At 39.3% G+C, this 144179-nt stretch overlaps 3 protein-coding genes, 3 long non-coding RNA genes and 1 pseudogene across 13 annotated transcripts; 4 read left to right on the top strand and 3 right to left on the bottom strand.

Annotated features, from left to right (window-relative positions):
* Nucleotides 1-23961: 23961 nt before the first annotated feature.
* LOC131008130 (uncharacterized) lies at nucleotides 23962-26003 on the bottom strand. The gene is made up of 5 exons (XM_057935025.1): nucleotides 25440-26003; nucleotides 25310-25359; nucleotides 25148-25225; nucleotides 24340-25054; nucleotides 23962-24261 (listed from the first exon to the last, which is right to left on the bottom strand). Exons 1-5 carry the CDS (start codon nucleotides 26001-26003, stop codon nucleotides 23962-23964), a joined length of 1707 nt encoding a protein of 568 aa, XP_057791008.1.
* Nucleotides 26004-56456: 30453 nt separating this feature from the next.
* Nucleotides 56457-57494, top strand: LOC131011562 (uncharacterized). Its single transcript, XR_009097023.1, has 2 exons — nucleotides 56457-56665; nucleotides 57035-57494. It is a non-coding gene; the product is annotated as an uncharacterized LOC131011562 (long non-coding RNA).
* A 6306-nt stretch (nucleotides 57495-63800) lies between these two features.
* On the top strand, nucleotides 63801-67187 carry LOC131011561 (uncharacterized). The gene is made up of 3 exons (XR_009097022.1): nucleotides 63801-64309; nucleotides 64624-64765; nucleotides 66945-67187. It is a non-coding gene; the product is annotated as an uncharacterized LOC131011561 (long non-coding RNA).
* Nucleotides 67188-77122: 9935 nt separating this feature from the next.
* On the top strand, nucleotides 77123-80750 carry LOC131011560 (ATP synthase gamma chain 2, chloroplastic-like). Of its 8 annotated transcripts, none has more exons than XR_009097020.1 (4): nucleotides 77123-78559; nucleotides 79815-79947; nucleotides 80134-80224; nucleotides 80566-80750. XR_009097020.1 is itself a non-coding variant. In XM_057939330.1 (2 exons), exon 1 carries the CDS (start codon nucleotides 77415-77417, stop codon nucleotides 78543-78545), a length of 1131 nt encoding a protein of 376 aa, XP_057795313.1. In that variant the 5' UTR covers nucleotides 77123-77414; the 3' UTR covers nucleotides 78546-78559; nucleotides 79815-80750. The 8 variants fall into 8 exon arrangements, 1 of the variants encoding a protein (XP_057795313.1); XR_009097021.1 differs by having other exon boundaries at nucleotides 80555-80750; XR_009097015.1 differs by having other exon boundaries at nucleotides 79815-79951.
* A 1722-nt stretch (nucleotides 80751-82472) lies between these two features.
* Nucleotides 82473-84404, bottom strand: LOC131008129 (protein GRAVITROPIC IN THE LIGHT 1-like; annotated as a pseudogene).
* Nucleotides 84405-84508: 104 nt separating this feature from the next.
* LOC131011559 (probable beta-1,3-galactosyltransferase 2) lies at nucleotides 84509-91143 on the bottom strand. The gene is made up of 11 exons (XM_057939329.1): nucleotides 90497-91143; nucleotides 89337-89433; nucleotides 89127-89191; nucleotides 88830-89041; nucleotides 88667-88730; nucleotides 87901-87973; nucleotides 87630-87750; nucleotides 85917-86004; nucleotides 85690-85815; nucleotides 85509-85618; nucleotides 84509-85052 (listed from the first exon to the last, which is right to left on the bottom strand). The coding sequence occupies exons 1-11, from the start codon at nucleotides 90607-90609 to the stop codon at nucleotides 84904-84906; spliced, it is 1218 nt and encodes a 405-aa protein (XP_057795312.1). The 5' UTR covers nucleotides 90610-91143; the 3' UTR covers nucleotides 84509-84903.
* Nucleotides 91144-91628: 485 nt separating this feature from the next.
* On the top strand, nucleotides 91629-94656 carry LOC131011558 (uncharacterized). The gene is made up of 3 exons (XR_009097014.1): nucleotides 91629-91921; nucleotides 92037-93745; nucleotides 94347-94656. It is a non-coding gene; the product is annotated as an uncharacterized LOC131011558 (long non-coding RNA).
* Nucleotides 94657-144179: the final 49523 nt, after the last annotated feature.

Below are 144179 nucleotides of genomic sequence, written 5' to 3'. Positions count from 1 at the left end.
TCGGCTCTGTAGCTCTTGAAGATCAGTGAGCATTTTCTGAACGAGAGCGGTGTCAGGAGATTCTTTGGTTTGTTGGAGTTTCCTTTCCACCTTTGCTAGTCGTTCCATTATAGGTTGTACGGTCGTTGCAACGAGTTCCTGGACCTCGGTTCTTGGCATGAACGTCTTTAGGAACTCAAGTTCCATTTTCTCGAGCTGTGTAGTTAGACGAACATAGTGTGTCTTCCTTTCAATCTCTGCTTCGAGAAAGAGAGTGTAGAGTTCCTCGTGCCCCTTCTGAACTTTGGGGAAGCCAATCTTTGTATCAATCATTTCAAGCTTGTAATTGATCAGAGAATCTTTCTGTGCCTTTATCTTCAGCTTGATCTCATTGATTAACCCGGCATGATGGATCATATCAGCGGTTGCCTGTTCTCCGACTTCTTTGAGCTTTTTCACAAACTTTTCACCATAGATTTGCTGTCGTTCGAGCTCGTGTTTAAGCGAGTCGATTTCAAGCCATTGATCAGCAAGCTGATTCAGCAGTACATCCATTGGTCTTTCTTCAGCATCAGCGATCTTTAATAGATGTCTGCGTGGCCGTTTATGTTTCCAGAGGGTAAGGCGCACATCAGTTTCTTCATCTGAATCAAATAGAACAGGTCCTTCTGGGCGAGGAAGCTCGACGTGTTCTATTGGAACATCTGATTCGTCAGGATAGTTCTGCTCTTGCTGACGCTCTTCATCAGTCTTGGATGTGGAGGCCTCAGCTTGATTGGATGAGGCAGGGCAATCTGTTCTTTCTTCAATAGATTGCGGAATCTCTTGTTCTGCACTGATGTTCTGGCTTTCAGGTGGAATTGGCTCATCAGTGTTCAAGAATGTTAATGAAGTCGGAGGAGACTTCAAGATGTCATCAACTCGTTCTGGATCAGCATTGTCTGCTGATCTTTCTTCTTCTATTGAAGGAGGAGCATCAACTGCAATGATGCTTGTCTGGTCCGCTTCAGCAGGAAATGTCGGATAAGAGGAAGGTAGCTCCGGTTGACTGAATAAATCATTCATTGGTTGATCATTAGCTGGTTGATCAACGACGGCAGGATCAGCAGCAGCTTCCGCTGATTGTGGTGTGACATCAACTGGAAAGCTGTGAGAAGCAGGTACTTGTTCTAAGATAAGAGGCTCTTCACTTGTCTTTGATGTCTCACCCTCGCCGTTGAATTGTTTGGAGGAGACCAAGTGATTCATGGCAAAGTTGTCAAAATCATGAATCACATCCCAAACATTTTCAATTTGAAAGAGCCTGATCAAGGTAGCCTCTTCCATCTCAAACGAGTCTTCAGCGGCAGGGCTGAGAAGACTGTTGATCTTTGGACATGGCGCTGTCTTCAGAAGAGTATACGTGAGAAGTCTATGAAGATCCCGGTAGACTTCTAGAGACGTATCAACATCACCAATTATGCGTCGCAGGCGATTGGTGGCAATTTGTTGGACTTCAGACTGAAGTTCAACAGCTTCTTGAGTACCTTTGAAGATGAAGGTGGAGGCTGGTTCTGGTGCAGTTTCCATAACTGCTTTGCCTTTGGATCTTGGAGAGAATTTCCAAGGCATCTCAGTTGGTATAAATGGTTTCTTGGGGAGGATTGTACGAACACGTCGTGGCACATTTGTGCGAGGATTTGAAGGAGGTGAATCAGGGGCTTCAGAATCAGATGATGGAGGAGAAGAGATGTCGATTACCTTTGCCTTCGAGGAAGGTTTGGTATCTCTTCTGGCAATTTTGAAGAGACGCAGGCTGTCTGTGAATTTGATCATCTTAGGCCATTGCACATACCTGTGCGTCTTTGTCCCCTCGATGATGATCTGGGATACCCTGTTCCCCTGTCGGACCATCGTTGCCGGTCTAGTGTTGTGGGCTTCATTGTAAAGAAGCTTCAGGTAAGCTTCTTCCCAGTTGAAGCATTCCTTCTTCATAAGAGCAGCCATGACATTCTTCTGCGGTTAAGAGGCTTTGTCTGGAGTTCCTGTAGCACCTATCCAGCACTTCTGGATAATTTTGCCCAACGTGGCAAATTCTGGATGAAGATGAGATAGAGTGATCTGACTCTTTGTTGATTCAGATTTATCCTTCAGTGCAGTCTTGAGGGTTTCATTTGCTTCATCATCAGTCAGTGAAGAGAGTAGAAATCCGTTGTTTGGGAGATAGAACAATTCCCTGACAATTTTAGAGACGTTGAGAGTATCTTCAAAGCGTTTTGCTCCATCGATGATGCTGGCCTTTGAAATTAGTACTCCGGACTTGCTGAATTTGAGATTTTTGTAGAATTCTCTGACAGCTTCATCGAGTAAGTAATTTGGTTCACTTGTGACAAACTTCTTCCAACCATTCTGGTGAAGTATTTCAGAGACCTTCGAAAATTTCGGCTTCTTTTCAAATGATTCCTCATGCACTGTCTGTTCATATCTGACTTCTTTCTTCATTGAAGCTTCCTTCTCGTTGTCAGTCTTCTTCATGTTAGTATTGGCCATCTTGAATATAATATCTGTTGAAGAGAAATTTTGCAGAGAGAGAGATCTCACAGTAGAGTTCTGTGGATTTTGAATGTTAGAGAGATCGTGCAAAAATGATGGAGAAAGAGGAATGACAGTAATGGAGAAGGTGTGATCGTGGAGATGAACAGTTTCCAAAGGGCAAATGAAAAGACAAGGGCGGTTTGAAATCTGCGCGCCAAATCAATTATAATAATTTTTTGACGTCCGTAATAAATGCCCGTCAGATAATTGCCTAGAAAAGTGAGATATGAACTGATATAGAATATTTGTCATAATCTCTTGCCGTAAATAGGCGGCGTATAGGGCATGCAATGATTTGAAAAGATATGCATAAAAGGAGATTTTGGAAATTGAAAGACTAAAGTAAAGCGCAATTTCACCAGTTAAGCATAATCACACCTAGGCCCTACTTTCATTTAGTCCAAGTCAAGGATATGAACAAGTTCTCAACAATTAAGGACGACAGTCAAGTACTGATAAAGCATAAACAATGTTCCCCCTAAATAAGATAACCTATATTCATCGAGTGTAAATAGGCAAGGAACAAAAATTGGATAAGCATGAATCTTTATGATCAAAGTACAAATCAACATGAACCAAGAATGCAGAAGATCATAACAAGGAAGGACTAGCTAAGACAAACTAAGAACATCATATACAAAATAATGAGTTTCTGTTTAGATGACATTCCTTGTTCTTTCTTAGTCCTTAGTTGATGCGGAGTTGTTTGCTTGGCTTCCTTGGAGGACTTCCTTTTGGTTCTTCAGTCAGCTTCCCTTTTCCTTTCCTGTCCTTTTCTCGTATGTCCTTGTCATCAGACGCGGGGACATTGCTGACTTTGTCCTGGATGTCCAGTTGTTGTTGAAGATGAGTGACAATTGATTCCAGAATCGCGATCTTGACTCTTTGCTCATATGAAACTTCTTCTTGAATGAGCATCCTTTCTTCCAGCATCTGGACTATTTCATCAGTGGTAGTTTCAGTAGGCTCTTGTTCTTCAGCTTGCTTTTTATCTTCTGTTGCTTTGGCTGAAGCCGACTGATGAGGTGGAATTTCATGACGGACTTCAAAGTTCTCATCATTGTCTTCTTTGAGAAGACCTCTGGAAGTGAGGTACAGTCTGAAGTTCGGTGCCCAGTCGTGGATGCCATCCCAAACATTTGTGACTCTGAACTTCTCAAAGATGCTGTTCTCCAAAGCTTCTATCTCACCATCAGTGAGAACTTCATCAATCTCTTTGTATTGTGATTTGGGTAGGGTTTTGATGAAGATATAGAAGAAATAGCTGACGAGTGCTTGAAACTCTTCAGGATTCAGGGAGGCAAAAACTGTGGGAAAAAGGGTTGTGACACAGTGTTCAGACAGTTGTGTCACGAAGCTTTTGAGAAGGGCTTTTTGATTGACAAAGATTGAGGATGAGGATGCAGCATTGTCGTTAGAGACTTCATCAAACTTTGCCTTCTTGTTGAACCCTTCAATACAGTAATAGAAGAAACCTCTGAGAGGAAGTTCTTCAGATTCTATTTTTCTGTCAAAGGTTGCTCGAGTCTCCTCTGACAGTTGATTTACTTCATCTGCTGGAGTGACAGATGGAGTCTGTTGTTGAGGAGTTTCTGTGCTCAGCATTGGAACTTCTTCAGAAGATTTTGGAGCATCTTCTTCAAGTTCCTTATTGTGGGATTTCTGAGGGGTGTCCAGTGAGATCTTGACTGGAGACGACACACTTTCGAACTTTCTTTTGGTTGAGCCTCGTGTCTTATATCGTGGCTCAGAAGTAAGGAGAGGAACTTCAGTCGAGATACTGAAATTTCCTCTTAATGAACTTTTCTGTTTTTCAAACAGATGAATGGTGGAAGACACTTGAGTAGTGTTCTTCCAGAAGCAAGGTGTCTCCTTAGCACTATGGAGAATGAGTGCTGAGACTCTTGTTCCTTGACGCAGATGTTTGGTGGAGTGAGATTCCTCATTCTCTTCAGCGAGAATCTGAATGTAGGCCTTTTCCCAGTTGAATGGCCCTTTCTGCATCAGGGCGATAAGCACTAGTTTGTGTGGTCTTGAGAGATGACCAGGGGATCCAAGGGTGCCAAACCAGCATTTCTTGATCATCTTGGCAATGGGTCTGAGATGAGAATGAATTCTTGAAATGCTCAGAACATTGGTAATGACGCGATCGGCAGGTGCATTGCTTGTCAGTGCTTTCCTCATGTGCTCAGTGGCTTCTTCGTCATTGAAGAATGGGGTTGGTCCATCAGTTGGGAGATTGAACAAATCTCTCACTGCTTCAGATATGTTGATGTACATCTTGGTTGATTCTGAGAATTCTTCACTTGTAAACACAGAAATCTCTGTTTTGAGTTCACCAGTCGATTCATCGGTCTTGATGTTGTCGTAGAACTCTCGGATGATCGGTTTGTCGAGAAGGAAACTTGGTGAGCATTGGACGAACTTCATCCATCCATGTCGTCCTAAGATCTCATCGATCTTTTTGAAATCAGCAAGTTGTTGGAGTGATTCCAGTGTTGCTACAGATTCGTAACACACAACTTGTTGTGATGCTGATTTTCCCATATGGATTTTCTGAGAGGTATTCTGCAAAAGTCTTGAAGATTGATTCTCACAGAGAAGGAACTGTGGATTCTTGCTGTTAGTCTTGCAGAAAAAGGCACACTAAAAAATTTTGCACACAAAGATTTCTCTGAGATTGAGTAAATCTTTGGTTGAAGATGAAATGTTTTTTAAGAAGGTGTGAGAGGACGTGCAAGAGGCAGTTTCAATAAACGTTTAAAATCCGTGCAAATGAAATTGTGCCACGTGGATCACTCCGCTTGTTAGTAAAAAGGGCGGGTTCGTGTGATCGTGTGACAACCGTTCTTAACGCAAATGTGCACGTGTCTAAAAGAAAATGAGGAGAAAGGCATTCAGACAAGTCAAATTTAAGCACAATACAGCCAAGAGTATTAAAGAGAAGTAGTCATTGATACAAATGAAATGTTGAGGGAGGCTTACACAGTGATTGACACTAGTTTTGTTATTGATTGAAGTGTAAGTTCCCCCAGAGTTTTATGACTGATTCTCCTTGGATTTTGAGTCCGTTGGCTGTTGTTGCACGCTTCTTTCTCGTTCCATCTTTCTTCTGTGCAGTAGTGATTCCTCACGAATCACTCTTTCAAAAACTTCTGACGTCGCTTTGAATTCTGTCTCTGTTTCCTTGAGACGTTGAAGAAGTTCTTGTTTCTGAGACTGAAGAAGTTTCAGTCTGTTGATCAGTCGGTGCTCCTGTACATCTCTTTTGTCTGCTTCATCTTCATCTGAAACGAAATGGAGCCTGACGATCCTTCGAGCGTCTTGCACACGATCACTCTCTTTGAGGATCTGTCTGTGCTCCCTAAGGAGATCTTCAAATCTCGATCTTAGGTGTTGATACTCTAGTCTCATTTGATCATATCTGCTTGAATCTTCTGATTGTGAGTGAGTTGGACTTATGTTCTCTTCTGGAAAGATGAATCTTTCTTCTTCATCGGAGTCCAATGATCCTAACTCAAATCCGCTGATTCCTCGAAAATATGTATGAACATAATCGCTGGAGGAATCCTTCTTGTTCCTGTACATGGTTAGAGAAAGCAGGAGAAGCACACAGGAAACAGGAAAAGGACACAACCAAGCAGATACAAGAGTAATCTCGAGAAGAGATTTTTGATCAAAAACAACGTCACCCCCAAGAGGATCTAGTTCAAGTAGGAACTAGTCAGATACAGATAGTTCTTGCGAACAACCTGCTCTGATACCAATTGTTAGGTCCGGGGGGTCTCGAATAGGTGTATGGGGGGGGGGGAATACACCTATAGGCTATTTTTAATCTATCTACCAACCTCAATCAGAGGGATCTCAGTCAGAGATAGAAAAGAAACTTTACATGCAAATCAGACACCTGTTTAACCGAAATTAGTTTTGACCAACAGGGTTGACGACTGATACTGAAAGCTCTTCAGTAAAGAGTTATCAGTTAAGTCACTAGAACTTAACTGATCCACGTAAGGGCTTCAGTCGTGTTTGCAACAATAGAGATGATATCTCTCTTCCTTACTATCAGAGGATAGTTCAGTCAGATTGATATCACACGCAGCGGAAATTAAACTTAGTTTCTAATAGCCTCGGTGGAGCAGATAGTTGGATTAGGGTTTCTCTTTGCTGTTAGTCAGTGTTCAGTTTTATCAATTGAAATAGCACAGTTATGAATGTAAAACTGAAAGCTGTAAATAACACAGAGACTTTTACGTGGTTCGGAAAAACTCTTTCCTACATCCACGGCTGGTTGATCAGACCAACAATCCACTCCGCAAGTGCTTGCCTGGTGCACTGCAAACCGTAAACTGAAGATAAACTCTCTTCAGCACCTACACACCTCGCGTAGGGTTTCCCTACCTACACAGCTCGCGTAGGATTTCAGCACCTACACAGCTCGCGTAGGATTTCCCTGCTAAGCACACCTCGTGCTCAGACTTCCCTTTCAGAGTTCAGAGTACCTTCCTGAATCTCCGAGTCACTCAAACACTCTTATGGGGGAGAGGTTTAAACGAGTGCCAACTATACGAACAAGTTCTTTGAAGCAAGTTTGACCTTTGGCTTCTGGGTACACAGAATATATGCCTAGGGTCTAAGAGAATGTATGTAATCAGCAGTGACTTATTTTGGCTTTGGAATTCTCTTCTTCGATTCAAGCTTTGAGCGATTAAGCTTTGGGCTGAGTAGCTATTTCGGCAGAGCTTCAGCTTATGTTGTTGAATCGATGAAGATTGAAGTGATCCTCGAGCGCTATTTGTAGGAGAACTCTTGAATAGATCCATTGGCGTAAATCGTCCTCAAGATTTCTTCCGTTGGAGAGCAATTCGAATTTGGGCTGAGGCTTCAATCTTCGAGGTTCCTTGTCTGTGTGGAAACGGCTCTCTTTGAAGGACAGGAGATGTGACATCTCTGAAAAGTAACCACTAGATAGGAATGACCTCTGCAGAGATAAGATATTGAGATATCTCTGCATTTAATGCGGCTGTACTTTGAGCGTACGTGGCTTCCTCTGAACGTTGGAAGATCAGTTCTAGGAGGAATGTTCAACTGATACTTGACTTTAGTATCTGTCACACCCCAATTCTTGAAACAATAACTATAACTGGGGTACGACTAATCATTAAAATGAACAAGGGAAAAACCTTGTGAAATCTGAATTGAAGGGATAACAATCGGGCATCGCCCCTTTAGATGAAGAAAGACAGGTATCCAATTGATACAAATCAATCAACAAACATGACAAACGTCAGGATCACAAGTTTAGTTTCATGCTTCAGATAACCAACATTCCTTAATCAAAATACTTGAGAGTCAAAAGTCTAGACTCAACAAAAGATATCGTTTAGAGTCATAACATAAAGGTCTTAAGTCAAGAGAACGAAAGACAGATAAAGGCTAGTACTACAGCGGAAGTCAAAACACGGAGTTGAACCCTAGCCTCAGCTCTCCCCGTCAACACCAGCCATCAACCTGAAAAACATTTGAAAATATTTGGGCTAAGTACTAATGTACTTAGTGGGCTGCAACTTTTAAAACATTTCACAATTCGTAAGAGCAGTTTATCCAATCATTCGTGACATAACTTAGAAGGTTTTAAAATAAAGGAACTTCTAAGCATGTTAAAATATTTCATTTTATTAGCGCGTTGTTGTCACACTCTGTTCTGTTACTCGCTGTGATCCCGGACCTTTTAGCCACTGACGGATCCCTCATTCCCATGATACTTGCCCTGAGGACGTAACTCAGACAAGTTGAATTGACCTCGGGACGCTACCCAGGCAGGCCTTACATGATACATGCTCCGGAACACATCCAGCCGAGCACCCTTATAATGCCTCTTGCATGAATTAGTGCACGATGGAGATCAACCCACCGAAACAACTAACAAGTGTACACAATTCTCAAATAACGTGTTAGGCCATAAGAGAACCTCGATCGATCCATGAATTGCGAGCCTTAAACATAACAGAGCGCACAAAAATATTTATTGGATAAACAGTTTTCATTTCATGAAATATTTAGAGCTTAATAACTCAAGCATACATTTGGAAAGTAAGCCCACCTGATCTTCGGTGCGGAAGAGAGAGATGATCTTAAGCTGTGACACCGTCCTGCGGACCAATTCCTACAAGACGAGTTCTTAACACTTAGCACGTATCATGGATAACGAAAACCGTTGTCTACTTAAGGTCTCTAGGTCAACCTATTCCCGGACTTACAATGCAAAATCGAACTAGGGATTATGCATTTTACATACGTTAGCTTATCTTGATGCCTTATCTAGGTTAACTCACTCATTTTCATGAAAACTTTGCACAAAACATATCTCAAACTCGTCATGCACATATACATAATATTTCATGAAACATCCTTTAAAACCAACTTTCAAACTTAGAAAATAATTCAACAACTTGAGTTCTTAAGGGGCTGTTTTGAAACAGACACCAATTCTGCCTCGGATCTCTAAATGAGGCTCAAAATGACATTCTGGAAACTAGGAATTTCAAGGATCATTCTCCAATTTGAATCGAATGAAACGGAGTTCAAACGAGCAAGATATGCCCACTCAAAGATGGGTACTTAACAAGCAAAAATCTGGAAACTTCAGATTTCCAGATTAGAACCAAGTCAATGGGCCTTCTTTAAAAATTCATATCTCCCATTACAAAAGGCCACTGGGAACTCCAAGGGTCAATCCAAAAACTAGGGAGAGAGTGTAACACTCTCCAGTTGGATTTACCCCATAAAGGTTCATGGTTTAGGAGATATTAACACCCAAAGTTCAGTGCACAAAAAGACTTCAAGTTCGGCAGATTCAAAGTTTAAATCAGAAAAACCACTTTGGGCTTCACCAAAAATTCTACAAATGAACCAATAAGTTCCTAACATGTCAATGGATATTAAATATAAAAATGGGCTTGAGAATCAAAGATTTAGGTTGGCCTTTGCCACCTCAAATTCGTAGGTTTGTAAAACCTACTGGATGGTGCAAAGAATAAGAACTAGATTTCAAGAATTTATACCGGTTGTTTTCCTTACTCAAAAATGGTGAGGCCGATACCAAAAGAAAGACACGGGAGTCTAGAGTGACATATTCAAGTTTCAAAGGTTTTCACCGATTGAAACTTGACTTATAGCCTCCCAAAGATTGTTTACCAGAAATGCATTCCAGACAGGCAGTGATGTTCAAAAATTCATAAATAAATCATACGAGCTCCAAATATTCTGAAATTTTACAATAATATATAAAACATATTAAACACGATAAAAAATAAATTTAGGAATTTTTGGGAACCGTTTGGATGGCTGGAATCGCCTTGCAAAACACTGCCGGAGCAGTGTGCTTATGGCAGATTCGCTGCCTTACCTGATGCACGGTTTTTCACCCAATAAACTATGTCACACCCCAATTTTCATAAACTTTGCAAACTAAAAACTTTGAAGAACTAATAGTTAAAATAAAATTTCTTGAATTATAAAAGTTTAAACCAATTTAAAAACAACTTGCCGAAACTAAAGTAGTAACATGAACTAAAATGACAAACTAAAAAGTAACATGTTCAACTTAAATTTCTATGGAAAAATACTAAATCTCTAGTCATTCTCGACTTCCATGGCCACCTCAACTCCAGAACTGCAAAACTGAGAAGATAAGGGGTGAGCATATAGAAAATATACTCAGTGAGAAACCATGCAAATATTCACATACTCTTAAACATGCAAATAATTCACATTGTCATACACATATACTGAAAATCTGATGGGCGAACTGAGAGCCCCTGAACATGTATTTCAACATGGCTGAATTTCTGAACATGTATTTCTACATGGCTGAACATGTATTTCAACATGGCTGATTTTCTGAACATGTATTTCTACATGGCTGAACATGTATTTCAACATGGCTGATATTCTGAACATGTATTTCTACATGGCTGAACATGTATTTCAACATGGCTGATATTCTGAACATGTATTTCTACATGGCTGAGCAAGTATAATCAAACATGAACTAAGAGCATATAAAAACGTACATGAATATAACCACAAGCATATAATCCCTCACATTAAAGTCGAAGCTTATAATTCAAATCCGAAAAGGGAAACTTAAATGCGCCGCACCTAATCACATAAATATAATTATTTCACTATAGATTTAACTAAAACTAAAATTGAAATTCTATAGACAAAACTATATATATACTGATACATATACTAAAAATTTATGTAGTCGTTGACAATTTAGCTCGGCTAAGAATCTGTGGACTCTTGCAAACAAATTAACTTTTATACGAAATTTTGCAATAGAAAAATAACTAATAATTAAACTAATATAACTGCTATTAGTTTATAAACCAACCCACTGAAACTACGACTACATTTGGTTAAAAAAATTCGAACATAATAAAATCCTTAAGCAGCACAAATTTGTTGTTTTCATTTACTGAAGTTGTTAACACCAAATTAATGCCCTGAATTAAAAGAACTTGTAGTATTAGTTTGTTGGCAACTACTAACAGTAATCATTAACATTATAAAAAAAAAGTAAAGAAATTACTTTAGCATAGCCTAAGACATTTAAAAATATATAATAAAATAATAAACAAAAGACCCTTTTTAAAACCATTGTGGAAACTAATCCGTGCATTAGCTAATTACCGAAACCCAAGAAGAATTATTGCAAAATGAACATCCAAAATCATAAAACATATCCTCACATAATATATCACACATATGTGTAAAAATCCATAGCCATAAAGCTTTTTCAGTTGAGAAAATCAAAGAAAAACTCACCCTCGAAGCACAACCTTCACTCTAACTTTACGCCCTAGTTTTTCCACGCTCTCCCTTGCTTTGATACTTCTCTTGGGGCTTCAAGGGCTTCTATGGAGTGTGATAATGGTGGGAGAAAAGTTGTGAGAGTGGGGGAAGGAGGAGGGACGAAAATGGAGGGAGAGTGAGGCTTTAGGCTTTGTAGAGAGAGTTAAAGAGTATGGAGGAAGTTGCATCAGCCAACTCTTGGCTTTAGGGGGGGGGGGGGGGGGCACGAAATTATGAGGTCTAAGGGGGTAGGGTGGCTGCCACCAATGCATGGGTGCATTGGTTGTGAGGCTCTTGCACTCCCCATTCATTTTGGTAGTCCCAATGCATGCAATGATCTCTCTTGTCACCATTTGAATTTAAAAAAAATGGCTGATGTATTGAGGGGATTTTGGGGCTGAAATGGGCTGCATTTGGGCTCTAAAATAGGGCCTTAAAATCGGCCCAAGCCTCTCTAAAAATCGGCCCACCTTTGGCCCTCTATACGGGCCCGTAATCGCTCAAACCCGAACTAAAACAAACGCGTATTCGAAATAAATATGCACTTTGCTTTTCATACTTTGAAATGAAAATAAACATACATATTTATTGAAATCAACATCACACGGAAAAAAAAAAATCATCTTCTTATTTACTGTCTTTCTTAAGAGAAAACCTAGGCATCAAGACTCATTAAATCATCGCTAGGATAATTATTCTTTTTAACCGGGAATTAGGGATCTATCATATCCTAGTAATATCAATAGGATCATATGAAACCTAAGATCGAAAATCCGGGGTGTTACAGTATCAGTCTATGGCGCGCATTAAATAATCAGTCTTCAACTGATTCTTCAACTGACACTTCAGTTGGTAACTCCAGTCTTCAGTCTTCAGTCTTCATTCTTCAGTCTTCAGTCTTCGACACCGCAACTAAACTAGAAACGAACTCTAACACTTGAGTTCAAAACGATTCTAGTCTATTACATTTAAGTCCTATGAATTTTGGTATCATCAAAACAAGGGTTAGGATATTCCACAAGGTTCCCAACACCCATATAGATAAGCAGTTACTACATCCATAAGGCGCATATCGAGCCTTTGTGACACAGCCAGACTAATCAAAATCTGAAAGTAATAGAGTTCATTACGGGAGAGTATATTTCCTCATAATCAATTCCTGGTTTTTGTGAGAAACCTTGTGCTACGAGTTTTGCTCTATATCTCGTAACTTTATTTTTCTTGGTTTTCTTTCTAGCAAAGATCCACCTGTATTCAACATGGATTTTAGATTCCGGAGTTAGGGCTATATATTCAAATACTTTCCGATTATCACATGAATTTAATTCCCTTTCTATAGCTTCTTTTCACTTTGGCAATCAAGTCTCTGTTGGCATTCTACAACAGCTTTTAGTTGAGGATCCTCATTTAAAATGTGAAGAGCTATATGAAAGGCAAATATATTATCAACAATGATATTTTCTCTCTCTAGTATCTAATGTAAATAATTTATTGAGATCTCATGATTTTCAGATACTTGTAATTCTTCAGGAATTACATCACTTTCATTTGATTGATTAGTCATTTTCGTCATTGTTTGGTTTCGATCTTGCCCCCTTTTTTTTTCTAGGCATAGAATCTTTGGAACCAACTGGTCGACCACATTATTAACGAATTTTAGACTCATTTGCTGCCAAATTTATTTGTCCTTCAAGGACACTAATTTTAGCTGGAGTATTTACAGCATGTATGTGAGATTGTGTCACTTTTCTTGTATCTACAAAAGCATCAGGAATTTGATTTGCAATCTTTTGCAAATGAATGATCTTTTCAATTTCTTGTTCACACTGATTTGTTCTATAATCAAAATGTGATAAGTTTTTCTCATTCCAAGAGATTTACTTGTGCTTTTCTAGATGTAGATTTGTTCCTCCTAATGTTGGAAATGTCATTTCGTCAAAATAACAATCTGCAAAACGTGCAGTAAATAAATCACCTGTAAAGGTTCTATATACCTTATAATCGAGGGTGAATCAAATCCAACATATATCTCATGTCTTTGTTGGGAACCCATTTTTGTTCGTTGTGGGGGGGTGCAATTGGGACTTGAACCGCGCAACCAAAAGTTCGTAATTGAGAAACATCAGGTTCTCGGCCAAAAATAATTTGCATTGGGGAGTATTCATGATTGGCTTATGTCCTTATTCGAACTAATGTTGCAGCATGTAATATGGCATGGCCCCAAACAATAGTTGAGAGTTTTGATTTCATAAGTAATGGTCTAGCAATAATTTGAAGACGTTTAATAAACGATTCCGCTAAACCATTTTGAGTATGGACCTGAGCGACTGAATGTTCAATCTCAATTCCAATAGCCATACAATAGTTTTCAAATGCTTGAGACATAAACTCACTAGCATTATCAAGACAAATTCTTTTAATTGAATTGTCTGTGAATTGAGCTCTTAATTTTATGATTTGAGCAAGTAGTCTAGCAAATGTTGCATTTCTAGTAGAAAGTAAGCATACATGTGACCATCTATAAAAGGCATCAATTAATACCATAAAATATCGAAAAGGTCCACAAGGTGGATGTATAAGTTCATAAATGTCTCCTTTAATTCAATCTAAGAAAGATGGAGATTCAGTATTATCCTTCGTATATGAAGGTCTAATGACTAACTTGCCTTGTGCACAAGCAATACATGGGAATTCATTTGTAGAAAGAACCTTTTGATTCTTATGTTGTGCCCATATGAATTATTGATTATTCAGGGCATCATAGTTGCTCCAAGATGTCCAAACCTATCATGCCAAAGCTTAAAGCTTTTGTGTCATTGAACTTCACGTTCATGACATGGTCTCAATTGCTTTTATGAATGTATAATACATTCCAGAAGGTAGTGATGCTAATTTTTCTTTTGTCAGCTTATAGCCTGAAACAAAAGAATTTATATAAAGATATCCGTTGCTACCTTCCGCAATTTTCTCGATGTGGTATCTATTATTGCGGATATCCTTGAAACTTAGTAAGTTTCTTTTAAACTTACTAGAGTACAAGGCATTTTCAATATCTAATTTAGTATCATTTGACAAAATGATACAAGCTCTTCCGAAACTTTCAATGATGTTTGATGCACCTGATATTGTGTTAACATTATTTTCATCTAATGTCAACTTAAGGAAATACTTCTTCTTTTGAAGAATAATATGTGTATTGACACTATCACCAAGACAAATATCACAAGATTCCATATGATGTTAGTGTATAGATGTTCATGCCTTGTTAAAAACCTCTCCGTAAAAACCTTATAGGAAAAATTCGGTAGAGGAAAAGAGTACAAGACATATATATTTACTCATATATTACACTAGTTGCCTCGTTAAAAACCTTAACTAAGAAAACCTCGTAGGAAAAAAACTTAGTAAGGGAAAAAGAGTACAACCATTCGGCCTTTAGGGCCATTTGACCTTCACGGTCTAATTTTCGAGAGCATGTAATATATATTTCTTTTCAAGAGCATGTAATATTCTTCAGGAATATTACTTGTGCTACTTTAATAGCATCAATTTAAAATCTTGAATGTAATATTATTCAGGAACACTCCTTGTGCTCAAGGTGTAATTTTCAAGAGCATGTAATATGAATTGCTCTTCAAAAGCATGTAATATTCTTTAGGAATATTAATTGTGCTACTTTAATAGCATTAATTTAAGATCTCGAATGTAATATTCTTCAGGAATATTACTTGTGCTATTTAAATAGCATCAATTATTTTTCAAGATCATTTTGGATAAATAGACCGTATATATATAGTATTTCAAAATATAACATATCAAATCTCGAAATGAGAGCACAAAAATCATAAAATTTGGCATGAAAAAGAATAACAATAAATTTCACAGTAAACAAGTTGATTTGATTTATCTTTATATCTTTATCTTTATATATATAAAAAGCAAAGTAAACGTAATTTAATTCAATTTGAAGGACATAATTGAAATTGGAGTGGAAAATTATAAACAACCGTTTTTTTTTAGGAAATTATAAAGTAAACATGTCTTGATTCCATTCTCCAAAAAATTCGCTGATTCGGTTTTCGAAAAATTTCGCATCATTTTTTTTAATGGTATAACTTATTGTTTTTCTTTCTTATTGTTCTTAATGATATAACTTAGTTAAAATATATAAGTTTTTTTAATTAAATTTTGTCTTCAAGGCCGCCATTTGTTATGTTTTAATTACAAAATTGATTATTATATCTCTAAACATACTCAACAAATTTAATATTAACAATATTAATATAACTGACTCTTTTAAAAAATAATGTTAAATAATTGAACTTTTATTTATGTATAAAAATTTAATTGACTCTTTTATTTCTGCACAAAAATAAATATTGATAGAATAAAATAATATTACTATCAAAATACATCAAATTATTATAATTTATTCTATGAAAGAAAAAATATTACATTCTAAAGGATGATGATGTAGCTATCTTTTTGAATTCATTGATCATTTATTTTAGTTAAATAATATTAACATAATTATAAATTAAAAATCTAGCTACAAATAAATTATGAGGAGTTAATTAACTAACTAAAATAGAGAAAAACAATGATTAGTTATTATATCGTAAAATGTTCTAAATATGTTGAAGTTTAATGAAATTAATAGTCGAATAGAGAATATTAAGCATAAGTTACTGAATAAAGTATAAAAAATTCAAATTAGAATCAATTTTTTTCGAAAAAGACATGGAGTGTGTAATTTTTTAAATTTTATTTTTATTTTTATTTTTATTTAGCGTGGTTTCATCTTGAATTACATATGTATCTTAAATGAAAAATTGTGGATAATCATTTAATTTAATATGTACTGACTTTGAAATAAATAAATAAATAAATATATTATATTATGATATTTTGATTATTATATTATGCATTTAGATTTATTTAATGTATGAAATTAACTAATAGAACAAATTACAAAATATAGTTTAATTTTTTATAATTATGTATCTATATATGGTTCTTAATTTTATTTATTATTATTATTTTAAATATATAATCTGCGTGCATCGCACGAGTGGTATACTAATATATATAAAAATGAAAGATTGTGTAAATAAATTCAATTAGAAGAATATGATTGAAAGTTTATAATTAAATTATTCAAATATAAATTATCAACGATTTTATATCATCAAACACGTAATATAAATACTCCAATTATCCAATGCTCAAACTAAATTCATGTTTATTTCAAAATTGAAAAAGAACAAATGAATTCACTTATCAAATCAAATGTTATATCATTAGCAACTTATAATATAAGTGATACTATGTATAAACAAATGTTATATATTTGCATAAGTTACATTGGTTATATTAAAATATTAAATCAATTTGCAAATAATAAATTTGATATTAAAATTAATTTTTTTAGGTTATACTAATAATTACTCTCTACGCCCACAAAACAGTCTATTTTTGCCATTTAAGGACGTTCACAAATATTAGTCTTATTATAGTTTTGGAAAGTTTGCATCACATGATGGATCTTTTTTTTTCACTCACAATATAATTAATTATCATTATTACACTATTTTTCTAAGTGTGATCCTTTATTCATTCACAATATACTAACTATTTTCATTAAAATTTATATCATCTTATTTTAGGATCACAACCACCGCGCATAGCGCGGGAGATACACTAGTCTTTATATATATAAAAAGCAAAGTAAATGTAATTTAATTCAATTTGAAGGACATAATTGGAATTGGAGTGAAAGTTGAGAATAGTACAACACTGAAACATCTTAACATTTTGTTATTCTTCTCATCATTATTTTTATATATTTATGATATTTTGATTTTTCGTATCTAATTATTTTACATTGAAAATTTGTTAATATGAAACAATGTCATTATTATAAGAAGGTAGTATAATACTTCCACCATCTACGAAAACACTTTTATCATTTTGGGTGTCCAGAAAACTATAATACTTTTCATTTTAAGACATCATCTCACATCTTTTCTTTATCTTTTATTTTTACAAATACCACTTATTTATAAAACATATCATCCTTTACGTCTCTTTTCGCTATTATTGAGAATCATATTATTGAGAATCATATTATTGACCACTTTACGTCTCTTTTCGCTGATGATGGTCGACCTTCTGGAGATCAGTTAGAGATTGATGCGCTTTTTGAGTCGGGGGTGTCTGATGATCAGAATGCACGGTTGGTGAGTATACCCGATGAGAGTGAAATTGCGGCGGCGGTTTTTAATATGGATGCTTCAAGTGCTCCTGGCCCTGATGGTTTCTCTGGTAACTTCTTTCAAAGTTGCTGGGATGTGATTAAAGCGGATGTCATTGCGGCTGTTCAGAATTTCTTTCGCCATTCTTATTTACCTTCTGGGTGTAATTCCAGTACGATGATTTTGATTCCCAAGAAGGATTCAGTCGACACTGTTGCTGATCTTCGCCCGATTGTCCTTTCGAATTTCTTATTCAAGATTATCTCGAAGATTCTTGCCTCTCGTCTTCGCGTGGTGGCTGCGTCTCATGTTTCTGACAATCAATTCGGCTTTATTAGCGGGCGTAATATTCATGATTGCATCATGCTCAGCTCGGAAGGTTTCAACTGTATGAAACGCACGGACAGGGGACGTAATATGGCTTGTAAAGTTGACATCCGAAAAGCCTTTGATACTATTCGATGGGATTTTATCTTGCAAGTTTTGCGAGCTAATCACTATCATGAGAAATTCATTTACTGGATTTCTATTATTTTCAGCTCGGCGAGGCTCTCTATTCTCTATAATGGTCAGCTGCGGGGATATTTTGCTTGTTCTCGCGGAGTGCGTCAGGGAGATCCCCTTTCTCCGATTCTCTTTGGAATTGCGGAGGATATCTTGAGTCGGCTTTTTAGCAGATGCGTTGATTCTGGGCATCTACAACCTATGCGCTATAGTCGAACTTTTCAGTTCCCTACTCACTTGTTCTATGCGGATGACGTTATGATCTTTTGTAAAGCTACGGTTCGGAATGCTAGAAAAATTCATCAGATCTTTTCGTACTATGACTCTCTTTCGGGTCAGCAGTGTAGTCTGGAGAAGTCTTGCATTTACTTTGGTTCGGGAGTTCTCAATGACACGAAAAGTGCTATTCATCGTGAGCTCAGTTTCACTACCGGGAACCTTCCTTTCAATTACTTGGGAGTTCCGATTTTCGTTGGGCGTCCGATAGCTTCTTTCTTTCAGGCAATTCATGATAGGATTGTCCAGAAGTTTGCTCGATGGAAAGGTCGTCATCTTTCTATGGCTGGGAGGCTTTGTTTAGTCAAGTCCGTTATTCAGAGTTCGATTGTTCACTCCATGATGGTTTACAAATGGCCAAAATCGTTACTGCACTCCCTTGACAGGAAATGTCGTAATTTCGTTTGGTCGGGAAATATTGATAAACGGCCCAGCTGTGCTGTTAGTTGGGGTAGAGTCTGCTCCCCCTTGAAAGAAGGCGGCCTCGGCATTAGATCTTTTACGTTAATGAACAAATCTTATTTGATGAAGCTGGCTTGGAAGTTAATTCAGGGAACTGTTTGGGCGCATTCCATTCTGAGATCGAGATATCTAAACAATTTTGGGGTTGCAAAGGATTCGGTGTCCAACTCTTCTGTTTGGATTGGGATGAAAGAAGAAGTCAATCAGTTGGTGGATGATTCTTATGTTTGTATTGACCGTGGTGAGCATACTTACTTTTGGCGGGATGATTGGCTTGGGTACAAGCTTGTGGATAAACTTAAAATTCCGATATATATGCATGATTTTCTGAGCTTCTCGGTTAGTGATTATTTTTATGATGGTGTTTGGCATTTCACGACATCCTTTGTTTCTCGTTTTCCTGATATTGTGGATGATATTCTGCGTATTCCGATGGGCGGCCAGAGGGATACGAGATATTGGAAACAGTCGGTTAAGGGTGAGGTTTCGGCCTCTTTGGCTTTTTCTAATATTTGCCATCGTTTTCCTGCTGTTAGCTGGGGCAAATGGATCTGGGAGGACTTTATTCCGATGAGGCGATCTATTCTCTGTTGGCGTGTCCTCCATGGGCGCTTGCCTACTATTGATGTTCTTATCCGGCAAGGGTTAATTGCGCCCAATGCTTGTTCTTTGTGTCTCCAAGATAGTGAGACGATTTCGCATGTGCTTTGGGAGTGCTCGTGTGTTCGCCCTATTTGGACTGATTTTTTAGGTTGGTTTGGTAAAGAGAATCTCTTGGGGTGCATGGATATTCATTCCTTCTTAGTTCTGGCTTGGAATCTCTCTTGGAGTTCCCAAATTGGTTCTTTTTGGAAGGCGGGAATTATCACTCTGATGTGGCGTATCTGGTCGGGACGCAATGCGCTTATTTTTGAGGATTTGTGCTTTGATAGACGTGCGGTTTTGGCCTTTGTCAAGGCTTACTTTATGGAGATTGATGGGGTTTTCCGGAAGTTGGGTAATATTTCTAATTCTTGGGCTGACTATTCGATCACTCGTGCGATTGGGGTGAGGAGCCGTGCTGCTCCTCCCCCCTGTATGGTGGAGGTTCACTGGTGGCCTCCCGTTAGTCAATGGATTAAAGTTAATACAGATGGCTCGGCGGCGGGAGCTCCTGGAGTTATTGCTGCGGGTGGGGTTTTTCGAGACAAGTGGTCTCATGTCCGAGGTTGTTTTCATTTTAAAGGCGGCAACGGCTTTGCTTTCGAGGCGGAATTGTTGGCTGTGATCTATGCTATTCACATTGCTCATACCCGAGGCTGGCGGCATCTGTGGGTTGAGGCTGACTCTATGTATGTGGTTCACCTTTTGTACTCTCGCTCGAGTGATGTTCCTTGGAGATTTAGGGCGTTTTGGCAGCATACTCTTCGCCTGCTTCGGGATTTTTCTTTGATGGTCTCGCATATTTACCGTGAGGGTAATCAACCGGCAGATATTATGGCCAATGATGATCGGCAGGAAGGCTGGTGGCCTTTTGCGATTGAGGAGATTAGGATTGCGGTTGCAAGGGATATGTCGACGCATAGTCATATCCGTATGGTTATATAAGCAGGTTCGTTGGTTCCCTTAGGCTTTGGTTGGGTTGTTTTCTTTTGTTGTTGGTCTCCTGTTTTCTTTCTTGGTTCTTCTTCTTCCGGTTTTCTTGAGCCGAGCTTCTTAGGGGTGATGGTTAGGCCGGAACTCCTGAAGTTGTCTCTTCCCGCTCCTGAACCGAATGTGAGTCTTTCACGAGTACTCTTTTTCCTTCTAAGGTCTCTTCTTCTTAGAAGGTTTTAATGAGGCTCGATCTTTTGTTTGCTCTCTTTTGCGCTTTCTTGGATGTTTTGTACTCTTTTAGTTTTCCATTAATACAAGCCTTATTCTCATCATAAAACATATCATCCTTAATTTAATCTCAAGTGCTCATTTTTTATAATGGTAGAACCTTTTTCCACTACATAAAAATCACCACTCATTTTATGAAAAATTATGTCTACCGACAGTGTCATATTTTTGTTTGAATTGAGGAAGTATATTGTATGTGTAGATCGCGCAAGTCTAGAATCATAACCACCGCGCATCGCGCGGGAGATACACTAGTTATATATAAAAAGCAAAGTGAATGTAATTTAATTCAATTACAAGGGTGTAATTGGCATTTGAGTGGAAAAATTATAAATCAAATTTGCCTAAAAAGCGGACAAGGCCCACATCTTCAAACGCACGAAGTCCTGCCCATAAGTCAATTAATTGGTTTCCTTTTTACAATTCACATGATATTTAGATAATGCAAAATATAAGAGAAACAATATATTATCGGTATATGATGGATAATTATTTTATCATTAGGAATTTGTATTAATAGTAAGCTTACATAATAATAATAATAATAATAATAATAATAATAATAATAATAATAATATGTTTATTAAATTTATTCTACATAAAAATAAAAATTGAATATTTTCTCATATAGTAAAATATCTACTAATCTATATTACATTTTTAAAAATATATAACTTAAGATTCTGTAATATGTGGGATGTATTTTTAGAACAAACGAGTAGAGGGTAATATTTTAATTCCTATTATATTTATTTTTTACACAAAGCACTATTTTACTGCTTTTATTTGGTTTCATATTGGATAATATATGCATATGATGAAAGATCATGAAAATTCATTTAATTTGATATACAATGAATTTAAAATAAATAAATAAATTATAATTATATATCAATCAAATAAAATATTTTTTATTTTTTATTTATATTTTTTTATATGATCGCATGTTTAGATTTTTCTTTAAGTTTGTTTTTCTTATTTTCTCCATTTCTTTTTATTTATATTTTGATTTATTATATTATGTATTTCTATTTATTTTATGTATAAACTTTTTAATAAAGCAAAATAACATTACTACCAAAAGACATCAAATTATATATTATAGTTTATTTTGTGAAAGAAATTACAAAATAACCACATTACAAAAGGATGTCTGTAAACGTTCTTTAAATAATAATAACAATGTATATATTTTTGTTAAATTCATTAATCACTTATTTAGAGCAAATGATATTAAATTAATTATAAATAATAATCTAGCAACAAGTAAATTACGTTGAGTTAACTATCTAATGCTCAAACTAAATACATGTTTATTTCAAAATTGGAAAAGAACAAATGAATTCACTTATCAAATCAACAGTTAAGATATAATAAATTGTGATTTTTTTTTTGTTTGCATAGATTATTTTCTTTTTTGCATGCAAATATGTTTTGAATGAAATATCATATGAAAATAGGTTTAATTAGATATACAATATTTATGAATTGAATTAGTTATGATAATTTAAATTTTCAACATATTATTTGAATGAAATAACTTTTTATTTTTTTATTTTTCTTATATATATATTATTTGATTTGACTATTAATTATAATTTTGAATTTGAAAGTAGTTGTTAATTTGGTTTATATCATTAGCAACTTATTATATAAGTGATACTATATCTATATATAAACAAATGTTATATATTTGCATAAGTTACATTGGTTATATTAAAATATTAGATCAATTTACAAATAATAAATTTGATTTTAAAATTAATTCCTTTTAGGTTATACACTAACTATTTTTATTAAAATTTGTATCATCTTTTTCTAGGATTATTTTTTGTGGACGAAGAAAATATAAAATATACAATATCATCGCGCATAGCGCGGGATATACACTAGTTTTAATAAATGTCAATTCTCCATATTAAGCTGTGAGTATTAAATTGATAACATCAATAAATGCATATAAATGCAATATAGTTATGATAAACAATTTAAAATATGTTAAGCAATCTATATATAATATAGGGTAAAGTACCAAATACCCCCCCGACGTTGGCGTCCCTATCGCGTATAGCCCCCCATAGTCAGGGTCAGCGCTGTTTACTACCCTAACGTGGCAAAATTGTAGCAATTAACCCCCCGCCACTTAACGGCCCTAAACTCCGTCTGAATTTTTTTTTAATTAAAAGTGGGGCCCTCACCAACGGTTTTAAGATCAAATGTTAGGGTTGTGAACTCATAATTTCCCCAATCGAAGAACCCTAGTTTTTCGATTTCGATTTCTGTTCTTGTGCTAAATTTGTTCCAATCGAAGAACTCATAATTTCCCCAATTCGTTCTTGGTATATATAATACCTATGAGTTCCAATTCGTTTTGTGGGTCGAGCAATTCATTCCGAAGAAGGACGACAGATGCGGACATGGAAGGTTCTCCACATTTTTGTATGTGCAAAATTGATGGCGCAAGGGTGATAGCACCTTTAATGACTTCGTGGACAACTGATAATCCTGGTCGCAGGTTCTATGGATGTCGAAATTGGAAGGTTAATTTTCTTTCTTTTGAGTTCGAAATTACCAGATGAATTATGTTCAATTTCTGAATAATCATGGGCGCACCCTTAATTGGTGTGCATTTTTTGTTGTTTCAGTCGAAGAATTGTGGGCATTTTGTGTGGCATGACGAGCCCATAGGTGAGAGAGCTAAATTTGTTATTAATGAATTGAAAGAATGTAGACAAATAGTGAAGAAACTTCAAGCAAGAAGCTGCGAATTTGATGTTGAAAAGGGCGAATTGAAGTATGCCCTGCAAAAGATGAAGGATGATTGTGATGAATGGAAGAAGAAGAGTTGGATCGCTTATTCAATGTTGATGCTTAGTTGGATGATTTTTTTTGTAATGTTCTTGTAAAAACATGTTGCTGTCAATTGTCAATGAAAAGGATGATAATGAAACATCCTTTTGTTCTTAATGGTATGCTTTTGTTCTTGGCAATAAAAACATGTTGCTGTCAACATCCTTTTGATCTTAATAGTAAACATCAGAGCCAATTCAAAGTAATGTAAACACAGCATAAACAAGTTTATATCCAAAAGCAATGTATCCAAACATCAAAGCCAATTCAAAAAAGCATAATGCTAAACAAGTTTGCATATCCAAAAGCAAATTTAGACAGCTAAATCAAAACCAAACTAAGATTCTAAGTCATAGACATTAGAAATGCCAGAGATTTGTGATGATTTAGCCTTTGACAGCCTTGTTCTCTTAGCAACCCCTTCATCGACCAAAGCAGCTGTAGTGACACTGTTCTTGCCTTTCCATCTGAGCCCCGGTGGCTTAAAAGGCAGATTCGTAGACTTGTTCTTGCCTATGTCTTTGTATTTTCTCTTGCACTCCCTTTCATCTGGAATTGGAAATCTAACACCTGGATCCGAGCTCTCTTGAGTTGAAACATCCCCCAGTGACACAACTCTTGCAGATGGCATGCCAGGCTGCCAAAAAAATCACAACGACGAAAGTTATATATGTAGTATACCAAATACACAAAGTAATGTATGCAAAATACTTACATTGATTGTTGTTTTACCAGTCTCCAGATTCACATGCACTCCCAATCCAGCATTTCCTTTTTTTGTAGCCTTGGAAGTAGAAGCTACAGAACCTCCTTCAGTTGATGCATTGGGGCAATGATTCTTCTTGTGCCCGGTGGATTTGCATTGGCTGCAAAGCTGTACTTGCCCAATCCTAGAAAGCTTGTGAGCCTTCTGCCTTGATTCATTGCTAGCCCTCACCCTGACTTTCTTAGGCCTTCCATTTTTTTTCTCAACTGCGGGAGGCTCAATAGGAGCATGGGCCTCTATCTTGTAGAACTTCACCCCTGGAACAGGCTGAATTGTGTGTGCATAAGAGTTTTCGTATGTGTCTTTGTGATACCAATGTGCAATCTTACTCTCCGGATTCATCTTTGAATGGTACATTGCTGCAATTGCATGTTGGCAAGGAATGCCACATAACCCCCATATCCTGCAAGTGCATTGCATCCTGTCGAGTAGCACAGTATGCTTCTCCAACCCTTCACCAATCTCATACCCATTATCACCATTCCACAACACCTGACAAATGGTAGAATCTTCCCTAGCTGCCATGAACACCTTCATGGCAGCAGGGGACCACTCTCCCTTCCAAGTCATCGACATCCTCTTTCTATCCCTAAACCTATTCATCACCAAGACTCGTATATCCTCTAACATGCGCACGATTGGTTTGCTCCTAGCTTCTAACAAACTAGAATTAAATGATTCAGACACATTATTATCAACCATGTATGAAGAGCACCTGAAATCTTGGTAGGCTCGGCACCACGTACGTGGAGGATACCTCATAAGCTCATCTGCAGCTTTCTTCTTGATCTCCCCAAGCTTAGTCAAGTTTTCCTTGAACTCTTCCTCGTAAGAACTCCAAGCACAGATCTAAAAACGCTTCTTCAACTCGGGGCCTCTCCAATTCTTCGACCAATTCGCATAGATGTGTCTAGCACACCATCTATGCTCCGCTTGCGAAAGTATGAGCTCCACAGCATTTATAAGACCCTACAAAGGGCAGTTAATCATCCATCAGTTTAATACGTATTGAAGTAAATAAAACAACTTGAATGAGTTTAGATTCTAACCTTTTGCATATCTGAAATAATGGTAACACTTTCACCATCCTTCAATTCCAACTCAGCTTTCATCAATGACATAAACCATGTCCAATTAACCTTGTTTTCCTTGCTCACAACAGCCCATGCTAATGGCATGATTTGGTCGTTTGCATCCTTCCCAACTGCCGTCAATAATACACCCCCGGAAAGGCTCTTCAGATGGCATCCATCTAGGCAAATAATAGGTCTACAACCTATTAACCAGTTCCGTTTGCATGCATCCAACATGACAAACAATCTCCTAAAAACTCTTGCACCCCTTTCCGCGGCTTCTTTAGACAGTTGTAACTCACACCTTGATCCAGGATTCTTCTCTTTCAAAATCTGAATATATGCTTCTAACATCTTGAATTCATTGATGACACTTCCATTAAGCTCTGTCATGATCAATTTTCTTGCTCTCTTGCACTTGAACAAGGAAACATGAAGCTTGAAATTGATCTTGATATCTTCTTGCATCTGCTTTGCAGTGAACTTAGTATCCTTGTATACTCTGCTTTTGAAGTGGTTTGCAAGCCAAGTTTGTGTCATACTTGGCACAGTCCATTGCTTGTAACAACTGTGCTCCAAGATCAATGTCTTGATATGGATAGAAATGGACGAAGGACCCGTTGGATATAATGACCCAAGAACCCGACGTATGTGAATAGGCAGCGGACTCCCTAGATCGAGAATCTAGTTTGATCAACCCCTAAGAGCGTAGAAACCTTGACCCGTTGGCTATATAATCAGCCAAGAACCTCGGTATGGATGAACGCCACAAGACCTTGCTCAAGTGTCTTGATAAGTTCTAAAACAAGTGAAAAACTCAACAAAGAGAATTCAACTCACTAAGCATAAGCAATTTTCGTTTATATCAATGGTGTCCCTAATACAAGTGATTACATGCCTATTTATAGGCTCAAAAAGGTCTCTTGAGAGCCCCACTCCCTTACCACTACTTAAAACCATTAAAAAGGCACATAAAATCACAAATGTAACTCCAAAACACTTGGTATGTCTCTTGGACACCAAAAGTCACTTATTAAACATAAAAAAACTAACTTAAAATGAGCTTTTTGTGGGCTGCACCCATTTGGACGAAAATGTGGAGTTTATTCTTTAATTTGGGCCTCCAAAATATGATAGCTTAATGAGCCCAAACTTCAAGTAGCATCAAGCCCACCAACTTGAATAATATTCACCATTTGGCCCAATGTAGAATTGTCTTGGACTTGGGCTTTAACTTCACCAACTAAAAGCATCATGGACTCCTTTATTCTTTTGGCTCTAGCTCTTGTGATTGGCCCACTTTGAATAATCAACGGATCCATCTTGTCCTTGGCTAGCTTGGACGCGTCTCCATCATTCCCTTCTTCTTCAAGTGGATTCGTCCTCGAATCTAATTCACCAAAATAAGGAGACAAATCAGCAACATTGAAAGTAGCACTTACATTATACTCACCTGGAAGGTCTAGTTTGTAAGCGTTATCATTCACTCTTGCAACCACTTGGAATGGTCCATCTCCTCTTGGCTGCAACTTAGATTTTCTTTTTGAAGGAAATCTCTCCTTTCTCAAATGTAGCCACACCCAATCTCCCGGCTCAAATATGATTTGCTTTCGGCCCTTGTTGGCTTGCTTGATGTATTGCTCTGTTCTTTTCTCAATATTGAGTCTCACCTTTTCATGCAACTTTTTCACCATTTCAGCTTTGGCTTTCCCGTCAAGACTTGCACGCTCCTCAATTGGTATTGGAATTAGATCAAGTGGACTCAATGGATTAAAACCATAAACAACTTCAAACGGAGAAAAGTTAGTAGCAGAATGAACACTTCGATTATAAGCAAACTCAGCAAAAGATAAGCAATCTTCCCAAGTTTTCAAGTTCTTTTGAATCAAAATTCTAAGTAATTGAGACAAAGTTCTATTAACTACTTCAGTTTGACCATCAGTTTGAGGATGACATGTAGTTGAAAACAGAAGCTTAGTTCCCAATTTATTCCAAAGCACACGCCAAAAATGACTCACAAACTTAGCATCACGATCACTCACAATTGTTCTTGGAACTCCATGCAAACGAACAATTTCTTTGAAAAACAAATCAGCAATGTGAGTTGCATCATCACTCTTATGACATGGAATGAAGTGTGCCATTTTTGAAAATCTATCAACAACCACAAAAATTGAATCCTTACCCCTTCGTGTTCTAGGCAAACCCAAAACAAAGTCCATGGAAATATCCTCCCAAGGTGCACTAGGAATAGGTAATGGTTTATACAAACCATGTGGATGTGATTTTGATTTAGCTTGCATGCAAGTTACGCATCTTCCACAAATTTTCTCAACATCAACACGCATTTTAGGCCAAAAGAAATGTTCATGCAAAACTTCCAAAGTCTTATGAACACCAAAATGTCCCATTAACCCACCCCCATGAGCTTCACGAACAAGCAATTCACGCATGGAACACTTAGGAATGCACAATTTATTTTCTCTAAATAAATAGCCCTCATGCTTATAGAACTTATCAAATGCAGCATGCTCACAAGCTAAATATATAGAACCAAAATCAGAATCATGGGCATACAATTCCTTAATTGACTCAAAACCAAGAAGCTTAGAACTCAAAGTAGTGATCAAAGCATACCTTCGAGACAACGCATCAGCCACAATGTTTTCCTTCCCTTTTTTGTACTTGATCACATATGGAAAAGATTCAATGAATTCCACCCACTTAACATGTCTCTTGCTAAGCTTACCTTGACCCTTGAGGTATTTGAGAGATTCATGATCCGTGTGAATTACAAACTCTCTTGGCCACAAGTAATGCTGCCATGTTTCCAAAGCTCTTACCAAAGCATATAACTCTTTGTCGTAGGTTGGATAGTTCAATTGAGCTCCTTTCAACTTTTCGCTAAAATAAGCAATTGGCTTTCCATCCTGCAACAAAACAGCACCTACTCCTACTCCAGAAGCATCACATTCAAGCTCAAACATTCTATCAAAGTTAGGTAATGCAAGAATAGGAGCAGAAGTTAGTTTTTCTTTAAGGAGATTAAAAGCATGTTCTTGTTTTTCCCCCCAATGAAAACCAACATCTTTTTTCACTATCTCATTCAAAGGTGCAGCAATCGTGCTAAAATCCTTAACAAACCTTCTATAGAAACTAGCGAGACCATGAAAACTTCTAACTTGTGCCACATTTTGAGGAATTGGCCATTCTAAGATAGCTTTCACTTTCTCTTTTTCCATTTCAATTCCATTAGCACTCACAACAAAACCAAGAAAAACAACTTTATCCATGCAAAAAGAACACTTTTTAAGATTAGCATACAATGATTCTTTTCTTAAAGTGTCTAAAACAGCACGCAAATGATCGAGATGTTCTTCAACATTTTTGCTATAGATCAAGATGTCATCAAAGTAAACAACCACAAATTTTCCAATGAAATTTCTCAAAACATGATGCATCAATCTCATGAAAGTACTAGGTGCATTAGTTAATCCAAAAGGCATGACTAACCACTCATACAAACCATACTTTGTTTTGAAAGCAGTTTTCCATTCATCTCCTTCTCGAATTCGAATTTGGTGATAACCACTTTTCAAATCAATTTTACTAAACACAATTGCCCCATATAACTCATCAAGCATATCATCTAGCCTAGGAATAGGATAGCGATACTTTACCGTGATCTTGTTAATTGCTCGACAATCCGTGCACATTCTCCACGATCCATCTTTCTTGGACACAACAATCACCGGTACAGCACATGGACTCATGCTCTCACGAATCTTTCCTTTCTCCAACAACTCTTGGACTTGCCTTTGGATCTCTTTAGTCTCTTCCGGATTGGCTCGATAAGCTGGTCGGTTTGGTAGAACAACCCCGGGAGCAAAGTCAATTTGATGCTCAATACCTCTTAAAGGAGGTAATCCACTTGGTTCTTCCTCGGGAAAGACGTCCTCAAACTCCTGCAAAAGAGACACAAAAGTACTAGGCAAAGATGGGGTTAGTTCGTTAGTGCTAAAGAATGACTCTTTGTACACCAAAATGAACACACTCTTCTCTTCGACTATTGCACTCTTTATTTCTTTTGTTCTCACATAAAAATTCTGTTTTTCTTTTCCCTCACTCTTGCTTTTCTCTCGACTCTTTTTTTCACTCGACTCTTTTTTGACTACCTCACTTTTATTGCTCTCAACCTCACGAGCTCTCCTTGCTTGAGACAATTTCTGTTGGTCCTCTTGAACTTGTTGAGGTGTCAAAGAAACAAGCATGATGGATTTGTTATTGTGCTTGAAGGTGTAGTGATTGCGGAATCCATCATAGGTCACCCTTCGATCAAACTGCCATGGCCTCCCCGAAAGAATGTGACTAGCATGCATTGGCACCACATCACAAAGAACTTCATCTTTATAATTTCCAATAGAAAATGAAATTAGAACTTGTTTGGTCACACGAATTTCACCACATTCATTAAGCCATTGTAGCTTATATGGATGAGAATGCCGTTCAGTTTTTAAGTTCAGTTTCTCCACCATCTCGCCACTTGCAACATTGGTACAACTACCACCATCAATAATTAACATGCAAACTTTACCTTGGACTAAACATCTTGTGTGGAAGATGTTCTCCCTTTGTTCTTCCTCCTGTTTGATTTGCACGTTTAGAGCCCTTCGAACCACCAAAAGCTCACCATGTTCCGGTACAATCTCCTCCAATTGTTCATCATCTTCACCATCATCATCATCATCATCGTGTTCACTTTCAGATTCGATTTCTCCATTCGGCTTCAAGACCATCACCCTTTTGTTTGGACATTGAGATGCAATATGTCCAACACCTTGACATCGAAAACATTTGATATCTCTATTTCTAGTAGAAGATGTAGAATTAGAGATACCTTTGCCCTTTTCGCCTTCGTTGGACTTGAATTTGGACACATCATTTTGAGGTTTAGAGGCTGCCCCAAAATTTGACTTAGACGAAGTCCACTCCTTCGACTTTGAAGATTGAGAACTTGTTGGAAAATTCCTTTGAAAGGTTCCCTTCTTCTTCAATTGCCTCTCCACTTTCATGGCCATGTGAACCATATCCTCCAGCTCCACATAGTGTTGTAGGTCCACGATGTTTGCAATCTCCTTATTCAGCCCGCATAGGAATCGAGCCATGGTTGCCTCTCTATCCTCATCAACATTTGCCCTAATCATGGCAATCTCCATCTCTTTGTAGTACTCATCAACAGATTTAGTACCTTGATTCATAGATTGTAATTTTTGATACAATTCACGAAAATAATGAGAAGGTACAAATCTCTTACGCATTATGCTTTTCATTTCCTCCCACGTGGAAATTGGTCTCTCTCGATAGCGCCTTCTATTTGTTGTCAATTGATCCCACCAAACTATTGCATAATCAGTGAATTCAATTGCAGCAAGTCTAACCTTCTTTTCCTCGGAGTAGTTGTGACACTCAAAGATGAGCTCCACCTTTCTCTCCCACTCCAAATAGGCTTCAGGATCACTCCTTCCTTGGAATGTTGGGATCTTCAATTTGATGCTTCCCAAGTCACCATCAACTTCATTTTGATGTCTTCTTCTTCTACCTCCTCCTCGCCTTTCATTTCGATGTGTTGATGTACGATCATCTTCTCCATCGCTCTCTCTTTCCTCCTCATTCCTCGGTGGTGCTTGAAATTCCAGCCTCTCCAATCGTTCTGTTACATTTTCCATAACAACTCCAAACCTTGCAAATTGTTGTTGCATGGCCTGCAATGTAAATTCAATAGGATTTGTGTTTTCCATGACCTCACAATTCACTCGTGTATCACACAAATATATCCTCACACAAACACTCGTGTATCACTCGTAGGCTTTTACCACCCCTCAAATAAACTCACCACTCAATGCCTTTTACCACTCAATTCTCGTTTGTAAGAATTTCAAATGAACTAAAACAAATCAAGAAAGAACAAGACAAGACAAGTAAAATTCACCAAACTTCAGCCCTTGGATGCAAGAATTGATATTTTGGAACAAGTGTATGAAACTCCTAAGGAAAATTGAAGTGAAATAGAAATTTTGGATTTTTTTTTTTGGATATATATGTATTTTTTTCGTTTTTTTTTTTTAGTTTATATGAAGTAACAACAATGGAAAACAAAAATATATTGGAACTTTGCAGATTTTTTTTTTTTTTTTTTTTGCAACTATTGTTGTAGGACAATGAAGATGAATATAAGAGATATATGAAAGGATGAAGAAAATAAAAGATAGCGTTTGGATCAATACCAGATTGCTCTGATAACCAAATGATATGGATAGAAGTGGACGAAGGACCCGTTGGATATAATGACCCAAGAACCCGACGTATGTGAATAGGCAGCGGACTCCCTAGATCGAGAATCTAGTTTGATCAACCCCTAAGAGCGTAGAAACCTTGACCCGTTGGCTATATAATCAGCCAAGAACCTCGGTATGGATGAACGCCACAAGACCTTGCTCAAGTGTCTTGATAAGTTCTAAAACAAGTGAAAAACTCAACAAAGAGAATTCAACTCACTAAGCATAAGCAATTTTCGTTTATATCAATGGTGTCCCTAATACAAGTGATTACATGCCTATTTATAGGCTCAAAAAGGTCTCTTGAGAGCCCCACTCCCTTACCACTACTTAAAACCATTAAAAAGGCACATAAAATCACAAATGTAACTCCAAAACACTTGGTATGTCTCTTGGACACCAAAAGTCACTTATTAAACATAAAAAAACTAACTTAAAATGAGCTTTTTGTGGGCTGCACCCATTTGGACGAAAATGTGGAGTTTATTCTTTAATTTGGGCCTCCAAAATATGATAGCTTAATGAGCCCAAACTTCAAGTAGCATCAAGCCCACCAACTTGAATAATATTCACCATTTGGCCCAATGTAGAATTGTCTTGGACTTGGGCTTTAACTTCACCAACTAAAAGCATCATGGACTCCTTTATTCTTTTGGCTCTAGCTCTTGTGATTGGCCCACTTTGAATAATCAACGGATCCATCTTGTCCTTGGCTAGCTTGGACGCGTCTCCATCATGTCTTCACAGCCATGCCTCCATCATTGCCTATCTTTGAGCAATAGAACAGAAAAGGGCAGCTCTTTGAATTCAGACAAACAACTCTCAGCCTTGAACTCTCATTCTTGACAAACCGCAACCTATATCCACCTTCTATTCCGTAGAGATTGACAGCATCCCTTGCTTCCTTGACAGAGCCAAAAGTTTGCCCAAGCTTGAAGCTTACATCTAAACCATCTTCAAGATCCTCCATCTCATCTTCCTCTCCACTTGATTCATCCTCCATCTCATCTTCCTCTCCACTTGATTCATCATCCATCTCATCTTCATCTGTTTCACCATCTTCATCACTGCACTCACTGTTCTCTCCTCCCTGAATTTCCATGTCATCAAACTCCATGATGTTGACAGTATGAAGATCTTCCTCGACCAAAGCATCACCTTCTCTTGCATCTACCCCTCTCTGATCTCTACCCTCTCCCTGAGTTTCCTTAATCCTATCTTCATCTATCTGTTTAGGCAGTGTATCCCCATCACCCTGAATTTCCTCAATCATATCCCCATCACCCTGAATTCCCTCAATCCTATCCCCATCACCCCGAATTTCCTCAATCCTATCCCCATCACCCTGAATTCCATCAAACTTACCTCCTTCACCCTGAATCAATCGCGACTTTTCACTCTCCCCCTTTGATTGTAACCTATCAAGCTTTACCCTTTCTTCTTCATCTAGGAACCCGCGTACTCTATCCACCAATTCAGAAGGAAAAGGAAGCATCTCATGATCTATGTATATACAGACCTCGTCCCAACCATAAATGAAACCTAAATCCAACACTCTCCTCGTCGATTCCTCATCGTAAATAGCATAAAGTCCATTCTCATAAGTTTCATTCGAATCTTGCACGAAATATGCTTTAGGATTTGGGAAGCCTAGTTCTTCATATTTCTTCACAATCATTTCGAATGTCAATGAATCAATACTTGCACTCTCCACAAAGTCAGTATTTACCTCTTCATAACACCAGGCGTGCTTCTTCTCCCAATACCCCCCGTAGTTGAAAAAGAAGCCCTCAAAAACGTTACTGAAACGCAAAACAAAAAAAATCAGTGCTCGAACTAACAAACACAAACGAAGCTAAATCGCAATTTTCTCAAGCAACACACTTACCCTGAACCGTCCTTTTCATCTTCTGCCATTGCATGCAAGGTTTGAATTCACAGACGAGCAGCGGCGAAGGAGAAGGGTTTTTCGGATTTGAAATTGAAATGGCAGTGGAGAAGACCTTTGGGTATGTTAGGAGTAGCACCAAACCCCTTCGTCTCCCGCTGAAAATCGTTGGTGAGGGCCCCACTTTTAATAAAAAAATAAAAAAATAAAAATTCAGACGGAGTTTAGGGCCGTTAAGTGGCGGGGGGTTAATTGCTACGATTTTGCCACGTTAGGGTAGTAAACAGCGCTGACCCTGACTATGGGGGGCTATACGCGATAGGGACGCCAACGTCGGGGGGGGGGGGTATTTGGTACTTTACCCTATAATATAAAAGAGCAGTTTAACGGTAAAATTTTACCGCTAATTTTTCTCTCTCCTATGAAAAAGCTGTATTCTCTCTCCCACAATCTATCCCACTATTTACTCATTAAATATCTATTAGTTAATCTATATATATAAAACATGCACGAATTTTCTCTACAAAAAATTCTCCCTTTACTTTGCATTTTTTGTTTTGATTCTTTTTTAAAATTTATCAACTTTTACTTATAATAAAATATTTTATATGTATGTTAAATTAAAGATAATAATAAGATGTTTAATTTGATGTAAAAATTATAAAAAATAAATTTAAAATAAATAAATTATTATCATTTAAAGTCACAATTTTTTTCTCTCTCTCATCTTTCATCTATCCTCTCCTCTCTCCTACCTCCTTTCTTTGAATAACACGTTCGATTTTTTTTTTTCTATTTCATTCATTTTTTAATATTTATTTTATTTTATTTTTTATATTTTTGTTAGACATCATTTTTAATATTTTCTATTTTTTTTTGCTATAACAATTTAATGTAACTAAAAAGATTAGACTTATATTTGTTCATTTTAGAACTCTTTAGCTTAAAAATAAATTTTAAAGGTTGAAATTTATATTAATATATATTTATAGATAATTAATTAATTAAATCTTAAAAAATTAATTTCAAATATGATTTAGATTTATTAAATTTTTGTATGAATTTTTATATTTCTTTATATCAACATATTTGTTATTATTATGTCTTAATTAAATTTAATATTAGATTGAGAATTGACAATCTATATAGTACATAAAAGAGGAGTTTTTCCCCTCCATGTTTTCCCTCTCTTTTTTCTCTCTTCTTCCACCAATTTTTTCACTTTTTTTTTTGCTTTTTATGTTATTATTATTTATTTTCTAAACGTCATCAAATTTGATTCGTGAAAAAATAATCATATGTATCTTAAATTCAATGTAGTATAAAAACAATCAAAAACGAATTTAAAACAAATAAGTTATGAAAAACATAAAATATTTTATTTTCTGTCTCTTCATTAAAAAATTACAACTTTTTATTTATGTTGTGTATGAAAATATTTATTATGATGTATAATACTATATAATAATATGCATAATGCAAATTTTCATTACACTTTGTATAAATTGAAAATTTATAATTTTATATTCAAGATTTTATTGAGTAATTGATCTTAATTATTATAATATATTTTTAAAACATATGTTGTATTTGTTTATATTTATTTATTTAAATTTATCGTTTGATTTCGATGTCCGTCGTGCATCACACGAATGGGCGTATACTAGTTGAGCTTAATAATGCACAATAAATTGAGAAATTCGTATGAAAAATTGGTTCAAGAGTTATAAGGGGTCAAAATACATCCTAATTCAAAATTGATGAATCATTAAATAAAATGAATCTGCCCTGCAATTAAATACAATCACATGAGGTTTTTTTTTTTTTGTTTTTTGTTTTTTTTTTTTTTTTAATGTTGATCTAAAGGCATAAACATATGGAACAAGTGTCAGAGCAATCTTATTTTAAGAATTACGAACCAGCAAAAATGCATGAATTTTATGTATAACACGCATGAATAAACTGTATAAAGGCATGAATTGAAAAAATTAATTTTTTGCTACCTTTGGGATTCGAACTCGGGACCATGAATTTATCCAACAAGGTGATGAATCAACCGTAGATCTTGATGATCTAAGGGCTGAAAATGGTTCCTAATTTATATTTTAAGAAGCGTTCACCACCCTTATTTTAAGAATTACGAACCAGCAAAAATGCATGAATTTTATGTATAACACGCATGAATAAACTGTATAAAGGCATGAAAGACACGATTCGATTGTAAAAATAGTAGATTTAATTAAAAAATTGAAGCAGTCGAATAAAAATAATTTTAATGAATTCGATTGTAAATATCAAAATCAAATTTAATAAATTTACTAGTACCTTGCAGGAAAGACACGATTCTTTCCTAGGGCATACCTTCAATATAAATGATAATAAAGACTCAGGGTTAGAGATTCGTGCTGATAACGTGTTATAAACCAGAGAGAAATGAGAGAATAGAGAAGAGAATATGTATTGAGCGTATTCAATATGAGGACTAGAGACCTCTATTTATACAAGTAGGGAGCTAAGGTTTTAGAGAGATTTCTTGGTCAACACACATAAGATATATCTAGAAGATATATTTACAACATTTTTCTGGTTTTTCCATTTTTTTTATGTTTTTTTTTTCCTTTTCCGGTTATCTTCATTTTTTTGTATTTTTTTATATTTACTTTTTTTTCTTTTTATTGTTTTTCTTTTGCATTTTTTTTTTATATATTTTGATTTTTTTATCCTTTATGGTATTTTCTTTGTTTTTCGTTTGTTTTTTTATTTATTGTTTTTCTTTTGCATTATTTTATACTCCCTCCGTCCCACTTCAATTGGCACTTTTACTTTGGGCACGGAGATTAAGAATAAAGGGTTGAGTGTGTAAAGTGGGTGGGGGCCATTTGTTTAATGTGTGTAGAGAAGGTAGGGACCACATGCTATTTTTGGAAAGTGCCAATTGAAGTGAGACAAAAATGTGTGAACAAATAACTAAAAAAGTAAGTTATTGTGAGTAAAAATAACAATTATCGTGAACAAATATTTCAAAATTATTACATTTGTTTATGATAATAGTTACTTTTATTTATTAGAACTTGTACTGTTAATTATTTGATTTAGTAATTCTTATAGTACGAAAAAGTAATTATTGATATGAATAAAAGTAGTGCTTATTTTTACTCATTAGAACTTATATTTTTAGTTATTTAGTCAAGTAAAAATTGTCCTAAGAAAAAGTAACCATAGGGGTGTAATCGAGTCGAGCCGAGCCGAATAGTGTCTTGTTCAAGCTTGGCTCGTTTAGCTAATCGAGCTGTTTGATTAATTATCGATCGAGCTTTAATCGAGTCGAATACAATGCCGAGCCTAATCGAGCTTTTTAAATTTAAATTTTTATTTAAAATTTTAGTTATTTTCCTGATACATAAGTTAATTTTCAAATATATAAGTTATTTTATTCACAAAAATATAATATATTTACTATTTTCTTGTAAATAAATGATGTTAATTAGATACTTAATCCAAATATTACTACATATAGTATAAAATATAGTAAGACATTTAATGAATAATTTTATGTTTTTAAGATAAATCACTTCACGAGCTTGTTCACGAGCTAACGAGCCGAGCATCGTCATGCTCAAGCTTGGTTTGTTTAGCTAACGAGCTGTTCATTAAATTACCGAACGAGCTTTTATCGAGTCAAACGTCGAATAGCTCACGAGTAGCTTGGCTCGTTTACAGCCCTAAGTAACCATTAATATGATAAAAGGTAATGTTTTAATAATATATTACATTTCTTCACAATAATATTTATTTTTGTTCATAAGAACTTTTACTTTTAGTTATTTTCTCAAGTACTTATTTTTGTAAGTAAAAGTAATTATTGATGTGAATAAAATTAATGGTATTTTCACTCGCTAGAACTTTTATTCTTAGCTATTTGGTCAAGTAATTATTGTCGTAATAAAAGGTAATTTTTTTAATCAAATAAAAAGTAATAATTTAGAAACATTACATTTCTTTGAATATGTAATGTTGAGGGAGGCCTCCCTCAACAGACGCTAGCATCGTACCGTTGAGGGAGGCCTCCCTCAACGGACGTTTGACCGGCCAACCCTCTCATTGACTCACGGTCGCGTTATGTATTTAAATCCTGGCAGGATAGTTGTCCGCCCAGGATTCGAACTCGTTAGCATCATCACAAAGGCATTAATAATAAGTATAAAGCAGTCAAGCATAACAAAGCATAAATCACATAGGCGTAACAAAGCGTAAAGACTAAAGCGTAGAATATTTAGGCATAAAATAACATAGCGTAAATTACTTAGGCGTAACAAAGCGTAAAGACTAAAGCGTAGAACATTTAAATGAAACAAAGCATAACTCGATTAAGCATGATAAACCATAACTCAATTTAAGCGTAATAAACCATAACTCATTTAAGCATAATAGGGCATAACTCAATTAAGCGTAATAAAGTATAATATTTTTTTTATCTAATTTAAAATTTTAAAGCATAAAATCTTTAATAGTTCTACAATAGCATTTTATTTTATGCGTAAGAAATGCCCACCTGATAGCAAAGATTTGCTAAGGTGTTGTAACTCCTTGAATAGCTCCTGCTCTCGCGCTTGACCTTTATTACGATGATATAAATTAAGGCATTGGCCCGAGGAAAATTCTCAATTAATTGAGAATGCGTAAATTAACTATGTATGACTCATATTTCGCTAATAACCATCCAAACTATAGGATTAAAGCTCGTCTTATGAGACTGGAGTATTAATCTTAATTAATCCACTCATCTTAGGGTATGCTAACCCACTTACTAATTAATAATCCTCATTCTAAATTAATTCATAATTAGAACTAACTAAATCCAATTAATAGATTAATCTAGACTAGTCTTTAATCGGGCTAAATAAATAATAAGGCAGCCTAATGATTAATTGGGAGCAACATAAGGTAACCCAATAAAAGAAATTGGACCCAATCAAAAACCATCGCAGTTCATTCTACTTAAAATATGCCTGGGCTCCTATTAAGAAAAGGAATCAGCCTACTCTGATTAACTCTGGCCCAGCTGCTTAGCCTCATAATAAAATCGGCCCAAGAAATAGCCCAAACTAATTTCCCTTTTTCCTCCAAATCGTGGCTGCGATAGCAGGGCAATCTTTCTCTCTCTCCCCTCTCGCAATCACGCTCGCGGACAGAACAACCACCCATCTCTTAGCCAAGATCTGCCGCGCCTCTGCGGCTCTGGAAATTTCGACGAGGCCGTGCCTCATCTCTGAAATCCGGCACCTCCTCACCTCTGTTCATCTCAATCCTCCATCGATCTCCCTTCCAAGATGATAAATATCGAGCCCTAGCTCCTAACTTCAGCGAGGAGCCAAGTCGAGCCCGAGCTACTTCATCAAAATCACCGCCGTCGCCCAGTAATTTTCGGCGAACGACCAGCTTTTCTCCACCGCCTTATCTTCTCGAGAACAGACTCACACCTCTCCCCTTCTCATTCCTCAATTTCATTCGTGCCCTAATTTCTGCCCCCAACGTCCGTGCCGTCTGTAACTTTCCGTGCCACCTGTGGCACCTGAAAATTAGTGAAGCCGACGTTCGGCGTCGTCCCTCTGTTTCTGCGAGCAAAGCTGAAGCCGCGCCTATATCCATCTTCGCAAGCTAGCATTGCTGAGGGGACCGGCGGATCGCTGCCGTCAACTTCACTAAGCCACCATCGGTACCTCCCTCTCCCTTCAATTCGTGTCTCTCTAAATCTCTAATTTCCCTCTGTTCCTTTCTCGCTTCTATATTTTCACCTCAAATTTCAGTAAGCAAAACTGAGCCCTAGCCCCATTTCTGGAATCGCCGCCGTCGTGGCCCTTCTCCGGCGCGATGGATCGCCGTTGGACATGAGAATCGGCGAGAGTGTTGGATTTGTATACTGAAAGCAAGAACGTTTTATGCTTGTATACAATGATTCATGTGTTCACTATTTAATTTCCTATCTGATTGTGTTCATGATTGCATATGTATGTTCCTTATCTCTTTATAAGTAGATTATATGGTGTGTTGTAGATCACAGAAGACCATATAATTGGAATAACCTTAAGAGATATAAAATGATCACAGCCGAGATGACTTTAGGACGAGTCATTGGTTTAGGCTGCGGTATAGATGGAAGTAGTTTGTCTTGACTACTTGTCTATACTGGTACATCGTAACGTATTGATAGGACCACAGTGAGATGTATTCTTCTATCTGACTTAAGTGAAGAATCAAAGATCTCGGTGACTTAATAGAATCTTAATACTAATAAGATTTCAAATATATATGTTGATTCGTATATCACTTTGACTTACTATGGGTGAGAGTTATATAGTAACTTGAGTACTCTGTATCTTGGGTGATAGCGGTTAATATATGATATTTGGTTATCTGTATTAGTACCTGTATCCGGTATAGGATAATGACATCCCCTTAAGGAGCTCAATAAGGTTTATTGCGTTAAACCCTGCAGGTTGATTAAGTTCAGGCGCAATAATAAGGTTTGAGTGGTACTGCTTAAGGATTACAAAGAGATTAATTAATTTAAGCTGTCAGAGCTCTAATTAATTAATGGATGTCGGATATTTTAAATACGGAGATTTAATAAGTCTAAATACAAGCCCCGACTCATCATCGACAATAAAGGGGTAAGTCAGTATTAGTTATCTAGTGGAATGAACTAATATTTACAAATTAATTATGGTCTGGGCTGACCATGAAGAATTAATTTATTTGAGGCCCATCTTTATTCCTTGTATCTGGTCCCTGGACTGGCCCAAAGTCTCCTTGCCCTAGCAGAGAGAGAATTCGTCCATCACTAGATAACTGGCGCCCCACAGCTTAATTTAATTATTTAAATACAACTGTCTGCTCTCAGGAAATACACACATAAAAATTAGGGTTTGAGAGCAGGGCAGAGCGGCGCTAGGCGTGTAGGACTGAATTCTCTCTTGGAAATTTCATAGCTCGTTGTCCATCCAACGGTGAAAGCTGAGCGAGATACAGTTCAGAAGGCCAGAGCTGGAGTCGTTCGATTCAATCATCGATAGCCTTTGCATACGTTTTACAAGTAAGTAATTTTAACTCCAACGTGCAGCACTTAAATTCATAGAAGCATGTTAGGATTAATCGTTGTATGGTAAATTAAGATATTCAAGAAACGATCCCGTTGGGGCTAATAACCCTTTAATTGGTATCAGAGCCTGGATTGCATTCCTTGGCTCTGTCAGTTAATTTGCGTACGATTAATAATGTGCGTTGTTTTTACTGCTGCTATTCTTCGTGGTCTGTTGATTCGTGGGGTACGTCGTTTTGACGTTGTAATCATTTTTCACCACGAGAAAATCCGTGGTTAGATTAGGATTTCAAATTGTATTTGTTTTTCCGTTGTAATCTGTAATTGTTGAAAATCGAGACGAAGACGACGACGAATCAACATCGAATGAACGAAGGTTGGAGAGCCGGGAGGCTGACACACACCCGTCGTGCGGTGCGGGCAAAATACTTATGTATGCCCAGTACAGACAATACACGCTCCTACGTCTCACAACAAGCACTTAGTCTTAGTGGCAAGTGTAGGGTCGAATCCCACAGGGAGTGAGGATCCACTTTGTTCTCCAACGACAAACTGAGGTGTCACAATTCTCAATCTGTATACTATGCACAAGAAATTAACAAGATCAATAATAACAAGGGGGTGAGGTTATTCGGTTAGGTCATAACTGTTGTTAACATTCGTTTCGGTCATAGGCATACTGATGATCCGTCCATGATCCATATAAACCCAAGGCGTGGCCCAAAGACATTGGGACGTTTCAAGGGGTTATACTTCACATATAGGATGGTTGATCCCATTGTGGTCACTTGGTCCGAAGGTCACACATTCCCCGGTCACAAGGCAGTGCTTCACTTCTCCTTAGATGGTAGTCATACCCGTTACTCACCAAGTATGGCCCTCATCAACCTTCTCTCCCGAGGTCCCCAACGCCGCGCTTTGAGTGACACATGCCTCCTGGACACAACCATTTCCAGCTTTGTCAGCCGACCAGTCATAGACATGCTACGGCGCCGAGATTGCTTTCCTCGCTTGATAACCATAGCTTTATGCCTCGTCACAGTTGATGGATAGTCTCTAGAGAAGCCCAAGACTGAGGAAGGACAGTGTATCCCATCAATCCTTTCCCCACCTTCCGGATCTACAACGCCTTTTGTTGACGCTGCTCAGCTACTCGGTCGTGGGTATACCGGTTGTCACACCCTAGTATTCAATGGCCTTTGCTTGACACGGACAGCGTTTCACCGAACGGAGATCACCCGTTAGGCCCCTACTGCCCATGGTTTCGAACAGATCCTTCCGGAACCACGAGATTCAACCGAAAGAACAAATGCCTCACGAATGTTTACATGTTAACAATAATTATTTCCACCCCTAAAACCTCACCTAAAGAATTACTCACACATAGTAGAATTCATAAATACGAAATGAATTAAACACATTATAGAACCAAAGGAAATACTTGAATAGATAAATAATACCTAAGACTTCAAGCCTTCGATCTTGTTCAAATGCAAAACACAACGGAAATAGGGAAATAGTACTGAAACGTAAATTGTTTTGGATTGCCACACACGGCGAATTAAAGTAATAGCTAAAGTAAAAATAAGAGTTCCAAGTGCCAAGAGCTTGTGCACGCTGCACACATCAGTCTTTTATACTGCCGAATGGTCGAGGTCTAACCCTAGCTGCGCCGGTCTCAAATCTTCGCCAGGATCTTCTTTCCTTTTTTAGCTCAATCTTTGATTGATCCGATTGAAGATGGTGTCCAGCTGCAAGCTTAGTCAACCTTTCCTTTTCTTCAGATCCTTCTGGTTTCTTCCTCCATCTTCCACTTGCTTCTTCGAAATCTCCGAGATTTACTTTCCTTTCGTGGCTCTGGCTGTCTGCTTCTCATGGTGACGGTCAGACGGATTGCTTTCTTCGGTGTGGTTCATACTAGGTGGTTACTTCAGGTTCCCATGCCCCAAGTTAGACTGGGGAGGTACTTGTTGGCCGAAGCTCCATGCTGGTAAACATGACATAGCAATCTGGGCTCGGTAATGCCCATTCTGACCGCATTTTCTCCGTTTCCTCTCTACTGACCTTCCTTCCTCCACAACTTGTTTTTCCCCCTAGACAGACCTGTACTGACACAAATAAAGAGAAAAATAGGGCCAAATGGCCCAAAAGTTGAAGACGCATCACACCTACACACTTAAAGCATACTTGCCCTCAAGTATGTAGGTGGATTCACATAAGACACGGACGAAAAAAGGTTGAAAGAAAAGAAATAAAACTAAAAGACACGAAACTTGCATAGATTTCAGGATCAGATCATACCAACATGCATCATTCAGTTCAGTCAGACCACAAACCAGAGTAATGATCATGCATAAAGTGTGATGGTAGTCTCTCTTCTCGCTCAAGTACCGGGTTAAGTGTATACACTCATAATTTGCTGTGCCAGTTCTTCTAAGAGTTTGATTAAAGACTACAAGTTAAGCACACTAGTATGACTCATCAGAGGGTCTTTATTGGGTTGTAATGGGGTATACGGAGCTAAGGTGAGGTAAATATGGTCCAGTGGCTAATTTCAGTATCACCCTTACTTAGTATACACGTTCAGTACAGCTACAACCAACCCTTTATTCCCCCGCTTTTAATGGGGATTCATCTTTTCTTTGATTTTTTTGTGGGCAATAATTTTCATTCACCAAATAATTTTTTTTGTGCCCAGATTTTCTTTCTTTTCTATAATTCCTTGTTTACCATTTTATTCACTTCATAAATTCTTTCTCCTAGATATAGCAATAGCAAGGCTCAAGAAAGAATGAATTCGGCTCAAATTGGCATACAAGGGATTCTTTTCACATTAAACACAAAGAAGAATCTGGGGCCCTAATCAAAGAATCGTGCCCAAATCACACAAGTCATGTACTAGCAGAATAAGTCCTCAAACAAAGTCTAGATTTCCTAGTCACAGCAAATTCTCACCAGAAACATGCATTTTTTTCAATTTGGCCTTGATCTCACCGGTGGGGTACTCTCAGTAACCTCACAACTACCATCATGCATTTCATACTCCATCCACCAATTCATACCAAGACCGAACTCAGCATGCACAATCTTTTCACCATCAAACAATGCAAGTAGACTCGACTCAAACACAGATTAAACAGACACTAAAACAAGAAAAGCAAAAGACAAAATAAAACCTAATCTACGAGTTCTGGGGAAAAGCACTTAGTCATTTTGGTCGGAGGATCTCGCCTCCGCATTCAGCATCTCCTTGATTTCTTTGAAACCAGCTTCCACTGCTTTGAATCCTTCCTCCATAGCATCCCTCAGCGTGGCCACCTCTCCTCCCAGCATCAACAGCTCGTCTTTGATTTCCTTCAGTTTGGCCGTCAGCATGACAATCTCGCTACTGGTTGGGCGAGATGTTCCCTGTTCTTTTGCAACTTTCGGTTCAGGTCGAACTAAGCTGCCTTCTGGTTGGACTAAACGGTAGCCGCCTCTTTCATCCACCTCAACAATCCGCCAACGCACAAGCCGCTCGATATCAAAGAGTCGGGTTTCTGCCACAGCTGCTTCATCCGGGGCCTCATCGTTGAAATTTGCAAGCTTCTTCGCCAGGAGAGTCACCAGCGGGCATAGGGAGAGGTACTTGTTGGTATGAGTTACCCCATACTGAAACTGTAGTGCCGCGGTGAACCCAAAGTTCACCCTCTTTCTCTCCACCATGCACCAGAGCAAAAAGAGCTCTTGCTGCGTGACTACGTTGGATCCCTCAATCCGGCCATAAATGTTATAGGCCAACCAACGATGGCAAATCTGCAGGGCTGGGTCGCGGAGTTCGTTGGACTTGCTGATATTCTTCACATATTTGGCTCCCGTCGAGAGTTGGGACCAGTACTGGTCAATCTGACTACGCCACTCCGGTGGAGCCATAGTTTCAGCTTGCTTATACTCATCATCGTACACCTCCTTGTCCTCGATCACTCCCAGGTAGATGTTCAAGTCATTGATGGAAAGTGGGAACATCTTCCCCCGCAATTGGAAGCGGAGGGTACCTGGTGTTTCAATCGAGTAATTTCCCTTTGGCTTGAATTCCACCGTGCTCATGAACTCTTCCGACATATTCCTGAACGCTAACACATTCCACTTCAGAATCTTCCCCCAACCAATGCTCTGAAAATATCCCTCTACACGTTCTTTTATCCCGAAATCCGCTAGCACTTCAGTCACCAGAAAATACCAAGGGGTTATCTCCCGGTTCTGCAAAACGGCATACCTCTGACTGTCCCTCGGTATGACCGTCTCCATTGTGCTGGGTCGCACCACTCCCTTGCGCTTGACGCCCTTGGGTTTTGAGGTGATTGTGCTCGTCACCGGCTTAGCAGGGGCGATCACATCCTCTGAGTTGGAGCTTTCAACCATCTCGGTTCTTTCCGGGTCTACTTCCATCGGTTCTTCCACTTCCTTGGCCTTCCCTTTTTCGGCTGTAGTGGGCTTCCTTTGTTTCTTACTCTGTTCAGCTTTTGTTCGGGTCTTACTGCCTGCCGGTGCTGGTCTGGCCTTAACTGGCAGTGGGGGCTTTGCAACATCAAGCTTTCTTTTCACTCCGGGTCTCTTGCTCTGGGGTGTCGGGATCTCTACCTCCTTCTCTTGAATAGCCTCAACTTCCTCTACTTCATCAGCCTCCTCCTCGTCCACCTTCTCTTCTTCCCCCTTCTCCTCATCCGCTTTCTCTTGTTCTTCCTCTTCCGTATCCTCGGAAGCTGTTCTTCCCTCCTGCATGGAGGTTTCTGGAATTTGCGGTTGAGGTTGGGCTTGAACAGGTGGTGGTGCGGCAATGGATCGTGTCGGAGTTGCTTTACCCGCCTGGGCACTTTTTGACTTCTTCACAGGAGGGGTGAGCTCGGGCTCCCATTCTTCCGGTTGCTTCGACTCGGCGGCTGCTCTTGCTACTTCTTGTTCCTCTTGTTGAAGGACTTCAGCACGCCCTTTGTCCTCGGGCTGGATATTCAGCAAAGGGTCTTCGGTGATTTTGGTGGAGGTCTCCTCCGAAGCGGTTCGCCTTGTGGTACGCTTTGGAGATGGAGCTTTGGTGCTTTTCTTCTTCGGTGGTTGGGTGCTTCCGGAGCATGCTCCTCCTTTGGTTTTTGTCATTATGATTTGCAGAGACCAAAAAACTTAGAATTTTTGCGCGGAAGTTTTGGATTTTGTGGGGATTTTGGAAGCAGGGTTGGCTTTTAAGAAGGGTGATCGGCAGTTATGGAAATTTAGGGTTTGGGCGAGTGGAGATCGTGGTGTAGCAGTTTTCGGAGGTTAGGGTTTGTGGGAGAAGAAATCGTGGTTAAGGCTTTGAATATGGTAAGAATGACGGTTATGGCAGAAAAAGAAATTTTTTAAGAAAATAAAATCATGGCCAAAATTTGAATTTCAAATTTCTGCGGAAACCGAAGGGTTGCAGTCACATCGCCGCCTGCCCCTGACACGCTCACGTCATCTCCCTTCGTAAGCCCTCTTCCAGATCGTTCCAACCCCCAACTCTCCACCTACACACTTTGCAACGCAAAGTGGGCTCGGATTCTCCTCTGGGCCTCCTTCCAAATTCATCTGGGCCCGTCTCCTTGTAGGGTTAGTGCATCCAAACAAAAACAAAACGAAATAAAAGAGAAAAAACGAAAAAATTCGGTAAAGACCATACCAAAGAAACCACACTGGGTTGCCTCCCAGCAAGCGCTCTTGTTTCCCGTCTTGAGCTCGACTCTTCTTCACTCTTTACTCGTACTCAGGGTCGAGAAGGTGGCATTCCTCCTTCTCTTTTTCTACTTCAGCAAGCTCATGATAGGGCTTTAGGCGATGCCCATTTACCACGAACGTATCAACTCCATTGTGATCATACACTTCTATGCTTCCGTTTGAGAAAATTTCTTTGATAACGAATGGTCCTGACCACTTTGAACGAAGTTTCCCAGCCATCATCTTGAAGCGTGAATTAAAAAGTAGAACTTTTTGTCCCACCAAGAATTCTTTCTTCCTGATCTTGGCATCATGGATCCTCCTGGTTCGCTCTTTATAGAGCACCGCATTGTCGTAAGCCTCCAACCGAAGCTCTTCCAACTCACTCAGCTGCAACTTTCTACTGAGATTAATTTGCTTGATTGCCCAGTACGCCTTATGTTCGATTTCCACAGGCAAATGACATCTTTTCCCATAAAGCAAGCGGAATGGGGGCATTCCAATGGGTGTTTTGAAAGCAGTTTTGTATGCCCACAACGCGTCCCCCAAATGGTCACTCCAATCCTTACGGTTGGGGTGCACCACCTTTTCCAGGATGCTCTTTATCTCTCTATTGGAAATCTCGGCTTGGCCATTTGCTTGGGGGTGATATGCAGTGGTGACCTTGTGTGTCACCCCCATCTTCTTGGTTAGCGCTCTGATAATGGTATTACAAAAATGAGACCCCTGATCACTGATTAGAATTTTGGGTATACCATACCTCCCGAACACTTGCTCCTTCAGGAAACCTGCCACGGTATGAGCATCATTGCTTGCGGTTGCCTTGGCTTCAACCCACTTCGACACGTAATCCACTGCCACCAGAATGTATTCGTAGTTCCTTGACTTTGGGAAGGGCCCCATAAAGTCAATCCCCCATACGTCAAAAATTTCGACCGGCATGATTGGAACTTGTGGCATCTCATCTTTTACGGTAATACCTCCAGTCATCTGGCACTTCGGGCAGCTCTGTACCCATTTTCTTGCATCCGCAAATATGGTGGGCCAGTAGAATCCACTCTCCAAAATTCTGTGGGCCGTGCGCTTTCCTCCAAAATGACCGCTATTTGCTGTTCCATGACACATGTCCAAGATTTGGGCATGCTCATCCTCAGGTATGCATCTCCGTATGACCTGATCTGCTCCGGTCCTCCAAAGATATGGGTCCTCCCAGTAGTAGAATCGTGCTTGCACGAGTAATTTCCTTTGTTCGAACCTTGTCAAACCTGGGGGCAACTCTTTAGTGACCAGATAATTAGCTATATCAGCATACCAGGGCTCCTGCTTAGTTAGAGCATACAGCTCTTCTTCTTCCTCTCGGGTGCTCATGGAATATAACTTCTCATCTGGAAAAGTATCGGTAATGGGCATACCATCATCCTCTTCCAGTTGCAATCTACTCAAATGATCCGCCACGAGGTTCACAGCTCCTTTCTTGTCCATTATTTCTATATTGAACTCTTGCAACAGTAAGATCCACCTGATGAGTCGAGGTTTGGATTCCTTCTTGGCCATCAAATACTTCAACGCAGCATGATCCGTATAGACCACCGCCTTTGTTCCCAAAAGGTAGGAACGAAACTTCTCAATAGCAAACACCACTGCCAAGAGTTCCTTCTCAGTAGTGGTATAGCTGCATTGTGCCGGATTCAGTGTTTTGGATGCGTAGTAGATCACGCAACTCTCTTTGCCTTTCTTCTGCCCCAGTACTGCTCCAACGGCGTGGTTGCTGGCATCACACATGATCTCGAACGGTAAGTCCCAAACCGGAGGTTGAATAATGGGGGCTGACACCAACTTGTTTCTCAGAATTGTGAAAGCCTCCTTACAATCGTCATCAAACTCAAACGAAACTTCTTGTTGAAGAAGTCTGGTCATGGGCTGGGCAATCTTGGCGAAATCCTTGATAAATCGCCGGTAGAAGCCTGCATGGCCAAGGAACGCCCGTATGTGCTTTACTGTTGTCGGGTAGGGCAATTTGGTGATGGAATCAACCTTCGCCTTATCCACTTCAATTCCCCTTTCCGAAATCACGTGCCCCAGCACTATCCCTTCCTTTACCATAAAATGGCATTTTTCATAATTGAGGACCAAGCTCTTCTCCACACACCTTTTTAATACAAGCTCTAGATAATTCAAACATGCGTCGAAAGAGCTACCATATACAGTGAAGTCATCCATGAAAACTTCAATACAATTCTCCAATAGGTCGGAAAATATGCTCATCATGCACCGTTGAAAGGTTCCCGGTGCATTGCATAATCCGAACGGTATTCTCCGGTATGCAAATGTTCCAAATACGCAGGTGAAAGTGGTTTTCTCCTGGTCTTCATGTGCCACAAAGATTTGCATGTATCCAGAATATCCGTCGAGAAAACAGTAATAGGCATTACCGGCCAATCTTTCCAGCATCTGGTCGATGAAGGGTAATGGGAAGTGGTCCTTCCTGGTTGCATCATTCAGCTTCATGTAGTCAATGCAAACTCTCCATCCAGTTTGCAATCGGGTGGGCACAAGCTCGCCTTGATCATTCTCCACAACCTGTATCCCCGACTTCTTCGGTACGACATGAACTGGACTCACCCATTGGCTATCGGATATGGGATAGATGATTCCCAATTTCAATAGCTTAAGAATTTCTTTCAGTACCACTTCCTTCATGACCGGGTTCATCTTTCTTTGAGAATCTCGAACGGGTTTGGCTCCCTCCTCAAGGTAAATGTGATGCATGCACTCCGTGGGACTGATGCCTTTTATATCAGCTAAGGTCCAACCGATGGCTTCCCTGTTTTCTCGTAATACTCTGACCAATCGATCTTGCTGCGCAACGGTTAGATCAGCACTGATGATAACTGGTAGTGTCTCTGCTGGTCCCAAATAAGCATACTGTAAATGCTTAGGTAGCTGCTTGAGCTCCAAAACGGGTGCCTTCTGGATTGAGGGCAGCAGCTTATCGTTCTGCCCATACTGAGACAACAGCTCCGGTTTGCTTGCTTCCGTTCCTCCAGCTAGATAGACCTCCTGAATTAATTCCTTGATCTTCTGATCTACTTCCACCTCGGCTTCCAAAGTACTTTCTCGGAGAGAGTAAAGCTCCATGATGGCTTCCTTCATCTCATCATCCTCCATATGTTCTGCATCCCGATCAGTCAGACCATACTGAATTACCTTCTCTGTGGTATCCCTGGAACCGAAAGCAATTCCTTGTTCTTGCACCAAGGGCTCAAATACATCGATCATGTCCACCGTTTCCATTGCCTGTTTCCTCTTCATGGTCTCATAAATGTTGAATTCCACTTGGACTCCATCGAACTCACATGTCAAAATTCCGGTTTTCATATCGATCTTAGTTCCAGCGGTCATCATGAATGGCCTTCCCAATAGTATTGCATGGAATGGTGAACATCCCTGGATCCTTTCGCTTCGTGGGTAGTTTCCGTTGGATCACCGCCGAAACACTTTCTCCCATCACGTATCGGACTTCTTCCTCCATTTTGACTTTTCTTGAACAAAGGTCTTTCAAGAATTTGGCATATTTTGGAATTTGCCTGATAGCATCGAGTAGGGGTATGCTCAACTCAACCTTTTGAAACATCTTCATCATTTCACTTGCTTCCTTCTCTTTAGCTTTCTGTTTCAGGCGCCCTGAATAGGGTGCATCGGTTGGGTTGCTACCTCCAGCTTGTTCGTCAGTTATACCCTTTCCATTCTTATTCCAGCTTCCTCGAAGCAATTCAGCCTCTGCTAACAACTCTTCTTCCTCAGGAAACTCAGTCAACACAACTTGGGCATGTTCTCTGGGGTTGATTCCCATGGCTGGGAGTTTACCAGCGTTCTCCTCCAGTTTGGCCACTGCTTTAGTCAAATGACTAATTTGCTGGTTGGTCTGGTTCATACCGGCATGAATTTCATTGCGAAATTTCTCACTCTCCTTAGCCATGCTTTCAATGGCTTCTTCCCAAGGTGCTCTCCGATGTGGTGGTTGATAAGGGGGTTGTTGTTGATTCTGGTTGTGGTGTTGAGGGGGTCCCAACTAGTACTGTTGTTGATGCTGGTTCTGATTATATTGAGGACGTTGCACTGGTGCGCCCATATTGTTCTGCTGTTGGGGCTGACCATCTTGCTTCCACCGAAAGTTAGGGTGATCTCTCCACCCTGGATTGTAAGTGTTTGCATAAGGATCATACTTCCGTGGATTCCCATCATGTCCTCCAATGGCATTGACATCTACAATATCTTCGCCAAAATTGGGACAATTTTTAGATTGATGTCCTGTGGCATCGCAAAGGCCACACTGGCGAATCTTCTTCGGTATAGTCAAGCCCGATAGAAGTTCCTTGAGCTCGTTCATGCTTTTCTCCATTGTTTTCTCCAGTTTGGACATCTCCTCCTTCTCTTCAGCTTTCCTTGGTTTTTCCAAATTCCTTTCATGCCCTTCATCGCGTGATTCTTCTGCCATGGTGCCCAACAGTTGGAAGATCTCCAATGGAGTCTTACTCATCAACGATCTATTGCAGGCTGCTAGGACCAAACTGCGATCGTTTCTCCGCATGCCTTTTACAAAGCTCTCCACCTGATCTTTTGGGGTGATTTGGTGATGAGGGCAGTTGCTTAACATTCTCTTGAATCTCGTCCAGTATTCGTAGAAGGATTCTAGCCCATCTTGCCTTATGCTGCGGATATCCCATCTCATCCGCTCCACTCGTGATGTTGGGAAGAATTCTTCCAAGAAGGCCTGTTGCAGTTGTGCCCATGTAGTGACACTGCCCTCGGGTAGGTCATACAACCATCTTCTTGCGTTGTCCACCAAGGTAAAAGGGAAGAGTATCAATTTGACATACTCTTGCTGCTCATCATTGGATTGATGCATGATTGTCATCTCAAAATCTTGGAGATGAGTGTGAGGGTCATCTCCTTGGTATCCATTGAACTTCGGTAAGATCTGAAGCAATGAGGGCTTCATGTCATACCGACGAGGTGCGAACGGATTTGCGGGTAGGGTGATTCCGTTCGGCCTCAGGTTGAGGTTAGTTGGGTATGCCAACTGTCTGAGGGTCTGCTCCGGTACGGCTTCTGCCTGTTCAGCCTCTGCCATAGCTTCGCGTCTCGATATTCGTGCTCCTGCGCGCAGTCGTCTTTCTGTACGATCAATATCAGGATCAAACACCAATGCTCTTACAGCTCTACGAGTTCCACGCATACACCAGTAGCGAAAAATGGAATGAGGAGAGAACAAAATTGCTGCGCGTCACTCCCCGGCAACGGCGCCAATTTTGACACACACCCGTCGTGCGGTGTGGGCAAAATACTTGTGTATGCCCAGTACAGACAATACACGCTCCTACGTCTCACAACAAGCACTTAGTCTTAGTGGCAAGTGTAGGGTCGAATCCCACAGGGAATGAGGAACCACTTTGTTCTCCAACGACAAACTGATGTGTCACAATTCTCAATCTGTATACTATGCACAAGAAATTAACAAGATCAATAATAACAAGGGGGTGAGGTTATTCGGTTAGGTCATAACTGTTGTTAACATTCGTTTCGGTCATAGGCATACTGATGATCCGTCCATGATCCATATAAACCCAAGGCGTGGCCCAAAGACATTGGGGCGTTTCAAGGGGTTATACTTCACATATAGGATGGTTGATCCTATTGTGGTCACTTGGTCCGAAGGTCACACATTCCCCAGTCACAAGGCAGTGCTTCACTTCTCCTTAGATGGTAGTCATACCCGTTACTCACCAAGTATGGCCCTCATCAACCTTCTCTCCCGAGGTCCCCAACTCCGCGCTTTGAGTGACACATGCCTCCTGGACACAACCATTTTCGGCTTTGTCAGCCGACCAGTCATAGACATGCTACGGCGCCGAGATTGCTTTCCTCGCTTGATAACCATGGCTTTATGCCTCGTCACAGTTGATGGATAGTCTCTAGAGAAGCCCAAGACTGAGGAAGGACAGTGTATCCCATCAATCCTTTCCCCACCTTCCGGATCTACAACGCCTTTTGTTGACGCTGCTCAGCTACTCGGTTGTGGGTTATACCGTTGTCACACCCTGGTATTCCATGGCCTTTGCTTGACACGGACAGCGTTTCACCGAACGGAGATCACCCGTTAGGCCCCTACTGCCCATGGTTTCGAACAGATCCTTCTGGAACCACGAGATTCAACCGAAAGAACAAATGCCTCACGAATGTTTACATGTTAATAACAATTATTTCCACCCCTAAAACCTCAGCTAAAGAATTACTCACACATAGCAGAATTCATAAATACGAAATGAATTAAACACATTATAGAACCAAAGAAAATACTTGAATGGATAAATAATACCTAAGGCTTCAAGCCTTCGATCTTGTTCAAATGCAAAACACAACGGAAATAGGGAAATAGTACTGAAACGTAAATTGTTTGGATTGCCACACATGGCGAATTAAAGTAATAGCTAAAGTAAAAATAAGAGTTCCAAGTGCCAAGAGCTTGTGCACGCTGCACACATCAGTCTTTTATACTGCCGAATGGTCGAGGTCTAACCCTAGCTGCGCCGGTCTCAAATCTTCCCCGGGATCTTCTTTCCTTTTTTAGCTCAATCTTTGATTGATCCGATTGAAGATGGTGTCCAGCTGCAAACTTAGTCAACCTTTCCTTTTCTTCAGATCCTTCTGGTTTCTTCCTCCATCTTCCACTTGCTTCTTCGAAATCTCTGAGATTTACTTTCCTTTCGTGGCTCTGGCTGTCTGCTTCTCATGGTGACGGTCAGACGGATTGCTTTCTTCGGTGTGGTTCATACCAGGTGGTTACTTCAGGTTCCCATGCCCCAAGTTAGACTGGGGAGGTACTTGTTGGCCGAAGCTCCATGCTGGTAAACATGACATAGCAATCTGGGCTCGGTAATGCCCATTCTGACCGCATTTTCTCCGTTTCCTCTCTACTGACCTTCCTTCCTCCACAACTTGTTTTTCCCCCTAGACAGACCTGTACTGACACAAATAAAGAGAAAAATAGGGCCAAATGGCCCAAATGTTGAAGACGCATCAGAGGCGGCGGGCGCCGTGGGCACAAAGGGCTGCGCAGTGCGCACTGCGCCAGCCTCGTGCGCCACGGCGCGCGCACATACTTCCGGGATGGACGGCTACTGCCGGGATTGGGGCAGACGGGGCTGCGTGCACCGAGGGGCTAAGTGCGCAAATGCGCTTGCGCGCCGTGCGCTGCCCGCCCGGTCAGGCGCCGCGCGGCCGCTGCTGCTCTCGGTGCTGGGACCTGCCGAGGAGGCGAGCACGCTGAAGTCGGGCTGGGGTGCGAGGGCCGTGCGTATTGGGGCGGCGCGCGCACGCGTGCCTGTGCGCTGTGTGCTGTGCGCCCAGAGTTGCGCTGCACGGTCGTTCGCCCGCTGCCGAGAGCTGTGCGCGCCGAGGTTGTCGGCTACCGTGCCGACGCTGCTGGTGCCGAGGGCTGTGCGTGCCGAGGCTACTGCTGCCGCGCTGATCCAGCTGCTGTCGAGGCGTAGGTGGCGGCGGCGCCTAGGGGGTCCCAAACCCTAGGTGGCGCGAGTTTCAAGAAACCCTAGGGGGCTCAAACCCTAATCTCCTATACGGGCCTGATGGAGCTGTTCGGGCCGAGTTTTATATTTTTTTTTTAAATAATAGATTAGAATTGGGATTCCGCGAATGGGTCACGAAGAACTTTATCTTTTTATTCTGTTCATTGCATGTCGTGGTGTTAATCCTTTATGCTCTTTACCTGTTGTCTTTGTCTTTGCTTGTTAATATGTGTTTATTAACTGCGCTTAGACAAGCATGCTAGGTTTATCATTTTTTTAAGCATGTTTTAGAATTCTGCAAGCATGTTTTACGTGTTGCGTTCTAGAAGAGCATGTTTAGGATTATGTGTTTGAGCATGATCAAACCTTTTGAAAGAAAAAAGACTAAGCTGTATTAATAATTTTATAGATGATTAAAAATTACTTAAATTTCCACAAACGGTCTCAAGACAAAATGATTGACAATATGAGTAAACGTCCACACGATCGTGGCTTACTTCATGTTTGATTTCACAAGTTTGTCAAGTTGAGATTTCTATTAAAAAAATATTTAGATCCATTTAAGTAGTGGGAGTTATACGGTAAACGTCCACACGATCGTGGCTTACTCGTATAATTTTTCACGAGTACTTTAGAGGATGGTTTTAAATAAGATAACGAAGAAATTAAATTGAATGCGGCATGGTCCTAGTGTGTATGTCAAATTCGAGAATTTAATTTCAAAGTTAGATTGTGGTTATTATTTAATAATGGGAAAATTGCACCTAAATACACAAACTTTGCCAAAAATCCATACTTGACGCGAAGTTAGGATTTTACATTTTAATACACCAACTTTCGTTGTTGTCCAAATTTGACACGACTTAATTCTTAAAAATTCAAAAAACAACCCCTTTTTGTAAATAATTATACAAAAACCCACTTATGTTATAATTTGGGACATTTAAACCAAAACAAGATATTTCCTTATGATGTTTTCTTTTAAACCATTTTAGGCGCGGATCAAAGATTAAAAGAAAACATCATAAGGAAATATCTTGTTTTGGTTTAAATGTCCCACATAATAACATAAGTGGGTCTTTGTATAATTATTTACAAAAGAGGGTTGTTTTTTGAGTTTTGAAGAATTAAGTCGTGTCAAATTTGGACAACAACGAAAGTTGGTGTATTAAAATGTAAAATCCTAACTTCGCGTCAAATATGGATTTTTAGCAAAGTTTGTGTATTTTCACGCAATTATCCCTTTAATAATTTTGATTCTTAAAATTATGTAGACCTCCACAAGCGGTCTCAAGACAAAGTGATTGAGGATGTGAGTAAACGTCCACACGATCGTGGCTTACTTCATGTTCGATTTCACAAGTTTGTTAAGTTGAGATTTCTATTAAAAATATTTAAATCCATTTAAGTAGTGGGAGTTATGCGGTAAACGTCCACACGATCGTGGCTTACTCGTATGATTTTCATAAGTACTTTAGAGGATGGATTTTAAATAAGATAACCAAGAGGTTAAATTGAAAGCGGTATGGTCCTTGTGAGTATGCTAATTTCGAGAATTTAATTATCGAGGTTAAATTGTGGTCGCTACTTAGATATCATTTCAAGTACAATGTACAACTCCCCATCGGAGTCCCTTCTTGAATATGATATGGTCTAGTTAAGGTCCAACTATTAATTTCCTTTGTCAAAAGGTTAAGTTGACATGGATGGAAATTAAACGACTAGGTAAATAGTCTGGTTGAGGGGTTCATGTGTAAACGTCTACACGATCGTGGCTTACTCGTGAGATTCCTTGGACAGTTGGAGGTTTCATTAATATTGTTTTATCAAAAGGTTACAATATTATTGTTACGAATTATGTGCTTCATGTTCTTACATGTTTATTTTGTTTACATTCAGATATGTTTATGTCTCCAATCATCTCTATTCTTGCAAACAATCCTCTCACCGGTCCAAACTATACTGAATGGAAACGCCACATTATGTATATTCTTGACGCTGAGGAGCACAGTTTTGTGCTTACTACTCCACGTCCCGTGGCCCTTACTGATGAGTCGACTGATGTGGAACGAGAGGCGCATAAAAGGTGGCACAAGTCAAATAATATGGCCAAGTGTTATATTATGATGACTATGTCACAAACCTTGCAACTCCAGCATCAGGTCATGGATAACGCGGCTGACATCATGCTGAACCTCTCTGAGGTTTATGGGGAATCCGAGAGATCTGCTCGCTTTAACATAATGAGAGAAATCTTAGCATGTAAGATGAGCGTGGGCAGTTTTGTACACGAGCATGTCATGCACATGATAAATCTGTTTGACAGGCTCGAGTTGCTCGGAATGGGTATAGAAGGGGATCCCGTTGGGGTTAATAGAGAGTCGCCATCAGCATCGGGTCTCCCGACCTTAGGTGTCTTGCTGCCTTCGCCCTTGAGTTCCAGCTAGCGGATGCTTCCGTCGATGCACTCTGCCCATCGGAACATAACTCGTTCTGCTTGGTGTCGCCCTTAGGCGCAGCCATGGCGCTCTGCCCCAAACCCCCAGATTGAACGACAACAGGCCACCAAGGATAAAACTCAACAGGTTACTAGCATTTTCTAAGTTCATTCTATCTTATGAAATATTGGTTTTCCATACTCCGATTATGCTTATGCTGGAGATTACACTAGGCATGATTTTGCTATGTGTCGTAAGAAATTCTCATTGTATTTGCCTTGTGTGAAAGTCATGGGTTGTTGATTCTATATGGATAAAAGATTATACCATTCGTCTCCAACTATGCTTTTCAAATAAACTGATCATATGCTTGATGGGAAATGAGGCGTGTAACAAAGAAGAAAGCATACTGATGTAAAAATACCTTGAATGTTTGTTCTTTTGGCTGTCTGTGCTGCTATGTTGTTCAATAAGAAAGAGCTTAAATGAATTGCATATTTTGTTTAACAATTGCAGACTGAACTCAAGAAGAAATGGTGAAAGAGTTGGCCATTCTTACCTTTCTGAGTCTGCCAGAAGTTGAATCAAAATTCTTTCCCTTTGAGAGTTGGTACACGAAGGAAGATATGAAGGATAATTTGTTGACTGAAATTATAGAAGAAAGGGTTGTTGGCTAATAGTATAAAGAGTGGAGTTGGTGCTGATACTTGAGTGTTTGACAAGATGAAGCATGCGTAGGTTATAAATGAATGACCCTTAGCAGCATGGCTTTGAGTTGAAAAGGGGCTGCAGAGTTGAAGAAAATGAGTTGATGTTTGTACTTGCATACTTTCTATTGCTGATTTTGGGCTTTGCGTGTATGTAGCAGATAGAGTAGGAATTGATATTAAGTGTAGGAAAGTTGTGAGGTGACAATTAAAATCCCTCCATCTTGTATCATTTGCGCGTTTGTGATACTAATTTCGAGTTTTGCTAATTGATCGCGTGTTCTCGTAAAATAAATCTAAATTAAATTCGTAGATTTAATTTGATTCACAAGCCAAAATAAAACCACGACTTAAGTAATCATAGTAAATAAAAACAATACTTTTATTGAAAAGAATAAATAACATGACATTGTTAAGTCAGTTATAATTTAAAAATATAAATTATTGATTGGCTCAATAATTCATAACGAGATTTTTCTCACACAAATTTAATATGTACAATCGAATCAAAAACTCTGTATCTCGCATAAACATCTAATTCAAAATCTTGAGTTGAATTATCTAATAATAATCACTGGATTATCATAGCTGAAGATGCAATGATATAATTATTGCAATAGTGGTCTTTACTTAATAAATAAAATAGCGGGTTGCTACAGCGACGCCAACCTCCCCCTCTTCTCGCCACCTCCCTCTCTTCCCGTCGCCTCCCCTGAATCCGGTGAGCTTTCCCCATTTTCTCCTTGTCTGGTTCTTTCACTCCCTTCACCTAACATCACTCCCCCCTTCTCCTATAAACCCTTAACTTCACCGGCGCCGCCTCCCTTCTTTTTCCTCTATTCCATCGGTGCCGCCTCCTCCTTCCCCCTCTATAAATCACCGAGATCTAAGCCCTAAATCTGCCGAGATCTAAGCCCTTCCCCCTCTGTAAATCTGTCGAGATCTAAGCCCTAAATCCGCCTAGAACTATCGCGCCACCGCCTCCGCCTCTCACCTCTTCGCCACTTCGCCTCCGCCCGCACCGCCTCTGCAACCGTCTCTTCCACTTCGTGCTATCTCCTCTGTTTTTTTTTCAAAAATTAGGGCTCGCCGGAAATTAGGCCTCTCATCTATTTCTCTCAACAATTGAAAGACTTCTATTTTTTGTTTTTATTTTTTATTTTTTTTAATTTCTGGGTCTCTTTGTTTCTGCGTTGGGCTCGCCAGTGTTTCACTGTTCCGCCGTTAAGCGCGGTGGCAGCCGGCGAAGGAGCCGGTGTTTCACTTTTCCGGCGTTAAGCGCAGGTGGCAGCCGACGAATGAAAGAAGAGAGTGTTTTTAATTTTATTTTTAAAGGCATTTAGTTAAACAAGTTAATCAATGTATAAATAACATTAAATAATACACTAAACATGTGGGGTCATCTACTTTTACATCCACTTTAACTCTCCTAAATACTCGTGCCGAAAAGAAAGGGGACTTGAATATTGGGAAGGAGGGAGTATATGTTATGTAAATATTGGATTTAAAATATAAAAATTATATTTATTTAAAGATTAAAACTTAAGAAAATTCTCTCTCCTCTCTCCTCTTTTTTTTGAATAAATCTATTTTTTTCAATTATCTTTTAACTTATATTGTTTTCTTTTTTCATAATATCATTTTTTATTAATATGAATTATTCTTTATTATTTTTATATTAAATTAAAATATATTTATCTTAAATTATAGTATCTTTAATTATATTTATAATTTTTATATAATAATCAAATGATAATCAATTTTATATATAATAAAATATAAAAATATTTTTCATGCGTTGCACGAGTGCAAATGATAGTTCAATCTATATACAAAAGTTTTGTAACCTTTGAGGGATTTAGTTATTAGTGGGGATGAAATAGGCGATGATGTTGGAAGGAATTTGGGTTTCAGAGGTTTTGGGTGAGGTGTTGCAGGCGAGAGAGAGGGATGGTAAGAGCAGACGTTGGGAGCGGCAGATCTGATCTGTAATCCTAAAAAACGATTTTAGGGTTCTTTGCGGAGAAGAATCTAGAAAGGGTGGGAGCGGCGCATATGATCTGTAGCCCTAAAAAATAAAGCCCATTCTCTATTTATGTTGTGTGATAATTTAACTACATATATGAGATGTTGGGCTGCAAAACAATCAAAAGGCTTAATTACAAACTGGAGGAAACAGTCAAAGACTGCATGAAGAAATCTTCCATGATGGACAGCTTTCCATCAAAAGCCATTGTAGAGAATATCGGAGAAAAAGTGGTTCCTGCCGACAAAGGAAAGAAAGTCATGATCCAAGAAGTGACTGACACGTTAGACGACGACACCTCAGTTGAGTCAAGGGATTATGACATGGAGGAAATCCAGAAAAGAAAATTGATGGCTAGAAGAAATGTTCCTCCTCCACAAATCTATAGACGAGCTAAGGAGGCCCTCAACCAGTTCATACTTCTGAGAAGACTGGAAAGCAGATTTCAGTCGAAGTATGGGGAAGGAACATCCGGACTGAAGCAACAAAATGCCAACGGAGCAAAGAAGCAGAATCTTCCTCAACAGTCCAGGGGGAAGAACAACACGAAGCTGAAACCAGTTCAGTTTCAAAAAGAGCAACAACTATGGAGACAGAACACTGACAAGTCCAGGCGAGCACAATATCATCAGAATACAACTGGACATCATCAGTCGCAGCTCAGAAGACATCAGTCTTACGCTCCACAGCGTCAGTCAAGACTTCATCAGTCAAGGATAGCTCCTGAGTCTCAAATGAGATACACAATGGAACAAAGGAGACCTCAACACTGAACCAGTCAAAGACTCTACATAAAAGAGGTCACAAAGAAGAAAGTTCAACCGAAGAAAGCTCATGTGCCAACTGAAGCACCAACCACTTCAGTCAGACAACCAGTAAACCGCAAAAGATCCGTGCCACGACTAGTTCTGAAGCAAATCTGGGTTTCTAAAAGAACTCGAACTGACATTGAAGGACCTAAATATTGATTGGGTACCTAAAATAACTCTTCCTTGCAGGGCAAAAATAGGAAACAAAAAAAGAAGGAAGAAGTTAAAGCCTCAATCAGAGCATGGTACCTGGACAGCGGCTGCTCGAAGCACATGACGGGCTACAAAGAATATCTCACTCAATACATTGAGAAAGCTGGATCAAAAGTTGTATTCGGAGACAACTCAATAGGCGAAACAAAAGGCCATGGTGTGCTCGACATGGGTAACGCCAGTATCAGTAATGTTTGCTATGTTTTCGGACTAAAATATAATTTGTTATCTGTGAGTCAATTTTGTGACAGCGGATTCGCAGTGAAGATTAAGAAGGATGAATTCACTGTGAGAAACAGCCAGAAAAAGGTGGTGCTGAGAGGAATCGGGCAAGGAAGTCTCTACGTCGTCTCATGGAAAGATAGCCCTCCTGAAACATGCCTCATCAGCAAAAGCAACTCAGAGCTCAACTGGCTATGGCACAGAAGACTCAACCACCTCAACTTTAAAATGATCAACAAACTTGCTAAGCATCAACTGGTAGAAGATTTGCCTTCTATTGTGTTCCAGAAGAAGCAAGAATGTGAAGCATGTCAAAGACGAAAGCAAACAAAGACTTCATTCAAGTCAAAGACAAGACACTCCTCTGAAAGGATTCTTCATCTGCTTCACATGGATTTGTTTGGTCCAATCTCTCCCAGGAGTTACAATGGTAGAAAATACACGTCGTAGATGATTATTCTCAATATACTTGGGTTATCTTTCTATACAACAAAGCAGAAACTCTACTGGAGCTACCAAAACTGATGAAAAGGTTGTGTGTTGAGAAAGAAGTCAACATCATCAATATCAGATCAGATAGAGGGACTGAATTCCTCAATTCAGTCATTCGGGACTACTGCAAAGAGCGAGGGATCAGTCATCAAACCTCTGCAGCAAGAACACCACAGCAGAATGTCGTAGCTGAAAGAAGAAACAGGTCTTTGAAGGAAGCAGCAAGGACAATGCTGGCCGAATCAAAACTACCCCTGAAGTTTTGGGCTAAAGCAGTCAACAACGTATGTTACACACAGAATCGCTCTTTCCTCACTCAAAGACATGGAAAAACTCCATACGAGCTATGGAAGAACAGGAAGCTAACAATTTCATATTTTCATGCTTTCGGTTCTCGGTGTTTCATTCATAACAATGACAAAAGAAAGTTAAACACCTTTGATAGCAAGACTGATCCAGGAATTTTCCTTGGATACTCTGGAACTGAACGATCCAGCAAAGCCTATCGAGTGTTTAATTCTCAAACTCTTTGTGTGGAAGAAACACCTCATGTTATTTTTTATGAGTCTATTGATGATTTCAAGGAACAGGAAACCAAAGAAAATGCTGAGATCATTGGGGTTTCCAATACTGAAATGCAAAGCACCGAACTCACTACAGTGTTGGTGTGGGGTCCAGGCAAAGAAAAAGATACTGAAAAGCTTCAGCATCAGAAGATCAGTCAGAGAACTGAAGATTCAATTGGAGACGCTACAGAAGGCATCAATCAAGGGGGAACTCTAACGACTGAAGAACAAGTTGAACCTGCTGTTGCAACTCTAGTTCAACTCTCCTACGTTCGAGAAGAAAATGAAGGACCCAGATCCATTCTAACTGTAGAACCTTCACCTTCACCAAAAGAAATTAAGAAATATCGAAGATGGATTGAACTTCACTCCAAAGACGACATCATCAGAGAACCATCGGACAGTGTGAAGACTCGAAGATCAATGTGCAACCTCGTCTACGACATCAATCAGAACTGCATCAATGAAGATAAGAATTTCAGTTGTTTCTTGTCATTTACAGAGCCCAAAGACATTGAAGAAGCACTGAAATCCACTCAATGGGTTATCGCGATGCAAGAAGAACTCATTAAATTCAACCATAATTCAGTTTGGGAACTAGTGGATCATCCAGACGATACAAAAGTGATTGGGTTGAAATGGATTTTCAAGAACAAGAAGGATGAAGAAGGTCACGTAGTGAGAAACAAAGCAAGGCTAGTGGCCAAATGTTACAGTCAAGAAGAAGGAATCGACTACGATGAAACCTTTGCCCCTATTGCAAGACTGGAAGCAGTCAGACTTTTCTTAGCCTTTGCCGCTCACAAAGGATTCAAAGGACACCAAATGGATGTGAAATGCGCATTTCTCAATGGAGTGCTCACTGATGAAGTCTATGTGGAACAACCTCCAGATTTTGAGGTTGCTGGACCAGAAAAGGTGTACAAGCAGAAGAGGGCGCTCTATGAATTGAAGCAAACTCCAAGAGCGTGGTACGATACTCTCTCTGAGTATTTAGTTGAACAAGGATTCAAGAAATGACCAGTTGACAGAACTCTGTTCACATTGAAAGAAGGAGAGGATCTCTTACTTGTTAAGATCTATGTCGATGACATAATCTTCGGATCCAAATCCGAACGTATGTGCAAGAAGTTTGCTGACATTATGACGAATAAATTCCAGATGTCAATGATGGGAGAAATGAATTTCTTTCTGGGATTACAAGTAAAGCAGACTAAAGAAGGAATACTGATCAACCAGTCAAAGTATGCCAAAGAACTGATCAACAAGTTTGGCATTCAGCACATGAAATCAGTCAAGATTCCCATGAACACCAACTGGAAGGTGGATCCAGGATCTGAAGAAAAATCTGTATCTTCAACCAAGTACAGAGAAATCATTGGATCATTACTCTATTTGACTGCTAATAGATCAGACATCGCATTTGCAGTCGGAGTTTGTGCAAGATATCGGTCAAATCTAAAGGAAGCTCATATGGATGCAGCAAAGCGGATTCTAAGATATCTCAAAGGTACGCCCAACTTAGGATTGTGGTATCCAGCGGATGATGACTTCAAGTTTACCGGATACTCATACTCAGATTTTGCAGGATGCAAAAATGATCGGAAATCAACTTCAGGAACCTGTCAGTTCCTAGGCAACAAGCTTATTTCTTGGTTTTCAAAGAAGCAGACTTCAGTCGCCACATCGACAACTGAAGCTGAATATGTTGCTGCGGGAAGTTGCTGTTCACAACTCATATGGCTAGTCCAACAGCTGAAGGATTATGGGATCGAACAAAAGGAAGTCCTAATCACTACAAGAATTCAGCTCATAGACAACATAATATAGACAACATGCTTCAAAACCTGTTGTCTAACATGACTATAGACAACGGGTTTTCAAAAACTGTTGTCTATTTTTGGCGGTCATAGACAACGGTTTTGAAAATCGTTGTCTATTATGACTATAGACAACGGTGTTTGGAAAAACGTTGTCTATTTAGGACGGTCATAGACAACGTTTGATTTAGGACTATAGACATCATTTCTTCGTGTACCACCATATTAGAGAATAGACAACGTTATCATGACCGTTGTCTATAACCGCCCTAAATAGACAACGTTTCCTGAAAATCGTTGTCTATTGTCATATTAGACAACGTGGATTTTTGAGCTTGTAAACGTGTTGTCATAGACAACGGAATATTTGAGGTTGTGTAATATGTTTTATTTTTATAAATTTTTTTTTATTTCTAAGCCCTAATCTAATTCCTCTTTTTTCGCTCCTTCACTTTCAAAATTTTCGCCCCAGCCACCGTCCACCCCAAGCCACCCACCGGCTGCCACCCCAGCCACCGTCACCCCACGCCACCCACCGCCGACCAGCCCCATCCACCATCGCCCACTCCACCCAGTGGAAGAGATCGGCATCCAGTGAGTGGCAAAATCTCTCGCCACCTACTGGAATCTATTCCGGGCACCGATTTCATTCCCTCGCCGTCGATTCCCGCCTTATTCCCTTGCCTCGCCGCCTGCTCCTCGTCACTGTTGAATCATTCGACTTCGCCTTCGCCTTCATGGACCTCGACTCCGACTCCACCGCCGCCCGTCAATCCGACTTCGCCTTCGCCTTCAACGACAGCAATTTTTTCGACCGCCTGCTCCAGATCGAGATCATCGGAGATCCCCTCAACGCCCATGCCGAATCCGACCTAGCTGATTGGGTCGCGCGCCTCTGCGAGCTCCGCCGCCGAGACCTTGTGGAAAAGCAGCACGGTGAGCAAATCAAACTTAACTGTACCCGCTCTGATGCTTCTGTGGACTGTCGTGTTTGTTTCGAGTTTGATTTGGTTGTTTATCTGAATCAATATCGAGTTTCAAATTATGATTTAATTTGTTTTGCTATTATTGTGTTCGTTTTTTTTCGGCAACTCAATTGAACTGATTGAGCTGTTATTGTTTTCTAATGACATTTTGTTTTCTCTCATTCTCCTGAGCGTGTTTGTCTGACAAAATGAGTGTTAATTTTCTTAAATCGAAGTGGTGATAAATTGAGATGTTTGTATCTGAACTTATTACGTTTGCTGCAGATTAGGATATGAATTAGAAAATATTGCCAACACAAAGTTTCATGTCTCAAAAGCTGCTTCCCACCATATTGCTTTGTCTGTGGCTTCGATATGGAATTCTACTGTTCGTGATTTAAAATATGACACTACATTTTTCCTCAAGGTAAATATTGCTTTTTGTAGACCTTGTTATTTAATTTTCATAACAACGGAATTGTTTAATTTGATTATTTCATGATAGTAAGAGTGGCTGTTGTTAAAAGATGGAATATAATCACTTAATGGTGTTCTATTTTGAGTTTGGCAGTTCTCTTGTTACTGAGGCATTTGAGATAAATTGAGATTTAAAGTTCATGTGACTGATTACCATGTTTGAGAGAATTAAAAGAGGGATTTGGCGGCTTCTTTTCTCTTGATGCATGTTATGTGTGTTCATGGATGGTGTGAAATGCAAAGCTACAATCCGTTACGGGATTCTCAAGAATTTTATACATTGTTGTATTTGTATGTGTTCCAATACTTTTTTCTTTCGCAATTTTGGAAGCTTTGCTGCTTTTCCAGATTCAATCTTCACTTTCTTGCCATTCAACTGTTGGAAACTTCTCAATATCTAGTTTAATGCAAGGCTAATTTTATACTTGAATGAAATAATTGTTAAAAGAGTTTTCTTAACTTCAGTGCTACTTCTATAAAGTTTCTTGAAGATTTGGTGTTCCAATTTGATTTTTCTCTATATATTCTTGTGAAAATTTAGAAAGTTCTTAAAATCTAATTTCACATAATATTTAAACTACACATTATATTTTATTTTTAATCTATAATTGGAGGCTTTGCTGCTAGAAAGTACTACTGCACAGATTTTTATACTTGGTGACTGCAAAGTTATTTAGTGTTAAATCCCCACGTTTTCATTTAATTTTGTGGTTGCTTTACTAAGGAATAAATGGTTAAAGGACATGTGTGTCTCTATATATATGGTTCAAAATTAAAATTCACTACTCTTTTGGCAGAATTTGCGAGTAAAGGACATCTATATCATAATCAGTTATACCTTTAGTGTTCATTTTCTTCGAACTTTGATTCTTTTCTTTATTATAATATATTAATTGGCATGTAACTTATGTTAATTGGACTATATATTTCATAATACACATGAACTTGATTCAAGGCTGGTAATATTATTTGCTTATCCCATTACAACTTGTTTTTTTTTTTTTTTTTTTAGAAGAGATAGGATCATTTTCTTTGGGGGTATTTCTTTTTTACTTTTACTTGTTCAAGGAATTATGCAGCTAGAATGGTTGGTGATGCATGATTTTTTTTTCATTTTTTTTTCAGTCTTTTAATTATTTGTTGAAAGTCAATCCCTTTTGTTTTTTCTTGAATTATTGGCCCTCTATTTTCAATTTTAGATCCTTGAAGGTTTTGAGCAGCTGTTGCGTTTGACCTCTGCCTTTGAGGTTCTATTTGGGGTACTCTTCCATAAGAAAAAAAGAAAAAAACCCTTAGAAATCTCCATTTAATTATGAATGTTGAAGTAAGTGTTGTTTTATTCGTAGCATTGGTGCCGCTTGTCGATGATGATGATGCAAAATAGCGTCTCTCTTCAGAAAAAAAAATCTAATCTTTGTTGAAGAAATTATACAGATTCAAATTAAGCAGGTTGAGTTTTAATTCAAGCCTGTAACTTATGCTTGTCTTGTGTTGGATCATGACTTGTTTGTTTTCGGATATATGCGCGGTTTTTGATGACTGGTTTTTTGGTGCGACTGCAGATTGGTCGATAAAGAGGATGCTCGTTCCACTACTTCATCATACATTTTTCATCTTTTAAACCCCCATTTACACGTTTTTAATTAATTAAACGAATCAATGTGTGTGTTTAAGCAGGAATCTGATTCCCCAGATAAGGCTATTCTCCTTCAGTTCGGAAGAATGCGCCGAGAGATGAAAAAAGGTTCAAATTGATTAACTAGATCTTGAAAGTAAGTGGGAAATGGGTTTTAGTCTGTCACTATTAGTAGATTGATTTGAATTTCAGTCATCTAGTTTCTCTTTATCTAGAATGGATTGGATTTTACACAATATTATTGTTAGTATACGAGAATAATAGGCTAAAGTTTTAACATTGAATATTGTTCATTTCTTTGAATAATAGAGAACTATAACTCACTTATAGCATGCTGCTGAATTAATTTCTAGAGCAGGCCAACTGTGTATTGAAGTACAACTGCAAAGTTTATATGAGGCAGCTTCAAGATCTTTGAAGAAGCTGGTATGAATTTACATAGTTGAATTTCATTTTTCTAAGTTCCCATCTTCTTTTCCTGGTTGTGTGACAGATTGAAGTATTCATATAGCTTGTAAAAGCAATGCAGATGGTATTATTGTCTACGATTTATTCGAGAGGCTTTGGTGCTGAATTCGTATTCTACATTCAAGTGTATTTTGTTGCTTTGTTCCACATTCATATGTAATAGGATGATGATTTTTGATTCTATTGATGTAGGATGATGATGTTTGATACTAATGGATGTAGGATGATGGTGTTTTATTCTAATGTATGAAATTTTATTATTAATTTATGTATTTTTGACTTTTTATATTATGTTTTTAGATTTAATGAAATATAGATCGAAAAAATAGGAAATTTTAAATATATTTACAAAACAAAAAATGTGACATAAGAAATAGACAACGGTTGTCTGGTCCGTTGTCTATTAGAGAATAGACAATGATCGTGTGTCTGTTGTCTATTTGCATAAAGACAGCGGGTCTTCGTACGTTGTCTGTTAGAGAATAGACAACGGTTCGGAAACCGTTGTCTATTAGAGAATAGACAACGGTGGCATGTTTGTTGTCTATCTGAGAATACACAACGGTTCTCCGACCGTTGTCTATTAGCGCATAGACAACGGACACGCGACCGTTGTCTATGACCGCCCACCAATAGACAATACCTTCATTTACAACAGGCGTTTTTCTAATAGACAATGGTTTTCGTTCGTTGTCTATTAGCGTTTTTCTTGTAGTGAATCTATTGCGACAGCTCCAGTGCTATTGCAATCTCTCATAATCCAGTTCACCACACCAGAGTCAAGCATATCGCGATTCGTCATCACTTCATTCATGATCATGTGGAAAAGAACAACGTTACAGTTGAATGGATTCCAACCGTAGTTCAGAGAGCCGACTTGCTGACCAAAGCTCTTCCGAAAGATAGGTTCAAGGATCTCTGTGGAAGGATCGGTCTCATCAACCCTGAAGAATCATGCTGATTTCGAAGTCCTCAACTGTAATCAAGACGACTGACGAACAGTCAACTCATACTCCTCAACTGATGACATGACAACCAAAGCAGATGGGCTTCATCTGAGGGGGAACTTATTCCTATAAGTTAACCATAACGTGGTATCGACTGACTACAATGATCAGTCGATCAGTAAGTACTTTCAACTTACTTTGACTTTTTGTCTATCAGTGATTTTAGTTATGAATCATAAAATCTTTCTCTAACTGATCAGTTTCTTTAACTGATTGTTGGAAAATGAAATATCCGAAAAGGACAAGCACTTTCAAATTATATTTCAAAATGTTTTACATTGTCCTTATCTACTGTTTTGCTCAAATCCAACTTTTGTGCCTCTGCAATAAAAATCTTGAAAATCTCACTGATTTTTATTCTTTTTCCACCTTTTGAAGCTTATGTCCTCTACAGTGACGGCAGATGTGAAAATTTCTTCAAAAATTGTTTTTAGGCACAACTTTCAAGCAACTTCTCATCTTCATACTTAGTATTTTAAATACATCATACTCTGCAATCTTTCTTCATATCAACTAACAATTCTCTATAGCCTTCTCTGTGAGAAATCTCTCAAAAAATTTGCAGACAAACTTTCGTTCCTACAATGGAGAGATCAATGACAACACAGTCATGGAGTGGGAGAATGACGCTCACACATTTGTTCTACAACAGACCCTTCCACTGGATCTCAACGCCTCTCTGGCGTCAAGCTTGTTTCTACTCTCACTTAGATCCAGAGACAAGAGTGTCTTCCAACCTAATTCCAGGCACCAAGAAGCTTCTGGAGGATACCGTTTGAAGTACCTTTCTCCAAAGGTTACTTCACTTGGTTATCAAGCTCTTCTCACATATTTTGTGAGCCTCCATGGCATGCAACAACAACGAGCTCTTTCTCATTGTCTACCGGCATGCCCAGCCGCACACGGTCTTCTCAACCAAGACCTCGTGCCGGCAAATCAATAGTACTAGTCCTTACGACTGTCACTGATTCGATTTTCGCCTCTCACACCCCCATCTCACATACTCTCCCTCCATCTCTAACCTAGTCCCTTTTCTCTCCATCTTAAGCCCCTCATCCTCCCTTTAAGGTCCGTATGCATAGCTGCCTTACAAGAATATCTCCAAAAAGCTATGCATACCCACATTTTCCCCACCCTCCTTCTCCTCTCAAGCACCCCTCTTCCCCTCCTCAACGCTCCTCTTCTCCATCCCCCAGCCTCCTCCTCTTCTCCATTCGCACTGGCGTCTACCTCTTCTGCATCTCTGTATCCACACTTCTCTCAAATCTTCTTACGAGCTTTAGAGACTCGGAGTTGGGTACCTTCTGATCATAGCTTCCATCATTAGCTCTCTCTTTTTGATGTTGCCAAAAAAAGAGAAAGTAGAAGTCAGAGCTTTTATAGAAAAACCTTCTCAGAGTTGGTTCTCTGCATCTTCTCGAAAGACTGAAGTTGGTAAAGCAAAAGGATCACCAGAAGTTCAAGGATAACGGACTAGTAACACCTCGAGTCCATGGAAAACTAGTGCAGAAGAAATAAGCTTAGGAACATGAAGTTGAAGATGAAGTTCAAGGCGCAAACAGGCAAACAGCTGGAGTCCATGGGTGGTATCCATGAGTTTTTTATGTTTTTACTCCTTTTTGTATGTCCTGCTCTGTACCTCAACTGATTTCTCATCAGTTATCTTTTGAAATGAAATGAACTTCTTTTGATCTCAACCTGAAGACAATACCTTTTTGTCCAGACTCTAATTACTTTATTTCAGTTTTGTCTTCGTTTTGTTCTTTTGAACTGATGTGTTTTTCCTTCGAATGCAAGTTAATAGGTTATCTTGTTAAGGAGGAATAGTATTCACTCTGTTTAGCAACTTGTTGTTCTTGTTCAGTCTTGTTTTGTCTCAGAACTGATGTGTGGTTTTGGCATCATCAAAAAGGGAGAAATTGTTGGGAACTTAATGAAATATCCTAATCCTAGTTTTGATGATACCAAAATCAGTAGGTTTAGCTTGTAATAGACTAGAACTGTTCGAACTCAAGTGGTAGAGTTCTTTTCTAGTTTAGTTGTTGTTTTGAAGACTGAAGACTGAAGACTGAAGACTGGAGTTGCCGACTGATGTAACGATGAAAGGTAGAGTCAAATATTGATATTTGACTGAACAGTCCAAGAATCAGTTGCGATTGATTTCTTAATGCGAGCCACGTGGATTCAGAGGACTGATACTAAAGTCAAGTATCAGTTAAATATTCTTCCTCGGACTGAATCTCTAAAGTTAAAAGGAAGCTACGCACTCCCAGAGTACAGCCGCACTAAATGCAGAGATCTCAGGATCGTCCTTTCTCTGCAGAGCCCTTCCTTTTTGGTGATTACCTTTTCAGAGATGTCATATCTCCTGCTTCTCAGTAGCCGTTCTCACCAAACAAGGAACATCGAAGACCATTTCAGCGAACGGATCTATTCAAGACATCTCCTATAAATAGAGCTCGAGGATCACTTCAATCTTCACCGATTCAACTACATAAGCTGAAACGCTGCCGAATTCGTTACTCAGCAATTCAAAGCCATTCCAAAGTTTGAATCGAAGAAGAGAATCACAAAGCCAAAAATCAGTCACTGCTGATTACACACATTCTCTTAGAACTTAGGCAAATATTGTATATCCAAAGCCTAGGTATAACTGATTGCAGAGAACTTGTTCATTGTAATTTAGTTGGCAAGTTTTCGAACCTCCATTCAACTGACCGAATTGAGAGTTTGAGTTGTAAAGGAGTTCAGACCAGTGCTCTGTCTCCGAAGAGATCTTAGTGCCCAGTGCGCGCTAAGAGTGAGAAATCCAACCCAGTGTGTTGGTACTAAAGATAGGATCTTCTGTTGTTTAGGTTTGCTGTGCACCCGTAAGCACAAGCCCAGTGAAGTTGTCAGTGTGATCAACTGACCGTGGATGTAGAAAGTGTTTTCCGAACTACGTAAAAATTCCCTTGTTGTTTATCGCTTTCAGTATTAACTTTCTTATCTGTGAACAAACCTTTCTCAACTGAAAACTGATTAACTGCGAAGAGAAACTTAAACCCTGACAACGTGTTTATCTCACAGGCTATTTCAAAAGAAAAGTTTTTTGCTGCGTATGTTATTAGTCTAACTGGTAAATCTTCGGATAGTCAGTAAGATTCATAACGTTCCTCTGTTTAACAAACTCGACTGAAGCTTTACGTGTATCAGTTAAAGTCTCTGACTTAACTGATAACTCCTTATTGAAGAGTATTCAGTATCAGTCGCCAACCTAAGTTTTACTAAACTCATTTAACTGAAAAGGTTGTGTCAGTTTGTTTTTGATTTAAAATAGTCTATAGGTGTATTTCCTCCCCTCCCCCCATACACTTATTCGAGACCCCAAGGGACCTAACTAACATTAACAATACAATCTCACATTCGCAACGATTGCCAACACGCAACCTCACATATTAAATTAAATACAGATCCATTTCTCAATAACTTGTATTTTCTGTATTAAAATCAAATCAAATTTATTTTTGTTCTCTTAATGTTGACGTGTCTCTTCGTCTTGTTCGTTGTCGTGCCCTAAAATTGGACTTTTACGAACAAAATTAAAATCGAGAAAATTATGTGACTCCGGGGTGGAAGTAAGGAGCGATCGCCGGTCCATAAGGTACAGACATAAGGTCCATAAGTGTTTCGAAGCAGAGTGGTACATGAACGAACCGAAACACACCAGAAAGAGAGGGATTCCAAAAATATGCAATTATGTGACTGCATATTCGAAGGAGAGCTTAAATGATTTGATAGGTGCTACTCATAACAACAAAATGCATCTTCTTTTATGGTGACCACATGGAAGAAAATCCAAGGTTAAGCGTGTTTAGCTTAGAGCAATTCCAAGATGGGTGACCCCCTAGGAAATTTCTAGGGGACCGTGTGAGTAAGGACAAAACACGCTAGAAAGACTCGTGTTGGTCTGTGGGGACAGTCGTCAAGTCTGAAGCCGGGTTGTTACAAATTAGCCTTCGTCGTCGATTGAAAAAAAAAATTGAGACAAATAATCAACAATGATGATGACCTCAATTCAGCCCCATCACCGGCCACAAACAATCAACAATCAAAAAATTTCTATTCAACCAATTGTGATGATCTCGAGGTAGAGTTGGCTGATAAAAGGATTCGACCAATGTCTTATAAGAGCTTAAGTTTTTTCCCAATTTTGTGGAGGATTTAATTTGTTCTCCACGCGTTTTCTTTGCCTTCATTTTTCATGAGAGAGTTCGACGCGACATCAATAGGGTAGCGCCGAAGAAGGTCGACGAGGAGTTGCATCGCCGCCTGGCGGGAGAGATCATGAGAAAGACGGCGAAGAACAAGCAGTGGATCCAATGGTGACGATGTTGAGGATGATCTAGGTGGAGTTTTTATTGCGCTGCAATACGTTTATTGTCCAGGTCCATCTATACCCCATGAAACCCGATTCCATGAAATGATGATGTTGGAAAATTGATTGAAATATCCTATCCTTGGTTTTGATGATCTCAAAACACTTATTTTTTCTTTCTCTAGACTAGAGCTTTTCTGAACTCATGTGTTAAGAGTTCATTTCCTAGTTAGACTGAAGACTGAAGTACCGAAGATTAAAGATCGGAAGTCTGAAGATCTGAAGACTGAAGACCAACTGAATCAAGACGTTGACTCAACTGAAGGACTCTTACTGAAGTATCAGTGTTAGGGATACTGATACACGCCACGTTAGATAAAGCACTGACTGATGCTAAAGTAGAATATCATAAGATACCTCGGACTGATTCCTGATCCGGACTGATTCTTCAGTTTAAGAATGTTTCACTCAGCTCAAACATAGCCACGTAGAAAGTAAGTTGCTGACTACCAGTACAAGTTGCATTTAATGCGGAGATATGCAGAATCGTCCTTTAGAGTGCAAAGTTTCCCATTTCGTGTTGCTTTATTCTGCAACACCATCTCCTATGAAACCAAGAATGGTACCTACTTTCAGTTGAAGGAGACCGAAGACTTAGAACCTGAGCTAGATTCAAATCTGAGTCACAACGGCAAAAAATGAAGAAGGACCTCCTTCAACGGATCTATTCTCCAGAAGCTGCCTATAAATAGAGCTCAAGGATCAACCTCATTCTTCACCAATTCAACGCATAAGTTGAAACTCTGCCAAAATTGCAACTCAGCAATCTCACTGCATTCTATGTTTGAATCGAAGAAGAGAATATCTACTGCTGTAACTATCAGTCTTTACTGATAACATACATTCTTTTAGAACATCTAGGCATATACTCTCCTTATCCAAAGCCTAGAAACTGATTACAGAGAGACCGATCTCTGTAATTCTAATTGGAAATTTGAACCCTTTTCTAAAGAGCAAAAAGTGAGTTTAAGAGAAGTGTTCGAGACAGTTGTCTGAACACTAGGTTGTTTAGCACCCGCAACCTAGACGTGTGGTTAGCACCAGCAAGCTAAGGAAGAGAAGTCCAACAATTGTTGGCACTGAAACGAGTGTTTCAGTTGTAAGGTTTGATGTGCACCCGTAAGCACGAGCTAGGTTTGTTGTGCACCCATAAGCACGAGCTGAATCGATTGTTAGTGTGATCTACTGACCGTATATGTAGGAATCGTTATTCCGAATCACTTAAAAATTCATGTGTTATTTATTGCTTTCAGTATTTCAATTCCTTATCTGCACACAAACTCTTTCACATACTGAAACTGATAACTTAAAGGATATAACTCTAAAACTGGTAATCTGATTCACTAAAGGCTATTTCCTAAATCATTTCCGCTCAAGTGTTATCAATCTAATTGACAAGTCTTTAGACAGACAATAAGATTTCTAACACTTATCTGATTTCAAAAATTGATAAGATCGAAACCCTATCTGAACTTCAGTTTGTAGAACGGTTCCTCAAACTGAAGTTACCCTATTGACTCATTATCAGTATCAGTCTTAACCCATTTTTAAATTGATCTTACTCTCACTAATAACTTCAGTTTCAGTTTAGAAACTGATTTCAGTTTTCAATTTAAAAATAGCCTACTAGTGTCCCCCCTCCATTGGTGTTCAGTACCCCTCCGGAACCCAATAGTGTTGGATTTGTATACTGAAAGCAAGAACGTTTTATGCTTGTATACAATGATTACCGTGATCATTGTATATCTCTTAAGGTTATTCCAATTATATGGTCTTCTGTGATCTACAACACACCATATAATATACTTATATAGAGATAAAGAACATACATATGCAATCATGAACACAATCAGATAGGAGATTAAATAGTGAACACATGAATCATTGTTTACAAGCATAAAACGTTCTTGCCAAAGTGATAGTGTTGTAATAGCTAGTATTTAGACACATTGTATACTAAAAGTTTGCTTTAGTATAAGTGGGAGATTGTTGGATTTGTATACTGAAAGCAAGAACGTTTTATGCTTGTATACAATGATTCCTGTGTTCACTATTTAATCTCCTATCTGATTGTGTTCATGATTGCATATGTATGTTCTTTATCTCTATATTAGTAGATTATATGGTGTGTTGTAGATCACAGAAGACCATATAATTGGAATAACCTTAAGAGATATAAAATGATCACAACCGAGATGACTCTAGGACGAGTCGTTGGTTTAGGCTGCAGTATAATGGTACGTCATAACGTATTGATAGGATCACAGTGAGATGTATTCTTCTATCTGACATAAGTGAAGAATCAAGATCTCGGTGACTTAATAGAATCTTAATACTAATAAGATTTCAAATATATATGTTGATTCGTATATCACTTTGACTTACTATGGGTGAGAGTTATATAGTAACTTGAGTACTCTGTATCTTGGGTGATAGCGGTCAATATATGATATTTGTTTATCTGTATTAGTACCCGTATCCGCTATAGGATAATGACATCCCCTTAAGGAGCTCAATAAGGTTTATTGCGTTAAACCCTACAGGTTGATTAAGTTCAAACGCAATAATAAGTTTTGAGTGGTACTGCTTAAGGATTACAAAGAGATTAATTAATTTAAGCTGTCAGAGCTCTAATTAATTAATTAATGTCAGATATTTTAAATACGGAGATTTAATAAGTCTAAATACAAGCCCCGACTTATCACCGGCAATAAAGGGGTAAGTCAGTATTGATTCTCTAGTGGAATGAATTAATACTTATGAATTAATTATGATCTGGGCTGATCATAGAAATTAATTCATTTGAGGCCCATCTTTATTCCTTGTATCTGGTCCTGGACTGGCCCAAAGTCTCCTGTGCCTTAGCTGGAGAATTCGCCCATCACAGTTCTGGCACCCCAAGGACTGTATTTTGTCTTTAAATACAACTATCTACTCTCAGGAAAAGACACACGCTTTTAGGGTTTTGAGAGAGCAGCACGAGAGGCGCCAACTTGAGAAGGCCGATTCTCTCTTGGGAACTTTCACAGCTCGTTGTCCATCCAACGGTGAAAGCTGAGCGGGATACAGTTCAGAAGGTCAGAGCTAGAGTCTTTCAACTCAATCATCGACAGCCTCTGCATACAATTCTCAAGTAAGTAATTCTAACTCCTGTGTGCAGCACTTAAATTCATAGGAGCATGTTAGGAATTAATCGTTGTATGGTGAATTAAGATATCTAAGAAACGATCTCGTTGGGGCTATAATCCTACAAATAGTTGATTTTTTGGCGGCAGATTCTGGTGAAGAAGGTGGTGGATGAGGCGTTTTTGGCGGTGCTGTCGCAGATCGGAGCGGAGATGGGGATGGGTGTAGACGCCGCAAATGTTTTGGTGTGGTTGTTGTATTATTTGACGACGGCGATTGGCGGCGTGTTTTGGAGAAATGGGAGAAAACATGTGATGCCCTGCTTTTTTAAATACATATTAGATTAAATAGTTGCATTAATTAGAATAGTTCTTTTGCATATTTAATTATTACTTGAGACTATTATATCTAGATAATAATATTTCGGCAAAAACATGTATAAGAGATACATAATTTGCGATTTAATATTCAGTCCTGAATCAAACCTATAAAAATTTATTGGTTTAGCTACGCATTTGAGACTTTGTTTTACCAGTTGATTGATGCAATTAATAATGTTAGAAATTTTAGATTTATAACCAAATTCGTTAATCGTGTTATTTAAATCAAATTACTAGAATTATAACCTGAGCTTATGTGGATAATAGTTTTATTATTTCGCTCTATATGTGTTTAGTATTAAATCGCGAATTAATTCCGACTTTCACGTATTAAATCCCAAGTTTGAGGATTTAATTTATAGAAATACGATGAATATTTAATTAGTAAGAATCATAGATTCATTACAGATCCGCTAATTATACAAAAGAGTTAATTTAATTCATCTTTAAGGGTTTTCCCTTTGGGTTTAGCTTAAAGAGGTTTTAATGAGACTCGACCCTTAGTTTACGCTTGTGCTCTGAGGAGTTTAGGTTCTTTTCTTTTTTTTTTCTTCGGTTGTTTTTAATAAAATTTATATTTTAGCAGTTAATTTACAATCTGGTTAACTAGACTCATGACTTTACCAACACCCTTTACCAAGCCACACTTGCTCCTTATTTTTCCTCCAACATAAATGTTCACACTATTCGATCCATACTCATCTCCCTTGTTTTTATCTAACACAACACAATATACTATTGACCAAATTACACGCAAAAACCAACTCATTTATCTTCAAGTATGGACATACTATGAAAATAAAATGCTTAAGTATATAAAGTAGGGTATTTTTAACCAGATGAGATCATCTGTCCCAGAATATTGTGTGTACCACATGTACCATTTTTAATTTCTTTGTTTTATAAATTATTTTTTATAAAAACTAAAAATTATTATTATATTATAAACTCTAATTAGTATTTATCATTGAAAAATTAAAATTTAAAAAATTATATACCCTAACTTTGAATTAATGAACCCAAATAATCTATTATTAATTCAAATAAATATAAGAAAATAATTATAAACCCTAAATGGATGAGTGAACCATTGTTAATTATCTTTATATTATATAAAAATATATTAAATTAAAATTGAATAAAAAATAATTTAAAAATATAAAAAAATAGAAAATAGTACACGTGGTACACACTATATTTTGGGAGAGACGATCCATTTGATTTTTAACATATAGCTAAAGGTATATGACATTTTTGACTATTGACACCAAAAAACAATAAGCACTAAATACACCGACCGACCAAGACCTTAATTAAACCGGATCTGGAGCGAGAACCGTTTTCTTGGTTCACCAATATCTCAGAACTCATCACCCACTCCGGCGGTGATTCCATCAATTTTCCGGCAATCGGAGTAATATCGTCGCCAGAATAAGCACCTCACACCTATCAACAACTCATTTGTTTCTTCTTCTTCTTCTATGGCCTGTTCCTTTGCTTTTCCGATCAAAAATCATTATAGAAAATTCATAAATTCCTAAGAGTTGAAGAGAAAAATCGATAAGATGTCTTCTCTTATCTCGTCGACGTCTCTCTCTTCCAACGACTGCGGTTCAATCTCTTTCCATTCTCAGCTCAACCCGTTTCCGTTTCTCGGTCTTTCCCTCTCTTCAAGGCCTCACACCTCTCAGCCACCAAACCCCCCGTTGATTCAAAACGGGCTCCGTCAAATCCGAGAAAGAATGGAGTCCGTGAAGAACACGCAAAAAATCACCGAAGCAATGAAGCTGGTGGCTGCGGCCAAGGTACGGAGAGCTCAAGAAGCCGTAATCAACGGCCGCCCCTTCGCCCAATCCCTCGTGGAGATGCTGTATAGCATCAATGAGCAGTGCCAATTGGATGACGTGGAGGTCCCGTTAACGGCCGTTAGGCCCGTCAGGAGAGTTGCCCTAATCGTCGTCACCGGCGAAAGAGGGCTTTGCGGGAGTTTCAACAATGCGATATTGAGGAAGGCTGAGCTGCGGATTGCGGAATTAAGGAATCGCGGATTGGATTGCACATTAATCAGCGTTGGGAAAAAGGGCAATGCCTATTTTAGAAGGAGGGATAATGTGAAAGTGGATAGGTTTGTTGAGGGGGACAGCTTCCCCACAACTAAAGAAGCTCAAGTGATTGCTGATTACGTGTTTTCATTGTTTCTGTGTGAGGAAGTTGATAAAGTGGAGCTTTTGTATACCAAATTCGTTTCGTTGATAAAGTCTGATCCGGTTGTGCATACTCTGCTTCCTCTATCCGGGGAGGGGGAAGCTCAGGATGTGAATGGGAGGAGTGTCGATGCAGGGGATGACGAGTTCTTTAGACTGACTACGAAGGGAGGGAAGTTGGCTGTCGAGAGGGATAATGTGACAGTGAAGAAGAAGGCAATGCTGCCTAATTATCAGTTCGAGCAGGATCCTGCGCAGATTCTTGATGCGCTGATGCCTCTGTATTTGAATAGCCAGATCTTGAGGGCGTTGCAGGAGTCGTTTGCTAGCGAACTGGCTTCTAGGATGAATGCAATGAGTAGTGCAACTGATAACGCGGTGGAGTTGAGGAAGTCCCTTTCAATGAGTTATAATCGCGAGAGGCAGGCGAAGATCACTGGCGACATATTGGAGATTATTGCAGGAGCCGAGTTCCTTAGGAATTCAGACTAATTTGATGGCTAATGGTGTGTTTGGCTCTTCTTAATGTCACCATTATGATTTATTTCATGAATTCGTTCGAGATTCATACTTTAGAGAAGTTATGTACCTTTTGCATCTACTCATTCACTTAAGGTTTTTGGTATACTTTGATAATAATATCCTCAAGTTTTACAGTTTTATTGTTTTGCTGAGGTAGGAACTCTTAAGTAAGTTGGAACCTATATTGTCTATTTCTAGATTGTAAAATCATGTTGGATCATCTGTTTAGATCTTTAGTGAATGTCATTAACAGAGCAGGGGACGAGGGTGATTTGCAAATAATCGCAATGCTACTTGTCGACTTGCCAGCATGCTTCACTCTTGATGGTTGATAAGAAAAATTAGTACTATAACTTAATTATTTAATAAGGTTGTTGTGGATAAGAATCTGAAATGAGATGCAACAATGTGATTCTGAACTAGGCAGTTAATGCCAGGTAAGAAGTGATCTTAATATTATGTAATTTCTTCATGTCATGTTATTTATAGCTTCATGTTCTATACATCTATTTTAGACATTTGGTCGTAAGGTTAAATAGATAAAGATGCTATAGTACTAGATATAACATTGTATCCTTACATTACTTCTTTTGCTGGCCTTTACCTGAGTAATTTTGAAAGGGAGTGTTTATTTTTCATGATTGTAAATGCATAATTGGGTATTTTTATCCTCATTACTAGGATATCTCCAATAACACCCTTTCAGTGAGATATGAATCAGGCGAAAATGAGCTCAAATGATAGAAATTGTCAAGGGCCTTGGGATATTTCAAAGTTCTATTCCATCTTAGTAAACAATGGATTAACCTTACTATTTTTATCTGTTAGGGCTAATCTTCAAAAGTAAACTCCCCCAAAGAAAATTAGAACAAGTGAAAGCTTGAAGCCCTCTTTGCTAATTGCTGCCCAAATCTAATAAAATTATTCTAGAGCGTGGCAATTATATATGCTGTTTTATTTTGTCAATTTAGTACCCAATTGGACTGTTCCACTTCTGTTTCTCATTTAACTCCCAAAGCTATCTATTGAATTTGTTGTGCTGTGTTGTTTACTTGGCCAAGAGCAGTATCCTGCCTATTTCTTTCTCGTCTAATTCAATAACTTTCAACATAGCTTTTCTACCCTTGCAAGTAATACCTGCATGAATAATTGATTATTGTCGATTCATAGTGAAGTATATAGATTTCAAAACAAGTGTGTAAATAGCCCTTTATTGGGGGTGGAGAGTGTGTGCATCAGTGATCACAGAAACAACGATTGATACAATAGCGGAGCTACTGGCTGTGTGAAGTTAAAGGAATGTCTTGAAGATGGAAAGATGGCTAAGATGATAATTCTACAAGTGATTTCACAGATACATTGCACAAAACATGTAGGTAAGTGGGTAATTCAACATTTATTCATACTCTTTTCACAGCTTTTTGCTATCTGATGTTCGTAATAGTATGACTAAGAACTTATGAATGTGTCTGCATGTATAGGCATAAATTCTTGTGCACACGCTTGTATTAGTATGTCTTTATTCCATGATTTATTTTCTGTCCTTGGACATTTATAGACGGTTTCGATGCGGTCTAAACGGGCTGGATGATGGTGTTTTATGAAAGAAACCTTATCGAAACTGAGGGATATCCTGGCTATCTGCTCTGGTGAGTTATGAAAATTAACTTGTTCTGTATTATTCTTTCTTTTATTCTTTTTGTGCTTATGTGATTTACTGTATTATCTTACACTGTTAAAAAATCAAAGGCTTTTCCCTTCTTTGCCTTGGATTAGTTGCCTAGTAGTTGGCCTGACATGATTTCTGTTATAACAAATTAGAAATAAGTTGTACTCATCGTTTCAGTCAAACTCCCGTCGTTGCTTGTCCCGTAAGGTAGAAAAAAGGAGTAGATCCTAATTAGCAGAATAGTCTGAACACAGCATTGTGCATTCTTTGATATTTGATAGAATAATGAAGTAATCTTTGGATAATCGAGTCCATTTGCAGGTTTACATGATGATCAGGTACTTATGAGTGATCTTTGCTTCCTTCAATCAATTCCAATGAGGAAGAAGCCGATGCATCTCCGGGTGCTTTGAACGTGTTTTATTATCGTTGTTCTTGTTAAATATTGTAAGCCAAGGAGACGTATATTTTTCATGATTGATTATATGTATGATTTGAGCATTTTTATCCTCAAGAGTGAAATTTCTCCAATCCCATTTTTTTATGGGATAAGAATCAAGAAAAACTATCTTAAATGATAAAAATAATCAAAGGCCTTGAAATATTCTAAATTTGTGCAATTTATCAAAGTAAACAAAAAATTAATCGTACTATTTTTATCTATTAAGGTTAATTCTTCAAAATAAACGTTCCCTAAAAGAATTGTAAAATAGAATCAAAGAGGGTAATGCGAGGGGGGTCATCGAGACCAAAGCGGCGACCTATAAAACCGACAGTACGAGTCTTCTGAAAACCATCAAGATATGTCTTGTCTCCTTTTATTCCAAGAATATGTTTTTCTCTCTACGTGTGAAATCACACTGAACACACTCTCTCATCTAAATTCACGCTGAATTCTCTCTGTAAAATCATGTTAGACTTTCTCTTTCAGTGAAATTATCACAGGTTTTTGTTTGTAAAATAAACCCATAACAACATTTTTTTTTTTCGTATTCAAGCCACATCTCTCTCTTTTTTCCATGTAGATTCCACTTCACTCAAAAATTAACATCAATGGATTCTCAAGTTTCTAATTTGTTTTTCGTCTTCTACGAATGTGAGTGTGTGTGTATATATGGAGGAAGTGGAGCTGTACAAGTGGTGGGGGTCGGGGTAGTGGGTGTGAGCACGTGGTATAGACTTTGAAAGACTGTGTAGCTTCCATTTTTACCATACTAGGATATTATTATTACTCCCTCCGTCCCATTATTTATAGGACAATTTCCATTTTGGGTTGTCCCAACATACATGGAACATTTCTATTTTAGGCAAAAATAAGGGATAAGTTAAGCCTTAATTAATTGACTAATTATATCTTAATAATACACTAATGGGGGCGAAAATTCTGGAATTGAAACCAACCCTAATTTCATTCCATTTTTTCAGCCATTCACATCCGCCGCTCTCTCTATCTCTAATCCCAACTCCTCTGTCTCGAAACTTCTCCTCTCTCCCTCTTCGAATCGCCTAGGGTTTGTAACTCCGGCGTTGAATCTGCACTCGTCTCTTGCCCATCGATTCGCCATAGCCCGATGATGTAGATCTGAGGGAGCAATCATCCGCTCTCTCTCTGTCTCTAATCCTAACTCCTCTCTCTCGAAACATCTCATCTCTCCCTCTTCGAACCTAGCCTAGGGTTTGTAAGTCTCTTTGAATCTGCACTCGATTCGCGAAAAAGACGAAGAGTTATGTCGAGACACTATGGAGATGCGCACGATTTGGAGTGGATGATTGCTTTGGAAGTGTGGATCGAATGCAAGGTGATTGAAGATAAGTGCAGAGAACATTTTCGCCGGGATCTAGCCCTAGAAGGTAAATCGCCTAACTCCAGCGCTGAATCTGTGCCCTATTCGACGGACTTGTCCGATGCTTACCCTGATTCGTTCTTCTTTTGTGAGGAAAATTGGGAGCATCGAAACATGAGCGATGCTGTTGAATCTATGAGATTGATCATGTGAGACCCCATTCAGCACCATGAAGTGAGGAATGTCGAAATAATTGTGAGATCAAAGCTTCTATACACCCCCATAAAAAACACCCTATAAATAAATTTAAAATAATTAAATTCATATTAATGGGTTACAGAGAATTACATCTAAAGAACTTATATTAAATCAACACACCTTACTTAAAGTCTCTAGCCCATTTGTCATACTGTAAGGGAGTATTATTATTAGGGAAAAGGTGCAGATCCTCCCTTCAAGTGGTAGCCCTTATAGCGTATAGATCTCCTTACTCACTGTGTGTGCAACTAAACCCCCGAACTAAAAAAACGATTCAATTAAGCCTCTTTGACCAAACGGCATTATCCCACCGTTAGTCAACCATTTTTTTTAATTAAATTGTGGGCCCACATTGCTTCTAACCCTAAACCCTGGAACCACCATGAACGCCACCACTGGCTCCACTGACGCATCCAACGCCTCCTCGCTCACCCGGCTTTCGTCGCTCACCCTGGAATACTGCCATCTCTGGATCCAAGGCCAAGGTAAGGTGGTGCAGCAGCCACACGCGCTTCGCCATCTCCGCGAATGGAGCGGAGAACATCGTCTCCGGCAGCTCGCCGAATCTCACCAAATTCCTCTGATTCAGATCGCTGAAGAACGACTCCTCCATCTTCGGAATGAACCACCCGCAGATATTTCTCAAGGAAAAATGCTGCGAATTTTGATTTAGGCTTCCAAGCTAGGTAATCCGCCGGCCTCACGGATTTGAGCTCCGTGAATCTGTCGCAGAACACGCGGTGGCGATTCTCCTTCTTCGGCGAGGACGACACGTTTTCATCGGAGAAATAGGGGCGATCGAAGCGAAGAACTGGAACGCGAAGCAAATGTGACTCCGCTTCCAATACGAGACGCCAGGTTGGATCGAAGCCACGGCGGCGTCCAAATCCCAATCCTCCGACTCCATCTCGTGGACGAGCAACCGAACGTAGCTCTGAACCGACTTCACCGCATGCCGAAGCAGCGCGACGAAATGGATCGGCCTCAGCCTTGACAGCTCCGCGCCATCGGGAAACGTCAATTGTCCTCCGCTCGAGTTGAGCCTTTTGTCGAGCAGCTTGCAGTCGCCATTGATCTCCACCAACTTCTCCTTCAAAAACATGATCTCTGATTCCTTGAGCATCACCTGAGAATTGAGCTTTTTACTCGTGATCTCGTACGTCTTCACGAGACTGCTCTGCTCCTGAGCTTCCGCCACGAGCAGCGCCTTCGCCGGAGAGGATTCATGGAGCTCCTTCTTCAAGTAGGTGCTTCTCTAATGTGGGCCCCACATTAAATTAAAAAAAAAATGATTGACTAACGGTGGGATAATGCTGTTTGGTCAGAGGGGCTTAATTAAGCCGTTTTTTTTAGTTCGGGGGTTTAGTTGCACACACAGTGAGTAAGGTGGGTTATACGCTATAAGGGCTACCACTTGAAGGGTGTATTTGCACCTTTTCCGTTTTATTAATACAGTTATTTGAATTTTTCATAAATTATGACTATAATTTCTTCATAATTTACAAAATTAGCCATCCAAATCAATTTGAAATCAATTTCAAATTGAGAACTCTCTTTTTAATATAGTATAGATAGATAATAGCATGAGATATTCATATACCAAAAACAGGGCTACTACTCTAAGCCTCAAATTTTATACTAGAGTTATCTCCTAAGCTGCTAAAATTGAATAATGGTGAAAAAAGACAACAAATATATTGACAGTTATATCATTCGTTCAAAGTTTCAAGAAAACAAATGAACGGATTAAATGAGGGGTCACAACTAGGGTTGAATGAGGGGGAATGGGAGAAAGAGGAGGAGTTGCGTTATTTTAAATACGTGGATTTTCATTCATTTTTCCTTTTTCATTTTAATTCCGCATGTCTTCCATGTTAGTGCTTGGCAGGAACACATCAAATACAGATAGTCGGATAATTTTTATAGGCCACAAATAAGAAAAAAAAAAATGAAACAATCGATATTACTTATTTTGTAATTATGCTTAGGATGAGATATTTTTTAGAAAACTCTCAAATGATGGGTCAAAAACTAATATTTCCCCTAAATCTATTCATAAAACTAATTGTTCGAAATTGGACGTCCACAAAATCCACAAACCTTCAAGAATAGTTCCATGAACCACGTTAGAGATGGTACTTGCACAATAAGCTGCCCAACATTTAGACCACACTTTTCGTGAACGGAGTAATAAACATAGAAGAATTAAGGCTCAACCGTAATGATGATGAAGAAATGCAGGTTAAAGTGTTAGAATGCAAAATAGTTACACACTTATCATGAAAGTTGTATGTAGTGGCTCAAAAATCCCATCAACACTTAAGCTTTGCTTCTAACTCTACTGTGTTGCTACAATGATCCATCTCCTTACCTAAAATGGGAACACGACGTCTATTGCAGCATCTCTCTCTATATATATTGCATGTACATAGTGAGAATGTAAGACATCAAACTTGCTGTATTGACACAGATCAGACCTCGAGTACCTCGGCCCGTTGTCCTGGGATAGGATAAACACGGTGCATCATGACATTGCCAAAGCTGCATTCCGTTGATGATTCTCAACCTTGGATTCTCTGTCACGTGCAGCTCAGTGATTCCAGATGACGACTACACATCAGAAAACGGCATCCCACAGAGCAGTCTCGCCTTCTCCACATCTTCGGTGGACCTCCTTAATCCTATCAGCAGAATTGCAAATTCCACTGCAGCTCCAGTCAAATGAAGCAACACAGATGTTGCCAGCCTGGGCCTTCCACTCGCAATCTGCAACATGTTTTGATATAATCACATTACTTCTTATGTAGTTCAAGCCACAGATTTTTTTGTCACATTCCTACATATTTCAGATTTTTCAATGCATTTTTCATTTTCTTATTTGGAAGTGAAGATATTTTTAAGATTAAAAAATAACATAATATATTGGAGGCACACTGCTAAATCCGGAGGCATGGTGCATCGGCCCTAATTAAATCCTAATTGTGATTAATAACCATAATTAAGAATTAATAAACCCTAATTGGGGATTAATAAACCATCATAGGGGATTTGTGAACCCTAATTGGGATGGATGCACCATACATCCGGTTGTGAACAAGTTTTTGCCAATATATTTTCACGATCCTAAAACTATACATCATATTTCAATCTTTGGATTCACGTTATAACTAAATCATATTTGGACCCACATATCAATAAAGAGCGCGATTAAAATATACATACCAGGTGGTGTTCCACAACATAATCGTCGGTCATCAATGTGCTCCACATCCAATCCAATGAACCAAGATCCTAACGAGACATCTTCATTTGTGTACTTGTGCAATACATGCCTACCAAAATGACTATATGGTATAGATATTCTTATTGAGAAAGGTGAAGAGAACAAGAAAAGCTAACTTACCTGTTTGTTGATATATAAGTTGCTAAATCCCTTGAAATAGCATATAATTGCCCTGTCGCGTGACGGAAATACTTGTTTCCTTGCTCACCAAATTTCCAATATTCAGGTTCATAATATCTTGCTCCCCTGACAACAAAATGCCAAATATAAGCAAGTAACCAACTCTAACTGAATGTGTAACATATCTATGTAAATTGTTACAGCTAATAACTTCCATGCCTACTTACTTTTGAGCGAGGACAGGCCCAGATTTCATGCATCCGATATAAACCCTTGGTTTCGAACGATGCCTGGCAAGAGTTGCTCCAAGTGTTGCTGCAGATTCATTCCATAAACACAAGAAGACAACATTGTGAAGTTTGCATTACAATATACTTTTTTACAGGCATTTCAAAGTACGTAAAAAGCCTCTCGCAATTCCTTTCCTTTCCTTTAATGTGGTAAAAAAAATGATAAACATGGAAAGAAGAAAGCTTGCCAAGCTAGTTACTAATAAATACTAAACTAGGTCTAATTACAAGAATGTCATCAAGAAACACAGAGTGTTCATAAACACGGGATACATCATGATTATATGTGAACATAGATGTGCTTGGTAAGGCATTTTGTGGAAATTCAGAAGCCACGGGCTCAGGCCTAAAATGGATAATAGTACCAATATCCAGTTTGTGCTATTAAGAGGGTGTTTGGCTGAGCTCATGAGCTCTTTAAAACAGCTTATAAGCTCTAAAAATAAGTTTTAAGAGCTTATAAGCTCCCCAAAAAATAAGAGCATCTACCCCAACTTATTTTCTCATTATCTTATAAGCAATAGTTATTTTACAAAAATAAATCAATTATGATTTTTCATTTTCATCATAAATCATTCTAATTTCACCTCTCTTCGATTTTCTCTCTAACAAAGATTTTTACTCTCTAACTAAAAATTCTCTCTAGCTTATAAGCTCAATTATCCAAACACTTTGATAACTTATAAGCTCTTAAGAAACTACATCTTATAAGCTCTTTAAGATAAGTTTAGCCAAACACCCTCTAAATCAGTTCTGTAGGTGGTATGATAGATATGATTGCAAATCTATGCGGATATCCTTGGAGACAAAATAAAAAAGACGATGAGCGTTAAAGTGAAGGACAACATAGGTGAACTCCACCAAACACGGGAGAAACGGTGAAATGGGGGCGACAGGTATCATGTGTTTTAAATAAGAGATTGGCAATAAATGAAGCTCATTAAATAGGGGCCAACAAAGTGAGTGGTTATTCACCATAGGGAACATGCCGTATTACATAAGATGACGGCAACATTGCCAAGATAAATAGATAGGCCTTCTTTATTTGAGGAGAGGGTTGTGTGGTCCCTATCTATCTCAATGGGGAAATATTAGGAATATCATTTCCTTAATAGTTAAACAGGGAACAAATCGTTGGTATATAAGAAAGAATTTGCATATTCATTACACAAATACTCTTGTGCAACCGGTTGCACCGTGCAATTGGTATCCAGAATGACACTACTTCATTCGGGAAATGACACTTGAATATTTCCGAATGACACTACTTCAACATGCAAATGACACTTGAAGATCTTCAAGTGTCATTCGTATGTTGAAGAAGTGTCATTCAAAAACCAGTTGCACGAGAGAGTGCCTCTATTCATTATAATGAGGCATTTTGGAGAAATCCAAAAGCAAAACCACGCAGGCTGGCCAAATAGCAAATAGGAACAATATCATACCAATGTGAAGTTAGTGCATCAGCTCTAACAAACACGAAGATATATCTTTCAGTAGAACTAAACAAGGAAAGTTTTTGGTTTGCCTATGTTTGAATTTAGATCATCATCAACTTTCGCATAAAAAAGTTCAGCATTCCAAAGTGCAAGAGCACTGGTAACACAGGTCTTAGTATACACTGAAAAGAGAATGAAAGTTGCAGCTTACCTATGTTTACATGTACATCATCATCAACTTTCACGTAAAAGTCGGCATCCCAAAGCGTGAGAGCAGTGATAAAATAGGTCTTTGTCTTGGCTGATAGTTCAAGGTAGCCCTCTACATGTTCCTGCACATATTTTTCTAGCAAGTAAGCTATCAGTTAGGACCAACATTATGGTGTCAAGTATTTGAAGCATTATTTACGACGGGTCTGAAATGAACCAATGTGTCTATGGTACTTGAAGACATTAAGTATGAATAGAAAAAAGGCAAATACCAGTCTCAGAAAATCTCCATGTTTCTTATCTTCGGCTTCAATGGCTCTATCAAGAATACCACCTGATGTTGCACTGGTCACCGAAGGATCAAATGAAAATGAAGGCAACATATAGTCAATTTAAGTTGCACACACATGAGATGAAACTATGAACACTATTATAGTCTGAAGGGTGAGCATTCGCTCGGTTCGACTAAACAGAACCGAAATCCTAAAACTGAACTAACCGAAGTTTTAAAAATGGCCATCCAAACTGACCAAACTTTCTCTCAAACTGAACTAAACTCTTCGGTTTCGGTTCGGTTTTCAGTAAAGCGAACTTTATGATGTATTCTCATTTTATATCAAAATTTATTATCCAAAATTGCGAAAAAAATCAAAATAAATTCAAGATCAATCAAAGAAATATATTAGCCTTTAGCATTCGTCACGGTTAGAATTTAAAAAGTAACAAAAATATATTTAATATATACTGCCTCCATCCCGGAATAGTTTGCACACCAAGCACAGGTTTTAATAAATGTTAAGTGAGTGTGCCGTGACGTACCGAAATAGCAAAAAGTGCATTTTTGGTTCCAACCGAAATTTTGTATCCAGGAACCAAACCTAGTAAACTTCGGCACCTATAAATAAAAACTGAACTGAACAAAATATGGCTAAAAACGTATAGAACCAACCAAAATTCAACGGCTCAGTTCGGTTATTCAGTTTTGGTTCAGTTTTGCTCATCCCTAAGATTTATAGAATATTTAGACATGTGTTCGACCTGTGACCAATCACAAATCGGATGACAATGCCCTTTTCTTCCTCAAGCTTTCTGCGTTTATCACCTAAATTGCACAATGAAAAGGAATAACTTCACCGAGCCAAGACAATTAAGAGAAGTTTGAAAAATAATTACATAATGAAAGAAATCTAACTATAAAAACCTTGTAGCATCCATGTAGCGCGCAATGAATCTCTTCTTCTTCGACTGCTAAAAGCAGTGTTAATGCCAACTACCATAAAGTATTTTCTCTTTTTGGCTAACCCGGGATTCTTCAGCTCTTGAGATAAGGGAGAACTGCCGAGTAAGGAATCCTGGAGGGTCCTCGTGGCAGCTAACTCCATCTCCAAATCCGAAATTGTTCTATCCAGAGCCCTGCAGTTTGTTTATGCCCATGAGGGATGCAATATATGTCACTTATGAGCTATATAAAGCATGCCGTAGGACTGGAAGAACTTACTCTGTATCATGAGGTGTCTTAGAAACTTTCGCAAAAAAATCCCTGGACTCGCTTTTTCCATCCTTCTGACAAAATGAAAATAGTTTCTTTAACCCATGATCAAGTTTTCTTCGCACATTAAGGGAAAGACACAACCATATTGTGCTTGTAGCACTAATACTTGGTCTAATGTTTCCTTTCGACTGAATGGTAAGAATGAAAAGTACTCACAACTTTTGTATCACAACCATCTGAAACTAAGCTAGGCTTTTCATCCGGAACCCCAGTAGACTGAGATAAGTCTTCAGCTTCTGGCACTGCCGACATTCTATTGAAAATAAACTCAAAACAATTAGAAATGAAGAAAATAGAGAAAGAGATTGCATTATGGGAGAAACTTCTGTCAGTTTAATGTTAGGCAAATGTTATTTACAAGTACAATCAGGAGATACTAGAGAAATTCCCTGATCTTTTAAAAGTGAGGTATACGATCCAAAGTGAGGTCACTCAAGTCAATAAAACAACATGGTTAAATGTTGGTTAGCTTAACTTTTAGAACGAGAACATCGCAAATCTAATAAGAAAACTCAACACACAGCTGAATGACAGTGCAAACCTAGTTAAAGTGCAAAAGTAAAAGCAGTAGCTTAATTTCCTCACACTCCAAAGAATACAAAAAGAAAAGGCAAGTACAAGATCTCTAAATGATCTAACATTGTGAATTCTGTAGGACTATAGTTATATCTATTCCTAAGTTCATGATAACATAATAATCTAGGGTTCATTCCCATTCATGCAGCATGTTGAGAATCAAGAATGTATTCTTTCATAAAAGTATTAAGGTCACAATATATCTATTAGTGATTATTGTGATATTGCCAATTGAATTTAAGGTGCCCTCTTTTCGAGATATTCATGAATCTCATCTATATAAGTAGGTGCCCACTGTAAATTCTAAATCTAGAGAAATAACATAATTGCTAATATAACCCTCCAGACATTCATCCATGGTTGCAAACCACATGGCCGAGCCACTTCTTCTTTCTCTCTTCAATTCTACCACGAAGCTCAAAATTCAACACTTGCACAGTTAGGATAGCATCATAATATCACATTTTCACTTTAGCACATGCCATCATTACACATCTCATTTGAAAATCCAAGATGATCACATACATTACAATGGAGAGGAATTCACTCAGCATGCTGAAAGCCTAGTTAGTTACTGTTAAGAGTTCGAATCTCGTTAATGCCTTCTATAATCAACAATTTCCCCAAACAAAATTAGCAGCCAAATCGTATCCATTACAATACAACTAGCATTGTTTTATAATAATAATAATAATAGTTTTAGACATACTAGAACCAAATAAAAAATCGGAAGAGCCGACCTGTCGGTGAAGAGCATCCCAGCACAAAAGCATCCAATGCAGAGAAAAAGTGTGAGCTTTCTTGAAACGCCTTTCTTCGAAGATGACTCGCTCCCTCTGCTCTTGAGAGACATTTTGTTTATTTTCCAATTAATCCTAATTTACTTAATCGAAGCACAGATTCATCTCCAATCCTAAGAACCCAGCTAGCTCAATATTTTCACTTGGCAGAAATCCAAAATTACGAAGAGAATTTAGCAATGTCAACGCTCTCTTTGTCGAACCGGCGTGGAGGGATCAGAAAACCATAAGCTTTTTCAAGCCAAAAAAATTCCAAGAAATGTAGTGATATTTATAATATAGTACTAGTAGTATTTAAGAAAAGGGTTGTTGAATTTGAGTGGTGAGTTTCAACGAGAGAGGGAATTGAAATGGAAAAAAGGAAGAGGAAAGAGAGATGTTGGAGTTGTGAAGCAGTGAATTTGAGGGGAGTACTGCAAGTCTACATTTCACTTTTTCTTTCTCTGTTTATTTTTTGTGTTTTCTTTCTTCATTTTGTCATTTTTTAATTTTATAAGTTGTTTGGACTTGTAAGTCTCAACTCCCAAGTTCAACTATTTATTACAAAATCATAACATCAATAACCTACTTCCAACTACAGTTAGTTGATTTCTCGGTGAAGCGTCACTGACATTCTTAGCTTTGATTTGGATTCAATTTTGCTTGTTATTTATTTCACCCAAAAATTACAAATTTGTGTAAAAAATATCACCCAAAAATTACAAATGTGTAAAAAATATTAATTCCACCTTCACAAATTTTGGGTGAAATTCCCTTCGTTTCATTAAGCTTGAGCTTGTCCAATTTTTTTGACACAATTATTAAGAATAGTATAACAGTGTAGTAAAAGTGTGTAAATGTGTGAAGCTATATAGTTTATAATGTAAAATTATTACCAAATATAGAAACAAAAAAAATAAAAATAGAATAAGATTAATGGGACGGAGAAAGTAATATTTCACCTGCCGCCGGCGATCGTACCTCCTCCAGTTACTGAAGTCCTGCTCCGCCCCTCTCCAGTCAGGTAAGTCAGGGATAAGTTGTATAATGTGAACTATATATATATATATTCCCTATATATATATATATATATCCTTTATATGAATCTCAAATATATATAATCTACCACAAATGTTGGACAAGATAAGTTGTATATAATCTCTTTTTTACTGCCAAAAACATCAAGAGCTCAAAATGGTTGTATAATTCTTCATCCCCTTTTTGATTAATGGTTGTATAAATTGGGGGGATTGAGCAGCATTGCGGCTTGGGCTGCCGTTTTTGCCGAGTTTTCTAGCGTAGACGGGCTCCGTCGACGACATGATTCGAGGAGTGAACTATGCTTCTGCTGGTGCTGGGATAATCCTTTCCAGTGGCTCTGAATTGGTAAAGAAAATTTGTCATCTGCAATTTCTGTGACCATATTTTTGTTGCTTATATTTATGTTTATATTTTTGTTGCTTATATTCATGTTTATGCTAATTTTTCCTGCATTATGCAGGGGCAACATATATCTCTCACTCAGCGGATCCAGCAGATGATGGACACATTTCAGCAATTCATTATCACCATAAGAGAGGTTGCAGCAAAATATCTTATTTCGAACTCCATGTTCTACATTTCAATTAGGAGCAATGACTACATACACTACTATCTCCTAAATGAGTCCAAAGTGCAATCCATGTACCTGCCTTGGAGTTTCAATTAATTTTGAAACTAAGCTAATTGACAAGGTAAGTGATTTGGAGAAATTATTTATGCAACACATTTTCTTTATAGAAGTGAAAAATAACACTACAATTAATCTTCTAATTATATTTTTCCAATGGGTTTCTCTGTGAGTGATGATTTTGAGATGAAGTTGGTGATGATTTTGAGATGAAGTTGATTGATATGAAGGTAATAAATATAGATCATCTTAAATTCTATCACTTGCATTTCTAGAGAACGTTATTTTGAAAGGATATCTGAGTACAACGATGAGCTCAAGTATAGTTCATAGGCAAAGAGAAGTTGAGATAGTAATATCCACAATTTAGTGGATAAGCGCCCAAAGAAGTTAGATAGAGGCCTATGCAGATACAAGACTCAATTTTTTTACTTATTTCATCATCAGCAATTCATCTGTTTTTTTCGTGTAAATTGGTGTGTGAACACCAAAAATTCAAGAACATCAACCCATCAACATTTTCCTGGCATAATCATTAACATATATCAAGTATTGTGAGATACCAAAAGCCAGGGCTCTATACATCTGATATTAGTAAAATAAGTATCTCATATATTTTTTTTCAGTTTACGCATAATCTGTGGGTATCTAGATTGAGCTTTTTCTTCTTTTTTACTTTTCGGTGGTTAATTTTAATAATAATTTGTTTCATTGTTGGAAATTATTAGATGGGGGAAGGAGTCGGGTTTTTTCTTTAACATGAGATACTTTGAGGATGCAGTGACTAATGGAGAATGAGATGAAGTGGATAAGTATTTGTCAGGTTTTACGAAGGTTGATGACAACCATTTTGTTCTGAATTACTTTCTTCAAGAGTTGGTGTTTTCTATTGATATTTCAGAAAAAGGAAAGGTAAAAACTTGTGGGCATCTCAATATACGGTGCAGATCACTGCCTCAAGGTACCGCTTTCCCTTTGCTTTTTCGATTAATTAGACGGAATCGGCTACATTTCTCTGTTTGGGTTTCGTTATTGAAAAATTGAAATCTACACATATTATTAGGGTTATTTTCTCCCTTTCCACTTTGCGTCGATTCAAATTCCAGATTTTTATTAATGAAGACGCCCATGTTTGTTGTTTTTCATTGTTTCTATAATAATGCGAAGGAAGCAAGTGTGGGTTGAGTATGAGAGGTTTTTGTTTAATGGAATTATTGCTGCTAGAGCTTCAGCTTCAATTGTTGCTGCAGAGCCCACAAACTCAAAGGCAAACATTTATTTTTTCTTTTTCTTTTTCTTTTGGATGGTTAATGATAATGCTGTGATTTTGGCAATTGATCTTTTTATTTTTAATTTTATTTTTTAATGGTAGAAGGATGATAGATTGCTTTCTCTGATTTAGTTTTGGAGGAATTGCCATTTAAACCAAAGGGATATAATTATTGGATGTAGCAAGATAAGAAAATACATTATGTAATGGAAGGAGAGGGGCTGCCCATTATTCTTATTCATGGGTTAGGGGCTTCTGCATTTCATTGGAGGTTGGCCTCTCATCCTTACTGAAAATATTTAATCTTAATTAAGCTGTATTTGTATTACAGTTGAATTGAAGGTAAAGCATGGTTTAGCTAGATTAGTGGAGTTCTATTCAAATTTAGACTATCATGGTAATTTTATCTTTTCCTATTTCGATATTTATAGTGAACATTAATAGCTTGGATGTTGCTTTATTAGGTCCAAGCTTCTTTCACAATGCATTTGACTGTAAAATATTTTAATTGTTGGTTTAAGTTCTAATCATTAGTTTGCTCTTCTTTACTTTGCTCCTCCACAAGGTGTTCTACTCCTCTTTACTTTCTAATTTGTTGCAAAAATTATTATTAGACATACACATTGAATCAAGTTCCTTTACCTCAAAATGAGTTTAATATTAGTTTAGCATGAATACAAGCTAAGTAAATCATAGGAATGTCATTCATACACAATACTTGTACAATGTACTTGGAATGTTAGTGCAATACTATTGATTATGTGTTGGAACTTATACTTGTATAGATGATGTTGGAGTAATATGTGTGACAAAATTGAATGTTACAATTACACGCTGCTACTAGGACTAATACTAATATTTTGGTTTGTCAGGATGTCTTTGTTGGCATGAAGTTCATGCAGATTGGAGGATGGACCTTGGCTAGAGCAAGAATGGAGGAAGGAAGAATCCACAATCCATCCCCACAAATTAGATATTACTGTATTCCCTTCACCATATATCATATTTGTTGTTTTTTCATGTGTTTTGCTAGGAATGTTAGTTTTAAAATTTTATTAAATTTTATTGATTTGGTGTTTTGTAGTATTGATGTATTGCAAATATAGTTGTATGAAAGTCTATAACAGGTTGTCGATAACAAGATATTTTGAAATAAAAAAAATATTTTTCTGGCTCCATAAATCGTTTTACCCCGTGTTACTGCGCCACGCCCTTGGATTTTCATAATTTTGAGTTGTAATTGTGATAGCGGGTGACTGGGATCTCAAGGGTAGCGCGTTGGTGGATACCCGACGGGTGGTGTGTATCCGCGTGTCACGGGTATGGGTGGCAAATAGTAATGTATAAGATGTTGAAATTTTTTCTAAAACTAAAATTCGATGCAGTTTCGTGGTGATTTATTTGTTGGGTGGTTTATTGGGTGGTTTATTGCATTTGTTGGGTGGTTGATTGCAGGATGTCGACGTCGAAAAGCAGCTGCGCTCCTACCTCTCAAGCCACGACGGGTATCCGACGAGTAGTGGGTGGCGGGTATTCGACGGGTAACGGGTGGCGGGTATCCGCGGATTGTGGGTATGGGTGACAAATAGTAGAGACTGACAAATAATTTTCTCGAATATACGTTTCGCTAAGTCATGTTAAGGATGAAAGTCCTCTTTAATTTATTTTTTCATTTTAGTTTGATGTGTAACGTAGACCAATATCATATTAATAGTTTTTTTTAGTGAATAATCTCCATAATTTATAGATATATTAAGAAATAACTTTTACGTTTTTTTTATATAAATTATAACACAAAATGATACCGTCGAAATTCGACGGGTTATACACTAGTTTCAAACTATAAACTATATTTAAATTTGATTTAATTTCTTGCAAAATTAAAGACGAGCAAAAGGGGAGAAGGGCGACAAAAAAGAAAACAAGAAGACAAAAAAAGCATGTTAGAAAGTAGAAACAACGTGATTATTTTAAACCGCACACGTGGCTGAAATAGAGAAGAAGTGAAGGAAACTAGTCCAATTTCTATTCGAGTTTTGTAGGTATGAATCCTACCATATTCTTGGACTTTTCTATGATTCATCACAAAGACAACGAGACTTGCTTGTAAATTAAAAAGTGACTCACTTGTTATTAAGTTGAATATTTAATTATAGCATTCACAAGTGGGATGACCTGATAGCTGACCTGACCTGATAGAGGAGGGACTACATTGGGTCAAGGAGACTGCAGTGGATGACATGATAGCTGACTTGATTTTTTTAGTTTTGATTTTTATATTTTTCATTTAAATTTAATTGCATAAATTTTTAAATCCTAAAAATGACATAAATCTTAAAAATTTTAAAATATTTTTTTTATTTTGTATAATATATTAATATAACTGAATTTATTTGAATTACTTCCAATCTATAGTTGTATATAATATTTTTGAAGAATAATAATAATAATAAGGGAAAATGTGCAAATACACCCTTCAAGTGGTAGCCCTTATAGCGTATAGCCCCATTATTCACTGTGTGTGCAACTAAACCCCCGAACTAAAAAAAACGGCTCAATTAAGCGCCTCTGACCAAACGGCGTTATCCCACCGTTAGTCAACCTTTTTTTTAATTTAATGTGGGGCCCACATTAGAGAAGCGCCTACTTGAAGAAGGAGCTCCATGAATCCTCTCCGACGAAGGCGCTGCTCGTGGCGGAAGCTCAGGAGCAGAGCTATCACAGCCCAAAATCATTTATTTTCTTAGCAATATTTATTTAGAAATTATTAGATTTTCAAGTTATAAAAACCTTATAATATATCTATTGATCGAATTTATGAATATGTCTAGTCGCGCCCCTAGTTAGATAATTAATTTTAGATTACAGATTATTAATTTAGCAATAAAAATTTATGGTCAAAGGTTGGTCCTGAATAAATATTTATAAATTTCTTGATAGTGGGCCATATATATATATATAATTTATTACTTTTGGGCCTTATTACTTTTCTTGAGCCTGAATTAAAATTTGATTAACGGCCCATCGCATTTAGTAAATGTTCTACTAAAATTTTTCAAACAGCAGCTACATATAATTTTGCTTGAGCCTCAGTTATACGAATTCTTTAACTTAATCTTGAAGACCACTTATGCTTGAACAGCAAGAACAATTCCCTCAGCCACATTTCTGTATTTTATTGTCAGCCACATAATTTTTACATATACTTGAAGAATAAGTATTCATTCATTTTACTTGGCCTTGTAGAAAGCTTGTTAGGTTCGTAGGGTCTCGAATAGATGTATGGGAGGGGAGGGAGGAATACACCTGTGAGCTATTTTTCTTTCCTCTAAAAACAGAGGGATCTCAAGATAGAGATCAAAACGAAACTTTACAAGCAAACTAAGACACCTGTTAACAGAAGGAGTTTTGACCAAACAAGGTTGACGACTGATACTGAAAGACTCTTCAGTAAGTAGTTATCAGTTAAGTTACTGGAACTTAACTGATGCACGTAGAGGCTTCAGTCGAGTTTGCTAAAACAGAGATAATATAAATCTTCCTGACTATCAGATGATAGATCAGTCAGACTGATATCATACGCAACGGAAATAAATTTGTTTCATAATAGCCTTGTTTGAGCACGTTGTTAGTCTAAGGTTTCTCTTTGCAGTTAATCAGAATTCAGTTTATCAAAAGTAAGAACACAAGTAAGAATGTAAAACTGAAAACTGTAAATAACACAGAGACTTTTACGTGGTTCAGAAAACACTTCCTACATCCACGGTCGGTTGATCAGACCTAACAATCCACTCCGCAAGTGCTTAACTGGTGCACTGCAAACCAAACCGTGTGCTTTCCGGGTGCACACAACCGTTCCACTGAAGATTCCACTCTTCAGTACCAACACTTCACTCGCGTTGGATTTCTCACTCCTAGCACGACCTTGCACTAGGATCTCACGGAGTCAGAGTACCTTCCTGAACTCCTTTACCACTCAAACACTCGATTCTATCTCTCGAAAGGAGGTTTGAAAACTTGCCAACTAAACTTCAAAGAACAAGTTCTTTGGAGCAAGTTTGACCTAGGCTTCTGGGTAAACAGATATTTGCCTAAGGTTTAAGAGAATGTTTGTAATCAGCAGTGACTGATTTTTGGCTTTGGAATTCTCTTCTTCGATTTAAGCTTTGGGGAGGTTAAGCTTTGGGCTGAGTAGCAATTTTGGCAGAGCTTCAGCTTATGTCGTTGAATCGGTGAAGATTGAAGTGATCCTCGAGCACTACTTATAGGAGAGATCTTGAATAGATCCGTTGGTGGAGAACGTCTTCAAGATTTCTTCCGTTGGAGAGCTTTTTGAATTTGGGCTGAGGCTTCAATCTTTGAGGTTCCTTGTTTGGTGGGAACGGCTATGTTGAAGAGCAGGAGATGCGACGTCTCTGATAAAGTAGCCACCAAATAGGAATGACCTCTGCAGAGAGGGATGATCCTGAGATCTCTGTATTTAATGCGGCTGTACTATGTGAGCACGTGGCTTCCTTTGAACGTTGGAACTTCAGTCCGAGGAAGAATGTTTAACTGATACTTGACTTTAGTATCAGTCCGCTGAGTCCACGCGGCACGCATTAAGTAATCAGTTCGGAACTGATTCTTCAACTGATACTTCAGTTGGTAACTTCAGTCTTCAGTCCTTCGTTCTTCAGTCTTCAGTCTTCAGAACCGCAAACTAAACTAGAAACGAACTCTAACACTTGAGTTCAAGTTGTTCTAGTCTATCACATATTAAACCTAAGGATTTTGGTATCATCAAAATAAGACACGATATTCCATGGGGTTCCCAACAAAGCTTAATGCTTGCTGCACACGAACTTCACCCTATTTAAACTCCACTCCATCATCCTCAATCTATCATCCCCAACTCACTTCCTCATCTATTCCTTTCATTACACAATTCAATCTGCAGATTCTCCCTACAGAATCTCAGCTGGTAAATTTTAATTGTTTTTACAAAGTTGTTTCTTTTAATGTTTTTCATTTCTGCACAAAAACAAACTTCCACAAAAGTTCTTAGTTTTCAAATTCAAACATGCATACACAACATTAAATTTATTAGAATGCATATTCACTGCTTTTACAAAAAGAAAAGAAAATAGAAGAGATTAAAGTTTTTACAAAAAAGAAATATAGAATGACAGAGGGGCACAAAATGAAATAGGGTGAGAGGGCGGTTGCTTGCCGAAGCAACGACCGCCGCTGCATGTGCAGAGGCGGCGGCAGAGAGAAGCAGGGACTGGCGGCGACGCTATGGTCTCGGCCGCTGCCGTGCATCTCTGGTCGGGAAGAGGGAGAAGGCTGCCTGACCGGCTGTTGCAGTCGACACGGCGGCGACGAGGGTGGTATCAGAGCCGAACCTCTCCCAGTATGGTGTGGTTCGGGGACGAACCAAGTGGAAGCTGGTGGGCCTGTGACGCCCGGGGACGAAGTGCGGAGTGATCGCCGGTGCAAAAGAGGCACGAAGAAGGAGCGGCTCCGATTAAGACTTCCAAGCGGAGGGGCACATGGATGAACCAAAACACACCCAAACGAGAGGGATTATGAGAATATGCAGGTATAGGACTGCATATTCGAGGAGAGATTAAGTGATTTGATAGGTGCTACTCATATCAACAAGATGCATCTTCTTTTCTGGTGCCCACGTGGAAGAAACTCCAAGGTTAAGCGTGCTTGGCTTGAAGCAATTCCGGTATGGGTGACCCCCTGGAAAGTTTCTCAGGGAGCGTGCGAGTGAGGACAAAATACGGTAGAAAAGACTCTGTTGGTCTGTGGGGACAGCCGTCAACTCTGAAGCCGGGCTGTTACAAGAGCAGTCTCGTGAAGACGTACGAGATCACGAGAAAGAAGCTCAATTCTCAGGTGATGCTCAAGGAATCGAAGATCATGTTTGTGAAGGAAAAGTTGGTGGAGATCAATGGCGACTGCAAGCTGCTTGACAAGAGGCTCAACTCGAGCGGAGGACAATTGACGTTTCCCTGATGGCGCGGAGCTGTCGAGGCTGAGGCCGATCCATTTCGTAAGCCGTGAAAGTTAGCTGGATCCCTATGACCAGCTATGCTCCACGCAGAGTATTGCAGCCAGTAGGAGGGAAGCGTCAGAGAAATGCATATGCGTGAAGCGGCAGAGAAATGCCTAGGAGGGAAGCGGCAGAGAAATGCCTAGGAGGGAAGCGGCAAAGAAATGCGTATAAGGGAAGCAGCAGAGAAATGCCTAGGAGGGAAGCGTCAGAGAAATGCCTAGGAAGGAAGCGTCAGAGAAATGCCTAGGAGGGAAGCGTCAGAGAAATACACACGAGGAAGAGCCAGAACGATGAAAGGAAAAGTCAAAGCACGGCACGCTAAAAGGGAATCAGAGCCGAGAAGATCAGAGAAATCATTCATACCTCAACAACATAAACAAGCAAAAGCCAATCAGAGGAATCGCGAACACTTCAACAAAAGATCAAAACCCTACTCTCTACAGAGGAAACGACAGCTACATCACGGAGCGCCAAAATACAACACACATCAACTCAAAAGCAGGACAACAACAACAAAACAACAGGAAGCAGGAGTAAATGCAAAGCCGAACCAAAAGCATAATGAGGAAAACATAAGACAATACGGCAGGAAGTAAAATAATACACAAGAACTCCAGAAGAATGAAAGTGAACTCATGACATTCCAAGAACAGAGAGACATCGCAATCAGGGTTCGTCAGTAGTTCAAAGGAATTAAAACTTTACATCATGTTAGAACAAAAGAGAGTATCATTCAAATGTAATAGTATATTTACAATAAAGATGTACAAACTCCAAAGGGAGGGAAAAGATAATAACAGCAGGTAGGAGGAAGGAGTAGCAGTCATGAGGGAGGAGTAGCAGTAGAGGATTTTGGGTCAACAGCTCCGGCGGCAGCGTCAGAGACCTCGGCGGAAGGGACCTTCTCCTCAAACACCTTCAACGTCCCAGAGTCATCCACCTCACATAGACGCTGATCCACATCCAGCAGCTTCAGGGCTTCCCTGGTATATGCACTTTCATCTCGATACAAAGCCAAGAGCTGGTCCACGGCATCAGAGGTGGAGGTAGAGGCATCAAAGGTGGAGGGCAGAGGGGGCTCCATGCTGAATTGCTCGAATCCCCGGAAGCTAGTGCCAGTCTGGCCCCTCAATCGGCCTACGAATGTTTTCAGAGAGTCGCAGAAAGAGGGCTGGTACTTGGGAGTAGTCGGCACAGGATCAGAGCAAACCCCAAAGGCGAATTGGGGAAGGGCTTTCTCCAGAACCGGATACCACCACACAGGCTTCTCCGGGGAATCAGCAGGTATACCCAGTAGCCTGTTGAGATCATCATCCTCGATGTTGTCCATCAAGGCCTCCAGGTCCAGAGCAGCGGCTTGCTCCTTGGACGCTCCCAACATCTCTGCCGTCTTCAGCGCGGTCTCCTTGATAACTTAGGCAAAGAGCTGGGAGAACCCCTCCAGATAGTCGGGGGTCCTCTGGAACGTCGTCAGAGTATCTTCCAGCATCATGTCCAAGAATTTCTGGCCCCGAGGGGAGATGAAGAACTCCAGCCGCTGGTCCCGGGCACCCATCACATAGCCCCGCTTCATGGCGGCATCACAGGCCACCTTCCACCGGCGTTTGGACTCTTTATACTCTCCCTGGTACCGATCCCAGAAGTGCACCAAGTTCGCATACCCTTCTTTCTTTCGCCCTCTCCAACTCTAAGGCCAAGGAAGCCTTCTCCACCTCTGACTGCTCGAACTTGGCCTGCAGTGCGGCCATGTCCGTGTCAGCCTTGCTAAAGCGCTGCATCAGGACCGTGACCTCCTGGTCACGCTTCACTTACGCCTCTCTCTCCTTTTTCAGGTCCTTTTCTAGTGTATCGTAGTCGTCGATACACTGGATTGCTTCGCCTATGTGGGACTCCAGCTGCAGGGAACCAGAGGGAAAATGTCAAAGCAGAGAAATCAAAAGGTAAACACCAAAAATTGCTAAGGTGGGAGTAAGTGCAGGGTACCTGAGTCCACAATTGACCGATGTTGCTGGCCAACTTCGCCCTCTTCATCTTGGAGGCTGCCTCCTAATCCTTGGGATGGATCTGGGTAAGCAACTTCCGCACAAAGTCTCGCCCCTTCATGGACGAGACGGGCCTGGAAGCAGAGGCCTCCGATGCCTCTGCAGTGAGGGCCAGAAGACTGCCCCCCTCGGCATCCACGAAGGCGGTCTCCGTTTCATCTGCCGGCTCCTCTTTCACCACCAGCCTGCTCCCTTTTTGTAGGGACTCCCTCCTTCTCTTCTCTGCAAGGGATACCAAGGTACCCTTTCTCTTCTTTCTCGTGAATGTAGGGGTAGGATGTCTTGGGCCGTCTCCGGAGCGGGAACATCTTCAGAAATGTCCACCACGGGGATATTACCCCCAAAAATGGCAGACCCTCCCTCCGCCCTGTGAGAGCCAGAGCTCGAGCCACCAGCCCTCTGACTATCTTGGCTGAACATGGACAGAACATCCATGGACTTCCCTTTGTCTGGAGGAAAGCTCTGAGTGGGGGTAGTCACCCCAGCGACGTCAGACACTGTTTAGGAGGTGTCCAGCCCAGAGCCAGCGGGTTGCTCTGGTGTGTCTGTCCTGGAGCTGGTGTCTCCAGAGCCCCGCCCCCCAGTGCCAGAGGGACGGTCGGCCGAAAGAATGGATCGGCACTTCTGTCTCCACGACATGCCTGCAGACAAACAACGTTATATTATCAGAATCAGAGTAATGATTATATATATATTTATTAACACGTGATATTACCTATAGCTGTGCTTGGATACAGGGGAATAAATCGTTGGCTGCTAGAGTCCGAATTGTTATCGGTAAGCTGTTTGTAGGGGAAGGGCTCCTCGTTATTTAAGGCGTTAAGGTGGGCAATCACCCCCAGATCGAAATCACTGGGGGTTCCTTGGAAGGGGGCTTATGCTTAGTGCGGATCTCATGCCACTTTAGCTCTTGGGCACCGTATTGGCGCTAAGTGCCGGTGGAAGTCACCAAGAAACAATAATAGGGCAGGAAACCCTTATCATAAGAATTTAGGAAGTTGAGGAAGGTGGTGGGATATGTTTTACGGGCTGCAAAGCTGTACAGGGGACCCCCCTATAACCTCAGGGATTGGGTCTGAAGGAATAGTTTTTTAGTGTCTTCGACACCATGAGCTCTACACAAAATATGGAAGCAAAATAACCTCTGAAGAGCGGAGGGGGCTACTTGGTAAAATGGAATCTGGAAATAATTACAAACCTCCACTAAGAGTGGAGGAGGAGCAAGTCTCAGTCCGGCGTCAATCTGGGCCCGCCATATGACCGCCGTATTCATCTGCATCCTACGGAGTGGCTCTAAAGCTTTGGACTGTGGTTCAAACCTTAGGCCGACAGGGTTTCTACACGTCGCGATCATCCTGTTTAGGTCCGCGATATCCAACTTGGAGTCGGGAATGGACTTCGGCATTTTAGAAGGGGGTGGGGAAGATTCAGGAGAGGCCGAGGGGTCTTGAGGATTCAAAGGGGCAGAAGAAGTCGGAAGGTCCTGGGGATTCTGAGGAGCAGGAGAAGAAGGTGGAGAAGCCGGAGGAGGGAGAGGGAGAAAGGGAAAAAACTAGTTGGTCGGCGCAGGAGGAAGCCATGGTTGATTAAAACCTAGGGTTTACAAGCTCAATCAGAGCACCAACAGATTTAATATAACTAACCCACGCCGAATATAAGTACCAGGGGAGGGGGATGCGCGATTTACCTAGGTAGGTCTGCGGTGGAAATTGAAGAAGGAAGGTCGCAAGGTATACGCCGGAATTGAAGAAGGAGGATCGCCAGAAATCGGGAGAGCAGTCGAAACGATTCGAAGTGAAAATGAAGAAGATGAAAAGTGAAAACTAAGTTTGAATCCACAAAGGTATAAACTACGCGGGCAGCAGCAAAGTAGCGGGATGAACGACACGTGGCACCAGAAAAAGGATCGAGGTTGAGGATTTTTACGGAGAAACAAAAAGGCGGAAGGGCTGAAAAGGTAACCTCGGGATGCGGGAAGGCACGCTGCAAAAGGGCGGGCATTTAATGCGGATGACGTCAGCAATGCGGGCGAACACTCTGACTAGTTACTTCGTCTCAAAGCAACTAGCCAGACCAGAGGAGAGAGTAGCTGATGAGGAGTAATATGTGCAGAGCAGAGGAATGAGCGTTTCACCCGGGAAGCATCAGAGAAATCACTCAGACAGAGGAATGGGTTTGGGCAGAGGAACGGGCCCAGATAAGAGGGATGGATTCAGATCAGAGGAATCCCTTGGATCAGAGGAATCATTTAGGCCAGAGAAGCGCTTCATGCACAGACAGTCAGCGGCAGAGCTGACCATTTTACTCGGAAGCGTCAGAGCAGAGGAATCACCTGTCTGCAGAGGACATCCGGTTCTCGATTTTTGAACAGAGGAATGAATGAAGAAAGGCAAAATTACCGCGGTGACCTTGACCATGCGGGAAACGTGACTTTAGGCCTAAATTACTATTTTACCCCTAGCATGTATTCTATAAATACCCATGCACCTGTATCTTGTAAACACACGCTCTCTCCTAATACTACGGCAGATTTCCTTTTGTTCTCAGCAATTCAACTCTTTCTCTCAACTCTCAAGTTTAACACTAGGTAAAATTCACAGCATAATCACAATTCACCAATTAATATGTTATCCACTCGATCACGATTCACCAAAGTGTGGGGGGGAGGGTGTCTTGTTTTGTTGCATGCTTTTGATTGGGCGATTGGTCCCTCTGTTCTTAGTTTATTCTTGGATGCTTGCTAATTTTTATGAATTTGTGGAAGAGATGGTTTTTGATGTGAATTTCAGGTTTGTGATTGAATAGTGGTTATTCTGATTTTGCTTTTGATATATGTTTCTTGATTATGCAAAGAATTATGAGTTTTGTTGCAACACGGTTGTAAGTAAATAAAACATGATTTGTCCGGTAGATGCTAGAAGGAGTGTTGTCATTGTAATTGCCTACGATCGTATCCTTATCTGTGAAATGTTAAAAATGCTGGACGAATTGCCAGCTCTGAAAATGACAGCTCTGAGTCTCTGCTCCTCTAGTTTAACTATGAGCATGGGAAACCACGTGAAAAGACTTTGGATTACATCCAAATGGTTTTATTTCATGAATTATGGCTCAACTGTCAAAATTTAAGTGATTAAGCACACGAAGTGTGAAAAATGGAGATATTGATTATAAAGGCGATCACATTAGGGAATTCACTTCTAGCGGAGAATTGGGTCTGATCGAATTATTTGCTTTACCGCTGTGTTGTTTCTTAAACTTTGAGTACTTGCATGATTTGAGAGATATATGTTGATTGGAATGTTTGGATGGAAATAATCATCGTGAAGCGCTCTCTTCCTAGGATTCATAGTGATTTTGCTTGAGGACAAGCAAAAGGCTAAGTGTGGTGGGGTTGATTTATGCTTAATTGTTCTTATTTCGGGGGTTTGATTGTGCTATATTTGAGCTAAATATTCTGGAAGTTGGTGCGTTTATGAGTCTGTTTTAGGCTTTGTAGGAGATTTTTATAAAATAGGAGAAAGAATGATATTCTGGAGATTTTGGAGTAGAATGGCATATTCTGGCGCAAACTGGTGTCCAGAGCTGACAATCAAGCACTAGAGCAAAGCTAAAATACCGCGCCAGAACTGACCACGCTCGACAGAGCTGAAATACCAGAGCGGAGCTGACTTCCATAGTCAGAGCTGAACTCTATCTCCAGAGCTGAACTTTATCTTCAGAGCAGAACTCATTTGACAGAGCAGAGCTAGGACTCGACAGAGCTGACTACTGTTCCAGAGCTGACAACTAATCCAGAGCTGACTTCCAGCTCTGCCATATTCGCCAGAGTTAGCACGGTTCCAGAGTAGCAAATATTTGCCAGAGATGCCGTTACTTGTAGAGCACGCTGCCAGCTGGACTTTCCTTTGATTTCACGATGCTTATCTTTAAGAGTCCAGTTTTGCAAGGCCTTTTTGATCCGCATTAGGGTTGGAAGAAAGTCTATAAATAGGGCTCAATGTTCTTCATGAAAAATAATCTTTTAGCCTTCGATCAAGAGTAGCTTAGACCTTAGGCAATCAAATCATTCTTAGTTTAATTCTCGTTTTAGATAGTTCTCTAGTTTCAAGCTTTAGTTAGTTCTTAGTTAGCTTTAAATTCTGTTTTAGTTAGTTCTTCGTTCGAGTTGTAATCAAGTGACAGATTTGCTTCTTAGCGATTTCAGTATTTATTTTATTTACGTTTATTTACTTGCTTCTACTTTAATTATGCTTTACTTTCAATTATGCAATTTCGTTTCTGCCTAGTTAGATTAGAAGCTTGTAATTAAAGTTATTTAAATTCAACTCGCCTAGTTAATTCTTTTACTTTATGCTTTTAATCATGCCTAGATTTAATAGTTTAATTCTGCTTAAGCATTAGTTTAATTCTTTTCTGCTTAGTTAATTTAAAGATTAAGTTTTGGTTAAGTTTAATTTACAAGCATTAGTTAATAATTCTTTTCCGCCTAGATAATTCTTAAGTTTACATTTCTAGTTAAGTTTAAATTCCAAGCTTTAGTTAATTTTACTGCTTTCAATCCAACCTTTACTGCTTTCGTGTGATACAATTAGAAGCCCTTAAAGATCTTCCTTGAGAGATGACACTGGGTCAACTTACCATCGCTAGGATGTCCTTGTTCTATTGCAAGTCAATCTAGAGGTGTTTTAGGTTGAGTCATAGGTGGTTAGTGTGCTGAAAGGTTTGACAAATGAAGCAACACTTAACTAAAATTCAGATTGTAAAAATGCAATCAGTTTACTTGTTTAAAGTAATTTTTTTTAGGTGTTTGAAAACAGTTTAAGCAAGCACAACAAAACTCAAGTAAAAACATAAAGTACAACAAAAAAGCAATTTTAATGTGGCTCGGAGCAACTTTTCCTACATCAACAACCATGATAAACAGGGGAATCTCTTAGCCTTAAATTCCCTGTTTTAAAGATGCAAGTCAGCTTGACCAGTCAGTTCACCTTAGACTAATCACATGGGTTACGTGACCATAATCGTTGAGCAATTTACGCGGTTGCAATACCGTATTGACAATTTATGTGGATTGTCATTGTATGCTATTTTTTGGCAGCACTCGTTGCTTCCCCAACTTTTAGACTTCTCACTTGAAGCTTACTTACCGACTTCCCTTCACTTCTACACTCATCTTTTACAATGAGTAATAGTTATAAAGAAGGAGGTTTTCTCAAACTTAGTGAACACATTGTTACAATTAAGAATAATTGAAAGGATCAGTGTGTTCGGATCTAGGCATAAGATGTTAACAATAAAGAACACCTATTTTAGGAACTTCTAATGTATTCTCAAGTTTAAACTTGAAATTTTAAAGTGAAAGTTCCTTTTTGGGCTATTGTTGTTCTCAAAAGATTAACCAAAAAGGTTGAAAATAGAATGAACACAACAATGCTAAAGATTCACCTCCCGGGTTTCCCACTTCCAAACGTAATTTGAGCTTATATATATAGACAAGAATTTAAATATAGCCGTTGGTGATAACCTTATTCAAAATTCGGTCAGTTGTTCATTGAATCTTTTCGTTGTGTTAAGGAATGATTGTGATAGGTGGATCTGCACATTCGTATGTTGATGTTGATATCCAGCAGACATCCATGTATATTTTTCTGAAAAGTGGGATTCCCATTTAGTACGAACTCTATAGCATTAAATGTCTGGGATGGCTTGACACACATTAAAGGTTGATTTCACTTTAAGCATGTTGACATCAGGGTTGATGTAACACCCCGTACTTTTCCTTATTAGTAATAGTGTCACGATACTATTGAGAGTACTGAGATATCGAGATGCTAGATTTTTTTTTATTTCCGAATGAGACAGAGTTTTTCCTTAAATAGAGATAAGAGTTTTTAGAACCAATGATAGAGTTAGATGTGAATAGATTTGAGAATGAGTTGAGTTAGAGATGATGATTGAATTGAGCTGAGATTTTATTTTATTTCCAACACCGGATATAGAGCTACCGGATACGGAGCTATCAAAGGGAATTACTGTCCTATTAAGAAAATGGGAATTATGAGTTAGAAATAGAGTTGAGAAAGAAAGAGTGAGAACCCTGAGGAAAAGAGTTGGTTTGAGAGACGTTTTGTCTTAAGTGACTGTCGATTGTTTTGACGTCACATTATGTGAATTTACTTGATTAATTGATTATGTGACTTTTGATACATGTGTCTTTGTGATTGACTTATTATGATTTTTTTTAGAATGATAGAGCCCAAGATTTATTTTGAGTTTTCAAAACGAACGAGATTTATTTTTACCGAGAAATCGAAGAATGTCGACTTGTAAAATTTTTCCAACAATATTTTCTTTTCAAATTTTTATTTATTTTTCTATGATGATGTATTTATAAATTGAGTGAGTGTACTAATGTTAGTGCTATTATTTTAATTTTGGTCACAAGAATAATTATGCTATAACATTTCATTAATTTGTGACTAGTTTTCCATGATATAATTAGTGTGGCTTAACACATGGTTTATTTTCCACCACACAATACTACACTCTCACTTGATTATTATAATCAATTAGACATGTGTGTTTTAATCAAGTGGCTTAGTGGATAAGCTTGAGCATTTACTTGTTGGCTAAGCTTGGAAGCAAGTGGATGATATTAAACAAAACACTTTTTCTTTCTTCTCACTTCCTCCCTAACTCACGGCCTCACCGTTTTCTCTCTCTAATCTTCCTTTCCTCCATTAATCCTCCATGATCGAAGAACACCAAGCTTTTTAGATCATCTCTACACCAAAGTCTTTCGAAGATATTGATCTAAACACCTCTATTTCCTTGGTAAAGCCTAGAGATTAGTGGAGATACAAGCTTGAAGATTGGAAAGAAGATTTTATTTTTTTCTCTTTGATTTACTTCAGTAAGTGTTCTAATCTTACGGATCTAGACTTTATATTGAGATATATGTGTGTAGATGGATGATTGAAGCATGAAAACTCTCATTCCTTCATTTTCCTTAATTTTCGAAAATTAGGGCCTTTGCCCTTCAAATTTTTTTCTTATTCTTTTCTTAATTGGCATGAGATCTATGCTTATTGAGGTGTTTTGAGATGATTCTTATGTGTATTGTAAAGCTTTGTCATGAGATGTGAATTTTTCACTTAGGTTAGTTTGCCTAAAATTGGGAGATCTTGAGTCTGTGGATTAAATGATGAATTGATGATGAGTATAAACTTATGAGATGATTAACATGATAATTGATGGATTGGATTGATAATTTATGTAAGTGTTTAAGTGGCTTGTATTGATAGATCTAAGGTTGGCTTGATGTAACTTTTCTGCTCTGCCGAGCAGTTTTTTTTCTGCTCTACCGAGCTGTTTTTGTTCTGCTCTGGCGAGCTATTTCTGTTCTGCTCTGGCAAGCTATTCTACTCTGCTCTGCCGAGTCATTTCGCTCTGCTCTGACCGAGTCATTTTGCTCTGCTCTGACCAAGTCATTCAGCTTTGCTCTGCCGAGTCATTCAGCTCTGCTCTGCTGAGTCATTTCAGCTCTGCTCTGCCGAATCTTTCAGCTCTGCTCTGCCGAGTCATTCAGCTCTGCTCTGCTGAGTCATTTCAGCTCTGCTCTACCGAGTCTTTCGACTCTGCTCTGCCGAGTCATTCAGCTCTGCTCTGCCGAGTCACTCAGCTCTGCTCTGCCGAGTCTTTCGGCTTTGCTCTGCCGAGTCATTTAGCTCTGCTCTGCTGAGTCATTTCAGCTCTGCTCTGCTGAGTCATTTCAGCTCTGCTCTGCCGAGTCTTTCAGCTCTGCTCTGCCGAGTCTTTCAGCTCTGCTCGGCCGAGTTTTTCTGCTCTGCTCTGTCGAGCTTTTCTGCTCTGTTCTATCGAGCTTTTCTGCTCTGCTCTAGCCACCGAGCCAAGTCTAATGAGTCAAATGTTTTTGTATTGATATTTTTGAGCGTTATAAGAGTTTAATATGAGTTTTGAGGAGTTTTCATTGGAGTTTGTTTGTGACATGTCTATGTGTGAAATTATATGCTTATGTGCTTACGCATGTCTATGTGCTTGTTTGTTATGAGTTTATTCCGAGTTGAGTGACAAGTCGAGAGTAGGATTTGTGACTTCTTAGGATATATGTATATACTTAGGAGATTGAGATAGTTGGGGTATATAGAAGATGAATGATGAGATAGCATTGAGATAAGAATGATATACATAGTAAGGGAGTTCCTGACTAGTTTTATTTATCTTATCTCATGAACCACTCCGACGTTGTGACATCTGAAGCTACGAGCAGAGAACAGAAGTAATATCGCCCAAGTACTATGAGAGTATGCTAAGTTTGTCAGGTGGGCATTATTTTGAGTATACATATTATACGAGCTTTCTTAAATGATATGATATTTAAGATTATGATTTGAGTTAAATGATGTTTTAAACTGTTTGACTTGCCAAGTTATAATGATAAATTGTATGTTACCCTCTACTTTTGAGATGAGACGAATTCGATCCTGCCACAAGCAGGATTTTGTGCACAGAGGTGACTGCGAGCCGTCTTCGGGTCGGCCGTTCACGATACTTGAGAGGGAGGCCTACTTCTCAGTACCTTTAATAATGAGTAGTAGACGTGGTACATGCATGCTAAGTATTTTGACTGCAGTCGCTTATTTATGATGTTTATGATTTGCGAAATTGCTTACACGAGTTCATTTATACTAAAATCCCTGTGTGATGCTTATGTTGTGGCAAGTTCAATTTATAGCTCTAAGAGCACGCTTTCTTTTGTTTTTCGGCTTATGTCCACTGAGTACTTTGTACTCAGCCCTGCATGTATTTCTAAATGTGCAGGATAAGCGAGGAGGAGGAAGATCGATCTGGTGCTGGCGGGGACTTATTTTGGATGACGTTGTTTCTTTTACCGTATTTCTACTTCATACGGTAGCCTTTTGAGGTTGGATGTATATATATTTTGAACTTAATCAGGAAATACACTCTCGGCTATATGTCTTCATACATATAGTCTGATCACGTTTTGCTGCGAGACTCTGTAAATTATAAACCTTTGTAAATTTTTAACAATGTCCGCTTTGTAAACTTTGTCGAGAATCCTTGTACTTTTGAACTTATGAAGCCGATAATATTTGTGTCTTTGAGATGATATTATTGTTGTTCATCTTTACATGTTTTGTTGTGAGTTTCCGCTTGTTGTTTGATCTAGTTCTTCTTTCTTTACTTCATTATTTTATTTAGTCGTATCGATACTCGGTCTACGCTATCACTGGCTAGACCTCGGGCTGCGACAGAGTGGTATCAGAGCAGGTCGTCTGCTCTGAGTCTATTTCTTGATCGAGTCGAAACCCTTGATTTCATCTATTCTTGGATTGAGTCTAGTCTAACTTGAATTATTAGGCTAGTTTGAAAGTTAAGTTCGAGAGTGAGTTTGAATCCAGAACCCAAGCACCTCCATCTCCTCCGGTTTATCGAGGTAGGAGTTTACTGTTGTTCTTTATTGCTTTAATGAGGAGAGTGAGCATGCATTACTAATAAGTTTGTATTGTTCCGATGGGCGGATGTGACCGAGACGATGGATTATGTTATGTGTAAGCAATATTTCTATATGAAGGAAGATTAGTGGTCGTGACCGCAATAGGGTACCAACAAGAATGAGCATGTTGTCGATGTGAGATATACCAAGTAAGTTTCGGTACCTTAGTTTATAACAATTGCTATTTCTTCCTTGCAGGAGAGAGAGCCTGACAATTGAGATAGTACGAAGAGAGTTTAGAGATTTCATTTAAAATTATAGGGATAACTTAGGGGAGTTTTAGGATTCTATCATAGACGTTGACTTGAGGCTTTGCAGTTCGGAGATTGACAGCGTCAAGGGTGCTCTACACTTTTGCCACTACTACCGCTGGAGTAGCAGAAATAGAGAGCTTTCTTAATACCAAAGTTTGTGGACAAGACACCGATAAGGTGAGCGTACTATAGAGACCTTAGGAGATGCGTAGATACTCTTGAACACTAGTACTTAATAATAAGAGGTATTTTCCCCGGGACCGCGTTTATTGTCGCCAGATTAGTTTATGAGTGTGGACTCACTGAGCCTTTACCCTATTATGATCATATTTCAATCTTTATTGCGCCCATTTAAGCCCATGCTGGAGCCCGAGCCATTTGTACTCGAGTTGATTTTTGCCAGATCCCATTGTTTCGAGCCTGAGCCGTTTGTGTTGAAGATCTTTACTTTGATGCTGGAGATTAATTCATTTTTCGTTTGGTCGATTGTCCCTTTTTCCAATATTGATTCACTTTCATTATATTATATCCCAATTTCTGTTCTAGTTTCTATTCCAGCATATGATTTTACACTGATTGTGACTTCTTCATCTATTCTTGAGACAACACCGGTTGTTATGGAATCCTTCCTCTACTTGAACTCGCTTTTATAAGGTTCAGGCATTTTTATTCATCATATTTGATTTCCTACCATACCCGACATGAGTTAGGGATGTCTAGGTAACTAGGACGGTATAGCGAGAATGATGATCCGTAGAAAGACGATTCATGAGAATAGTTGGTAGGATACATATTACGGGACGAGAGCAATTATCAGACCATGGATCATTTCCCATCAGTCACCCATGGAGAAGACTAACCAGTTCGAGGACGAAGATAAGTGATGTTGGGCCAGAGCCGGGAATAGCAGACTCTGAGGATGGTCGAGTTGACGGTTTGGACCAGATGATGAGTTTCACGATAAGAGATTGAGACGATGATTAGTATAGAAGGAGTATCACAGTAGTATTAGGGATGTTCTTTTTTATGTATAATACTCCCTCCTTTTTATGAAGAGGTCCCCGCATGAGGAGAATTTCTATAGAGATATGTATATATGAGATGATGTTGAGATGGTCTTCAGTTTTTCGATGAGCTTTCATTATACGCTTAATTATGTGATGTCTGGATATGGATAGTGTTTAATATGGATTATTATCCCAAGAATATGATCTTAACGGTGAGAATAGGATTTTGCGAACCAGTGGTATATGAGGAATTATCTTATGCTAACTTGTGTGTCTATCTAGCATGCCACCGAGAAGAAGAAACCAAAATCAAGAAGAAGAGGATGAAGATCCTAGAGATCCCACACCGCCACCACCTCCACCACCTGAAAGAAGGATTGAAGAACTCTTTTTACGACAGAATCTACCAATTTTTAATGGAACGGGAGATCCTACAGAAGCAGAAGAGTGGATTCGTAGCATGGAGCGAATCTTCCGATTTCTCCGGTGTAACGACCAAGAGCGTCTTATGTGCATGAATTATCAGTTGAAAGGATCGGCGGATTTCTGGTGGGAGGCTAAATAGAAAACCTTAACTCCAGAACAGTTAGAAAATTTTACTTGGGAGCAATTTAAAGCAGCCGTCTACGAAAAGTATATACCCAGGAGCTATCGCAAGCAGAAAGAAATGGAGTTTGTTAACCTTAAGCAAGGACAGAAAACAGTAGCAGAATATGATCGAGAATTCTGGGACTTAGCCCGTTATGCGCCATATCGGGTAGATACTGATGAGAAGATGTCTGATTTGTTTTGTTCCGGACTGAAGCAAGAGTTTAGGGTGGTGTTGGCAAGTCAAAGCGCACTGACTTACGCGGAGGCCTTGAATAGGGCACTCGACATGGAACTGGCCATGCAACCAGACAGAACTGCACAAGAGCCAGTAATCCAGGCGACCCCAATCACACAAGTATCTAATTCACCTATTCCTGGACAAGGGCAGAAAGAAAAGAAAAAATGGGATAATCGTGGTGACTCATCCAAAAACACCTAACGGATGGACTCGAATTTATACGAGGTCGTCCTAGGGTGGTAAGGTGACTCAAGTCGTCTCACAAGGAAGACTTAGCAGGGCTCTAATCGTATTGCTCACAAGAAACTTAAAAGAAATCTAAACACTCTAATCGGGTAATTGGGTCTGACACTTTCTCTCCGATTAACTAATGCGTAATTAAATTAAAGCATATAAAGTTAACTAGGCAAAAGATAGGAAGCCAATAAGAACGCAAGAAGGAAAACAAAGCTAAGGTTCTAAACTAGCAATCTAGAAAGCAATCATCAATTCAACACCATAAACAACGATTATCTAGGCGAAATAACATATTAACATTTAATCAAATGAATGTTAAGCAAACACACACAATCCAAGAGAATTCCGCAAGAAACTCAACGACGAACTAACTAGAACATGGTATTTGAACATTAACGAAATCAACAAGAGTTTCCAACTCCAACACTAAACCAAACGATCATAAACTTGTAAACATCAAAGATTAATAACTACCTAGGCAAGAAACTAAATCAAGCATAAGATTCGAATGCAAAGAAAATCTTAATCTCCATAAAAAGAAATCTCTAAACTTTCACCAACAAGAAGGGAAAAACGTAAGCAATAGCAACGAACTACGAATCACGTAGATTATCTAAACTCAACAACAATCATCTCTAATCCTTACATCCATCAAAAGTATAAAACAAGGATTCAATTAACCAAAGAATTCATATAATCAAGATTATCTAAACTCAACAATAATAATCTCCAATCATCACATTCATCAAAGCATAAAACACAAAACTTAATTAACCAAAGGATTCATAAAACAAAGAGAATCAAAGGAGTTCTTACAAAACGTAGCAATCCAAGGAAATCCAATCGGATGAAATGTTAATTGACATCCAAAGCAATCCAATGAATCCAAGATCGAAAGTAAGTGTTGTGAAACTCTAAAAACCTTAAGAAAGAGGTGAAAATCGCCTATGGAGGCTGCTGGAGACGAGTATGATAAAGTAAAACCCTAGAAAGGGGTTTTTAATCGAAAAATCGTACTGTCGGATCTGCACAGAGGCGGCCGCCGCCGTGTAACGGCGCCGCCGTGAGGGCCTTTCGCAGAATGGGCACGGCGGCCGCCGTCCCACGGCGCCCGCCGTCTACTGCAATGCGCAGCGGTTTTGTTTTGGCCTGTTCTCCCTCGTTTCAAGTCGGATTTTGGATCCGTTTTCGCCTACGAACTCGTATCGAGACAAACTTCGATTCTTATTCAAACCAATCAACTAAATTCTGACTTTATTTTTGTCCACATATCAATCAATTTGAGCACAAAATCCTGAGACCACAAAATTAGCACAAAAGCTCAAATCATTCAACTCTTAAGTGAAAGAGACCAAAATAAAAGTCAATATAAGACGTAAATACCCAGAGATTCATCACAAAATAGGGCTAAACAACCCCCCCACACTTGATCCTTTGCTTGTCCTCAAGCAAAGTCACGACACCAAAAGATAGTTCACAAGAAAACTTCCTCACCATTCACATCTCCAACCAATCTAAGTCTCTTAGCCATTCACATTCCTCACGAGATGTTCATTGTTAAGATTTTAAGAAGCAACAACCACATGATACAATTCAATCCGATCAGACCCAATTCTCCGCTAGAGGTGAATTCCCTAATGTGATTGCCTTTATAATCAAATCCCATTTTCCTTGAAGATGATAAACATTCAAACCAAAAATAATTTTATACATCTTTCTTTTAAAGGTGATGTTATTCCATTCTCAATAGATGGGCCAACTTTCGTGAGATCAACACTTTTGGAGGTAATCCAAAATGTTCTCACGTGGTTTTCCATGCTCATAACACTACCGTCAGAGGAGCAGAGACCCAGAGCTATAGAAAACTTCACAACAAACCAACATTCAAACTCAAGGGATAAGATCGTAGGCTATCACAATGAAAACACTCCCTCTAGCATCTACCGGACAAATCACGTCAAGAATAGCTCATAAGGGTGTTGCATCCAAAACATTAAACAACTTACATCAAGAGAGGAATATGCATAGCCTGAGAGACAAAGATAGCAACCAAGCCAACACAAAGCATGAAATTTACTTGTGAACAAATCATCAAAGTGTGCATTATTACTTGAAGCCAAACAACAATCAAGATAAAGGAGACCATTTGCCCCACACAAGAAAGCCCAAGAACATAACAAAAAGGCACCCAAAGGATCAACAAACACCCCCCCACACTTAAAATCTAGCATTGTCCTCAGTGCTCGCAAAAATAGGGGTGAAAGAGAAAAACATCCCTGAATATCGATCCAGTGGTGAGTCTGTAGTGTCCCACGATGTCTGCCTCTCTCTCATCCAAAGAACAAGCAGTCTCCAACGCAACAACCTGCACCAAACAACAGATGCAACAAAACACAACACAGACAAAACGACAGAAAAATGAAACCAGAAAAAGCAAGAAAACATGGGTTGCCTCCCATGCAGCGCTAGTTTTTAAGTCGCCAGCCCGACTAAGAAGGTCCCTTAACCAAAATCCGATTGAAGCTCCAGCTGCCTTAACGCCCTTGTAAACTCATCTTCTTGAATTGCAGCTGCGGGTCCTCCAAATGAGTGCTCCATGCTCATATCCTGGGATGGCCCTCTATCCACACATCCAACGAAATTTAGTGACCCAACCTCATCCAGCTTCTCTTCCAGTAGCAAGGCACACAGAAGGCCTTGCTCTTTATCATATTCCTCGTGCAGCTTATCCAGAGATTCCTGCTCAATGTCAGCCTCATCCTGCAGGTTAGCAAGGAATTCCTCCACGATCTCGTCCTCCTCCTGCAGCTGATTAAGGAATTCCTGCACAATATAGTTCTCATCCAAAGCATCAAATGCTTCAACATAAGAGCAGGTTTGAATTAAGCGAGTGGGGGTAGTAGGTTTTTGATCAAAAACAGAGAATGTTACCGCTCTACCCGCCCCTACCATACTTACAGTTCCCGTACCCGCATCGATGCGAGTACGGGTGGTAGCCATAAAGGGTCGGCCAAGTAGCACGAGATGCCCATTCTCACCTCTAATCCCTTTTCCCTCATCAAGTACAACAAAATCAGTGAAAACACTAATCCCCCTCACGACCACCTCAACATCCTCAACAAGGCCTCGTGGGCTGCTAATGGAGCCGTCAGCTAGCTCTATCTTAATGTTCGTGCATTTCAGCTCTTTATTTCCCAACCTCTCAAAAATATCAAGCGGCATCAAATTGACTGCCGCGCCCAAATCAAGCATTCCCAAAACCTTTTCAACCCCACCTAAGCTAATATCAAAAATAAAGCTACCTGGATCTCCTTGCTTGGGTGGTGGTTGGTCTAGTGCAACAGTGACGGGTGGCAGTGGCTCACTGGGGCATTGGGTAGCCTTGATTGCCTGCACAGTTTTGCTTCTCCATCTCCCCATGGTTATTGGGGCCTTGTCCTTGACTACCTCAACGGCATGAGCTTGATGCGGCTGTTTGTCCTGGTTCGGGAACTTTTCGGTCGGCTGTTCTTGCTGCAGCTGATTCAGGGCTCCTGTAAGTTGCCCAACTGTAGTCTCGAGACGCTTGATGGTAGCACTCTGAGACTCCATGTTCTGTTTGGTCATCTCCATGAAAGACTGCATGGTGTCCTCGAGAGACGGCTTCTGTGGTTGAGCTTGCTTCTGAAACTGTTGGGGAGCATTCTGGTATTGCTGCTGCTGCTGCTGCTGAAAATTCCCTTGTTGTATAGGAAACTGTTGATACTGCTGATACTGCGGGGGCTGCTGTTGCTGATAAGCTTGAGTGTAGTTCTGCTGCTGAGCTCTCCAACCCGAGTTGGAATTTTGTTGCCCTTGATTAAACACGGGCCTCTGTTCAAATTGAGGCCTCCCCGGATAGCTCTGAGCAGCATAGACCTCTGCTTCTCCTTCAGGTGTGCATTCCCCCATGCGATGGCACGCGTTGGTTCCATGACCAAAATCGCCACATATGCCACATCCTTCTGCTGGTGGCGCATGAACTGGTGGAGCCTTCACCTGGTTCATCGTGAGGTGTTGTACTTGCCTCATCAGGTCCGCTACTTGCTTCTGAAGCTCATTGTTGGGAGCTACTGCATTGGCTTCAACCCTCCTTCCTCTAACTGATTTCTGTTGAGAACTCGCGGCAAGTGTTTCGAAAATCCCTTTGAGCTCATCAGCTGTCTTCCGGGCAATGTTGCCCCCTGCTGTACTGTCCACCATAAACTGTGCCGTCTGGATCAATCCGTCATAGAAGAACTGCATCAACATGACGGGTGCTAGCTGGTGCTGCGGGCACTGGCGGAGGAGCTCTTGGAATCTCTCCCAAGCCTCGTGGAGAGGCTCGTCAGCTCCTTGCATGAAGTTCATTATTTGGCTCCTAATCTCTTGAGTCTTGTGATTAGGGTAGTACTTGAGCATGAACTTCTCACACGCCTCTCCCCATGTAGTGATGGAGTTCGGCGACAGGGACAGCAACCACGTTCTCGCCCGGTCCTTGAGTGCGTAGGGTAAGCACTTGAGTCTCAACTGATCCTCGGTGAGTTCCAGCAGTGGGAAGGTCTGCACTTGGGTGCAGAAATCACGGATGAACTGCAAGGCGTCCTCACTGGGCATCCCATAAAAGAGTGGCAACAGGTTTGAATCATTGGGCTTCAGATTATAATTTCGGACCGCCGTGGGAAGCACTATAGCTGACATGCTAGTGGTCCCAATAACTGGCCTGGAAAAATCTCCCATGTACTGAACATTCTGCTCCGCCATTGCTTCTTGGTCAGGATTGGGCCAAGCTTCTTTTTCTTTTTCAGAATGCACTGAAAGTGTCTCCTCAAAAGCTTCCAGAATGGGATTGGAAGCAATTCTCTCTTCACAATTTTTCTCTCGAAACTGTGATTCCACAAAACTTCTCGAACTGGACTCGGACTCCTTCTCCAGGCTTGAAAGAACCTCCCGAAGTCGATGAATGTTGTCGTAGTAAGGTGCAAGCTTTCTCTTCAAGCTTCTACGTCCTTGCATACACAACACGAACAAACAAATCAAACGCACCGGAGGGAGAAAATAACCGAGTCAAAAGAAATAAACAAAAATAAACACGGAAAACAATGCAACACAATCAAATGCCTAAAGCCTTCCCCGGCAACGGCGCCAAAATTTGACTCATCCAAAAACACCTAACGGATGGACTCGAATTTATACGAGGTCGTCCTAGGGTGGTAAGGTGACTCAAGTCGTCTCACAAGGAAGACTTAGCAGGGCTCTAATCGTATTGCTCACAAGAAACTTAAAAGAAATCTAAACACTCTAATCGGGTAATTGGGTCTGACACTTTCTCTCCGATTAACTAATGCGTAATTAAATTAAAGCATATAAAGTTAACTAGGCAAAAGATAGGAAGCCAATAAGAACGCAAGAAGGAAAACAAAGCTAAGGTTCTAAACTAGCAATCTAGAAAGCAATCATCAATTCAACACCATAAACAACGATTATCTAGGCGAAATAACATATTAACATTTAATCAAATGAATGTTAAGCAAACACACACAATCCAAGAGAATTCCGCAAGAAACTCAACGACGAACTAACTAGAACATGGTATTTGAACATTAACGAAATCAACAAGAGTTTCCAACTCCAACACTAAACCAAACGATCATAAACTTGTAAACATCAAAGATTAATAACTACCTAGGCAAGAAACTAAATCAAGCATAAGATTCGAATGCAAAGAAAATCTTAATCTCCATAAAAAGAAATCTCTAAACTTTCACCAACAAGAAGGGAAAAACGTAAGCAATAGCAACGAACTACGAATCACGTAGATTATCTAAACTCAACAACAATCATCTCTAATCCTTACATCCATCAAAAGTATAAAACAAGGATTCAATTAACCAAAGAATTCATATAATCAAGATTATCTAAACTCAACAATAATAATCTCCAATCATCACATTCATCAAAGCATAAAACACAAAACTTAATTAACCAAAGGATTCATAAAACAAAGAGAATCAAAGGAGTTCTTACAAAACGTAGCAATCCAAGGAAATCCAATCGGATGAAATGTTAATTGACATCCAAAGCAATCCAATGAATCCAAGATCGAAAGTAAGTGTTGTGAAACTCTAAAAACCTTAAGAAAGAGGTGAAAATCGCCTATGGAGGCTGCTGGAGACGAGTATGATAAAGTAAAACCCTAGAAAGGGGTTTTTAATCGAAAAATCGTACTGTCGGATCTGCACAGAGGCGGCCGCCGCCGTGTAACGGCGCCGCCGTGAGGGCCTTTCGCAGAATGGGCACGGCGGCCGCCGTCCCACGGCGCCCGCCGTCTACTGCAATGCGCAGCGGTTTTGTTTTGGCCTGTTCTCCCTCGTTTCAAGTCGGATTTTGGATCCGTTTTCGCCTACGAACTCGTATCGAGACAAACTTCGATTCTTATTCAAACCAATCAACTAAATTCTGACTTTATTTTTGTCCACATATCAATCAATTTGAGCACAAAATCCTGAGACCACAAAATTAGCACAAAAGCTCAAATCATTCAACTCTTAAGTGAAAGAGACCAAAATAAAAGTCAATATAAGACGTAAATACCCAGAGATTCATCACAAAATAGGGCTAAACACGTGGTCCAGAAGTTAAAAGGCCACGGCAAGGTGAGAATATGCAGCCACAGTTCCAAGGACAAGTCAAGCGACAGTTTGGTAGACCAAATGTTCCACCACAAGGGCCTCAAGGAGCACCACCATGTCCTAAGTGTCACAAGCTACACTTGGGAGTATGTAGAGTTGGAACCAATAGCTGCTTCACATGCGGGAGAATCGGGCATTACTCCAACCAATGTCCCAATCGTTAGCAAGGAACGAGTGGGGGAACATCAAACCAGTATCAATTGCCTCAGCTCAAAGCGATGGAGGAAATTCTTCCACTACCTCAACCTCTCCGACGTCGACGACCCCGCAGAAAATACCAGTCCAAGGGATACCATCATGAATCCCAGCCGGATCAACAACAAATCCACTATCAACGAACGTTTGCAATCGATCAAAAACCACATGACGAGAATCAAGAAGATTTGGCAGGTATGGAGGATTAGAAGAGTACTAATCGTAACCTTAGTTAATTCAGGTGCTTTGCACTGTCTTATTTTCTTACACATGTGCGGATACATTAGAACTCGACATAGAACCAGCTCGATGACATTAAAAGTAGTTACATCTTTAGGCCATATCGCCACCATTACGTGTGTATGCCCTAACATAGAATTCAAATCAGGAACACATAAGCTTATTGCTAAGGCTCTGAGACTAATGCGTGCATAGAGCATAGATATCATTTTGAAAATAGATTAGTTTTTCGATTCTATACGACGATACAATGCAAGGAGAAGTGGTTTTCGTTTCAGCCATCCGACGAGGGACCTATACGCGACACTAAGAGGAATTGGAAGAAAGCACTGACTATCAAAGACGTGACACATCAATAGTTACCTGAACGCAGAACAAGAATCTAAAGTAAAGAACATTACACAGTACGTTTTGGAAGCATGGAACATTACCAAGACTTGAAGACAAAGTTTCGATGGAGAGGCATGAAACGAGAAGATAACTTCATTCGTATAACGATGCTTGAGCCATTGGGAAGTGAAGGCGCTACATCAGCAATCCTATGGGAGGCTACGACCGTTAGCAATTCCAGAATGGAAGTCAGACCGCATTGTTAGAGACTCTGTCACAATATTGCCAAAGTCAAGGAGAGAAAAGACGACCGTTTGTGAGAACATGTGATTGCATGAAGCCTCGACAACGATCACCTTTGATAGGAATTCTAAGTTTACCTCACACCTCTGAATGAGCCTGCCGAAGAAGTTAGGCTCTAGATTGAATTTCAGCACTATTTTGTTTATCCATAGACGGATGGACAATCTGAGAGGACCGTTTACATTCTAGATGATATAGTTTAGACAGTAGTTTTAGTAAAATGAGCTCAATATGAACAACTTCTGCTCAAATCAAGTTTTTCGATGACAATAGTTTCTAGGTCGCTATGACCATGGCACCGCACGAAGCGCTCAGCGGAAGAACATGTCAAACCCCGTTTTATTGGGATAAAGAAGGAGAAAGAGAAGATGCCTGGTCCTGAAGTAGTAAAAGAAACGATCGCTACCCTGCGACAAACTCGACAAAGAATTAAGGAGGCACATGATCACCAGAACTCTTACACGAATACCAGAAGAATGAAGATTCAATTCGAAGTTGGAGATAAAGTTTTTCTAAAAGTTTCCCCATCCGAGATATATAGGACCTTATGATATACTGGAGAGAGTAGGCCCTGTTGCCTATAAACTTGCGTTGCCGCCGAGCTTCGCGAACGTCCATGATGTTTTTCATGTGTCTCAACTTAGAAAGTAAGTGTTTGATCCAAAACACGTCATCCATCAAGAAGAAGTGTCCCTAGAACCAGATTTGAGTTACGAAGAGAGACCTGATGCTATTATGGACCGGAAGGTTCAACAATTGAGAAACAAGTCGATTTCTTTGGTGAAGATCCAATGGAGATATCATGGCCAAGAAGAATCAACATGGGAACTTGAAGAGAAAGTGAAAGAGAAGTATCCAGAGCTTTTTCCCGAAGGTGAATAACTTAAATTTCGGGACGAATTTTTTTTTAAGGGGGGTAGGATGTAACACCCCGTACTTTTCCTTATTAGTAATAGTGTCACGATACTATTGAGAGTACTGAGATATCGAGATGCTAGATTTTTTTTTTTTTCCGAATGAGACAGAGTTTTTCCTTAAATGGAGATAAGAGTTTTTAGAACCAATGATAGAGTTAGATGTGAATAGATTTGAGAATGAGTTGAGTTAGAGATGCTGATTGAATTGAGCTGAGATTTTATTTTATTTCCAACACCGGATATAGAGCTACCGGATACGGATCTATCAAAGGGATTTACTATCCTATTAAGAAAATGGGAATTATGAGTTAGAAATAGAGTTGAGAAAGAAAGAGTGAGCTGAGGAAAAGAGTTGGTTTGAGAGACGTTTTGTCTTAAGTGACTGTCGATTGTTTTGACGTCACATTATGTGAATTTACTTGATTAATTGATTATGTGACTTTTGATACGTGTGTCTTTGTGATTGACTTATTATGGTTTTTTTTAGAATGATAGAGCCCAAGATTTATTTTGAGTTTTCAAAACGAACGAGATTTATTTTTACCAAGAAATCGAAGAATGCCGACTTGTAAAAATTTTCCAACAATATTTTCTTTTCAAATTTTTATTTATTTTTCTATGATGATGTATTTATAAATTGAGTGAGTGCACTAATGTTAGTGCTATTATTTTAATTTTGGTCACAAGAATAATTTTGCTATAGCATTTTGTTAGGTCCGGAGGGTCTCGAATAGGTGTATGGGGGGGGGGAATACACCTATGGGCTATTTTTCTTTTCTCAAATCTGAGGGATCTCAAGATAGAGATCAAAACGAAACTTTACACGCAAACTATGACACCTGTTAACTGAAGGGACTTTTGACCAAACAGGGTTGACGACTGATACTGAAAACTCTTCAGTAAGAAGTTATCAGTTAAGTCACTGGAACTTAACTGATTCACGTAAGGGCTTCAGTCGAGTTTGCTAAAACAGAGATGATAACACTCTTTCTGACTATCAGAGGATAGATCAGTCAGACTGATATCATACGCAGCGGAAATAAACTTAGTTTCGTAAAAGCCTCGGTTGAGCACGTTGTTAGTCCTAGGTTTCTCTTTGCAGTTATTTAGTATTCAGTTTATCAATTGAAACAACACAAGTAAGAATGTAAAACTGAAAGCTGTAAATAACACAGAGACTTTTACGTGGTTCGGAAAACCCTTTCCTATATCCACGATCGGTTGATCAGACCAACAATCCACTTCGCAAGTACTTAACTGGTGCACTGCAAACCGAACCGTGTGATTGCCGGGTGCACACAACCGTACCACTGAAGAAACCACTTCTTCAGTACCCACACTTCACTCGTGTCAGATTTCTCACGCTTAGCACAACCCGCGCTAAGACTTCTCAGAGTCAGAGTACCTTCTTGAACTCCGAATCACTCAAACACTCTACTCTTTCTTCTTGAAAGGAGGTTTGAACGGTTACCAACTGTACTTCAAAGAAGAAGTTCTTTGGAGCAAGTTTGACCTAGGATTCTGGGTAAACAGAGGTTTGCCTAAGGTCTAAGAGAATGTATGTAATCAGCAGTGACTGATTTTGGCTTTGGAATTCTCTTCTTCGATTCAAGCTTTGGGGAGGTTAAACTTTAGGCTGAGTAGCAATTTTGGCAGAGCTTCAGCTTATGTCGTTGAATCGGTGAAGATTGAAGTGATCCTCAAACGCTATTTATAGGAGAGGTCTTGAATAGATCCATTGGCAGAGAACGTCTTCAAGATTTCTTCCGTTGGAGAGCATTTCGAATTTGGGCTGAGGCTTCAATCTTCGAGGTTCTTTGTTTGGTGGAAACGGCTCTCTTGAAGGACAGGAGATGTGACGTCTCTGATAAAGTAGCCACCAAATAGGAATGACCTCTACAGAGATAAGGAGATCCTGAGATCTCTGCATTTAATGCAGCTGTACTTTTGTGAGTACATGGCTTCCTTTGAACGTTGGAAGTTCAGTCCGAGGAAGAATGTTTAACTGATACTTGACTTTAGTATCAGTCCGCTGAGTCCACGCGGCACGCATTAAGTAATCAGTTCCGAACTGATTCTTCAACTGATACTTCAGTTGGTATCTTCAGTCTTCAGTCCTTTGTCCTTCAGTCTTCAGTCTTCAGAACCACAAGCTAAACTAGAAACCAACTCTAACACTTGAGTTCAAAACCGTTCTAGTCTATTACAATTAAGACCTTTGAATTTTGGTATCATCAAAACAAGGATTAGGATATTCCACAAGGTTCCCAACAATTTTCCCCTTTTTGATGATGCCAAAACCATTCAACAGTTCTAGACAAACAAAAAGACTGAACTCACAGCACAAGTTCTCTAAACTGGGGTGAATACAATTCCCTCTTAACAATAGAACCTAAAAACTTGTACTTAGAGTCAAGAACGAAACAGTTCTAAAACAGAACAAGGAGAAGACATAAAAACATTAATCAGAGCCTGAACAAAGAGTCATTGTCTTCAGGTTGAGACAAAAAAGAAGTTCTTTTCATTAAAGTAAGACTGATAAGCCATCAGTCGAGGTACAGAGCAAGACTTACATTGGAGTAAAAAGAAAAACAAAAACATCATGGGAAACCCATGGACTCCAGCAGTCTGCATCGATGCACCTTGAACTTCTTGATCTTCATCTTCTGTCTTCGTGTTCCTAAGCTTGTTCCACTCTCACTTGTTTTCCATTCGTTTGAGGTCTTATCCTTTGGCTAGTCTTCCTCATGATCATTGAGATGATCATTTTGCTTGATCGTCTTCAGTCTTTTGAGAATAAGTCTCTTAAGAACTTTTCCCCCTTTTTGGCAACATCAAAAATGTAGAATTGACTGAAGGATGAAGCTAAGACCATTGCGAGGAAACAAAATCGCAGAATGGTCCAGAGAAAGATGTTGAGGGTAAGAGGTAGATGGAGAATGCAGAGGTTTAGAAAAAGAAGAAAGTGAAAGATGAGAGGAGACGGAGAAAGGGCAGGGGTTGATTTGCATGGCTCTCTAGAATGGGAAGAGAAGAGAGCGGCAATCATGCAAACCAAAGGAGGTTGAGGAGAGGGTTTTTGGTGAAGAGAAAGAAGCATAAGAGGGGAGGTGTGTGGGTAAGGAAGATCGAATCAGCGACTATCGTGAGGATAGACACTGTCGATGTTGTGCCGGTTAACAACGAGCTCGTGCTCATTGCTGTTGCACCACACGGAAGCTTCACAAAAAGGTGAGAAGCTCGCCTGAGAAACAGGTGAAGTCTGTCTTCTTGAGATAGGTACTTCAAGCCATGTGCCGGGCATGAGGATGGAAGACACTCGCTTCGCTGGATACAAGTGAGGGTAGAGCAAACTTTGACGTGGGAGAGACGTTGAGATCCAGTGGAAAGGTCCGGTGAAGACCAAGTATGTGAGCGTCATTCTCCCACTCCATGACTTTGCAGTCATTGATGTCTCCTTTTGTCGGAACAAATTTTCTCTGCAACTTTGGAAAGATTGGAAATTTTTCTCACAGTGAAGGCTGTGGAGAGTTGTTAGTTGATGCAGAAAATATGTGAAGACAACATGGTATAAATAGACAAATTTTACCAAGTAAAAAGATGAAAAGTTTTTCGAAAACTATGCCTAAAATGTTTTTGAAGAAAAATTCACGTCCGCCGTCACTGCAGGGGATTGAAGCTTCAAAAAGGTGAGAGGTATCATTGCATTATGTCATGTCAATGAGGTTCTCAAGAAATTTGATCACAGAGGCAAAAAGGTTGGAAGGATTTTTAGAGAAGATTAGGACAAGTTCAATCAAAACAGATTTTCCCTTTTAAAATACTTGTCCTTCTCGGATATTCCATTTTCCAATAATCAGTTAAAGGTTTTGAAAGAACTGATCAGTTAGAGAAAGATTTTGAACTAAAAACTCAAAGCTCTTAACTGATATAACTGATTTTAAATAGTAAGCTTGAAAAATACTTACTGATCGACTGATCATTGTAGTCAGTCGATACCACTTTATCCTGGTTGATTCATCAGGATGACTTCTCTTCAGATGAGCGCTTGTCTTGAGCTTTCCACGTCAGCGGTCGTAGAACAGCAGTTGGTTGACCACCAGTCAGCATGACTGTTTGAGAAAATCTTCAAACACAGCATCACTCTTCTGGGTTGATGAGGCCGATCTTTCCACACAGATCGTTGAACCTTTCTTCTGGAAGAGCTTTGGTCAGCAAGTCCGCTCTCTGAACAGCAATTGGAATCCATTCAACAGAGATATTCTTCTTTTCGACGTGATCACGGATGAAGTGATGTCGAATAGCAATATGCTTGACTCTGGTGTGATGAACTGGATTCTGGGAGATTGCAATAGCACTGGAGCTGTCGCAATAAATTGGGACTTCCTTTTCGTCTATCCCATAGTCCTTCAACTGTTGGACTAACCATAGGAGTTGTGAACAGCAGCTTCCGGCAGCAAGATATTCAGCTTCAGTTGTGGAGGTGGCGACTGAAGTCTGCTTCTTTGAAAACCATGAGATGAGCTTGTTGCCTAGGAATTGACAGGTTCTAGAGGTTGATTTGCGATCAATTTTACATCCTGCAAAATTCGAGTCTGAATATTCGGTGAGCTTGAAGTCGTCATCTGCTGGGTACCACAATCCTAAATTGGGTGTACCTTTGAGATATCGTAGTATTCGCTTTGCTGCATCCAAATGAGCTTCCTTTGGATCTGACTGATATCTTGCACAAACCCCGACAGCGTACGCGATATCTGGTCTGCTCGCAGTTAAATATAACAATGATCCAATGATTTCTCTGTACTTCGTCGAAGAGACAGATTTTCCTTCTGAACCTGGATCAACTTTCCAGTTTGTATTCATTGGGATCTTGACTGATTTCATGTGCTGAATATCGAACTTGGCTATCAGTTCTTTGGCATACTTGAACTGACTGATCAGTATTCCTTCGTTGGTTTGCTTGACTTGTAATCCGAGAAAGAAATTCATTTCTCCCATCATGGACATCTGGAACTTGTTGGTCATGATGTCAGCAAACTTCTTGCACATGCGTTCGGATTTGGATCCGAAAATTATATCATCGACATAAATCTGAACAAGCAAGAGATCTTCTCCTTCTTTGAGAGTGAACAACGTTCTATCCGCAGATCCTTTCTTGAAACCTTGTTCAACAAGATACTCCGAGAGAGTATCATACCACGCTCTTGGAGCTTGCTTCAAGCCATAGAGCGCTTTCTTCAGCTTGTACACCTTTTCTGGTCCAGCAACCTCAAAGCCTGGAGGTTGTTCCACGTAGACTTCATCAGTGAGCACTCCATTGAGAAATGCACACTTCACATCCATTTGGTGTACCTTGAAACCTTTGTGAGCTGTGAAGGCTAAGAAGAGTCTGACTGCTTCCAATCTGGCAACTGGAGCAAATGTTTCGTCGTAGTCGATTCCTTCTTCTTGACTGTAACCTTTTGCTACAAGCCTTGCTTTGTTTCTCACAACGTTTCCTTCTTCGTCTTTCTTATTTTTGAAAATCTATTTCAAACCAATCACCTTTGCATCGTCTGGTCGATCCACAAGCTCCCTAACAGAATTTCGGTTGAATTCATTGAATTCTTCTTGCATTACGATGACCCATTGAGTGGACTTCAGAGCTTCTTCGACATCCTTGGGCTCTGCAGATGATAAGAAACAGCTGAAATTCTTATCTTCATTGATGCAGTTCTGATTGATATCAAAGATGAGGTTGCACATTGATCTTCGAGTCTTGACACTGTCTGATGGTTCTCCAATGATGTTCTCATTTGAATGGAGTTCAAACCATCTTCGATACTTCTTGATCTCTTCTGGTGATGGTGGGGCTTCTTCAGTCAGAATGGTTCTAAAGTGTTGAGCACCTTCTGGAGCAGGGGAGAGTTGAGCTGGAGCTGCTTCGGCATGTTCAACTCGTTCTTCAGCAACTGGAGTTTCCCCTTGACTAATGCCATCTGCATTGGCTCCAGTTTGAACTTTAGACCTTTGGCTAATCTTTTGATACTGAAGCTTCTCAGTATCTTCATCTTTTCCTGGTCCCCACACTAAGACAGTAGAAGGCTCGGTGTTGTTGATTTCAGCTTTGGAAGCTTCAGTGTTCTCAACACATCTTTCAGTTTCCTATTCCCTGAAATCATCTGTAGACTCATCAAAGACAACATGTGGTGTTTCTTCAACACAAAGAGTTTGAGAATTAAACACTCGATAGACTTTGCTAGATCGATCTGTTCCAGAGTATCCAAGAAAGATTCCTGGATCAGCCTTGCTATCAAATGTGTTTAACCTCTTCTTTTCATTGTTGTGGATGAAACACCTAGAACCGAAAGCATGAAAATAAGCAATTGAAGGCTTCCTGTTCTTCCATAACTCGTATGGAGTCTTTCCATGTCTTTGAGTGAGGAAGGAGCGATTCTGCGTGTAGCATGCGTTGTTGACTGCTTCAGCCCAAAACTTCAAAGGGAGTTTCGATTCGGCTAGCATTGTCCTTGCTGCTTCCTTCAAAGAACTGTTTCTTCTTTCTGCAACTCCGTTCTATTGAGGAGTTCTTGCTGCAGAAGTTTGATGACTGATTCCTTGTTCCTCACAATACTCACGAATGACAGTATTGAGGAACTCAGTCCCACGATCTGATCTGATGCTGATGATGTTGACTTCTTTTTCGATGCTCAGTCTTCTCAGCAGCTTTGGCAATTCCTCCAGTGTCTCTTTCTTGGTGAAGAGAAAGATAACCCAAGTATATCGTGAATAATCATCCATAACAACTAAGGTGTACTTCCTACCGTTGTAGCTTCTTGGAGAGATTGGGCCAAACAAATTCATGTGAAGTAGTTGAAGAATTCTTCCAGAGGAGTGTCCTGACTTCGACTTGAATGACATTCGCGTCTGCTTTCCTCTTTGACATGCTTCACATTCTTGCTTCTTCTGGAACACAATAGAAGGAAGACCTTCTACCAGTTGATGTTTAGCAAGCTTGTTGATCGTCTTGAAATTGAGATGGTTGAATCTCATGTGTCACAGCCAGTTGAGCTCCGAGCTGCTTTTGTTGATGAGACACATTTCTGGTGGACTGTCTGCCCATGAGACGACGTAGAGACTTCCTTGTCTGAATCCTTTCAAAACCACCTTCTTTTGATTGTTTCTAACAGTGAATTCATCCTTTTTGATCTTCATTGTGAAATCGCTGTCACAAAATTGACTCAGAGACAACAGATTATGTTTAAGACCAGAAACAAAGCTAACATTACTGATACTGGCATTACCCATATTGAGCACACCATAGCCTTTTGTTTCTCCGATTGAGTTGTCTCCGAATGCAACTTTGGATCCAGCTTTCTCAACATACTGAGATAGATATTCTTTGTAGCCCGTCATGTGCTTTGAGCAGTCGCTATCCAAATACCATGTCCTGATTGAAGCTTTAACTTCTTCCTTCTTTTTATGTTTCCTGATTTTGACCTGCAAGGAAGAGTTACTTCAGGTACCCAATCAAGATTTGGGTCCTTCAATGTTAGCTCTAGTTCCCTTTGGAACCCATATCTGCTTCAGAACTGGTCTGGCTAATCTCTTGCGCTTTGCTGATCGTCTTACTGAAGTAGTTGTCGCTTCAGTTGGCACATGAGCATTCTTCTGTTGAGTTTTCCTTTTGAAGGCCTCACTCTTGTAGGAGTTTCGTCTGATGAGTGGTTGAGGTCTTCTCTGCTCGGGGAAGTATCTCCCTTAAGATACTCGAGTCATTCCGGACTGATGGAGACTTGACTGATGTCGTGAGACATGAGTCATATGATGTCCAGTCGCTTGTTGTCGTGGATGTCGCTTGGCTCGTCTGGACTCATCATTGTTTTGTCTCCATGGATGTTGTTCTTTTTGAAACTGAACTGATTTCAGTTTCTGACTGATGTGGCTGTTCTTCCCCCTGGACTGATGAGGAAGATTCTTCTTTATTCCTGATGTTCCTTCCCCGATCTTTAACTGAAATCTGCTTTCCAGTCTTCTTAGTAGAATGATCTGGTTGGGGGCCTCCTTTGCTCGTGTGTAGCTCCGTGGAGGTGGAACATTTGATCTTGCCATCAGTTTGCGTTTGTGAACTTCATCCATATCATGATCTCTTGATTCTTCTGATGTGGTCATTTCAGAAGTATCGTCCTTTGAATTGATCATGACATTCTTTCCTTTATCAGCTGCAACCTTTCCTCCAATGCTTTCAACAAGACCTTTCGATGGAAAGTTGCTCATCATGGGAGACTTCATCATGCAGTCCTTGACTGTTTCTTCCAGTTTGTGATTGAGCCTCTTGATTTCATGAGATGCTCTATCACATTCTGAATTGGAGATTCTGAGCTTTTCTTCCAGTCGACTGTTCTCCATGATTAGCTGATCAAGACAAGTTTCATCCGAAAAGTAGATGATTGTCTGATTCTTAGCTCGTTCATCATTGATCTCCTTTTCTATTTTCTGATTCTGCTTGAGGAGATCTTCGAACATTTTCCTCAACTGACAGTGATCAGTCAAGAGCTGATCGAACTCGTTAGTTTCATCGAATGAGCTTTCTCCAGATTCTGAGTGGTCTCCTGAAAACATCAGGAAGTTATCAATATAAGGAGTCTTTGAATGAGAGATTACCTTTGAGCCATTCATTCCATTGCCGTAGCTGTTGTCGACCACGTTTTCAGTTTCATTGGCCATCGGGGCTTGGCTCTCATCATCTGAGCTGGCAGAGTCGAAGTTGGATGATTCTGATGTGTATTCGGAAGAGTCAGCATCGTCAGCAACCATCACTTTCTTCTTTGTAAAGATGCGATCCTTCTTGGCTTTCAGCTCTTTGCACTCAGATTGAGTCAGTTCAGGGTATTCATTTCGAAAGTGCCATTTCTTTCTGCATCCAAAGCATTCCATGTCTTTAATGTCGTAAGCGGCTGACTTCCTTTCTCTGCTTCGATCTGTGGAATGTCTGGAGTTGCTTTCTCTTTCCTTTCCTTTGTAGTGCTGCTTGTGGAACCTTCTGTACTTGCATAATTTGGACTCCATCTTGTTGAATCTTTCAGTCAACAAAGCATATTGACTGAAGAAGTCCTCAGGGTTGAGTTCCGCTGGTTCCTTGATTTGCTTCTTGCCTTGTCTCGCTGAAGCTTTCAGTGCTGCTCCTCTTGAGGTTGATGGACCATCTTCGTCTGATCCTCCAGCCTTCTTGATTCCAAAATTTCTCTGTAGGTCGAACTCATTTGCCATGAGATCAGAAAAAAGCTTGTTTGTCGGGAGCTGACTGAATCCAGGCTTATGTTGATGAGCGACCGAGTAGATCTGTCATTCTCCTCATGGCAGTGCTCGAAGAATCTTCAGGTTGATTTTTCGTTGAGTGTACTTGTCTTTAGAGATGGATTGAACTTCATTCAGAATTTGATTGAATCTGAGTTCCATCTCTTCGACAGATTCATTCTTGAGCATGAGGAAGGAGTCGAACTTCTGGCAAGCTATGGAAAGCTTATTCTCCTTGATTTCCTCGGAACCTACGCACATTCTTTCAAGAATGTCCCACATCTCCTTTGTAGTTCCGCACTTGATGATCTTCATGACATGCTTGTCAGGAACGGTGCCGGAGATGATGCTTTTGGCGAGGTTGTCTAGCTCATCTTGCTTCCTTTCTTCTGTGGAGAAGTCTGCCTTTTGCTTTGGCTAGACCTCATCGTAAGGATCCTGATGTGGATCAACAGGGACCCACCCCTTTTGACGGTTTCGGTGATGGTGATTGGTCCATTGGTGATGACTTCCCACATTCGGCAATGTTGGGTGGTGAGGAAGCTTTCAAGCCAAAACTTCCATATGTCGTATTTTCAATACTAAACATAGGTAGAGAAGATAATCTGCTGTGGTTAGTCTCCATCAAAAAAGAGAAAACAGATAACAACAGATAGAGCAATTAGCAAGCACAATTTGAAAGAGAAAACTTTTTCGAGACCTTTGAGAAAAAAGATCTAGTTCAATTAGAACCTAATCAGAAATAAAGTGTTCTTGCGAACAACCTGCTCTGATACCCATTGTTAGGTCCGAAGGGTCTCGAATAGGTGTATGGGGGGGAGGGGGGAATACACCTATGGGCTATTTTCTTTTTCAAATCTGAGGGATCTCAAGATAGAGATCAAAATGAAACTTTACACGCAAACTATGACACCTGTTAACCGAAGGGAGTTTTGACCAAACAGGGTTGACGACTGATACTGAAAACTCTTCAGTAAGGAGTTATCGGTTAAGTTACTGGAACTTAACTGATTCACGTAAGGGCTTTAGTCGAGTTTGCTAAAACAGAGATGATAACACTCTTTCTGACTATCAGAGGATAGATCAATCAGACTGATATCATACGCAGTGGAAATAAACTTAGTTTCGTAAAAGCCTCGGTTGAGCACGTTGTTAGTCTTAGGTTTCTCTTTGCAGTTATTCAGTATTCAGTTTATCAATTGAAACAACACAAGTAAGAATGTAAAACTGAAAGCTGTAAATAACACAGAGACTTTTACGTGGTTTGGAAAACCCTTTCCTACATCCATGGTCGGTTGATCAGACCAACAACCCACTCCGCAAGTACTTAACTGGTGCACTGCAAACCGAACCGTATGCTTGCCGGGTGCACACAACCGTACCACTAAAGAAACCACTTCTTCAGTACCCACACTTCACTCGTGTCAAATTTCTCATGCTTAGCACAACTCGCGCTAAGACTTCTCAGAGTCAGAGTACCTTCCTGAACTCCGAATCACTCAAACACTCTACTCTTTCTTCTTGAAATGAGGTTTGAACGGTTGCCAACTGTACTTCAAAGAACAAGTTCTTTGGAGCAAGTTTGACCTAGGCTTCTGGGTAAACAGAGGTTTGCCTAATGTCTAAGAGAATGTATGTAATCAGCAGTGACTGGTTTTGGCTTTGGAATTCTCTTCTTCGATTCAAACTTTGGGAAGGTTAAGCTTTAGGCTGAGTAGCAATTTTGGTAGAGCTTCAGCTTATGTCGTTGAATCGGTGAAGATTGAAGTGATTCTCAAACGCTATTTGTAGGAGAGGTCTTGAATAGATCCGTTGGCGGAGAACGTCTTCAAGATTTCTTCCGTTGGAGAGCATTTCAAATTTGGGCTGAGGCTTCAATCTTCGAGGTTCCTTGTTTGGTGGAAACGGCTTTCTTGAAGGACAGGAGATGTGACGTCTCTGATAAAGTAGCCACCAAATAGGAATGACCTCTGCAGAGAGGGATGATCCTGAGATCTCTGCATTTAATGCGGCTGTACTATGTGAGCACGTGGCTTCCTTTGAACGTTGGAAGTTCAGTCCGAGGAAGAATGTTTAACTGATACTTGACTTTAGTATCAGTCCGCTGAGTCCACGCGGCACGCATTAAGTAATCAGTTCCGAACTGATTCTTCAACTGATACTTCAGTTGGTATCTCCAGTCTTCAGGCTTCAGTCATTCGTCCTTCAGTCTTCAGTCTTCAGTCTTCAGTCTTCAGAACCGCAAGCTAAACTAGAAACAAACTCTAACACTTGAGTTCAAAACCGTTCTAGTCTATTACAATTAAGACCTGTGGATTTTGGTATCATCAAAACAAGGATTATGATATTCCACAAGGTTCCCAACACATTTCATTAATTTGTGACTAGTTTTTCATGATTTAATTAGTGTGGCTTAACACATGGTTTATTTTCCACCACACAATACTACACTCTCACTTGATTATTATAATCAATTAGACATGTGTGCTTTAATCAAGTGGCTTAGTGGATAAGCTTGAGCATTTACTTGTTGGCTAAGCTTGGAAGCAAGTGGATGATATTAAACAAAACACTTTTTCTTTATTCTCACTTCCTCCCTAACTCACCGCCTCACCATTTTCTCTCTCTAATCTTCCTTTCCTCCATTAATCCTCCATGATCGAAGAACACCAAGCTTTTTAGATCATCTCTACACCAAAGTCTTCCAAAGATATTGATCTAAACACCTCTATTTCCTTGGTAAAGCCTAGAGATTAGTGGAGATACAAGCTTGAAGATTGGAAAGAAGATTTTATTTTTTTCTCTTTGATTTACTTGAGTAAGTGTTCTAATCTTATGGATCTAGACTCTATATTGAGATATATGTGTGTAGATGGATGATTGAAGCATGAAAACTCCCCCTCCTTCATTTTCCTTAATTTTCGAAAATTAGGGCCTTTGCCCTTCAAAAATTTTTCTTATTCTTTTCTTAATTTGGCATGAGATCTATGCTTATTGAGGTGTTTTGAGATGATTCTTATGTGTATTGTAAAGCTTTCTCATGAGATGTGAATTTTTCACTTAGGTTAGTTTGCCTAAAATTGGGAGATCTTGAGTCTGTGGATTAAATGATGAATTGACGATGAGTATAAACTTATGAGATGATTAACATGATAATTGATGGATTGGATTGATAATTTATGTAAGTGTTTAAGTGGCTTGTATTGTTAGTGAAGGAATATTAAACTGAATTAATGTTCCGTTTGCCCGATGATCGTTTCTTGGAATATTATTAATTTATCATACAACGATTAATCCTAACATGCTCCTATGAATTTAAGTGCTGCACGTTGGAGTTCAGAAATACCTGAAGAATTCAGAAGAATTCGTCAAACTCGCAGCTGAACAGACCAGTCAGCTTCAAGCCTTCGTTTGAAGCCTCAAACGTCCTCAAATCGTATTCTGCCCAGAAATACGACTTCTTCGTCTTCGAGAGAGCTTTCCGTGGCCGCCTGTTTCGCCTGAATTGGAGTTCTGTGGAGGAATTTATGGCCGTTCTCCCGAATCTTCCAGAACTTAATTTCCTGCGAAAAATCTGACTCCAGCTCTGATCTTCTGAACTGTATCCCGCTCAGCTTTCACCGTTGGATGGACAACGAACTATGAAAGTCCCAAGAGAGAAATAATGCTCCTCACGTTTCCTGCGCCCCACAGCTCTCCAAAACTCTAATATTTTATCAGTGTGTTTCCCTGAGAGCTGACAGCTGTATTTTATAATAAATAAAATACGGAGGAGGCGCAGATTAGGCGTAGGGGGCGTGTTCTCTCTTTGCTAGGGCTAGGAGACTTTGGGCCAGTCCAGGGACCAGATACAAAGAATAAAGATGGGCCTCAAATAAATTAATTATCTATGGTCAGCCCAGACCATAATTAATTTATAAATATTAGTTCATTCCACTAGAGAACCAATATTGACTTACCCCTTTATTGCAGGTGTTGAGTCGGGGCTTGTATTTAGACTTATTAAATCCTCGTATTTAAAATATCCGATATCCATTAATTAATTAGAGCTCACAGCTTAAATTAATTAATCTCTTTATAATCCTTAAGCAGTACCACTCAAACCTTATTATTGCGCCTGAACTTAATCAACTTGCAGGGTTTAGCGCAATAAACATTATTGAGCTCCTTAAGGGGATGTCATTACCCTATACCGGATACGGGTACCAATACAGATAATCAAATATCATATATTAACCGCTATCACCTAAGATACAGAGTACTCAAGTTACTATATAACTCTCACTCATAGTAAATCAAAGTGATACACGAATTAACATATATATATGAAATCTTATTAGTATTAAGATTTTATTAAGTCACCGAGATCTTGATTCTTCACTTAAGTCAGATAGAAGAATACATCTCATTGTGGTCCTATCAATACGTTATGACGTACCAGTATAGACAACTAGTCAAGACAAACTACTTCCATCTATACCGCAGCCTAAACCGATGACTCGTCCTAAAGTCATCTCGGCTGTGATCATATTATATCTCTTAAGGTTAATCCAATTATATGGTCTTCTGTGATCTACAACACACCATATAATCTACTTGTATAGAGATAGAGAACATACATATGCAATCATGAACACAATCAGATAGGAGATTGGATAGTGGTAACAGGAAACATTGTATACAAGCATAAAACGTTCTTGCTTTCAGTATACAAATCCAACAATCTCCCACTTATTCTAAAGCAAACTTTTAGTATACAATGTGTCTATTTACTCAACTCCTAACACTTCTCCCACTTATACTTAAAGTTTCCTAAGTGGGTGGCATCAATCGCATTCACATCTTTCAATGACTATTTGCGATAAGCCTTTTGTGAAAGGATTAGTTAGTTTCTCCAATACATGTTAATTCATTCTATGAGCACAAAACCTCGATTTACGAATAATCGTATAACTTGGTACTTACTCTCCATGTGTTTGACCCCTTGTGGTTCTTGGATTCCTTAGAGTTTGCAATTGCACTTGAGGTATCACGAAGGTGATGCTCTCACGCAAACTAGGAATCACCCTTAGATCCTGAAGGTAGTGGTCAAACCAAAAGATTTTACCTCCCAAGGAAAACACATAGCTCGAGGTGATTATTCTTTGTTCCGGTCAGCCTGGAAATCCGAAATCGTATAATCCGAAAATGAACTAAACTGTCTAATTGGTAAACTATTCTTATTCTCTAGTCATGGAACTTGAGAATATAATTTACCACAGTTCAGTGTCCTTAACTAGGACTATACTGATATCTTACAACCATGCTAACTGCATAGCAAATATAAGATCTCGTACATAGCAATCCATACATGAAGCTATCTACTGCGGAAACGTAGAATACTGCATTCATTTCCTCAACCTCAACAGGCTTCTTAAGACATAGTCTTTAGATAAAGGAACGCCATATCTAAAAGGTAGCAATCATTTCTTGGCGGTATTCATACTAAAACGAGCATTCACAGTCTCAATGTAAGACACTCGAGATAAGCCCAACATCCTTTTTCTAGTGATCCCTTATGACCTTGATCACAAAGATGTATACTGTACCTCCTTAGTCTTTCATCTGAGACTGTTCGGATAACCATTACTTTATGTCTTGACAATAGCTCCATATTGTCGCCAATTAGGAGGATATTATCTACATAAAATACAAGATAAACCACATCACCGATGACACGAGAGCGATTGACATCATACCCTATACCCTTACACTGGGCATAATCTTTCGCCACCAGTCTAGCCTCGAAAGCTACGACCTTGCTCATTCGGGTCTGTCATTATCTTGTATACTCACTTACAACCTAAGGCTTTACTGCCTCCTGGTAGCAAGATTTTCTAGTATACACCCATATTCTTAATGGATTGCTCCATTGAGGCGTGCTAGGAATCTACATTCTCGTCTCCCACTAATTCCAAGTAGTTATCTGGGTCGATTCTCTTATATTCACTACCAGGGACTGAATCCAAAGATCTTCCCAAGAACATAAATCGATCGGGTTGTCCCACAACCCTCCCACTACAATGGATCTGTGGTGGCACATGTGTGTCAACAGTGCGTGCAGTGTCTTGTGGTACAAAACTCTTGCACACTTGGCTTGGGTGATGGAATCGCCTGTCTAATGTCTTCACTTCTAAGAATCGTGTGTCATTGCTAATAACCACATTCTGATTCTTTAGGACTAATTGCAAAGATACATAACTCATCATCGAACATATTTTTCCAAGAGTGACCTATTTCTTCTCTCCACCACACCATTTTATATAGGGATTACACGGTGTAGTAAACTGGGTTGGAATCCCAAACACTGACAATGAATCAGAAAAGATCATTCCTAACACATTATTGGCCCTTTATCCCCCTTGTCATGAATGACCTGGTCTCCATCTTTTCCTCTATACAGGATTCGCAGGTTCGAAATAGTACAACCTGGATTGAATCTAATGTACTTATTTAGACACGAGCCTTTCGATCCTGTTAAGATAGCTGTGGCCTATTTCTAGGGTATCAATATATGTGTAAGATCCTCATGAGAGATTAGCCTTAACTTTTCTCTTTCTTTTGTTCGATGATGTAAATGCAATATAAAGGTATTTTGTAGACAAGTTATTGTATGAAGAGAGATGTTCAAAATACCAGAATAGAAAACTTTGTCATTTCTTATTATAGAAACACCACTATCAAAAATGACATAAGATCCATCTATTCAAAATTTTAGAACATGATAAGGAACTCTCAAAAACTAAACTATGTCTTTAGGACTTAAAGACAAGTCCTCAATTGCAACAACTGCGACTCTAGTCACGTTGCCTACGAAGACAATCATTTCATCACTTCTCAGCTTCCTTGTCAGCTTATAAAAAGCCATGCAAGGTGTAACAATCATTATCAGTTTCTCTCGTTATCCACTACTCACAACTGAGTAGAAAATGAGCTGATATGTCTCAGTTACTATAGCAAGTGAAGTACCTTAACCCTTTGCCTTGAGTATTGAAAGAAAAAATCTCCAATACTCAATCTTATCACACCACTACTCCCACTTATTTCCCTTGTCTTTCTTGCCCCTTGGACCCTTCTTCTTCCCGTCATTCGACGAAGAAGATGGCTCTCATTTGGCAATAACAAGTGCTTGCACATCTCTTTCCCACAACTTCCTTAGCCGTAACTAGATCATTCAACAACTCAAAAAGAGTATTATCTTACTTGCTCATAACAACGTTGAGGTGGAAGTTCTTAATTAAAAGACTTGGGAAGAGAGTTCAGGATAATATCGACTTTTGTCTCACCGTCGATACTCCCACTGAGCAAGTCAAGTCTGTCAAAATTTGCATGACATGCTCGTGCACTGAGCTGTGCTCACTCATAAAAATAACAAGATTACTCTCATCAAATTTAAATGAGCAGCTCAGTCCGCCTCTCCGAACACTTTCTTGAAATTCAGCATGATGTTAATAGCATCGTCCATGCCCTGATGTTGGAGCTACAAGGTTTGTGACATTATACTCATAATATAGCATATAGCTACATTATTCGTCTTATGCCACCTTTTATGTAATTCCTTTTTCTCATCAGTTGACTCATTGTTCGGACCATAAGAACGTGTAGTAAGCAACACAAAAATTGTGTTAGTTAGTGATAAAGATAAAAATCCAAAACTGCGTTTCCATTTTATATATGTGGACCGGTTAAAAGACTTTGTGCAAGAATAAATAAACAGTAGGAGACATAGACATATCTGAAAGTAACGAACATAAAGCACATAATTCGTAACAATAATATTGTAACCTTTTGATAAAAACAATATTAATGAAACCTCCAACTGCCCAAGAAATCTCACGAGTAAGCTACGATAGGGTGGACGTTTACACATGAACTCCTCAACCAGACTATTTACCTAGTCGATTAATTTCCATCCATGTCAACTTGACCTTTTGACAAAGGAAATTAATAGTTGGACTTTAACTAGACCATATCATATTCAAGAAGGGACTCCGATGGGGAGTTGTACATTGTACTTGAAATGATATCTAAGCAGCGACCACAATTTAACCTTGAGTATTAAATTCTTGAAATTGGCATACTCACTAGGACCATACCGCTTCCAATTTAACCTCTTGGTTATCTTATTTAAAATCCATCATCTAAAGTACTTATGAAAATCATACGAGTAAGCCACGATAGGGTGGACGTTTACCGCATAACTCCCACTACTTAAATGGATTTAAATATTTTTAATAGAAATCTCAACTTAACAAACTTGTGAAATAAAATATGAAGTAAGCCACGATAGGGTGAACGTTTGCTCATATTCTCAATCACTTTGTCTTGAGACCGTTTGTGGAAATTTAAATAATTTTTATAGCTATAAAATTATTAATACAGCTTAGTCTTTTTACTTTCAAAAGGTTTGATCATGCTCAAACACATAATCCTAAACATGCTCTTCTAGAACGCAACATGTAAAACATGCTCGCTAGAATTCTAAAACATGCTTAAGAAAACGATAAACCTAGCATGCTTGTCTAAGCGCAGTTAATAAACACATATTAACAAACAAAGACAAAAACAACATCCAAAGAGCATAAATGATTAACACCACGACATGCAAATAGCAGAATTGAAACAAAAAAGTTATTCGTGACCCATTCGTGGAACCCCATATTTCTAATCTATTACAAAGAACAGAAAAGAAAAAGAAATAGAATTCAAAAACGTAAACTCGGCCCGAAAAGCTTCAAACAGGCCCGTCTTTGAAACTAGGGTTTGGGCCCCCTAGGGTTTGGAAAAATGTGCCACCTTCCCTTGACAGCAGCTCCCGGCGCGCGGAAGCAGCCCAGCACGGCAGCAGCCCGGCGTGCGCAGCAGCCCAGCGCGGCAGCCGCCTAGCTCGGCAGCGGCCTTCCTTCGCGAGCAGTAGCAGCACCAGCAGGGCTCGGCAGCCTCGGCTCTTGGTCACAGCAACCTCGGTAGATCCAGTGCGAGGACAGCAGCAACGGCAGCAGCGGCTGCGCGTCGCCTGCTGGGCGCGCAGCGCGCAAAGCACGCACGCGCAGCCCTCGGCGCGCACAGCCCCTGCCAGTCGCCTGTCCTCCCTCGCTCTATCTTGCATGACCAGCCTTGGCAGCCCCCGGCGTGCAGCAGAACAAGGGCAGCAGCGGCGGTACGGCAGCCACCGCATGCCCTAGTTCAATCGCAGCCAACCAACCCGTCCTCCGTTTAATCTGGTTTGATCGTCGTCGTTTTCGTCTCGTTTTCCACAATTACAGATTTACAAAGGAAAAACAAATACAATTTGAAATTCTAATCTAACCACGGATTTATCTCGTGATGAAAAATGATTACAACGTCAAAACGACGTATCCCACGAATCAACAGACCACGAAGAACAACAGCAGTAAAAACAACGCACATTATTAATCGTACATAAATTAATAATAGAGCCAAGAAATTAATCCTGGGCTCTGATACCAATTGAAGGAATATTAAACTGAATTAATGCTCCGTTTGCCCGATGATCGTTTCTTGGAATATTATTAATTTATCATACAACGATTAATCCTAACATGCTCCTATGAATTTAAGTGCTGCACGTTGGAGTTCAGAAATACCTGAAGAATTCAGAAGAATTCGTCAAACTCGCAGCTGAACAGACCAGTCAGCTTCAAGCCTTCGTTTGAAGCCTCAAACGTCCTCAAATCGTATTCTTCCCAGAAATACGACTTCTTCGTCTTTGAGAGAGCTTTCCGTGGCCGCCTGTTTCGTCCTGAATCGGAGTTCTGTGGAGGAAGTTATGGCCGTTCTCCCGAATCTGCCAGAACTTAATTTCCTGCGAAAAATCTGACTCCAGCTCTGATCTTCTGAACTGTATCCCGCTCAGCTTTCACCGTTGGATGGACAACGAAACTATGAAAGTCCCAAGAGAGAAATAATGCTCCTCACGTTTCCTGCGCCCACAGCTCTCCAAAACCCTAATATTTTATCAGTGGGTTTCCCTGAGAGCTGACAGCTGTATTTTATAATAAATAAAATACGGAGGAGGCGCAAATTAGGTGTAGGGGGCGTGTTCTCTCTTTGCTAGGGTTAGGAGACTTTGGGCCAGTCCAGGGACCAGATACAAGGAATAAAGATGGGTCTCAAATAAATTAATTATCTATGGTCAGCCCAGACCATAATTAATTTATAAATATTAGTTCATTCCACTAGAGAACCAATATTGACTTACCCCTTTATTGCAGGTGTTGAGTCGGGGCTTGTATTTAGACTTATTAAATCCCCGTATTTAAAATATCCGACATCCATTAATTAATTAGAGTTCTGACAGATTAAATTAATTAATCTCTTTATAATCCTTAAGCAGTACCACTCAAACCTTATTATTGCACCTGAACTTAATCAAGCCTGCAGGGTTTAGCGCAATAAACATTATTGAGCTCCTTAAGGGGATGTCATTATCCTATACCGGATACGGGTACTAATACAGATAATCAAATATCATATATTAATCGCTATCACCCAAGATACAGAGTACTCAAATTACTATATAACTCTCACTCATAGTAAATCAAAGTGATACACGAATTAACATATATATATGAAATCTTATTAGTATTAAGATTTTATTAAGTCACCGAGATCTTGATTCTTCACTTAAGTCAGATAGAAGAATACATCTCACTGTGGTCCTATCAATGCGTTATGACGTACCAGTATAGACAAGTAGTCAAGACAAACTACTTCCATCTATACCGCAGCCTAAACCGATGACTCGTCCTAAAGTCATCTCGGTTGTGATCATATTATATCTCTTAAGGTTAATCCAATTATATGGTCTTCTGTGATCTACAACACACCATATAATCTACTTGTATAGAGATAGATAACATACATATGCAATCATGAACACAATCAGATAGGAGATTGGATAGTGGTAACTAGGAAATATTATATACAAGCATAAAACGTTCTTGCTTTCAGTATACAAATCCAACAATTAGATCTAAGGTTGGTTTGATGTTTCTTTTCTGCTCTGCCGAGCTGTTTCTTTTCTGCTCTGCTGAGCTATTTTTGTTCTGCTCTGGCAAGCTATTTCTGTTCTGCTCTGGCAAGCTATTCTACTCTGCTCTGCCGAGTCATTTCGCTCTGCTCTGACCGAGTCATTTTACTCTGCTCTGACCGAGTCATTCAGCTCTGCTCTACTGAGTCATTTTGCTCTGCTCTGACCGAGTCATTCAGCTCTGCTCTGTCGAGTCATTCAGCTCTGCTCTGCCGAGTCTTTCAGCTCTGCTCTGCCGAGTCATTCAGCTCTGCTCTGCTGAGTCATTTCAGCTCTGCTCTACCGAGTCTTTCAGCTCTGCTCGGCCGAGTTTTTCTGCTCTGCTCTGTTGAGCTTTTCTGCTCTGTTCTGTCGAGCTTTTCTGCTCTGCTCTGGCCACCGAGCCAAGTCTAATGAGTTAAATATTTTTGTATTGATGTTTTTTAGCGTTATAAGAGTTTAATATGAGTTTTGAGGAGTTTTCATTGGAGTTTTTTTGTGACATGCTATGTGTGAAATTATATGCTTATGTGCTTACGCATGTCTATGTGCTTGTTTGTTATGAGTTTAATCCGAGTTGAGTGACAAGTCGAGAGTAGGATTTGTGTACTTCTTAGGATATATGTATATACTTAGGAGATTGAGATAGTTGGAGTATATAGAAGATGAATGATGAGATATCATTGAGATAAGAATGATATACATAGTAAGGGAGTTCCTGACTAGTTTTATATATCTTATCTCATGAACCACTTCCGACGTTGTGACATCTGAAGCTACCAGCAGAGAACAGAAGTAAGATCGCCCAAGTACTATGAGAGTAAGCTAAGTTTGTCAGGTGGGCATTATTTTGAGTATACATATTATACGAGCTTTCTTAAATGATATGATATTTATGATTATGATTTGAGTTAAATGATGTTTTAAACTGTTTGACTTGCCAAGTTATAATGATAAATTGTATGTTACCCTCTTCTGTTGAGATGAGACGAATTTGGTCCTGCCACAAGCGGGATTTTGTGCACAGAGGTGACTGCGAGCCATCTTCGGGTCGGCCGGTCACGGTACTTGAGAGGGAGGCCTACTTCTCAGTACCTTTAATAATGAGTTGTAGACGTGGTACATGCATGCTAAGTATTTTGACTGCAGTCGCTTATTTACGATGTTTATGATTTGCGAAATTGCTTACACAGGTTCGTTTATACTAAAATCCCTGTGTGATGCTTATGTTGTGGCAAGTTCAATTTATAGCTCTAAGAGCACGCTTTCTTTTGTTTTTCGACTTATGTCCACTGAGTACTTTGTACTCAGCCCTGCATGTATTTCTAAATGTGCAGGATAAGCGAGGAGGAGGAAGATCGGTCTGGTGCTGGCGGGGACTTATTTTGGATGACGTTGTTTCTTTTACTGTATTTCTACTTCATACGGTAGCCTTTTGAGGTTGGATGTATATATATTTTGAACTTAATCAGAAAACACACTCTCGGCTATATGTCTTCATACATATAGTCTGATCACGTTTTGCTGCGAGACTCTGTAAATTATAAACCTTTGTAAATTTTTAACAATGTCCGCTTTGTAAACTTTGTCGAGAATCCCTGTACTTTTGAACTTATGAAGCCGATAATATTTGTGTCTTTGAGATGATATTATTGTTGTTCATCTTTACATGTTTTGTTGTGAGTTTCCGCTTGTTGTTTGATCTAGTTCTTCCTTCTTTACTTCATT

Source organism: Salvia miltiorrhiza, chromosome 2, assembly GCF_028751815.1.
Source record: "Salvia miltiorrhiza cultivar Shanhuang (shh) chromosome 2, IMPLAD_Smil_shh, whole genome shotgun sequence".
NCBI lineage: Eukaryota > Viridiplantae > Streptophyta > Magnoliopsida > Lamiales > Lamiaceae > Salvia > Salvia miltiorrhiza.
This window is presented reverse-complemented; position numbering and strand designations above follow the sequence as displayed.

Coding starts and splice junctions, on each gene's coding strand:
- LOC131008130 (XM_057935025.1), bottom strand. CDS start 26,003: ATGACACAAACTTGGCTTGCAAACCACTTCAAAAGCAGAGTATACAAG. Junction 25,226..25,309: donor TCGCAAGCGGAGCATAGATG/GTGTGCTAGACA, acceptor CTGTGCTTGGAG/TTCTTACGAGGAAGAGTTCA. Junction 25,055..25,147: donor GCTGCAGATGAGCTTATGAG/GTATCCTCCACG, acceptor ATTTAATTCTAG/TTTGTTAGAAGCTAGGAGCA.
- LOC131011560 (XM_057939330.1), top strand. CDS start 77,415: ATGTCTTCTCTTATCTCGTCGACGTCTCTCTCTTCCAACGACTGCGGT.
- LOC131011559 (XM_057939329.1), bottom strand. CDS start 90,609: ATGTCTCTCAAGAGCAGAGGGAGCGAGTCATCTTCGAAGAAAGGCGTT. Junction 87,751..87,900: donor ATGGAGATTTTCTGAGACTG/GTATTTGCCTTT, acceptor AAATATGTGCAG/GAACATGTAGAGGGCTACCT. Junction 85,619..85,689: donor ACTTATATATCAACAAACAG/GTAAGTTAGCTT, acceptor TCATTTTGGTAG/GCATGTATTGCACAAGTACA.